The sequence below is a fragment of the Ochotona curzoniae genome, unplaced genomic scaffold (assembly GCF_017591425.1).
Source record: "Ochotona curzoniae isolate NIBS_2020 unplaced genomic scaffold, NIBS_Ocur_1.0 contig_48, whole genome shotgun sequence".
NCBI classification, from domain to species: Eukaryota; Metazoa; Chordata; class Mammalia; order Lagomorpha; family Ochotonidae; genus Ochotona; species Ochotona curzoniae.
Window position 1 is genome coordinate 1,358,870 of NW_024466391.1, and position 124,843 is coordinate 1,483,712.

At 56.3% G+C, this 124,843-nt stretch overlaps 1 protein-coding gene across 1 annotated transcript; it reads left to right on the forward strand.

Moving 5' to 3' along the window:
* Nucleotides 1-5,603: 5,603 nt before the first annotated feature.
* Nucleotides 5,604-120,197, forward strand: PHACTR3 (phosphatase and actin regulator 3). Its single transcript, XM_040988236.1, has 13 exons — nucleotides 5,604-5,715; nucleotides 75,387-75,548; nucleotides 78,302-78,379; nucleotides 84,191-84,373; nucleotides 86,869-87,078; nucleotides 90,338-90,512; nucleotides 91,008-91,255; nucleotides 94,601-94,754; nucleotides 112,557-112,612; nucleotides 116,152-116,213; nucleotides 116,957-117,097; nucleotides 117,542-117,618; nucleotides 120,024-120,197. The coding sequence occupies exons 1-13, from the start codon at nucleotides 5,604-5,606 to the stop codon at nucleotides 120,037-120,039; spliced, it is 1,674 nt and encodes a 557-aa protein (XP_040844170.1). The 3' UTR covers nucleotides 120,040-120,197.
* The last annotated feature ends 4,646 nt before the right edge of the window (nucleotides 120,198-124,843 follow it).

Here is a 124,843-nt window from a genome sequence, read left to right on the forward strand (position 1 = left end):
GGGTCTGTGGAGAAGGCGTGGCGGCAGCTGTTGTGTCTGACAGTCCCTCCTCGTCTCACCCTCCCCACCCAGGAGCGGCGCCACATTTGTCAGCCTTGAACTTGCTGCACCCCACGACCCCCCAGCTGGTTTATCATCAGAGAGCAGAGTCCCCTTGGCCCCTCTGCTCTCACTCCCCACAGCCAATCCTCAGGCATCGATGCACTGCCCTCTGCCCCCCACTTCCCCTGGCCTGGCCAGGCATGGCCGCCTCCACCTGGAAGGCTGAGGCCTCCTGAGCCCTCCCCCATCCCTCCCTTGCCCCATGGGCCCGGCTCTCCCCAGCGACTCCCCAGCTGCTGTAGGATCCCTCGGAGACTCCAAGACTACAGCCTCTGCTGTCCTTGGATTAAGAACCCGGCTGTGGAAGACCACGGGCCAGGGCACGGCTGGGGCTCCTGCCACGAACCCTCACTGCACCTCAGTGTGGCTTCAGAGCTGCTCCCACCCCAGCCTCAACTTCTCCCTCCCTGTCAGCTGGTCCACGCACACCTGCTGCTTATTTCCAGAACATTCCTTCTGGTCAGGTGAGGCAGTGGTGCAGACTGATCCCTCGGTAATGGGCTTCTCTGCTCCGTCTCCGGCCCCATGAGGTCGCAGCACATCCTGCTCACGGCGACATTTCCGGCAGATCACGTGGTGGGTGCTCGGGGAGTTGCTGAGGGGCAGGGCGGGCCTGGGCAGTGACCTGGTGCCCAGCCGGGGCCGCGGGTCAGATGCCAGTGAGACGAGCTCTTGCAGCTCCTGTGAGCAGAGGTGCTAGGATGTGGGGACTGGGTGAGCTGGGAAACGGCCGTGGGACACGGGAGGCCCTTGGGTTCACTCAGCTGTGCAGGGCAGCCGTGGCCCCAGGCATCTTCCACGCACGCAGCTCAGCCTGGGGGTCTTGCCAGGCTCCTGGTGTTTACAAAAATCATTTCTGTCTTGTGAAGCTTGCTCAAGTCAGGCACGCAGTTCAAGGTTTTTCTGTGTATTTATATAGCCGTGCAAGTGTCACTGGTCTTATTAATTGGCATTTCTCACCCCAAGGAAGACGCGACGTGTCCTGAGCCTTCATTCCTCACCCAGGCACCCACTGTCTGCTTTCCGCACGGGAGTGGGGACCTACACATGTCTCTGCAGCTGGCTCCCTCCCCTGGACATCTGGCTGTCTGAGCTCTGCCCACGGCACCTGTCACTGCTTGGCTGCTTTTCACAGCTGAATCCTGGGACATCAGATGATGGACACTCGAGGTTCTGTCATTCGAGCTGCTGTGAAAGTCCAGCAGGTCCTGCAGGGTCCCTGGTGTGGGCGTCCAGATCCGACCCACGCTGGTTAGGGGGCTGGTTGTGGAAGGACAGGTAGGGCCCCCTCAGGGCTGGAAGCACCAGGCGGGTGCCTCCCACATAGGCCTGGGCCCCGCACTGCTCTGGCCAGTCCCCCTGGGGTCTTTATTGCTTTCAGTTGATAAGCAGTGATGGGCTTGCTAATTTTCTTTACATTTAAAACTTGTATAAGACATCTTGAAGCCAAAGAATAAGACAACAGCCAGCCAGCCTTAACCAACCATAGCAGTTGGCTAAGATGTATTTAAGAAGAAATAAAACATGGTTATGCTTTTTGCTCCCTGCCACCCATGGCACACACCCATCTCCTCACCTGCATTCCTGGGTGGTGAGGGTGGCTGTGCACTGGCAGGCCTGCAGACCACGGCACTAGGTGTCAGGGGCTTCTGCAGAACATTCCTTCCAGCCTGTGTTCTCGGGCGGGCTTCTCTTGTTTCCTGCCTATCTTCCTGCCTGCCTGCCTGCCTGCCTGCCTGCCTGCCTGTCTGCCTGCCTGCCTGCCTGCCTGCCTGTCTGCCTGTCTGCCTGCCTCTCTGCCTGCCTGTCTGCCTGTCTCCCTGCCTGCCTGCCTGCCTGCCTGTCTCCCTGTCTGCCTGCCTGTCTCCCTGCCTGCCTGCCTGCCTGCCTGTCTCCCTGCCTGCCTGTCTGCCTGCCTCTCTGCCTGCCTGCCTGCCTGTCTCCCTGCCTGCCTGCCTGTCTCCCTGCCTGCCTGCCTGCCTGTCTCCCTGCCTGCCTGCCTGCCTGCCTATCTGCCTGCCTGCCTGTCTCCCTGCCTGCCTGCCTGCCTGTCTGCCTGCCTGCCTGTCTCCCTGCCTGCCTGTCTGTCTGTCTGCCTGCCTCTCTGCCTGCCTGCCTGCCTGTCTGCCTGCCTGCCTATCTGCCTGCCTGCCTGTCTCCCTGCCTGCCTGCCTGCCTGTCTGCCTGCCTGCCTGCCTGTCTCCCTGCCTGCCTGCCTGCCTGCCTGCCTGTCTGTCTGTCTGCCTGCCTCTCTGCCTGCCTGTCTGCCTGCCTGCCTATCTGCCTGCCTGCCTGCCTCCCTGCCTGCCTGCCTGCCTGCCTGTCTGCCTGCCTGCCTCTCTGCCTGCCTGCCTGTCTCCCTGCCTGCCTGCCTGCCTGCCTGCCTGCCTATCTGCCTGCCTGCCTGTCTCCCTGCCTGCCTGCTCTGCTCTCTGCCTGCCTGTCTCCTGCCTGCCTGCCTGCTGTCTGCCTGTCTGCCTGCCTGCCTGTCTGCCTGCCTCTCTGCCTGCCTGCCTGCCTGCCTGCCTGCCTGCCTGTCTGCCTGCCTGCCTGTCTGCCTGTCTGCCTGCCTGCTTGCCTGCCTATCTGCCTGCCTGCCTGTCTCCCTGCCTGCCTGTCTGCCTGTCTGTCTGCCTCTCTGCCTGCCTGCCTGCCTGCCTGCCTGCCTGCCTGCCTGCCTGGCTCCCTTCTCATCCTGTGTGCTTTGTGGCCAAGAGAGGTCAGCTCAGGGCAAACACAGACCCAGGCATGGTGCAGATCTAGATGGGGGTCCTTGCTGAAGGTGACAGCGAGCTGGGCTTCCATCTGCTCCAGTGGTGGTCTGCTTAAACACACACAGGCATGCGAGGAATTGCTTTAAAGCAACATCAACTGCAGGACGGGGCAGGCTCTAAGTGGGGGAGGAGGCTAGGCAAGAGGAGGGTGGGAGGGAGGCAGAGGCCACCGAGCACCGAGTGAGTACCCCCTCTTTTGATGCACAGGCTCCGGACTGCCCATCTCCCTGCTGGGCCGGCTGGCCTTATGTGGCCAGGCCTGGTCCAGCTCAGGTGTCCACTCAGTGGCCCAGGAGAACCTGTGCTATGGTTGGGGTGGAGGTTCTGAAGCTTGCCCATGGGGTCAGGCCAGGTGAGGCTTCAGGGAACCCATGGGGGCGACCTGCGCCCAAGGGTTCTCCTCATCTCTGCAGCTGGGGCTGTAGGTGCCACCACACGGGCAGCCATGACGAAGGAGTGATGGTCCAGTGCAGTCCCATCCACAGCTGGACACATCGCCATGCAAGTAACACATGTGTTGTATTTGTTTTTGGATGTACATGTTTATAGCCTGCACAGGCACACACATACACTCACACCTGGAGGCTGGGGGGACTCTTCCATCATGGAGTCACTCTCCAAACAGCCACAACAGCCAGGCTGAGCCAGGAACCCCATCCTGGTCTTGCACATCGGTGGCAAATGCCCAAGCACGTAGGCCATCTGCCATCACCTTTCCAGATGCATTGGCAGAGAGCTGGATTCAAAGTGGGGCAGCCGGACTTGAACTGGTGACGGCACAGGAGATGCTGCAGTTACAAGGAGCAGCTCAACCTGCTGTGCTGGGCCGTATGCTGGCCGCTGCCACGTACTGTGTGTGAATACCGACTGCCCAGTCCCCCAGCGTCCTCTGGTATCATAGTGTGACTTGCCCATGTGATTCAGTGTCTGGGCATTTGTTGGTTTGCTGGCGGCTTCCCCTGCCTGTCTTCCTGGACGACCCCCGGGGTTGGGGTGGGCGATGACCTTGTCATTCATTGTTCATGATTCCCCACTGCCCTGGTACTCAGCACATTTTACTCTGAGAATATTTTAGAAGTTATCCACCTATTTGAGAAGCAGAAAGACACGGAGAGAGAGTGGACTAGCTTACTGCCAAGTCTCCACTGGGCCAGGGCTGGGCCAGGAGCCTGAGGCCCCGAGCTGTGGCCTTGGCTGGCCAGGGTCTGTGTTAGTAAGGAGCTGGGCCAGATTGCAGCCAGGAGCCCAAACCCCGAGCTCTGTATGAGTAGGGAGCTCGGTCCGGTGCTGGGTCAGGAGCTCGGTCCGGTGCTGGGTCAGGAGCTGGCTCTGAGCTCGAGCCCAGCTGTTCTCACCCAGGACCTGGACAGCTACACTGCGAGGTTGAACACCTACCCCTTCTGGAGTGTTTTGAACAGCTGGCAGACACTGCTGGCAGGACTGTGGCTAAGACATGGAACTCCACATCAGCCAGGATCACTGTATCTGACCTTGGGAGACCAGCCCCAGCGGGCTCCCAGCCCTGGTTGAGCACAGCGGGCCAGCTCCTCCCCACCCCCAGGGCAGACACAGTGCCTGCCATGGCTGAGATGGGAGAACCCCATGGCCTCCCTGTGTCCCTGCTGTCTGTGGAGGTGACACCTGCCCCATTACTCTGGCTGTGTGCCGCTGGCTGGTGCCCAGGCTCCAGGCCTTGCCTGGGCATTTCCTCATCACCCATCTCCACCTGGGACTGAGAGAATGGCTCAGTAGCTCCATGGGGATGCCCCAGGGAGTGGCCACCATCCGGGAGAATCCCGCACTTGTGTTCATCAAGAAGGAGACACCTGCTCCCGTCCTCCCTCTCTGCCCCTCCATGCTGGCCAAGCCGCCCAGGGCCCAGGGTGAGGGGTGGGCAGTGGGGAGCAGTGGTTCCTGCAGGCCCAGCTCTGGACTGCACAGGGCCCATGGGCTCCAGCATCCAGAGAGAGGAAGGGCCGCTGGCCAGCCCAGCTGCCTCCTGCGCCTGAGCAGATTTGCCTCAGAGAAAGGCGCCGCCCTCACGGTCCCCTGCCCTCCGGCGGGGCTGGCAGACAGGCGGGCGCGCGGAGCTTCCCGTTTCCTGAGCGCAGCAGGGTCCAGGGTGGGTGGCTCCCAGACCAGGATGCGGTCCAGGTGCTCGGACCCGCCCCGCCACCGCGCGCCCCGCTCCCCCTCCCTGTGACGTCATGCGCTTCGCGCGGCATGATGGGAGAATCCTAATGTTTTCCAACAGATGCTCCAAGAGCCGCTTTCGGATTAAAGCAATTGCGAGAGCAAAGATTCTTTTTTTTCCTTTTATCCCCGGGGGGTGGGGGGTGGGGTGGGGGGAGGGAGCGCCCCCAGACATTCCTGGACATCCCCCCTTGCCCCAAGCACGCAATAAACACTGACAAGAAAAAGTTTTTTATTTCCTGGTTCAACTTTTTTTTTTTTTCCTGGAATACTGACTGAAGAATGGGAATAAACACGAATAAATAACAAAGCGAGGCCGAGCACAGCGAGATGCGCCTGGCTGCGGCGCAGAAGCTATTGTCTGCCCGCCCTGAAGCCAGCTGGGCGCGCCTTTCCTTTTCTGCCCCCCCTTTTTTGTTTTTCTTTTATTTAATTTTTTAAAAATACCCCCTTCAGCCCTCTCGCCTGTGACCTTGGCCGCCTCTGATGCTCTGATTCCGCCGGCTTCCTCCAACTTGCCCCCGTGCCGGGCCCATGGCCGCGTCGGAGGACGGGAGCGGCTGCCTTGTGTCGCGGGGCCGCTCGCACAGTGACCCCAGCGTCCTCACCGACTCCTCGGCTACCTCGGCCGCCGGGGAGCACCCAGGTAACGGGCCGGGCGGGGCGGCTGGGTGGGTGGGGAGGCACGAGGCAGGTGGCCCGGGGAGCACGTCCCCGCGCGGCTCCACGTTCGCCTGCCTTTGGGGAGCCGCGGCGGCGCCCTGGCGCGCGGGGACCCTTGGTTCCCATGCCAGGGAACGCAGGGCTGGGGCGCCGTGGAGCCCTTTGTCCGGAAAGGAGCGGGTTTCTCAGGCAGAAGCCCATGCGCCGCAGTCCGCTCTCCTGGCCGGCTGGTGGGCTCTGTGGCCCCCCTGGCGCCGGCATCTCTTCCTCCGCTGCTGGCCGGTTCGGCCTGAGCTTCAGACCCTCAAAGCTGCTGCCGCCTCCACCCAGGCTGCCTCGGACCTCTGCCCTCCCCGCTGCGCCCTAGCTCGGGTAGCGCTGGCGTGGGCATGCCGTCCAGCAGGGCAGCGCTGGTCTCTCGTGGCCACAGCGCCAAGGGCTTCTACTGGGCTCCGGTGGGGCCTGGCGTATCTGGGCGCGCCCACCTCCCCGGACAGGTGTGCGGAGCCGGGCGGGGAAGGGCGTATGCCAGCACGAGTGTTGGTCATTGCAGTGTGGGGACTCTGCCCACTGGGCCGCCCCGCGGCAGTGTGAGTGTTGAGGTGGTGAGCCGTCACAAAGGCGTCTGTGAGGTTTGATTGATTACTGTCCAGAGAGGAAGAAAGGCCTTAATGAAGCTGGAGAGGGTGGGTTGTGCGCGCCCGGTTGCCATGGAGACGCAGGAAGCAAAGTGATCATTAAAAGCTCTCTCCTGCAGAAAGCAATTTTCGCTTCACAGGGAGATGTCTGGGCTTCTCCCGTGTGGGGTTCAAAAAAGGAATCATGGCTGGGGCTGGGGGTGTCAGCCTGTGGTCTCCTTGGTGGGTGGGGTCTGAATGCCGGGTTGCCTTCGTGGGCCGTGGAAGACTCCTGGGGAGTTTCCAGGTGGGGTCTAGATCAAGCCGTGGGCGGAAGATAACGCAGGGCAGGCCGTCTCCGGGACAGGCGCCCCTCCCTGGACCCGCCACAGTCTCCCTAACTGCACAGAAGCCCCCTCTTAGGCTAGAGGCTGTGCTGGGGCATCCCCTGAGGCGCCTGAGGTTTGAGACAATAACCCCGAGTGAGTCTTGGGGACTGCTGATAAGGGCTGTTTGGGTGCAGGATGGAGGGGATCCCTGGCTCTCGTCATGGTCGAGCGGGAGGGCCAGTTGATTCCCTTGGAGTGCTGGTGGAGGCTGCCATCACAGCCTCTGATGGCTGTAATTAATCCTTTTTATTAGAAATCAGAGATTAAGCCATCTCCACTCCAGGACACGCCGGCATGCTCCCTGCAGGTCCTCACTGGCTCCAGTGGTGGGAGTTGGATGGTCCCTTCCTGGGGCAACCTTCCCAGCTCCTTTTGCCTCCCTGGCAGCAAAAATGAAGCCAACTTGAGCTGGAAATGATGGAAGACTTTGCCCTTGGTCTGTCAGCTGATGGGGGGCCAGCCCACGAGGGGCTTGGAGGGAGGACTTGGGCGCTGTGCGTCGGATGCCACGGGAGGACCACACGCGGGGTCAGAAGGCTGAAGGGACTCCTCAGGAGCTGAGGGCGCAGGTGGGAAACGTGGAGTGGAGTTCCTGGGTTGGGCCCTGGCAGCTCAGCATGGGTGGATCGCGTGGGCTCCAGAGTTTTGGCAGAAAAAGGATCTGGGTACTCAAGCTGCAAGATGCCCTGGAGGTGGTCGCAAGGGAGGTGGAAAAGGGCATGTTTTGGGCAACTTGGTCTTGGTAGGTGCTTGTATACCTCTTTTCATGGGGCACTCTCTACTCCCTGATGGCGAGCATGCTTTGAAGCCCTTGTTCCAGGGCTGGGAGGGACTGCCGCCCTCCAGCTCTGATGTTTGAGCGTCTGGTCAGTTAGCCCGGCCACATTTGTGGCTGCTGCAGCAGGCTGACTCTGCTCAACTTTGTGTCTTGCCTGTTTCTGAAGCCCTTCCCCATCGTTCCTCCTACCATGCTGCCTGGAGCCCAGTGCTGCGACTGTCGGGTGGTCCCCTGGAGAATGCAGCCGCTGTGCTGCCTCCTGCCGGAGCCCTCCATCCTCCTCCAGTGGCCCCAGGCAGAAGGCAGGCCTCACACATCCCCGTTCTTGGCACTATTGCAGAGGCAAGCTGTCTTCAGCGCCTCTCTTCTCTCTCCCTCTCTCTTCTCTCTCTCCTCTCCCTCTCTGGAGGCCAGGCCTGAAGTGCATGCTGGGGCGTCACCTGGGCCTTTCCTGCGAGTTTCCGTGCACACACTCGCTTCGCAGAGGGCAGGCCATGCTGTGCTGTTCCTGGGTTCTGTGGAACTTGAATCTCCCCAACTCTGGCTCGCGACACAGCAGGCTCCCCATGTCTTGCGACAGCCGCCAAATATTCCAGGGAACGTGCCTTCTGAGTGTTGCCCTTGGACCGGGGCGCTGCTCAAGTTTAACCCCTCCCGGCCGCAGACACTGGGTGCCCCCCTGAGAGTTGCCGCTAGCCTGCATGCAATGGGGGTTGGGCCTGCAGAGGCCACGCCATTGCGCTGTGTTTTTACCATGGCCTCCTGGGTCATGTGCCAGTACGCATGTGTTCCGGAATCAAGGAGAATGCCCTTTCTCCAAGCGTTTGCCACTATCTGAATGCCAGCAGTTGGCCTTTCTCAACTGCGAAGGGTGACAAGTGGCATCTCACGTGGGTATGTGGCTCTTTGATTGCTGGTGAGCGTGGACAGTTTTTGGTGGTTGAAGTGCAGGAAGCCTCCTGGAGGTCACATCTGTGACCGTGGCCCACATTTCCCCCCAAGCCCAAGCCTGCCCAAGCACCCCCTCTCTACTCACGACTCGGCCTGCATCTTCCTGCTGCTCTTGGAGAACCCCTGCTGGGGGTCCCGGGGCTGGGAGGGTTTCCAAAGCCAAGGGGGATAACAGATGAGGGAACAATTCTGGCCTCCTCCTACTCAGCTTGTGGGCACTGGTCTGCTGCTTCCCCCAGCCACCTGCTCTGGGCTGGAGACAAGGCTCCCGCCAGGTCCATGGCACAGGTCCTGGCCCGGGTGAGCCGGCGGGGGCCGTGGCTGTTCTTCCCTCTCCGTCTCCTGGGCTTGGCCACAGGGTGTTTCTCCGGCTCCCTCCTGGCCCCTTTCCATTTTCCCAGGCTGGCACTCTCAGGGTTTCCTGTGGTACATTCCTCCGCCTCTTCACTCTGAGCTGGCTTCCCGTGGTCCTCCTTGGTTCTCAGGGGCCAGCACCACAGACTGGGCTGAGCGGCAATGGGGCAGTCTTTTCTCTTAAAAAAAATATTTTTTTTAGTTTATTTATTTGAAATGCAGGCTTGGAGAAGGGGGAGACAGAGAGGGGGCAAGATCTTCTGTCTACTGGTTTACTCCCCAAATGCCCCAGATGACTGCAGGGCCTGGGGGGTGGGCCAAACCGAAATGAGGAGACAGGAGCTTCATCCAGACCTCCCACAAGGGTACAGCAGCCCCAGGACTTGGGCCACCACCTGCTGCTTCCCCAGGTGCTGTAGCAGGGAACTGGATGGCAAGTGGGGCAGCCGTGAATCAAATGGGCTACAAGTGGGGTGGACGCCTGACCTACTCCACCACAGTGGCAGCAGTACCTCCTTCGGGGCCTTAAGTGAGGTTTGTCAAGGCTCTTCCTGGGCTTCCTAGCCAGATGGGGACTTGACTGCAGCCCAGGCTTCCTTCTATTAGCACTGTGGCCAGTGGGGCCAGATGGCTGGGTCCCAGGGCTGTTGCGTGTGACACAGGGGTAGGATGTTTCCAAGTGTCCCAGGAGAACTTCTGATGTGTCCCTTGCTCCTGAAAGTTGTGTGTGCACAGAATCAGCTAGATGGCCTGTTGCACACTGGTGCCCCGAGTTGGCGCCCAGACCTGGGGTGGCCCTGACACAGTGTCTCTGATGGGGTCCTCCCACCTGCTGTGGCTGCTGGTCAGGCTGCTGTACATCAGCTGCAGGCTTCAGCTGCTATGGGGTTCCTGCCCTGGCGTTCTGGCCCTGAGTGGCAGCCCTCTGCATCCTGCTGACCCCTTCCGGTCCTGTAGGGCTCCCCTCCCCCATCATATCTTGCCCCTGCATTCCTCGTTGCTTGCGGCGCCCAGTGCTGGGGAGCTTCTCACCTACCCCATCCTCTGTGGGCTGCCTCCCTCTAGACGGAGGGTCCCGGGGGACGGAGACCTTGCCTGTCACATGCAACACTTCCCCCTGACCACCACACAGAACTCAGACTAAGCATCTGCTGTGAATGGGCACAGGCCCTGGGCACCGTGTCTCTCCTGGCCCAGCCACTGGCATCTCGGGCAGCTGCAGGGGGCCAGAGGGTATCCTGGAGGGAGAGCCTTCACCTCTTTGCAGGGTCCACCTGCTCTGGCTGTTTCCCAGAGAGGAAAATGCCTTTCAGAACTTTCTCTTCCCTCCCACGTTGCAGCCTTACCTGTAGACTCACCTCGCTGGGACCCTGGCTCGGCTGACCTGTGCCACCCACCCTCCCACCATTAAACCTCGTTCCGCATGCAGCTGTGCACTTGACAGGGTGCCTTGGTGGTACACTTCCCTGAGGCCCTCACACCTGTCTTGGGACAGTTCTTGGTGCCGCCAGCCCTTCCCACAGCCTCATGGCCAGCCACCTGTGGCCTCTTGGAACCCCTCACCTATTCTGGGGACACGGTCACCACCATCAGGCTGCGCCTCCTGCCTCTCAATCCTACGTGACCTCAGCACTGAATCGCCTTCTGCTTCCTCATTCCCCAGATGTACCTGTGGATCCATCTGGGGTCTCTGCCTGAAACCCCTGGCTGATACGCCCACCCATGGGTGGTGGGAGATGGCATGGCACTGCTCATCTGCAGCTTTGCTCTTTCAACTTCCGTTCCTCGAATGTGCTGGGCCATCCTGACTTCTGGGATCTCTTTACAGAGTGTCTGCACTGCTTAATTAGCGGCAGAACCATGCAATAATTACCCTGTCAGCCTCTTCAGGGTTATTAAAAATAAAAGCTGGATGCTTTAAAAATACAATTAAAAAACTTAGAGGGTTTTTCCTCCAGAATATGAAAGCATTGCCTGTTCATTACAGATGATTGGATATTTTCAAAATTTCTGCTCTCTGTCCCCTTTTCTCGCTACACAGAGAGTGACAGTGGACTAGCAAGTGTAGACTGTGGCCAGGGCCAGGGGTGCCCACCCTGCCCAGCCGTATGCTGATTTAATACTATTGCCATGAGCTGCATGTGGCAGCTTTTGAGCTAAATCAAAGAACGTCTATCAAAATTCCACTTTACCAGTTTCTCAGGCGCCACCGTGCAGTTCTGGAACCTTCCATCCTGTCACACAGCTTTGTTGGAGTTGCTGCTGACATGGGGAGCTCGCTGACTCACGGCCTGGCTGTGTCCCTTTGCTGGCCACGGAAAGCTGGCACCTGTGAGCCCCCTGGCAAGCGCTGTTGATGGAGTGACTGTGCCAGTGTGGCCACTGTCATCTTAGAGTGTCCTGCAGCCACAGTCCTTACCCCGTTCAGACGACACACCTGGAGTTGGTTTACTTTAGTGTCACAAGGCCCTCTGGAGAACCTGTGGTGGGACACACTGCACCCTTACCAGGGGCGCCCTGTCTGACCAGGAGGTGGTGGCTCAGTCATGGGCAGCTGTGTGGCCTTGGGCAAGTCGCTTGCCCACTCTGAGCTTGTGTCCCTTATTGCAGTGAGTGACCTGACCCCATGGTAGGTGAGGATTGCTGCATGGCCCTCTGGGTGAATCATGAAATGCCAATTGCTGATTTTAGGGATACTCAAGGACAAGCACCTGCCCAGATATCCGCGTCACTGGGATGATCCTGCCTTCTGCCAGGGGAACTGGGGAGGAATGAGGTGGAGGAGTGCACAAGCGACTGTGAGGCCCCTCCCCGCTGCGGCTCTGACCACAGCTCTGGGCCCGGCTGGGCAGCCTGTCTGAGTGGTTCTGAGTGTGAGCAGAGCTGTGTGGGCTCAGGGTCCAGCTCAGGATCTGGCAATTTCCATGGGGAAGGAGCCAGATTCCTGTTCTGGCCCTCAGGGTGGTGGGAGCCTCCTGCCGTGCCGTGGGACCTGCTGACTCCCAGGGTGGTGGGAGCCTCCTGCTGTGGGACCTGCTGACTCCCAGGGTGGTGGGAGCCTCCTGCTGTGGGACCTGCTGTGGGATCTGCTGACTCCCAGGGTGGTAGGAGCCTCCTGCCGTGCCATGGGACCTGTCAGCTCCCAGGGTGGTGGGAGCCTCCTGCTGTGGGACCTGCCGTGGGACCTGCCGACTCCCAGGGAGGTGGGAGCCTCCTGCCCTGCCGTGGGACCTGTCAGCTCTCAGGGTGGTGGGAGCCTCCTGCTGTGGGACCTGCCGTGGGACCTGCCGACTCCCAGGGAGGTGGGAGCCTCCTGCCCTGCCGTGGGACATGCCGTGGGATGTGCTGTGCCGTGGGAAGTCCCCCGCCCCCAGTGGCACTGGCTCCTGACCCTGCCGTGCATTCTTGCTGTTGCCATATGCTGGGATCATTCTTATACCCACCCTGCTACTGCCTGACCACCTGGGACCACCACCCCTGCCTGGAATTTCTGCACTCTCCCCCCCCCCCCCCCGGTGCTTCCAGAATTAATGATTTTGGGAGCACGCCTGGACTGTCTTGTCATGGCTTCACTTGGAGGTATGTTTTCTTGGTCGGTAAACCAGGACATCACTCAGTGACAGGTGTCTGTCATGAATGACACAGGTTAGCTGTTCCCATGGAGGGGCTGTAGCAGGTGGGAGGGTGTGTGGGGCAGGGGTCCTGGACTTTGCCACCGCTCCACCCAGAGCAGAATTTGTGAGATGGGAAGATCAGAGGAACCAAAGCAGGCTTGAGTAGTCAGGTGTGTGGAGGGCGTGTGACTGACTACAGCCAAGGTGGATGCAGAATTCTGTTCCTCAGACCAGCAAGCTGCTAGATGCAGGGCACCCAGCTGGGGCTCCCCGGGGCTCAGACACTCCCAGCTGTGCAGGCAAGTGGGTCTGGTGGGGCTGGACGCCCTGGTTTAAGAGCTGTGTTGGAAGTCCAGGTTTTCATGTGAGAGTCAATTTTCGAATATTGGTTGAGTTTAATCAGGGTCTTCCTGCAACGGCAGACCTAAAAACCCTGGTGTAAATGAGTCAGAGGCTCGTGTTCCGTCACACATCACCGAGGTTCCTGCCACAGGCCTGAGACGGCGACGTGCCTGCTACGTCCCAGTGCTGTCATGGCTGCTCCACTGGAGTGGCAAGTACCCCTCCTGAGCAGGAGGAGAGAGGTTGCGAAAGAGGCAAGGGTGGGGACCCACCTGCTGATGGCCGGACCCCTACCCAGTGACAGGCGCTGCCCTCCTCCAAGGGCATCCTGTGGTCACCCCAACTGTAGGGAAGCCATGGACAAGCAGCTTAGTATGCAAGCGGACAGTGAGGATGGCCGGCAGACAGAGCAGGACAGAATAACTCAGGCAAGTGATTCCTGGCTGATGGGAAATGCATGCGTCGTCCACTCCCGTGACAGGAGGGACCATTGCACCTCCTAACCCCATCTTCCTCTTAGAGCCCTGGGGAGGGCCAGAGAGCCAAGAGGCCAGTCGCCTGCTCGTGGTCACATCCATGTCCTGTAAAGAAGTGGCTGGGGAGGAATTTGATTCAGAGTCACTTTATTGTCCTGCCCACCCTCTTTCCAGCCCGTTCTTCTTACTCTGCCTACGTTTTCTAGCTAGCACACCACGCCTGCCCCACCCACCATGTACCCTGCTTGTCCTGCGTGCCCTGCCCACCGAGTCATCTCCATGTATCCTTTTAAATGGAACAATTCGTGTGTTTGAACGCTGTCCTGGCTCAAACCACCGATGTGACCGATGTGTGCATGCACTTGGAGGCTGCACCGTGCTCTCTCTCCTGCTTCATCTAACCAGGATGAGATTTATCCAGAGTTAGGCAGGAGTCGGCAGGCCCGCAGCATCTCCCGAGCCGTCGGAGGGCCTGGCTGTGAAGGGCTGGGGCCCACGTTCCTCTGTGTTTACCCAGTTGGCTAAGTGATGCCCCTTGTCTAATGGGCACAGCGTCAGTGGACTTGACTGTGATGGGTCAGCAGCCATGAGTTGAATCTGCCAAGAGCTAAGGTTGGAGTGAGAGCTCATTTTTGTAGCTATGCATGAGTGTGCAGTTGCTTCAAACATGGTGTGTTTCTGAGGTTGCCGTGAGGTTACCGTGGCCTCAGTGCTGCCTGGGTGCTGCTCTCATTTCGTCAGAGTTCCTGTGCAGGTGGACGCAGACGTTTTTGCCTTGTGCCCCCCAGCCCTGGGGCAGACAGCGGTAAAATGGCAGACGGCAAGGAGCGCCCTTCGGTTGTGCCGTCGGCAGGAGCTCGCAGGTGGTGTGCACTGAAAGGCAGGCGTCATCTGTGGAAGAGGATGAGCTCAAGCAAGTCATTCAAGCCATGGTGGGATGTGCTGGAATGTTGGAACTCACAAAGGCGGTGCCTGGAGACACCTCATACTGTGTGGTGGGCAAGTGTGGCAGAGGCGGGCTGCTGACCTGGGGCCCGTGCCGGCAGCTTGGGCTGTGGCCCACCAGTAGTTGCTGTGCTGACCAGCACGGCTGTGTGCATGGGAGTGGAGTGGGACAGGAAGGGAGTTGCACATTCTGCCAGTGCATGGTTGGACTCCGCGCATCCTGTTTGTAAGGTGACAGGCTTGCTAGGTAAGGACTGCCTGATCTGTAAGTGTGCACACCTGGGGACTCGATGGGCTGTCTCGGTGAAACGTCCAGCACAATGTGTGGGACAGGACAGTGTCCAAGACCAGAAGCAAAGGAACCTTCCTCTGGAGACCTCGGAGTGTGTCTGGGTGGGCTCTGCTCCCCAGAGGAACGCGCTCCTTCCTTGCTGGGCCTGGAGCTGCTCATGGAAGCTTCCTGTTGGCCTAAAGGCCATTGCTTCTGGGGACAGGTGGCCATCCTCTAGGACTTCCCCATTCACCCTGCACGCCTGGGATTTGGCACTGTGTCCTGCTGGCTTCATGTGGGATAGCAGGCCTTGGGTCAAAAGCTGCATCCCATACCAGTTGGGGTTTGGGACTGTGCTAGAGGCACTGACCCTGAGCCCTGTGTGTACCCCATGACCTTGGCACTGGGCTGTGAGTACCCCGCTGATCCTGAGCCCCACGTGCCCTGTGACCTTGGCGCTGGGCAGTGGCTGCTGCACTGACCTGAGCCCTGCAGGCCCCGTGAGCTTGGCACTGGGCTATGAGCGCCAGGCTGATCCTGAGCCCTGCGTGCCCTGTGACCTTGATGCTGGGCTATGGCTATCACGCTGATCCTGAGCCCTGCAGGCCCTGTGAGCTTGGCGCTGGGTTATGAGTGCCCCACTGATCCTGAGCCCCATGTGCCCTGTGACCTTGGCACTGGGCAGTGGCTGCCACACTGACCTGAGCCCTGCATGCCCCGTGAGCTTGGCACTGGGCTATGAGCGCCAGGTTGATCCTGAGCCCCACGTGCCCCGTGAGCTTGGCACTGGGCTATGGCTATCACGCTGACCCTGATCCTTGCATGCCCCGTGAGCTTGGTGCTGGGCTATGAGCCCCACACACAGCAAGGGTGGATGTACACACAGCTGGGGCCCTGGGCTCCTGCCCTTGGCTTTGGTTCTTTCCCCCCTCGTTCTCATTAGGCTGTGCTGCAACAGAAAATAACACGATTTAGGGATAATTTATTGTTTCCCAGTGAGAAGGTGAATATGGGGGACCTTAAATAAGCTGTAACATGACCCCACCTGAGGTTCACCCACGTGTCCCCCATTCCCTGGGGTGATGTGGGGCTCTGTGGGTGGTGCTTTGGGGCCTTGCTGGAGCTGGGAGCACAGTACTGCCACGGGCCATCTCCTCCTGGGTGCATTAGCAGGGAGCTGCATGGGGAGCTGAGCCGCTGGGACTCGAGCTGGCACCCACGCAGGATGGTGGTGTAACCTCCTGTGCTGCAACTCAGCCCAGGGCTGCCTTTTGCTGTTCTGTTCCTGGGGGTGGTTACTCCTGCTTGCTCTGTGAGCGTTTGTGCCCGTCCTAGTTCTGCCCTCGAGCCTGGCTCAGGAAGTGCTTGGCAAACCTCCACCCACGTTGAGGACAGCAAGCACAGCCGGGACCCTTGTTACATCTGTTCCCAAAAGGAGGTGCGGAACGAACATGGGGAAATGCCCCTATAAAAACTTGTGCTGACTTCCGGTTAGGGAGCCCATTCTGTAGAACTTCCTGGAGCAAAAAAAGAGAGCAGGCGAAATGGGCAATGAGAGCATGACTTAGCAACCGCAGCGTCACTAAAAATAAGCCCGAAATGCATGGGTAATTGGTCTCTGCGTGGTTTTTAAAATTAACTAATGACAGTTTATTCCAGGAGGAAGCCGGCAGAGAGCAGTTGCTCTTTTGTAGGGACGTGCAGGTTCCCGTGGGCTGCTGGGTTCTCCATTCTTTCTGTTTCCCCTTTCTGGATTCTGGGGTGGATCTGGTTTTGCCACCTGGCCTGGGGACTCCCATTCAGGGCTGTGGACGTTGGCACCCTTTGGCACCAGGGCTCAGGCAGCATTCCTTAGGGTGCCAGCCCTCAATGGGGGGTGGAGTTCTGCCCACAGTTGTAAGCCTGGGAGGAAAACCAGGGCAGATGGAAGATGGATGTGAGGCCCATGTCGGGGGTGTGTGTGGGGGGGGTCCTTGCCCCGTCTTCTCGTCCCTCCCACCCCGAGACATGGTGCCCTAGTTACAGAGCCAGGTGAGGCACGGGGAGCCCCATAGTGCCCTGTCCTCCTGGAGCAGAGACTCCAGAGCTGGGGGCATGGCACCTGTTAGCCCACAGTGGAGGAACTGGGGCCTGTGGAGGGCGTGACCATGTAGGGAGCTGGTTGTCATTCCAGGTCCTACGCATGCTTAGTAGGGAGAGTGGCCCTTTGGAGTCTAGGTTGGTGGAAGGAAGGGGTGGGATCCAGGTGCTGGGGTTGGCCAGGGCTGGCAGTAGGAGCCAAGCAGTGGGCAGGTGCAGTGGGATCACGGGAGAGCTGGAGCTGCAGCCTGCCCCTGCTGTCCCGGGCAGGAGTTCTCAGCTCCTCAGGGAGGCGTCAACACTGCCCAGGGAGTGACAGCTGGCACCAGGGACCCGCCTGACCCGCACCCAGGAAGGACACCTCTCAGCTGGGCAGGAGCCCCTCAGCTCCTCAGGGAGCCATGGGAAGAGATGGATGTATGCGTGTACATGTTGTGTGTGTGTGTGCTGTGTACTTATCCTGTATCCTTCCTCCCTTGGAGAGTCACAAAGGAGAACTCTTCCAGGAAGACTCTGAATGAGCCTGTGGGAGGGGCCGGTGATGGTGCTGGTTCACTTGGGAAGGGAGGCAGGATGTAGGCTGCTGGGCCTGGCTTCATCAGGGAGCGCTTACAATGGACAAGGTTCCCCCAGGAGATTGAGACTGGAGCATGGAGTGGCATTGAAGATGGACACGTGTGGCCAGGAATACTGGGGGCCTCTAGGAGCCGAATGTCAACAAGAAAACAGATTTTGTTCTGTAGCTGTGGGGACTTTTGCTACCTTTGTCACCAGCCTGAGTGAGTTTGGTAAAAGACTCCTTGCTGGTGCTCCAGGTGAGGGAGTAACTGGATGACAGCATTTTAAGATTTAATTTTATGTATGTGAAAACCAGAGTTGCTGAGAAGGAAAGAGAGAGGGATGGATGGATGGAGGGAGAGAGAGAGAGAGAGCGAGAAATCTTCCATCCACTGGTTCAGCCTCCAGATGGCCATTGGTCATGGCTGGGCCAGGCTTAGCCAGGAGCCTGGAACTCCATCTGGCTTTCATACATGGTTTGGGCCATCATCCGCTTTCCCAAGTGAATTAACAGAGAGTTGGATCTGAAGTGGGCACAGCAGGGACTTGAATCGGCAGTCCTGTGAGATGCCGGTATGCAGCCGGTGGTTTAGTGCACTGTGCTGTGAGGATGGCCTACGGTGACGTCTTGATTTCAGCGCCTGAGAAGCAGTGGAGGCCCCAGCTTGTGGAGTGTGGACTGTGCTGCCAGTGAGGGTCACATGGGTGCATTCTGCCCCGAGCTTCACTACCACACAGAAACGGGAGGGGAGGGGACAGATGGGCCCGAGGCACACTGGGTAAAGTCCAGGATCATGTAGCTGACCTGACAGAGCTGGAACATACACCCCTGCAGCCAGATTGTGTTCTGAGCTGCCTCTGTGTGACGTTCTGTGCAATGGGCTGGTTCCCGGGCTGCCTGTTTGCTGTTCTGTGCAATGGGCTGGTTCCTGAGCTGCCTCTGCTTGCTGTTCTGTGCAATGGGCTGGTTCCCGGGCTGCCTGTTTGCTGTTCTGTGCAATGGGCTGGTTCCTGAGCTGCCTCTGCTTGCTGTTCTGTGCAATGGGCTGGTTCCCGGGCTGCCTGTTTGCTGTTCTGTGCAATGGGCTGGTTCCTGAGCTGCCTCTGCTTGCTGTTCTGTGCAATGGGCTGGTTTTCGGGCTTATGGGCTACAAGAGAAGGGTGAGAAGGAAGGCTGGGAAGTCGCAGAGCTGTGCAATGCTGGTATCCTCACTGTGGGCCCAGCGGGCTGCTGTTCTCCCTGCTGGCCCCTCGTGGGTCCTTGCACCCACTCTGCCTTCTTCCCCATCACCCTGGGCTACCTAGCCCACTTGGTGACTTTACAGCGGGATTCTCCTGCTTGTCCTGGAGCTGCTTTTCTCTGTTTCTTACTTCCTTGGAAACATTTTTTAACTTCTCATTTTGAAACATTTCAGGCACTAAGAAAATCACAAAACTAGCACAGAAAACCCTAGAGTCCTTCCCTGTTCCTGTAGAAGCAGGTGAATGGGCACAGCTACGGACAGGTGCTGCTGTGACACCATTAGCTCATCATCGTACATGTCTGGGGTCCTCTGGTTTCCTGCTGTACGTGCGGCTTGCTGGTCCGGGCTCTGTCCACACTCTGTCCACACTCTGTCCAGGCTCTGTCCAGGCTCTGTCCGGGCTCTGTCCACGCTCTGTCCATGCTCTGTCCACGCTCTGTCCAGGCTCTGTCCAGGCTCTGTCCGGGCTCTGTCCACACTCTGTCCACACTCTGTCCATGCTCTGTCCATGCTCTGTCCGGGCTCTGTCCACACTCTGTCCACACTCTGTCCATGCTCTGTCCACGCTCTGTCCGGGCTCTGTCCACGCTCTGTCCACGCTCTGTCCACGCTCTGTCCATGCTCTGTCCACGCTCTGTCCAGGCTCTGTCCACGCTCTGTCCACGCTCTGTCCATGCTCTGTCCAGGCTCTGTCCAGGCTCTGTCCAGGCTCTGTCCAGGCTCCGTCCAGGCTCCGTCCCGGCTCCTGTGTGGCTTCCAGCTGCCATGCTTGCTGCATCCTGCCTGCGATGTTCCCTGCCCTGTCCCCCACAGCCTCGTGCTTTTGAGGAGGTCTGTGTGATGCTGTACCCTCTGCACCTGGCTCACGTGGTTTGGAGTGTCCTTCCTGGGTGTGGGTCAGGTGGGTCCCTGGTGCCGGCTGTCGCTCCCTGGGCAGCGTTGACTCTGTGGGGCAGCCAGCATGTTTGCTCTTTCTACGGAATATTCTATGGGAAAACACCAGGGCTGCACCCACCAGTAGCCCCCGTGGGATGCTGACCCCATCGGTCCTTGACACCTGCAGGGGGATTCCCACTCTAAGGGACATCCTCCCGGCCTTCCCACCTGTTTATTTAATCGTGTGTTCCTTATGGACTCACGCATGCTTGCTTAATCTGACACACTGCAGGGTCTTGCCGGCCCTGGGGCTGCACAGCCCATCCTGAACATAGTCCGGGGACTGGCAGCCCCTTTGCCTTGGCTTGCCGTTCAGTGGTGCAGCCTTGCTTTCCAGGGATCCCAGGCTGTGTCAGACTCTCTGGAAGAGGTGTGCGGGAGGGACCTGGGGTCACCTCAGGCCAAGGAGGGCTGCGTGCTTCCATGGTGGCCTGCCCCTTGTCCTTGCAGACCCAGAAGGAACAGCAGCAGGTGAAGGAGCCTGGGCACACTCACTGATGTGTGTCCCAGAGAGCAGGCAGCAGACTGGGCCTGACCAGGCACTTGCTCTAACCTGATGGAGGGAAGTACGAGTGAGACCCACTGCAGGGGCTGACCGGGGCCTCTTGGAGACCAAGCACTGTGTGCTGCCCGCTTTTTGATGTCTTCTTGGGTCCAGGTGCTCTGTGGCATGGGAAGAGATGGTACGCCCTTCCCCAAGGCTGTAGGATGCCTTTACTGACCTTATCAGGGGTCTGGAAACCTTCAAGCATGCTAATAGAGTGGGCGTCCTTGGTGAGTGCTGCTTGGTGGGCGTCACCTCTGCTCAGAGGCCTGGACTGCAGGAACCATGGGCAGCAGGGAGCCTTGCAGTGCAGGCTAGGGCAGCTGCTCTGGACCAGTCACCCGCAGCAGCCAAGGCTCAGCTCTCTGCTCATCTAATGTACCCTCCTTGAGTCACTTTCAGAGATCCCACTGAATTCCAGTTGAATCTCCATTAAAATTCTGTTTGTGACCTTAACCCCAAGCAGGTGCTAAGACCAAAACAAACTGATCAGCCCTTTGCTGCCCTTCACCTCTCTCCTTCCTGGCGAATGCCCAGCTCAGTCGGGCATGCCCCCTCTGTGGGCACAGGCCGGCATGTTTGGATGGGTCTGGGCTTTCCCAGATCCCTGCCCCAGCCAGCCTCACCCCTCTCTGTACAACGCTGCTCCGCTGAGAGTGCTGTGTTTCTGACCTGCGTCTGAGGTCTCTGTCAGTTTGGTTCTGAGTGGGTGCTGGACCTGGAGGGGGTGCCAGGGACACCCTTGGACACGCAGCTGCCAGCGGACAGTGATAGCCGCACATGGGCCTGTCTGCTGTGTTGGGAAGAAGCTGGCCTCAGCCTCGGAGGGCATCTGGCCCAAGCATGCTTTTTGGCGTCCCCACAGGGAATTTGAGCAAATTTGCACTCACCCTCTGCAATTCCCAAGTGCCAACAATTTGACAAGTATTTGTTGGCCACCTTTGTTTGCCCGTCACTGTGTCAACGCCACACAGTCAGCTACTCATGGTCTCTGCCATTGTAGATTGAATAGTCTGTGCGAAGGGAAGGAGACAAGATAGAAATAGGGGCTGGCAACGAGGTGCCGCAGGCTAAGTGGCAACCTGCAATGCTGTCATCCCACGTAAGTGGCGATCCGAACCCCAGCTGTTCTACTTCCCATCCAGCTCCCAGCTAATGCACCTGAGAATAGCCCAAGGACATGGACCTCTATCACACATGTGCAGACCTGGCTGGAGTTCTCTGCTCCTGGCTTTGGCTGAGCTCTGGCCATTATGGCCATCTGGGAAGCAAACCAATGGATTGAAAATTTCTCTCTCTCAGAGATCCTGGCTTTTAAATATGTAAATGTTTTTGAAAAGATATGAACAGATGTCTGCAAAGACTCTTGGTGCTCAGCGTGTCCCACGTGGTACTGTGGCAAGGTGGGCATGAGGCTCAGCGTGTCCCACGTGGTACTGTGGCAAGGTGGGCATGAGGCTTAGCGTGTCCCACGTGGTATTGTGGCAAGGTGGGCATGAGGCTTAGCGTGTCCCACGTGGTACTGTGGCGAGGTGGGCAGGAGGCTTAGCGTGTCCCACGTGGTACTGTGGCAAGGTGGGCATGAGGCTTAGCATGTCCCACGTGGTATTGTGGCGAGGTGGGCAGGAGGCTCAGCGTGTGGTCGGGGCATCCACACAGGGACCGGCTGGTGAGATGTTAAGGGAGTGCCTGGGAGGATAGCATTCCTGGGAGGAGAGCATTCCAGGTGCCGTGAGGGTGCTGGGCATGTGTTTGCAGGGTGGAGGAGGCCAGAGGGCAATAGGGGAGCAGGAGAGCTGACCAGCTGAGGTTGGGAGGTTGGGAGGTAGGATCGTGTGTGTGTGTGTGTGTGTGTGCGCGCGCGCACGCACACTTACACACCTGTGCTCTCTTTGCTCCCTCCCTCTTGCTCTCCGGATGATCTTCCAACTAAGTCAACTGTGCCCGAGCTGGTCCTTCAGCCCAGAGCGCAGGGGGTTCAGATCTAGATGGTGGGAGGGCTGGGTGTGGCAGAAGTGGCCACCCTCTGCTCATATCCTCAAGGTGGAATCCGGTGAATTGTCAGAGGACTCAGACTTGGGTTCAGTAACGGAGAAGCCAAGATGACTCTAAAGGCCTTGGCCCACACAGCTGGACCAGCTGGGGGACTCTGGTGGCCATCGAGATGAACAGGTTGGGAGCTGGGCAGTGCTGTCCGGGACACCTGTTGGATACCTCGTGGCTGTGGTGCTCTGGGGAGGAACGTGTGGGTGGGATGTAGGTATCTGGGATGCAATAGAATGCGTGGATTGATTCAGGGACCCAGTCTGTATCTGGCTCAGGTGTGTTCTCCTGTTGAGAAGTGTCTGTCTGGCTGTCATCTGTCAGTTTCCAATCTATCCAGCATCTGTCTTCCATCATCTCTCATGCATGTCATCCATCCATCACCCCTTCCCTCATCCCTGCAGTGCTTTTCTCCCTGCCCACTTGGGGTCCTGCCTGTTTTGATGGCTCCATGTGACTGTGGGGTCGCTGCCTCTTAAGGCTTCCATGTAGATGTTTCCAGCTAAAGTGGCCACTTCAGAGAGCCATCTGCTGGTGACTGTGTCTTCCCCACTCCCTCCTCCTGAGGTTTGTTGCATCCACAGCGAGGAGCCTGGCACTCAAGAGCTGGGAGCCCTGCACGTTCCTGGCAACGCCACCCTGGTGTGCTGGGGAGGAAGCGGCCAGTGCTGCTGGAGGAAGCACAGGGCCCTCAGCTGTGGCTTCCCTCTGCCGTGCCCCCTGCAAAGACGGCTTTGTCCTCCAGGACAAGGCTGCCATTGAGGCTGGCTCAGGGGGGTGGTGGGAGAACGCAGGATGGCGCTTCACAGAAGGCTGGCCCCGCAGTGAGCCCCAGTGTCTGGATGTGAATGGAGTCTTTGGTTGGCAAAGCTCTGGTCTGGGGTGGGCGCCACGTGCGGGGCTGTCCAGGCCCCTGGGGAGAAAGGCTCGTCTGTCCTTTCCCTGCGATCTGCTGCTCAGAGGGACAGACAGCACAAAGGGACACACAGCATGAGAGGACTCGGGACCCACCTGTGGCTGGTGGGTTCTGAAAGGTTCCCCACACCTGCTATTTATGCCAGCCAGAAAGAATCTGTATTTGGAGGGGACGAAGATGTGTGTTAGACTAAGAGAAGTGGAAGAAGGCAAGCAAGGGAGGAGACACTCTGCCTTAAAATAATGTACTTTGTCTAACTTTTTCATCTGGGAATGATGTGGTCCCAACCTCGATGTTGTAGAATTAGCCAGGGAAGCCCTCACTGTCCCTCCCAGTGTCACCTACGGCTCAGCCTTCCTTTCTTCCCCTTCTCCTCTGGGGTCTCCTTCCCTGGGTCTCCTCACCCTGGCCCATGTGACCTGCCCTTACCAGGGCCTCAGGTCTGGCTCCCAGTGCTCACCAAAGCAGGATCGTGCGTGCTGTTGTGGCATCCTAATAGGAGGTGACCTGTCCTGAGAGAGGAGAGAGCGAGCGATAGAGAGATGTGGTTCGTTTCCGACATGACTACAACAGCCCGCCAGGCTGAGCCAGGCTGAGCCAGGCTGAGATGCCATCCCAGTCGCCCATGTGGGTGGCAGGAGCCCAGCTCTTGGTCAGTCTTTCACTGCCTTCTCACAGCATTAATAGGAAGTTGGATTGGAAGTAGAAAAGCCAGAACTTGGCCTGGGGTTCTAATATGGGATCTTGTGACACAAGGAGCAGTTTGACCCTCCTTGCCATGCTGCCAGCCCCCATGGAGGAGGAGCTTAGTGGCGCGAGGAGCAAGGAAGCCTTGGCATTCAGTGTGCAGGTTTCAGGCGTGTCATGGGGCAGCTCTGCTTCCTTCATTCCTCTGTGTTGGCCACCTTCTGTGGCTCTTGGCAGCCTTGCCCTACCACCTCCTTATTGCTTTTCCATCTCTGCTAAGGGATTTTTCCCAAGAAGGAGAATAAACCACATGGAATGGATGCTGACCCACCAGGCTTAGATTCTGTGTCCAGCCTTGACCAATCATTGACTGGCACTCTGATGGGCATCTCAGTTCCAGTGAAGGTGTGGACCTAGTGGAGTCCCCACAGAAAGGCAGGGTGAGGGACAGGGCAGGCAAGAACAAGAGCTGTCCCCATGGATACTCAGTGGTGTGGATGGAGGTGTCGTCCAAGGGCAGTGTCCAGGCCCTCCTCCCTTCCCGAAGGCTAGGGGTCTTCTGTCCAAATGTTCCTCCCCTCTCACATATTTGTCATTCTCGCACTGCAGTGTCAGCGTTCACAGTTCATCCTTGCTTTCAGGACCTGCTGTTTGCCACACCTGCTCTCACCTCCTTGCCAGGTGCGAGCTTCAGGAAGACACCGTCTGTCTTGTCTTCCTGCCAGCACCTGGGACAGCGACGAATGGATGTTGGACAAGCCACTGGGCTTCCCTGGCCTAGGGTTTCTTCAGTTTGTGCGTCTTGATGATGCTTTTTGCTCCCCGGGTTTGGGCAGACCACAGAGCAGTGGCCAGGGCTTGTTGCTCAGTGTGCAGTTTAGAGCTTGGCGCTGTGGGTGCCAGTGCTCTGGCTGGCGGCAGCTCACACCGTGGCAGGGAGTTCTTGGAGGCCAGAAACTATGCCTGGGTCCAGGCCCAGCTTTGCTGCAGGCCGTTGGGGTGACCTTGGGCACACTGGCTAGCCTCTTCGTGTCTGTTTTCTCATCTGTGGAGCAACAGCAGCAGCAGCAGCAGCCCGTGGGAACTCCGTTGCTCCTACAAAGATTAGGTTTTGTTGCACTTGTCATTGTTTATTCTAATGGTGTGCGGCTACACTGGTGTTACTTCTTGTGAATGACCACTTGGATAAGGAAGTTGCTTTTGTGCTTCCGAATCGGACAGAGGCCTGGGAGCCAAGTTCACATGTTCCATGAGAGCTCTGGCCTCCCCATTCCTCACCGTGACTGTGGTCTCTGCAGTCTCTGCTGGGAGAGGTCCCATAGGGAACAGGCTACAAGCTGCACATCCACCCCACACAGGTCAGGCTCCATATAAGACAATGGGACAGAATAAATATGGTTGGTTCCCAGAATTCTTTTGCATCCTTCCTAACAGGGAGGCACCCTAGATCTTTGCTGTCTCCTAATTCTCAAAGCAGTTCTGGTGGTGGCATTGAGGTAGGGCTCTGCTGGTCAGGACAGCTGCCATGGACTTCACTCTTTGTGCCCAGGACTGAGACAAAAGTTCTGGGGAGGAAACCCCCACTGGCCTGGACTGAGCTGGTGAGGCCCTCGGGTGTGGCTGTGCCCAGAGCTGGTCATGACCAGCACCCTCTGCCATCTCCCTGGTGCCCAGGACGAATGGCTGCTGGGTGGGCAGGGCGTGGATCTCACCAGTGAGAATCTCGTCCAGGCCTTCAGTTGGGACTTTGGAAAGAAAAAAGAGAGACAGGTGGGCCTTGCAGAGGTCCCTGAGCCGTTGCATGTGACCAGGGTCCCGGAATGTGTCCCCCGAGCAAGGGGAGGCCAGTGGACTGATTTAGCCCAGAAGACAGCCGAGAAAAGGTGCTATGCGGTTGGCTTCCTGCTGGCCTCATTGGTGTCCTGATCCACTTGAGGGTGTAGCTGGTGCCCTCGGGACTGCTCTTTTGCGGTCTGAGTTGGGGTTCTGTCACTTCTGTTATGAGAAACTTAGAGGCAGGGTGTGGCTGTGCACAGGTCACTGGGTAAGTGGAAGTTTTGGGGCTGGGATCCAAATGCCATCTACTGTCCCCTGTGTCACTTGCTGCCTCTTGCCTTCAAGCACCCAGTCCCAGGGGGGCTACAGATGGCTATAGCCCCTCTAAGTCCCTGGGGTGTCATCTAGTAAGTGGAAAGTCTGTGGGGGAGCGTGAAGGTTGATGAGGAGAGGGACATGTGGTGGTGGGCTCTGCCAACAGGAGGAGCCTATTTTGCCCCGATGACCTGCGTGGGTGCCACGGCCAGGGCTCTGATCATGAACCTTGGTGGTTTTCTTGCTTTCTTTTTTTAATGGACCCTGTGGTATTGACTGGCATCATGTGTTGGGTAGAGCTCTTTCATTTACTGAAATATCTGCTATTGCCATATTTAATTTTAATAATGAGGCCCGCATGCCTATGGTTTATTATCTCCTGCAGCCTTAGATGCTGGATTCTTGAGTGGTGTGATGGAGGCAAGGTTAATGATGGCACACTTAGTTATAACACCAAGACAGGATGTTCTTGTAAAACCAAGGCTTTGTCACAGGTGAGCTCCTAGCTCTGTTATGTTTCCTAAGGATATCTTCTCCAAAACCACCCAGCTGTTTGAAAGTGTTGGGGAGTGAATGTCTACATCATTCCGTTCATTTCTGCATTGTCTCTGGTGGCCTGACACTACGACACTGGGATTAAGTGTTTGCTAGGGATATCTGATTCCCAATGTCCTAAATAGTTACTGTCGGGCTCGTTACAGAAGACAGCGGCTGTCTCTGCACTTGAGGCATCGTCTCGTGCTTTTGTCTTCCCTGGCCTTATTTCTGAGGTCTGTTAGGCAGAAGCAAGGTCCCATAGAATCTTCTATGATGAAAGACCATTTTAGGCCTCGTCTATGCTTTCCAGTCGTGTAGCCACCGGCCACAAACAGCTACTGAGTGCTTGAATGTGGCTCATGTTGTCTCGGAATGGAATCTTGAACTGTATTTACCTGTAGTTGGCTTAAATAGAAATATCTAGCTGTGGCTAGTGGCTCCCACAGTGTGCATTGTGGTGGCACTGACTGCCCTAGCTCAAAGGAAGAGCCAGCACTGTATGTGGTGTGGATGCCATTGTCGAATTCTGTATGGAAAGTGCCAGGATGGGGTACCTGGCTTTGGCTGAACTAAGGATAAAGGAGGGCAGCTGACTTGCAGCACACACGCGCCCATGTGTTGGTGGATGAGGTTGGTTTCTCCTTCATCTGTGTGTGCCTGTGTCATGATCCGAGGCTGTGGAAGCCTCCTGGGACTTTGACACACTTAGGTCCCTACAAATGGTGTTAGTCGCTGCTGTTCTCTCAGCTGCTTGATGCCGCGCAACTTTCCTGCCAGTCTGAGACAGGAGAAGGGTTTATCTGTGTCTCGCTCTTTTGAATGAGATGTGTCCCCAAGAAGCCACTGCTAGGGAGTGTCTCACACTCCCCTGGGTTCAGGGTGGGGCTGGGGGTTAGGAACCAGTTGTGAGTCTTTGGGAAGGTTGGCAGGGATGTGTGTGGGTCGGCGGGAGCAATTTGTTTTCTGAGGGACTCATGCGCTTTATGCTTGATTCTCATAGCTACCTGGCATACTGAGTGGGAATTTTAGGACTCCCCGAGGCCCTTGGTGAAGGAGGGGTGGGGTCTGGATTTGAACAGAGCATGTGAGGACATGGAAGGCACTTGCCTTGTTCCTATCCTAGTGTTTCACACTTAGTGAGGTTTTAATAAGTCATGGGTGGATGGACAGCTGGGTGTGTACTAGACAGATATGTGGATGGATAGGTAGGTGGTGGTTGGGTGATGGGTGGTGGTTATTGGTGGTGAGTGGTGGGTGGTGGGTGGGTGATGGGTGGTGGTTATTGGTGGTGAGTGGTGGGTGGTGGTTGGGTGATGGGTGGTGGTTATTGGTGGTGAGTGGTGGGTGGTGGGTGGGTGATGGGTGGTGGTTATTGGTGGTGAGTGGTGGGTGGTGGGTGGGTGATGGGTGGTGGTTATTGGTGGTGAGTGGTGGGTGGTGGGTGGGTGATGGGTGGTGGTTATTGGTGGTGAGTGGTGGGTGGTGGGTGGGTGATGGGTGGTGGTTATTGGTGGTGAGTGGTGGGTGGTGGGTGGGTGATGGGTGGTGGTTATTGGTGGTGAGTGGTGGGTGGTGGGTGGGTGATGGGTGGTGGTTATTGGTGGTGAGTGGTGGGTGGTGGGTGGGTGATGGGTGGTGGTTATTGGTGGTGAGTGGTGGGTGGTGGGTGGGTGATGGGTGGTGGTTATTGGTGGTGAGTGGTGGGTGGTGGTTGGGTGATGGGTAGTAGTGGTGGTGTGTGGGTGATGGGTGGTGGTGGAGAGTGGTGGGTGGGTAGGGGGATGGATGGATGGTAAATGATGGATGAAGTGGATGAGTGAATAGATATTGGATGGATTGTGAGTGGATGGAGACATAGGTGCGTATCTGGATAAATGGGCAGCAAGAGGACAGTATTAGCAGGATAGGAATCTACAAGGACAGAGGTTTAAAGAGGAAGCACAGACATGCTGTGGAAAACCTGTGTGGTTCCCCAGTTTAACGTCAGCCCCCAGAGAAAGGAGACCCGAGGAAAGACTTCGCAACCCTCTCATCTTGTCTCGGTGCCAAGACTTCCTCTGAGCTGTTCTGTGGTTACAGCTGGGCCAACGACACCAGGAGAGCAGGCATGTCACTGGTTGCCAGCCAACGCGACCCTCCCCATATCTCAATTCTGGGCTGGACGAGTCCATGAAAGCCCTCCCAAAGCTGGCTCTCGGGGATGCTGGGTGACAGCCACAGGGAGTGTTAATGTGACAGCTTCAGACTCAGGCCTCAGCCCCAGCCCTTCCGCAGTTACTTACGATCTCTGGGTCTCTGTTTTTGCATCCTAACGCCACCTGTGACACTGTGGAGGGGGGAAGGGCAGGCCCATGTGGAGCCCAGCTGAACCTGACTTGGTGCCCAGTAGGTGCCGTTGTGCCGTTTGAAAGGCTGAGTTACAGGGGGAGGTGGGGAGAGTGAGAGAGAGGGGAGAGAGAGAGAAATCTTCCATCTGCTGGTTCACTTCCCAGATGGCTGCAATCGCCAGAGGTAGGTGGATCCAAAGCCGGGAGGCAAGAGCTTTGTCTGGGTCTCCCATGTGGGTGCAGGTGCCGTCTTGCACTGCTTTCCCAGCAGCGTCAGCAGGGAGCCAGACTGGAAATGGAGCAGTCGGGACTTGACTTGGTACCTACACACGGTGCTGCGCCGCAGGCAGCACCGTTCCCCGCTGTGTCACACGCAGGCCCCTGATCTTCATTGGATCTTTCAAAATTGAACATTTGGTTTCTCAGGAACAGAAGTAGACGTGAAGTGCACTGACAGCATAAGGACTCGGAACCCAGGCTCGGATGTTTTCTCTCTAAAGTGAAAAGAGAACTCTAAGAGGGAGATGCCGATCCAAAGGCAGCAGAGAATGCTTTGCCGATGTCTGTGTGTATCACAATTGTCCTGCGAGAGACGCAAGGCAACAGGATTTGGAGACTCTGTCCATTCTTCTATCCACCCGTCCACCTGTCGACAGAGGTTTATTAGAAGGGATTAGCTCACGTGGTTGTGGCCACTTAGTGTTGTCCGAGGTCAGCTGAGGGCCAGGGCTTGGTGGCCAGGTGTGGTGTGCATCTGCAGCCAGAGAACTAGGAGGACCGATCACGGAGACCCCTGGGGAGTGAGAACTCGGACCTAGGCAGCCTGGGAGTGCGTTCTTCCGCTTTGTGTGGCCCATGGTTGATGAGGCCTGCCTCCACTGCCAGTGCAGTGTCCCTCTCATATGCCACCATGGACGCCCTCAGGAAGGCTGGGCACCTGTGAGACCCGGCCAAGCTGACAGACTTGTGACCGATAGATTGTGTCCCTGTCACTATGGAATCCTGAGCAGCAACTGATGGAGGAGACGGAGGGGTTGCCGAGAGTGCCCCTGTCACAAACGCTCAGGTCCCTGGGTGACTTGCTTGTCCCATGATCAGCTGAGGCCTGGCCTGCTGCCGTTGGCTGCGGAGGAGATGGATGCGGTGTGCGTGGAGCCGTGGTGCTGATGAGGCCGGCACAGACAGCAGCAGCCATGGCTGACTTTCCTGTTAGCGTCCCACCCTTGCTGGGGAGTTGGATTATTTGTCTAGTCAGCTATTGCCCTGCGTGTCTGATGGCTCTCTGTTTTTCTTTCTTTCTCACTGAAATTCTGGAAAGGACCCCCTCCCTCACCCAGGATCGTGGGGGCTGTCTTCATGGGTTTCCTTCCCTCCTTCACTCTGTGGAACTTTTTTAGTGAATTGGGATCATTTGCTAGTGTTTGTCTATTTGTACACCTGCCTCCGCATCCTTGAGGCTGCAGAATGGGGGGCTGTTGCCATGTAGGTGGCCCTCCCTTCCCTGGGCATCGGTCTGCCTTTAATGAGCAGCTTGGAGATGGACTTGAGGCTGTGAGTTCATCTCTGGTCCCAGCAGCAGGGACCGCGGCACCCAGTCCTCTGCAGACACTGGGGTGTCACAGGGCTGGGGACCGTTTTCCCATCAGGGGCCAGTTGGATATTTGTAGCATCATTCGCTGTTCATACTAAAGCATCAGCCTGCTGCAGGTTTGTGGAATTCTGAGTCCTGCCCGTGCGTGGCTTAGCAGGGTCTTCTCCAGCCTGTGGCCTGAAGACGCCCCACCCCAGGGAAAGAGCCCCCAAGCAGCACGGGGGCAGATTAGGTTTCAATAGTTCTTCCCTTGCAGGTGGCGTTCAGGGTAAGGCGAGGGACATCTCCACAGCCCCCACCCCCGACACAGCATGAGATGCTGCTGGTTTTCATATCTGATTCTTGTTGTCTCAAATGGCCCCCAGCCAGGGGGTGTTAGGGAAGATTCAACGAACGCCTGTTTTTATTATTGTTTCAAGCGTCTCGTTTAAGGTGATCACCTCAGTTCTGCCTTTTTGCTGAGTTTTGCCCATTTCTTGAGTAATTCTGGGCCAGACCGTGCCCTTGCATTTGCCTCCTTCTCCACAGGATAATTAGAGTCTAAAATTAGAAGGCCAGCACAGCTTGTTGACATGCATCTAAATCATGGCCTCTCCAGGCAGGGCAGGGTCCTCTGGCGCGGGAGTGGTGGGAGCCTCAAAGAAGGGAGGGATGCCTCCCCCAGGGAACCCTCCATGCACCCAGACCCAGGCCCTTTGTCAAAAAGCTCCTGACTCCAGGTGAGGGGAGGTGTGCAGAGGGCCCTTGTGTGCGTCTCCTGCGCTCAGACTGGGCTTCCTGCGAAGGTGGCGCTCACATAGGGCACGACCTTCCTGAGGTTGCTCTGTGAGCCTGTTGGAAGACCCTGCTGGAGGTGCTTGAGGAAGGAGGGGCCTCCCGTGGCTCGGTCCTTGAGTGGTGTCTGTGCATCAGCAGACCTGGAGGCTCTGGGACGTTCCACGGAGCCCTTTCCAGCCCTGCACAGTCACCGTTGTCTTTGGGGGTGGGCAAGGTTGTTCACGAAACTGAGGTCATTGAGTTCTGTGTGTTGGTGCCTGCAGGCACTGGCAGTCTGCTTAGCAGAGCTATTGTCTGATGAGGAAGGAGGACGCCAGCCACCGAGGTACCCACAGGATTGTGGTGGACAAGGAGTTACAGGTCCCTGCTTCTAGAGAAGAATGTGTGTGTTCGTGTGCCTGTGCATGTGTGTGTATTGTGTGTGTGTGGCATTTGGTGGAGAAACATTTAAATTAGCTTCTGCCTGCTGTGCTGTCAAATGGGAGGAACATCAGCCCTGAGGTGAGTCGCTCAGTGACACTCTGGCCTCTGTCCTCTTCGCTCCCAGATCCACTAAACTGAGGACCCCACAGGTGAAGGGTACTGGGCCTCCTCTTCTCCCCACTGGACTTTGGGTCTAGCCTGGGACTGGACACCGAGTGGCCAAAAGGAAACAGGAGTGTCATAGACCAGGGCACCCACGTGGGTCGTGGAAAGACCCACGCTGTGCTGCAGCGTGGCCTGCAGACCCCACACATCGCTCCCTTGCCCCTCCTCTCGCTTCTCCCACCCCCAGGATACAGATGATGCTCTGGCAGGTGCTCCACGGCATCCTTGCCACTGTCTGAATCTCCCTGCATGGTGAGGCCCAGGGGCCACGAGGGTGAGGCCATGAGGGTGAGGCCACGAGGGTGAGGCCACGAGGGTGAGACCACGAGGGTGGCCCTCCTTGCTCAGGAGGGGAGGAGGGCAAGTGTCTTTGAGGAACAGATTTCTCTCCCCCCGTTCTCTGCTCAGCCCAGCTGACCTTCCCTGGCCACCTCTTCTCAGCCTCTCTGCATCCCACTTTCTTCTGTGAATGTGCATCGTTGTCTGAACATGCATTGTTTGTTCACCATTGCATGCTAATTCCGTTTTATAAAACTCATGTCTCTATGGTGACATGCACTTAGATCTGTATATCGTGTGCGCACACACGTGTGTGTCTGGCTGTGTCACCAGAATATGTTGAGTGAAACAGCCATTGTACTTTAATGAAAACATAAAGTGTTCTGACTTTAGTGTTTTCTTGAAAGCAGTCCTCCCTAGCATTATCCTGAGGGTGGGCATGCAGTGAAAACTGCAAATATTATTTGAGTCGAGAAATGGCTCACTTCCTCTATGTTTAATGAGACTGCTGGCCCCGTAGCGGCTGGGGAGGCCATGATCCCCATGCTACCTGCCATGTCCTGCCTGCAGTGGGGGATGGGTGGGTGGACAGAGAGGCTGGGCGTGGCTTTGATTGGTCTTGAGGAACCCACTGAGATGGGCTCCAGCGTCTCAGGTCCTTGTATACTGGCAGACTTGATTCGTCCTGGAAGAGTTTGGCTTCAGACCTGTTGGCCGAGGCACTGGGCTGGGTCACAGGGTCAGTGCTGGCTGCCTCTCCATCTCACAGGTTGTGTGTCCCGGCGCCAGCTCTTAAGCCTTCTCTTGGTGTCCCTTTGGGCTCCAGGCTCCAGGTAGCTCGGAAGGGAGAGAGTTTTCTGCCAATTAAGAAAAAACCCAAACTCCAGGAATTGCATCTAGGAGACAGCTTTTTTGAGATCACGGGGACTGAGTGGGCCTGGGGTGGGCTCCCAGGGGAGTGGTGGGTGTTGTGTGCTTGTACAGCAGCTGCTGACGAGGTGGGGGACAGGTTGTCTCAGAGGCTTCCGTTGACTCCCCAGCTTGCAGGGGTCCTCCGTCTGCACCCTGCTCTGGGGAGCTGGAAGTGTGGCGTTCTGGGCAGATGATGCCCTGGGCTTCCCTGCCCAGCAGGCTTATGCTGACCATGGTGCTGATCTGGGCTGGCCTCCCTTAGTACCCCAGGGTCCATCCCTGCTCTGTTTGGATTAGCAGATGAAGGATTGGGTTGGTGGGAGAGTCACACTCATCCTCAGAGAAGACATCTTGAGAAGCAGTAGGTGTCCACTTCACTGGTGGCCAATGCCCCCTCTGGAACATGTGGGAAGTGCGTGTGTTTGATGGGGAGACTTCCAGCATAGGCATCAAAATGTTGCTTGCCCTCGCTCCACTGGGCTCAGCTCGGGTGACCTGGTAGTATGGTAGAGAATTCAGTGATCTCCCCCAAGAGTTTATGTCCTGGGTAATTGAGTTAATTTCTGAATTTTCTTTCTGTGGCACATATGTATATATATGTCACAGAAAGAAAGTTCAGCATATATTCATTTATATGTGTATGTATGTATACATGTTTTTAAGGCTAATGAGAGTGAGATTTTATGGTAAGTACACTGAAAAACAAGTAGCAAATAACTCATCTGTGGAATTGTTCTGAGACAATGCTCATGGTAATAGGGTAAAGCAACTCTCCAACACTTTGTGTGAGAATTCCAGCTGAGACTCAGAACAGCATTTTTCTCTAAAGGTTTTTGGAAGCATGCATTTCAATATGCTCTTGATCTCACATTTGTTAGTGACATGCATCCAGCAGAGCACTAATTATGTGGGGAAGCCCATGTCATCTTACTTTCAATGCGGAATGCATCTCCAGTTGTAAGTTGGGGCTGAGTTGTAAAGGGTGGATTTTCATGGTGTTATTATGGATACTTGAATTGTGTCAAGTTCATTGTTCCTGAGACTCGGAGTGCAACCCTGCTAACATATCCTCCTCTCAGAGTTCGTTCCAATTAAGGGCTCACGTGCCAGGACAGTTACGTTGAAGGTGTGCTGCGCTGACTCGGTAATCCTCTGGGGTGCCTTTTCTCTAGTCTGAAAGTCTCACTGATAAATTGGGACCATGTTTCCCACAGAAGCTAGAAACTGCCCCGGCACCAACCTGATCAGCGTTTGTCCTCTCATGTTAAAAGTGAGAAACAAAACCCCATCCTGTGCTTGTACAGCATCCTGTTTTGCTTCTTTTTGTTTTATGGTCCAGAGGTAAATTTGGCAGATCTGGCACAACTTAGATGAATCATCTCTAGACGTGTGCATGTGTGTTTTTCATGGGTTCATAAATAGATTGAAGGAGACCTGGGGAGGATTTCTTTGGGGCAGATGAGCAAAAAATCCAGCCATAAAGAATGAAGTACTGGGCTCTGGGTACAGCCGTTTATTCACACCATAGCACCGAGCGTGCAGGGCTTGCTGGGCATATTCTCTAAGCTAGGTTCCTACAAATCTCTTTTCTCTGTGAAATAACAAAATAAAGAAATAATCATATATCAGCAGAACTGTCGAGTCAGAAATATCAAGGAGAATTCCGCATGGGTCTGTATAATTTTCTCTTGTTAGTGAAGTGTCTTACTGCACATACCTAAAATTTACATAAAGACTCTTAAATATTTAGGCATGAGACTAAATATATAAACTTGTCCACAGCCTTTTGTATTATGCAGAATGTTCCCATATGGGAGAAAATGAATCCAAAAAGATTTTTAAAAAGTGAACTTCCCATTGAAGTAAGATACTGACATGCTAAATTGCAATTCCATTCTACACAGACCAGAACAGTAAGGCCGAGCCGGCCAATTCCAGCACACACCAATGGCCAATATTTCCACCGGATGGATCCTGCAGGAACTTCTACACACTGCCTGGCTCCCTGCGATGGGCACAGCCACCTCGGGGAGCAACAGGGCCAGCCTCACTGGGACCCAGCCACATCCCTGCAGGCCTCTGCCTTGGCGAAAGATCCCATCCATGAGTCCTGGGAAGTCACGCAGGAGTGTGTCCCAAGCATTGTGTGTATATCAGAAGGGGGCGAGGGAGTCGTGTGCAGCAAGGACCCACACATTAGCTGTGGGGGCAGGGCTGGGATGTGATGGGGTTTCCAGGGTTCTGTTTCTCCTCATAGCAGGGGAGCCATCGTTTTAACTCTATGCGGGTGTCCACCTTTGCAATGCTAGCTGTTGGATGGATGTGTGTGCTGGAGTTGTTTCCAGAGAAACCAACCTATTTAGCTTGCATTCTGTGGAGTAGTAGGAAATTTCATATCAGAAACTAGACTAGCTCAAGTCACTAAAATATGCAGTAAATGATCAGCCAACTCTGTGTCTACGTAGTAAGATGATGTCATATTACAAACTCATCATGTAAACCTTATGGAGAGAACTTTTATATATCTATCTATTAGCATCACATATGCAGTTATCCATTGAACTGGTAATGCTACTTCCAGGAATCTATCCCAAAATATCCTGGCAAAACATAACATAGTGCATATGCAAGGCTACTCGTCATTATTCATTATAGCAAAATGTTGGAAATGACCCAGCTGCTCCCCGTGGTGGAGCTCGGATAGTGGTGGCATCCTTGTGTGCTGGAGTATTGTCCGATGTAGTGAGAGAAGGGCAAGCTTTCTACCCCACTGTGGTGGGCTCCCCAGGGTACGTTGGGCAAGTGGAACGTGCATGTGTGTGTCTGTGCACGTATGTTACATGTAGGAGTCAGAGATAGAGTTTTGTAACACTATGGTGAAATATGCACAGATGTGCCATGAGGAAGAGGCTGAGAGGTCCCACCCCCATTTGTCTCTCACACCCTGCTGCCCAGGAGGGCACGGGTGCCGTCCAGTGCCAGGCTGCAGGCCCAAGTGCCAGGGGGCTGTTGTGAGTCCCAGCTGGCAGGCCACAGGACGGAGGCCTCAGCTCAGACAGGTGGGTCTCGGAGTGATCATTTCGAGAGCGGGCTGTTTTGGGGTCTCGGAGCGGGCTGTTTTGGGGTCTCGGAGCGGGCTGTTTTGGGGTCTCGGAGCGGGCTGTTTTGGAGTCCTTGTCTGGCACTGGCGATGGACTTTGCATTCTGCAGCTGAGGTGCCGTTTGTGGCTGAACTGGCCCTGGATGACTGTGTGGTTCCATTCGGTTCCCTGCCGACTTCAGGTCAGGGTGTTCCCTGCAGGGCTCAGGCACTGAGACGCCTCCTATACTTCATGTCTGCACGGCCCACAAGCCAGCTCCTGCAACACCGGCTCCTTGTCCTTGGTGTAGCCTGGGAGCAGTGGTGTGCTTGCTCGCGAATCCACGCCCTGGGCTGTGCTCCCCATGGGGGAGGACTGTCAGGAAGTGGGGTTCCACTGCTTTGGAGGGGCTCCCCGGCACTCCTGCCTGCCTCCAGCCTGTGGAAGCCTAGTGCTCCGGGGTGATTGTATCTTGCATTTCCTGCTTGGTTGTCGCTTCCAAAGGGCACCTGCCTTTCATGTCCGACGTGGCCCTACCTGTCGGATTGATTTATTTTTCAGTTTTCTGGCTTTCCTACCACAAGGGCCTCATGGAAAGAGGAGGCAGTGGGAAGCACTCGCCATGTGCCTGGGACATGCCAGCTGTAACCTGCCGGCTGGTCGGGGCTTCATGGTGTCAGCTGCAAGCCCCGTTTCCTCTGGCCTGTGGTCCCATCCCGTCTCTCCGTCTTCATGCTCCTCTTTCCTGTAGAGGATAGTCACGGCTCGGCGCTGCCTGTCCGTGCGAAGGCTGCTGTGACCTGCGGAAGCCAGAGCTTGCCGCTGTCTCATGTTGTTGTGTTTGAATTCCAGCAAGGCTTTCACGAACAGCAAAGCAGGCAGACGACACAATACGTGGTCATGGTTTTTGCCTGTGGACATCATGCAGGAGGGAAGCTAGCATGTGGTTGTGCATCTCTGGGAAACGCTGCTTACATCCTTACTGAGGCAATTTCTTGTTGTTTAAAAAATATTTATTTTACTTTCAAGTCAGAATTGCTGAGAGAGCGGGAGAGACAGAGAGATCTTCCATCTGCTGGTTCACTCCCTGAATAGCCCCTATGGCTGGAGTTGGGCCAAGAGCCAGGAACTTGCTCCAGGTTCCCCACGTGGGTACAGGGGCCTAAGGACTTGGACCATCTTTTGTTGCTTCCCAGAGAGTTGGCAAGGAGCTGGATCATAAGTGGAGCAGCCGGGACACAAACCAGCACCCACACAGGTGTCAGTGCCACTGAGGCTTAGCCTCTGGGCCATGGCACCAGCCCCAGGTACTTAACAGGAAGAAGACATGGCTCCTGGCTGGACATGCATTCTGTGATCTTTTGCCCTGATGCCAATGTCACCATTTGGAAGAGGGCAGTGCTTGTCCAAGTTTCTGAATCCCTCCCATGGCCTGGGGATAGCTGAGGATAGCTGGGTGCAGCCTGGGCACACAGTCAGCTGAAGGGTGTGCCGAGGTTTATAGCTTCACTCTGAAATAAGGCAGTCTGAGCAGGGGATGCATTTTCTTGTAGCCAGATGGGGCCAGTCTCCATTTGCTGAGCTGAGCGCTGTGTAATTCCAGGCTGTCGTCTGGTGTATGGATAATATCCAGGCCCCGTTCAGTGGCCAGGACCTCATGTGAGGACTTGGTGTTTTGGTGGCCACACAGCTGCAGGTGGACCCATAAATGTGTTTGACTAAATTCTCTAAAAGATGTTTGAAAAGTACCCAGGTTCGGCTTCTGCGGGCCTTTTTCTCTGTGGTTGGAGAAGCCAAACGTGCGATGTCCTACCTGCCTGTGGCCCTGGCTGCAGGACGCTGGGCTGGCCGTGGAGTGACAGACCTGCCTGTCAGCAGGACTTTTCAGGAGTGTGTTTATGGAAGCAAATCTGGCCTGCATGCATGACTGGCCTTGGCAGGGAGATGGTGTGAGAAACAAAATTTCTCCCCGCTTCTCCTGCCTGCCACGTGACCACTGTGGCAGGTCAGCTTGCTATAGATCATTGTACCCTCGTTGGGCACTCGGCTGGACCAAGTTCTCTTGACTTGGGAGAAGAGGCCATGCAGCTTGTTGTGGCAGAGCCTTTGTTCAGGCGTTGACATTGCTGCTTCTCTCAGAAGACACAAGGCATCACCTTGGGACCCTCTGTTGTCCAGAGGAGTCTTTTAACTGCTTAGATCTAAAAGACGCAAGTCGCAAATTATAAAGGACATCCCATGCTGAGGCTGCAGGTGGATCTTGGGAAACACCAAGTCACGCCAGAGCGGGAGATGGGTGAGTGAGGGGTTTCCAGAGCTGCAAATCCAAGGGATGACCGGCCACCAGCAGAAGGCCATCAGGGCCACCGAGCTCGGGCAGTGATGTGTGGGTACGGGCTGGGACCAGGCCTGCTGGAGACTGTTGACTTCAGGCTAAAAAGCCGTCTTCTCCGAGGGTGGTGGGAAACCTTCAGGCCCACTCTAGCTCATGACCACCACTCTCTAGAGTTGACGTGTAGACCACGGGCTGGACGTGGCCAAGGTCTGCATAGATACCAGCCCCTGCATTCTCTGTGGCTCTCGGGCCCAGGGCCTCAGGCTCTGTGTGTGACGTCTTCCCAGGGCCTGTCCTGGCTTTGGACACATGGTAGAACCCGGCCTTGGTGCTGCCCTGGGCTCAGGGCAGTAAGCAAAGGTCCCTTAATGCTGGCTTTGTGGAACTGCACAAGTGTGCGCCTGGCTCCAGGGCAAACCTAGAGGCTTCTGCTTGCCTTCCTTCTGGGTCCCAGGGGGGCCGTGGACCGTAGGTTACACAGGTGCCCATGTGCAGACTGGCAGTGGGTTCAGGAAAGCCATCTGTGCCTCGGGGCTGTGTCCGAGCGGCTTTGGCCCTGGGGAGAGAGTGGACGGAGCCCCAGCTGGGCTTTCGGCCCACCTGCTGGTGCTGAGTGGCCTCAGCTGTAGCACCTGACCCTCCCAGCTGTCACCAAGGTGTCCTCAGCCTGGGCATGGTCTCTCTTCTGAAAGGCAGAACAGCCTTTGTGGAAGTCGGTGGGTGCTGGAATTAGAGGTTGCAGGGAAGACCTCAATGTGGACAAACTCCCTGAGAGTGCTCAGAGTTAATACCCGCTCCAGGCAGTGCTTGGCACCGGCGCAGTCCCGAGATGCCAGCAATGAGGGGGCCTTGCCTCACTGCTTGCTGAGGCACTGTTGGTTAAGAGCGTGGGGCCTTGCTCAGCTCCCCAGAGATGTTTCTCAACCTGCCCTCCCTAGGACACTGGCAACGGGTACCCCACCATGCACAGGACAAGTCCCACCCAAACATTGGCAGGGTTGAGGCTGAGCAACTCCTGCAGGCTCCTCCTTGCTAACCACGCACACCTGTGCCCAGCAGGCACTGTGGAATTTGAAACAGCCGTGAAGGCTCCCGGGGAACCCGAGGTGTTGCTGCCTGATCCCAATAAAAGTAAGCGAACACTGGGCTCGGGCCTCCGCTGCCACAGGTGCGGTCTGCTTGGCTGGCGTGCTTCTTCCGTTTCGCAGCATCCCTGGTGTTGGGCAGCACTGGCTGCCGCTCCCCGGGTCCAGGAATGTGGCTGAGGCCCGAGAAGTGGCCAGGGTAAGTGGGGCTTTGTGAGTTTAGGGCTCTGGTGACTTTTGGGTGGGGAGTACCCCATCAGTGCTGAGCGCCTGCAGGAGCCAGGAACTTGGGCCTCAGGTCCAGCCGCCCTCCTCGCCCCACCCCGCCCACGGATGCTGTTTACAGATAATAAGGTCTTCAGGCCGGAAAGGCAGACAGGAGCAGTGCTGACAATTGCAGTGCTGAGCAGGCTGGGGGGTTGCTGGCGGCTGAGCTTGTCTGAAGGAGCGAGGGAGGTACGGGCTCTGCCAGGCTCTGCCTCGGCAGCGGGGGTGGGGGGCTTTGGGAAGGGGCACCCGGGGGCCTGCGGGAAGGCAGGGTGCTGGGAAGGCAGGGTGCTTTGACTCTAAGGTGAGATGGACTCCTCCAGACGGTGCGTCTCTTGGGGCAGGCTTGTTAGCGTTTCAGACACCAGCAGAGCTAGGAGGGCAGAAGGCTTTTCTGAGTCTGGTGGTTGCGTTGTGGGGGAAGGGACGGGTGTGCTGCGTCCGGGTCGCCTGCCTTGAGCCGTGGCAACGCTCGAAGGAGCACATCGTGTGAATGTGACATTAACCTGGTTCTTTGTGCTGACAATAGACGGCCCACCTGGATGCCTTTTCGTCTCCAGGTTGTGAGGCAGCTTCCAGGAAACACCGCACACCTTCACGGAGGCATCCCGGCCCATTCGTTAGGCGGATTTTGTAAAAACTCAAAGTAGGCCACGTCCTCCGGCAGCAGACGGTCCTTTAGCGTTGGAACAGTCTATCAGGAGAACTCCCCATGGAGCCCAGTGGGGTGGGGGACCTGGCTGTCTTGCTTCTGGGTGCCTCTGCCTGGCTCACCCTTAATGCACTTTCGGATCTGACCCGCGCCTTGCGGGGGAGCTTGGGTGCCTGGGGTTGGGCCCGGCAGGGGATGGTGCCAACAAGGTCTGCGGTCATTCATGGAGGGCAGCTGGGCTGCTGAGTGCTCCCCAGCTGCAGTCTTCTTGGCCCAGTGGACCTGTGTTTCAGGGTCCCAGACGCCTGAGGGGAGGCCTCGGAGTCCACAGGGGAGACAGAGGCTGTGTGCACTTGGAGTATGGCTTGTGGCATTCTTTGAGGATGAATTATGGAGTTATGCAAATGCATGGTGATAGCAACCACTTCCAAAAACCCAAGAATAGCCAAGAAAAAGAACAGGCACAGTGGAGATTCATTCAGAAATAACCCTGAACGCCTTGTGCTGGTGAAAGTGGTCTGGGAGCCGCTAGCTCAGATGCCCCCGGGCATACTCAGCAGAAGCAAGGGTTTTCAACAAGACACCCTGGAAAATTTACAGCTGCTTCGTTCACCTGGGTCTCTAGCACAAAAGGATAAGAGCTGCTTTCCTGTGGGAGATCCTGTCTGCCTGAGCCACGCCCAGAGGGAGCTTGGCAGGATGTGGTATCGGTGCCACTTGCTTTGGTGTGTGTCTGCATTCAGGCTTCCATGTTAACTCTTGGGTTGCCGACGTGTGCAGTCCTGACTCAACGTTGTTACGTAACGTGGTAGCTTTGCCTCGAGGCTGACTGTTCAGCTCGCGTGTTCTATTTTTAAAGCAGAAGATATTCTCCCGAGCAACCTGCTTGCTGCCGCCTCCCCCAGGCCGTGCACACGGCGGGCAGCAAGGCTCAGGGCATATGGACAGAGCCCGCTCTCTCGTCTGGAGCCTTCCAGGACCCAGGAGTGGCTGTGGGTCTTTGCTCTTTCTCCAGCGTGACGTGCTATTTTTAGTTGCTCCCTTGGGTGCTTTCTGACAGCCTGACCTGCCACAGCTGAGGCCCATCGCTCGCGGAGGACAGAGCTGGTTCTTGCCTCGGCCTTGGTCCGTAATGATTGTGCAGGGGATGGTTTCAGCAGGACCAGCTTGCTTCCAGAGATGCACGAGAAAATCCACATTTTAACTTAGTGCTAAGGCTGTGAGCACTGCGGGATAGAAGCCGTTCATCCTGCTACCGGGTTGGGTGTGGCAGCCATGCTGCTCAGAGCAGACCACCGAGCCGGGCATCTGGTCCAGCTGGCTTGGGGTGGCAGGGATTTGGCACTTGAGGGAGATTGTGATGCTGGCCCAGTGGCATTCCCGGCAGAGGGAGTGTTCGGGGGAGGAAGTGCCTTAGTCCCCGGAGCTGATTGAGGACATATCCGGCTGGTGGGGCAGGGGAGCCTATGTTGGTTGTGTATTCTCTGGCTGAAGATCAACTTGCTTAGAAAACATTCCGTCTAACCGAGGCTGTATTAGAGGACTAGAAGCCTGAGTCTTAGCCATGTTCATTGTAGTAATGCTATTGGGGGGGCAGAGGAGTCGTGGGGTACCACTTAGATGGCTCCGAGAGGGTCGGCGGCACACACAGGATGGACCTGGAGTGTGTGGACACAGGAGTGCAGCTAAGCCAGCGGAGCTGGTGTGTCCCAGTCATTGCATGGTCTCCCACGTGTCCCAGTAGGATGCTGGAGCCAGGCCCCCTCTCTTGGGACACGGACACCCCGACCCATGTCTTAACTGCTAGAGGAAAAGCTTTCCTGGCCGCCTTGTGTGTGTAGATAATAGAAGAGGCCTCAGTCCTTGACGTAAAAGAGGCCAAGGAAGAAATGATGGCAGCTTCAGTCAGTGGTCATGGATACTTCTAGAAGGTGAATCCTGTGCAGTTGGCTCAGAGCATGGATGTGGAGTGTTGCAGAGGTCTGGGAGTTCTTGGGCCATGGCGAGGGTCTTGGGTCAGAGTTCCCCTTTGACTGTGCCGGATCTGTGAGGGTGATGGCCGCAGGGAGGGAGGCAGGAGAGAGGCCTGGGCTGCAGCCGTGGCTTTGGGGGCAGGGGGCACTGGCTGAATGCACACAGGTGAATGAGAGCCCGTATCCTGGCACCTGTAGTTTGATGGGGTCAGTGATCTTTAAGTTCTCGCCTAAGTCAACTGACTTTAAGTGGAAATCTGTTGCATCTTCAAGTGGATGTCAAGTCTCGCCTGGCATTGGTATGAAGTCATTGCAAAATAAAATGATAAACATAGACGTGTATGGAGTTCCACCTGCACGTGGCCTGGTGCCAGGAGGCCCAAGCGTGTCTGAGCAGATTCAGCACATTGCTGTCACCCGGCCCTGCCCTGGGGTGCCCTGGGGTACCCTGGGGTGCCCTGGAAGAGCAGGGGGACTGCAGACACTGACCTGTCACCCTGTTCTCCTTGCCCAGCCAGCATCTGCGTCCTCTCTGAGGACTCACCCAGCAGCATGTTCAGGAAGGATCCCTCTCCCAGGGCAGGTTGCCTCCTGACTGTGCTCTGTTCTTCAGGTTGCAGACTGTGCCCACATACCTGGCTAGCCAGGGCTGACCCTTCCTGTCTCAGAAGGAAGCCATGAGGAGCCATGCTCTGCTCTGGTCCAGATTGGAGCTGGCCTTTGTGCTCAAGGACCTTTGTGGTGCCTTCTTGGCGAGTGCTCTGGGGTCTGCGTCTGGGGACAGGGGAGTTGAGCCCATTGTCGGCTGTCTGCTCCACAGCAGATGGAGATGAAGTTGACGAGCAGAACCAGGCTGGATCTAAGGTCCTACTGCTGTGTGGTTGTGTCTGTCCCCACGATCTCCGTGGCAGGAGCCCTGGCATGCCTGGTGATTGCCCTGGGCTGGCAGCTCTGCCCGCAGCGTGACTGTCCAGGGTGCCATCATTCCCAGCACTGCGAGGGCACCGAGGATCGCTCTACTGTTGCTGCAGGGTGGAGTCGTTGTAAAATAATGCTGGGAGGATGGGAAAGTCTGGCATGAGACTCGGCGCCCATTGCTTTGCCTGTGAGAATGCCTCATTCGAGGGAGGGTTCCCGTTCCTCCTCAGCCCCCCAGAGCCGGCCCTGCATCCAGGCACCATCAAATCCTGGCTCTCCATCTGCTCGGCCGTCTCCCGCCTTACAATGACCTCTGGGTGTCCCTCTGCTCTCCTGCTTTGGGCCCCTGTGCTAACCTCCTGGCTTACACTCTGTGTCTATCCAAGCCTTGCCCAGAACCCGGAGAGACCCTTGCGGTACCCATCAGCCCTAGGCCTAGCACCCAGGTCCCCAACCTCAGAGTTCCTGCTCAGGACACAGAGGCTACAGAGCTTGGTGGTCAGACTGGCCTTGGGAGCCTGGCTCCACTGCCTGCTCGCTGCATGGCTTGGTCTCTTGCTTTTTTCCTTTGCTGAGTGGGGACACCCAGCCTCTCCCCTGCAGCCAGGAGGATTGAGCTTCCGGGGCGTAAACATCATACCTGTTGGTGCTCAGGTGCCTCCCGTTGCTGCCGACTCCGGTTTCCCTGTGAGCGTTGGACTTGTCGGGCTCATTTCCTACCTTGAGGCCATTGCTCTTGCCGCTTGCACTCTCAAAGCACTTGTTCCTTCGCCTGTCCCCTGGTCAGATGTTTTTTCAGCTGTCAAGTTGAATGGTACTTGCTAGGAACAGCCCTTGCTGAGTGCCTTGTTTAAAGTGGGCACTGGTTCCCACGCCTGTCGGCATTTGGGCTGTGTGTTGTGAATGCCCAACCGGAATGTCCTCATCACAGGCCCATGTTCTGCACTTGTGTCACTGGCCAGACTGGGGGGTCTCGGTGACCAGGGAGGGGTGAACAGGTGGATAAAGGAAGCATGCGCACACACGTGCCCCGCTGGAAGTGGCAGCATTGTTCACAAGATGTGGGTAGGAACTGCATCTTGCACCTGCTCCCTTCTGAATGGATGAGGTACCACTTGGCATGATCAGGGCCGTGGCCCAGGCCATTCAGTAACCACCTCCTCCCCCAGGCAAGGTGCCTGGTCCTAGAGCCCAGCCCAAGTGGGTCTGGGAAGAGGATGGTGGAGAGGCCCAGGGTGTGGCTCTGGAGTTCTACTCGCAGCATGTGGTCTTGGCCTGCACTGTTGATTACCCATGTGACCACTTTAGACATCTGCTTACCTGTGAGATGGGAGTAGCTGGTACTATTCCTAAGGTTGCAAGGAGGCTGGAAGGAGTCCTCCATCATCATGCCTGGAATGGCAGCACCACCCAGTACCTGGTGAGGGTAGCTGTTGCAGGGTGGGAATGCTTGTTTGGTTGGTGACAGATTCTGAAGGTGGAGTAGAGCTGAACTGAGAGAACACAAAGCCATGGGGCGTGTTTGCAGGGGCGGGCAGGGGCCCTGTGGTCAATGGATGAGGCGGGTTTGTGGCCCCTGCCAAAATCCACTGCAGCTGATGACTGCATCACCACGCTGGTGTAGGTGGCAGATCCTGGAGCTGGCAGGGGGCTCTGGAGCTGGGCTTTTCACCTCTGGGGAAAGGACCAGTTGCATGCTGCAGATGGATCCTTTTAGTAATGAGCAAGACGAGCTGTCACTATATCCCCTTAGAGGGTAAGTGGACTGAACCTGGGCTGGTACCCCGTTGCCATGGCAACAGATGTTGCAGGTGGGCGCTGACCTGTGGTTGTCCCTTAGGAGTACTGTCGGCTCTCACCTGCGGGTTGCACAGAATCCAGCACTCATTCTCCCAGTGGGCTGTCTTGTGCCCAATATACTGAGTGTGGAGCACTGGCTGGCCTCTCTCCTCCAGCCAACAGGGAACAGCCTGAGGTGTGGAGTCCTTAAAAGGCCCAGAGCCTTGCCAGAGATTAATTATGTTGACTTTTTCCATTGCATTTATTTTGTGGCCACTTAATGCTTTTGGAAATTGATTTGATTTTTGTATTAGTGCCAATAGGCCGTTTCTTTAATAGGTACATTTATTTAGGTGCAAAGAGTGTATTGTCTTAAAATATAAATTACCATGTGGCTGAGTGTTCACCTATGACCATCACCAAGGTGTCCCAGGAGGATTGGCAGTGGATTTGTGGAGGGCTGGGTAGAAGGAGGGGGCGTGGAGTGGACAGGATCAGCTTTGGGATCCTTTGATGTTAAGTGCCTTCCCTTCCTCCTGATGGTGCTGTGCCAAGGACCTGCCCCCCTCCGTTGCAACATCCACAACCCCACAGAGAGATATCCTTCTTGGTCCAGAGAAGCCTGGATCCCAAGTGGTGGCACCTGATTATCTTTCTCTCTTCACTGGGGTTGCTGGGAATCTCAGCCTCTGATTCCAGTGCCAATTTCCAACTCCTGTAGAGTGGCACGGCACGCATCCCATATTGGTGTGTCTGGTTCAAGTCCTGACTGCTCCGTGCTTCCGATACAGCTCCCTGGCAATCATGCTTGGGAGGCAGTGGACAAGGGCCTGATGCTTGGGTAGCTGCACCCCAACATGGGAGACTCAGGTGACGTTCCTGGCTTCTGGCTTTGGCATGGCTCAGCCCTGGTCGTTGTGGACATCGGGGTGCATACCAGTGGTTGGAAGATCTGTCTCTCTCACTGCATTTTTGAATGGTAGGTCTTTAAGAAACAGGCTCCTATAGACTGTGTTTGGTGTGTTGGAGTCATTGATGGCGTTCTTGTCATTCATTGCTCTCCAGACCTTTTTGTCTAGTATGTAAGCTGCCACATGTAATGGCAGCTGTGTCACGTCCTCTGAGGACTCAATGGAGGCAACGAATAATGCCGGATAAATAATGATAAAACTATTTGAAACTGCAAGATTGAGACAGCCCCATCTTTGGAGATATTTCCGTGTGCTTGGGACGGAGCAGTCAATAAAGCCTTGTAGAAGCCAGCTTTGTTCTGGGGTCTGCCCCGCTGACATCGCGGCCTCTCCCGACGCTAATTTCTATTATTTGGTGCTCATCTCTCAGGTCTCTATTTAAGCGACAACACCGATTTCTCCAAAGCACATATTTGCATCCTGTGTGGGCTGAGGTGCCTCAGCTTCGTTCTCTATATATACCCAGCACCATCGCATGGGTATTTTTAAATGTATGACTTAACAGCCAGTCTCTATGCTGTGTGCAGACTCCTGGTGCCAGGGACATGACCACATGGGCTTGCCGGGCTGAGGTCAGAGTGCAAAGCCACACACACGCCTAGACTGAGAGACACTACCTTTGGAGGGAGGGACTCCTTCTGGGAGGGCAAGCATCCAGAGGCCAGCTGAGTTTCTGCACTGGCCAGGAGGCTGGAACTACCAAAGTGAGAGGGGGCTGTTCTGGTGGCCAGGGAACAGGCCAGATGACCTAAACAGGGCAAGATGCCTTGCTCTGAGGCTCAGCAGGAGCAGAAGAGGTCCTTGCCGTCCCACTTGCCCCAGGATCTCTGGGAGCCCAAGGGCTAGCGGTCCATCTGGAGTTGGGGAGCTCAGCCAGCTGGGCCTGGAGCACCACATTCCCATCTCAGGCACCAGTTCCAAGTCTTGGAACAACTACAAATCCCTCTAGTTCAGGCCAGCCTCTTGCTTCACGTCAGGGGAGTCAGCCCAGTGACGGGGCTCCTCCAGCAGTGTCCTCTGCTGTCCGCTTGGCTGCTGACGTTGGAAAGGTCGGCCTGTCTCTGCCCTCTTCCTGGTCGCCTCCCCATGATTTGGCCCCTTGTTGTTACCAGTCAGCACCACCGTGGGCCTTGCCCCTGGTCTCCATCCCGCAGGACCACAGCTGTCACTGTCCCCTCCCTGCTGCTCTCAGGCCTGTCTAATTGAGTTTCTGCCGGGTAATTGGAGTGAGCTTTTAAAACCTCAAATCTCATTAAGACTGTGTCTGTCTGCCGCCCCCCAGGTTCCCATCTTGCTTAAAATTCCTTGCAGGTTGCCCATGGCTTGTTTTTATAAACCAGGAGTCCTCTCCTACCTGCTCTGTGCCTTCCTGTCCCTCCAGCCTCCTGCTGGCCTGGTCCTTCCAACTCTGGGACCTTGACACATGTTCTAACGAGTGCTGGGTTCCGTCTGGCCCCTTCTCGATGTCTGTCCGCCACCTCCCCCCAATTGCCAATCTTCAGTTGCATGAAGCCCCCTGTGTCAGGTGGGTCCTGAGTCTTTGGCCCAGTGAGTGGCTGTGTGGTGGAGGCAGGTCTTAGGGGGCTGCAGGGAGACCATGAGCTGTTCTCAGCTCTTCCTCCCTCTTAGGTTGCTGAAGCTTCACTTGAGAGAGTTGTAGATTCGGGGGTCCCCGCTAAGTCCATGCCCCTGTTTGATGGGTTTCTGGTGTCATGCTGCCTACAGTGGCATCCACCCAACTTTGTCCATGTTGCCAGATGCCCTGCGGTCAGAGGTGGGAGGGCTCTGTAGGGCAGGGCCTGAGTCAGATGCTTCTAAGAGTGAAGGTAGCAACTCTGCTCTGAGCGGAACTCTGCAAAGCTGGGGTCGGCCACAAGGGGCAGTTCCAGTGTGCTGGGTCCGGGAATTCCTTGGGGCCATGCTGCCTCCTGTGGGAATCCTTGGCCTGTGCCATGGTAGATTTGCTGAGTGCCCTCCGTGTCGTGTGTGCTCCTGTGGCTGCCGGCTTGGAGTTAGCGAGCCTTGTGTCTGAAATCTGAGCTGAAGATATTTCTGTTCTGGGTTAGTTGTCAATCCCTTGGGTTTGCCAAATGGAAGTTTTCATTTTTGTGTGGGTGAATTCATCAAGATTTTTCTTCCCTCGTGGTTTCTGAGGTTCGTGTTGATACAAAGGGCTTTCCCACTGCCACGTGGCTTTAAAGATATTTCCTCTTGATCTTTTTAATGCCTTTTTAAAAGGCATTAGAACTGGTGAGTTGAATTTATTTTGCTTTAATTATGAGGGTAAGACCCAACCTGCTTGTTACGATTTTTATTTATTTGAGAGGCAGAGTTCTGGAGTGGCGGGAGAGGACTGTGTGGGGAAGAACAGAGGGGTCTGTTCAGCCACTGGCTCACTCCTCAGATGGCCATGGTGGCAGAGCTGGGAGCCATCAGCAGGGAGCTGAGTTGAAAGTGGAGCAGCTGAGAGTTGCCCCAGCATCCATATGGGCTGCTGACCTCCCTGCTGATAGCTTCCTCAGCTGTGCAGGACCCAGCCCTCCCAGCCTGCCTTTACTCCTGCTTGGACAGGATTGTACCCACTGAACAATCCTGCTGCCTTTGATTGGTGTCACTTCCTTTATAAATAAAATGCCCATTTAATCTTTGGTCTATTTTTGGACTTATCTGTATCATTGGGTTCTGGATTCTTAAGGACAATGCCATGTCTTTCCGCTTGCTAGCTCTGTTACATTTTTTCCATCGGAAGTCTGTCTCCTCATCCCTTACTCTCCACAATTTCTGGTCCTCCTTTGTTCCACAGGTAATGTAGCTGATTTGCCATCTTTGAACTCTGGGAACCTTGCTAAGACGTTGAACACGAATGAGCTACTGGGTCTTCATTCTGCCGGCGCCCCTGTGGTGCCACTATCTTACGCCATCTCCCACCTGTATAGGGATTTGCTCAAAGTGATGCAGGGGGCTGTGGCAAACCAGGGGACTCCACTTAGCTCTCCCACCAGAGCCTCCAGCACCGACCTGTGGTCTTCTTGGGACCTAAGTTGGGGCGGGGGAGGCTCCCAGCACGTGCCCCGGTGTGTCACGAGACTGCCGAGGGACCACTTCCTGTGTGCTCTTCCTGCAGGAGAGGGCTGAACTGTCTCTTGGCTGTTTTCATTTTGAGGCAGGCCGCAGCCTGGCCAGGGGCCATTTCTTGGGTTTGGTCACCAGTGTTGGAAGGAAGGAAATCCCATGAGAGGCCTGGCACCCTTGATCTTGTAAGGGAAATCCCTGTGAGTGGTTGAGACATGGCCCATAGCAAGAAACCCCATGGGATCTGCTGGTGGCTGGGGGGCTCTGACCTGTGCACAGGGTTAGGGGTAGCCACCGAGCCCCAGGAATCGGCTCTGGAGCTCTGTTTGTTTCACTCACTCCGAGTTAGCATCAATGCGTGTGTGGCATCTGGCCGAGTGCCCAGTGAGTTGTCTTGCTGGAGGCCTGCACGCACTCGTGGCTTGGTGGGGAGTGTGACCTTGGAGGCGGGGGACAGTGATGGGTGTTGCTGGTGATGGGGCCAGACAGCGTTTCTGGATGTGTCTGTTCATTCGTGTGCTCGTTGACATAGCGTTTTGCTCTGCAGACAACATCTGTGGTTGGCTGATGCCAGGTTTTAATGCCTGTGTTCTAGGTAAAGAAGCTGGGCTCCTAGGCAGAGTCCCAGGAGGGCCGGGGCCTGTGGCCTCTTTGCACAACGTTCTGTGGTACAGTTTGTGGTGAGGAAACATTAGTAAGACTCTCAACCCCATTTCTTATCTCCTTCAGCAACTGACCCATCTCCGAGCCCATCCCCTCTCCTGTTAGATAGAAACCACACTGAGTCTACAAAACATGAGGAGCCAATGAGAAAACACACACAAACCTTTTAAATGTTGTCTGGCACAAAATAAATTCTCAGTAAAAAGAAATACAAGTGTTTTTCATGTTTCTAAGCCCTGATTTTTGTCACTTACAGAATAAAGGTGCCATTACATATCTTGAGTGGTTGTGAACTCCTGGGTTTGCCTTGCTTCAAAACAGAGTGGGAGCAGTCCACACTACCACCTGCGTGATAACTGGACCCCCGTGTGCCCTGGCTGCCCCTGTCGGCCCCCGTGTGCCCTGGCTGTGCCTGTCGGCCCATGTGTGCCTCGATGTGCCCTGGCTGCCCTGTGGGCTGAAGTAGGAGGCCTCCCAGGAGCAGATTAAGTTTTGCCAGGATCAAACACGACTGCAGAGCTCCCAGCTTGGGGCCAGGGAGAGGGCCCACCCGAGTTACCATGTCTTGGGGCTTGCATGTGCTTCCCTCTTTACACAGTCCATCCCGGGCTCCCTTCTGTTTTGTGGGGATCCAAAGAAAAGCCTCTGTGGACCTTGGCGTGCTGCACCACGACCTGTCTCGTAACCTCTGCTCTTCAGGGTGATGTCCCAGGCTTCTAGGATATTCCGGCAGTGCTCTGATTTGATGTTTTGTATTCCTGTGGAGCTCCACAAACGCGTTTTCACCAACATTGTGTCAGGGGTAACTGGTCTCAGTGAGGACCCTTAGGGGAGGGACCCGTATCTGCAGTTGTCTCTGCCTTTGCGGTGTAAGGCGGAATGTGACAGTCCGTTAGCTAGTTCTAGTAAGAAGTTGTCCCCAGAACTCAACCTTGAGATGGCAATGATTCATCTAGCTTGTGACTCTGTGTGTGTGTGTGTGTGTGTGTGTGTGTGTGTGTGTGTGTGTGTGTGCGCGCGCGCGCGCGCCCTACGGGCTGGGATCAGCCAGGAGGTTCTTCCGACAGGGCTGGCCACTGCAGAGGTAACCCTGACCTGGATCTGTCCTAGGGCTGTCTTTCCCTCTAGCCTGCCCTGACAGGTGGGTCATTTTCAGCTCACTGGGCAAGTAGGCATTCATGGACTCTTGGGCCACTGAAATGGTGTTGTTCTGGGTTGTCTTTCCTCTGCCTTTCACGTGGTTACCACAAGCACACATGTAGGAGCGCTTGGCTTTTTTAAGCAGAAAGCTACATGAAGACAGGGACTGTCTGACTCGCTGTTGTGTACTTAGCAGCTGAAAGCAAGGCAGGGAGTTATAGGCATCCAGGATGGAATGAGAAATTCTGCAGGGTAGGAAGATGGCAGTTAGGAAAGAAGGTAGAAGAATTGAAGTTGTTGAGCCAACTGGAGGCATGGCTCTGGGGCAGGCATTCGCCTTCTCAACCATGCAGATCCACACTGAAGCTAGTTGCTTTGGCCCAAGATGATGTGCAGGCTTTAGAATCGGGCTCAGCCTGTGGCTGCACTGCTGGTGGTTCTAGTTTTGATGCTGGCGACTCTAGGGCCATCCTGACAGCTGCCTGTGCAGGATGGAATGAAATAGGGCAGGGCCTGGGAGGACTGTGGAGGGGTGGCAGCAGCCTGTGAGTCCAGCAAGGTGCCCTGCAGCATCCACTAGGCCTGGCTGAGCAGGAGTTGTCTGGGTTGCCTTGAGCTTGAGAGCAAACAGTGTAAGCTCCACGAGCTGGATGCTGTGTGGGTGTCGCCCACGTGTGGACTCGCCCACTGCTCACCTGTCCACTCAGGGCTGTAGCCGCAGGGGTCGGGAACAGCAGCCACACACCATCCCACGGCCCCCAGACAAGCCCTGCTGGCATCCCAGGGCTTCCTCCCATTCATGCAGCTGTAAACACAGATTCTATCCCATGTGTCCCATTGTATTATTGAGCCTAGTGCTATTTGGTGAATGTTACGGACTGGGCATTGGGAGTCAGACTTGTTTTTGGCTTCACCTCCTGGATACTCATTTTCTGTCTAGGAAATGGCGATACTATGTCCATCTTCCTCCGGGGGAGTTTTTTGCTCTGGTTCAGAGCAGGCTCAATGAGTGAGTACCTTCAGCTCTCTTCCATAATCGACCAAGTCCTTGTTGACACGTACAGTTGCTTAGGAGGAGAGCAGGGCTGGACTGGGCTACGTGGATGGAGGAAACTTTGAACGCTGAACTGTTAGCACAAACGAAGTGGCATGAAGGTTAAAGCGGGAAGCGCTATGATCCCTGACGTGTGTGGAGCTCCTGCAGCTGACTGCTGATGACAGGGGCCATGGCTGATTGTTGATGACAGGGGCCATGGCTGCTGCTGTCCACTCTGGACAACTTGAGCAGTGTTGGACTTGGCAGTCGGTCTGCTTCAAGCTGCACTGAGAGCCCCTGGGGGGCAGCAGTGGAGGTGAGAGTGTGGACTGCTCTGCAAGAGGCAGGCTATGGCTCGCTCTAAAATGTGGTTGCCTGATGGTGAAGGGAAGAAGCTGCTTGTCTTTGCAGAACTGGCCGAGGATGCAGGGAGTGGTCTGCGGCTCGTGAAACTGGCTGTGCTGCTCCTGGCATGCAAGCAGAGTTTGCACACTTGGTCGTTTGTACTCCCGCTGTCTGGAGAAGGCAGAGGGCCGCCTTGGAGAATACTAAGAAGTCGTACCTCGGCTTGCTCTGTCCCAGGAGAGCCTAGCCAGGTGGGTCCTGGCTAGTGTTCGACCGTAGGAGTTGATGGCACCCAGCCTGCTTTGGGGAGGCGTCGAGGGCCAGTGACTTGTTGTCCCCAGCCTCATTGTTGCCCTGTTGGGATCATTATTAGGTCTTGAAGGGCAGTTCATGATCTCTTCTTGGGAAGGTTCCAGTCTCCCAGGAGTGTAGAGTCTGAATCCAGTGGGAACGAGGCAGAGGAAAACCTTGCAGTTAAGCTTCATTTGGGGTCTTTGGCAGGACGGGACGAGCAGAAAGCAGAATGGAATTAAGCACTGCTGTGTGGCAGTTGCTGGAAGTCCCCTTCATTCTCACTTGAACCCAGCGCAGTCAGTACTGGCCCACTTAGCAGGTCTTCAACCCTCTGAGGCTCAACTTAAGTCCCCAGGAGCCTTGGCCAGGAGCCCCCATGTCCCTGCTAAGGGACAAGGAGCATGTGTGCCCAGTGGTCAGCTCCTCTTCCTTCTGGGTGACCTCATGGTATTTTATTGTGGCCTCAGGAACTCTGCATTTGATGCTTTAGAGCTCTCCGTCATAATTTAACAGATAGAGAAAAACAGCATTTGTTCTTTACAGAGGCTCACACAGACTTCTCCACCCTGTGCTGGTAGGTAGAGGCCCCTGGCAGTGTCAGGGGACTTGGAAGACCAGAGCTTGGCTCCAGATCCGCTGCTCTGTGTCCTAGCCACGGGACTGCTGGCAAGAGCCCAGCCTGTGGTGGCCGCTGTCGCTACTCAGGACCCAAGAGGACCACAGAAGTAGTCACTGTGCGTGATGCTTTGGGCAGTGCCTTGGTGAGGAAAGGGCAGAGAGGAGGAAGGGATTAAAAAAGAGGATATGTTTTGATGAGGAAATTGGTCCAGGTTTAAAGCTTCATAATATCAAGCATTGGTCAAATTTGGGGAACGGCTCACAGGTCTGAGCCGTTGTGTGGACATGGCTGTGGACAGGGCCATCCTGGGGAAGAACTTGGCAGCATCAGTGGCCTGGCACACGTGTTTGCTCTGATTCCCTGGGCGGTGTCTTGGAACCACAGGCTGAAGTTTGCTTATAGTGTCAGCATTGTATTGTGAAAACCTGACCAACCTGAATGGGCCTCCATTCTCATGGTAGGACAGTCCAGAAAAGCCATGGGGAGAGTTACTGTTCTAAAATGCACAGTGTGGTATCCCATTCATAAACTCTCCTGCACAACCCCCAGTGCCTACATGTCTTGTCCTTGTGTGGGAGAAGGCTGGAAGGGGAGAGACTCTGGCCCTGGAAGGGCGCAGGAACCCAGGTTGGTGTTCCCTCTCCTCCACTCTGCCTCCCCCTGGCTGCTTATCAAACAGAAGACCCCTGGCGTTGTTGGCTTTTCCAGTCTCCCTTGTCTTGGGTCTCTTTCAGCTGCTAGGAACTGGATACCTGGGTCTGCCAAGTGTTTCGCTTCCCTCCCCGCCTTCCTCCTCACGTTCCTTTCAAGTTGTTTGAACAGGGGACACTTGGCTGGGTCAGCAGTGAGCGGGGTCCATGCTGGTCACGGACGTGATCACCATCTCTGACACGAGGCGGTGATGTGCGCATTTCTCTGACCAGTCCTGCCTCCCCCTCAGTGTGAGTCGCTGCGTGGGACTCCTTGGGCGTGTGGTGTGTGCGAGCATGTGGGTCAGCGTCACACGTGCCCTGGTGTGTTGACACTGACCCATGGGGTCTGCTCTTTCTGCCTGCCTTTTCTCTCCCCCTGGTGTTTCTTGGCTCTTTCCCCCTCGTGCAGAGACCCCGCACCAGTGTCCTGTCCGTGTGTCCACGGTGGTCGGTGGAGTCTGTGCTGGGACAAGGATCCTCGGTCTGTGCAGGCTTGTTTAGAACAGGATCTTGTAATTAAGGCAATTGTGAGACCAAATGCTGTGCGGCTATTTTCATTTGGGGGAGATAAAAGCATGAACCTACAAGGATGTGACATCTGCTTAGAGTTGCACAAAAACAAGGGGAAGTGTCCCCGCACTACCCCACCCCCAGACCCCACACCAGCTCTGGTCATTGAAAATTCTACAAGGTGTTTGCTCAGAAATAGGAGTCCTTCTGGGGTCAGCCTGGAGCCCTTCTACAGCTCCAGGAAGAGACGCCTCACCTCTGGTTGCAGGTGAGGGCACTGGGAGGCGTGTGGGCTGGGGTCAGCCACGTGCAGAAGGTGCTGGGGGCTGGTGCTGGGGCCGGTGCTGCAGTGCTGGGGGCCAGTGCTGGAGTGCTGGGGGCCGGTGCTGGGGGCCGGTGCTGGAGTGCTGGCCCCTCTGCTCCCCTCCGCTCCCCTCCCCCATGCTTTCTGAAGGCCCTTATTTCATTTTTTGCTAAGAGAAATTCCAAGTAGAACGTGAAATATTCTCACCATGTGACTCACAGGAAAATAGAAATTCTCATGTATTTTTTCTTCCTGCCTCTTCACGAAGGACTCGCTGTGTGCTGGCAGCAGGCAAAGGGAGCGCCCTGCTTCCCGGCTCCCCATGCGAGGTGAGTTCTGTTGTCTGTTCCTCATTGACTGGAGAAGACGGAGACTCCGAGGAAATAAATGAGTGACAGAACAAGAGTCCAGGCTTGTTTCTTTCTTACTTCTAAGATTTACTTTTTGTTTTTTTCGGAAGGCAGATTGTCAGAGAAAGCGGGAGTATCGAAGATCCCACTGGCTCATTACCCGGACGGCTGTGCTGGCCTGAGCTGGCCTGAGCCAGTGCTAGGAGCCAGGAACGCCCTGCAGGTCTCCTCCATGGGTGTAGGGCCACCTGCTGCTGCCTTCCCAGGCCACCAGCAAGGAGCAGGAGCGGAAGTGGAGCCCGTGTAGGTACCAGCACTGCAGACAGGCGGACCTAGCCTGATGCACTGTGGGGCTGGGCCGCAGGAGTCCTTCTTACAAAGAAAGCACGGCTTCTGCCCCACTGCCTGGTGCCCCCATCGGGAAGTTCCAAGAGTGTGATTTTTGGTTCTGTTCCCCATGGAAAGACCAAGATAAACGTGTTTATAAGCAGTATACCAACAGCTGCTGTTCAAAACGTCTCTTTATTCAGGACAGTCTAAGGTGGATACAATCACGGTGTAGAAACTTGGGATCCTTCTGCCTTCTCTCCCCCGCCTGGCCCACCTGCCCCTGGTGTTCGTGCTGTGTGTGGGTATAATACAGGACTGGGGTGACGCTAACCAAGCAGCCTAATTCCTGTCCGAGTTTACTCTTGGTGTTTCCAGCCGATAGGCATGGACAAGTGTCCAGTTACATAAGCGCACGGGATAACTTCGCATACATCCCCCTGTTCCACCAGTCTTCTTCCCCACTGCCCCTGGCAGCCACCTGTCATTGTGCCCTCACCACAGTTCCGCTTTTTTCAGGATGTCCTATAGCTCAGATTCTGCCATGTGTTACCTTGTTAGGTGGAATTCTTTTTATTAAATGTTTAAAATTCAGTGTTCACATGTAGTACTGGCCCCTGCCTGTGGGATCTGGCATGCTATTCCAACACACACACACGTGCGCACAGCATAAACCAGCTCTGCCAGGCGAAGAGCTTTCCACTTCCTTCCTTGAAGCTGCTAGCTCAGTCTTGGATTCCCGACACGGTGTGAACTGTGGCCGCCTTGCTCTGCGGAGGTGCCTTCACGCAGCCGGGCTTACACAAACCTACGTCGTCGTCTTGTCTTGCCACTGCGTTCTCACTGGAGGGGATTCCGTTTCTTGGGATGAGCCCACTGTGCTTCCCCTGGAACCCATGGAAAGCTGTCCTGCCTGCAGGGTTAGTGTTCTTGTTTAAAGACTTATTGGACAGACATATTTATACAGGGAAGGAGAGACAGATCTTCCATCTGCTGGTTTACCCCCCAGATGACTCAGCTGGAACTGAGCTGACCCAAAGTCAGGAGCCAGGAGCTGCTTCTGGTTCTCCCATACAGATGCAGGGTCCCAAGGCTTTGGCTCATCTTCCGTTGCTTTCCCAGGTCATGAGCAGGGAGCTGGATGGGAACTGGAGCAGCCAGGACATGAACTGGCACCATACAGGATCCCAGCGTATTGCAAGGGGAGGATTAGCCAACTGAGCCACTGTGCTGGGCTCAGGGTTTAGCTTTCTTCCATCTTCCAGATGGTTGGTTCCCATGTGTGACTCTTGGGGTCATTCAGAGGCACCTGTGGCCTGGCCCTGGCCTCCTCCCCACTACATGGCTTCCTGCTCTGCCCCATCCCCTTCCATGCCGCTGCCAGCACCACGGTTTTCTGCCCAGAAAGCTTCCAGCATAGCTCTTCGCTCTGCTTAGGTCTCAGCTTAAATGTCCCCTTGTCTGGGCAGTGCCCCGCCCCAGGCCCCTTTCCTGGAAGGAACCCACAGGGCCTGGCAGTTCCCCTCAAACTCCTTTTCGGCTTCCCTTCATGATGGTATTTTCATTCCCCCCAATGGCCCTCTTGTATTTTTGGTCATTCCCATCCCCTTCTTGGTATGTCTGCGGCACGTGGGCGGGGCCTACTCCTGGCTTGTCTCCAGCCCTAGCCAGGCTCAACAGCAGCAGTGTTCAGCACTCACAGGCTAGTTGCTGGACGAGCGAGGGATGGAGCAGTCCAACTGTTCAGAGTGTCCGGGGGTGGTGGCGGTCATCCGTGTCACGCTTGCCATGTGCTGTGTCTGCCTTGGGCGTCAGTGGGTGCTGGCTGCGCTGGGACCAGGACGTTTGCAGGCCACTTGCTCCAGTGAGTTTGTAGCCCCTCAGTGTGACCAGGAGGGTGGACCCTAGGGCATCACCTCTCTAAACATTCCGGAATGCACTGTGCAGAGGACACGGTGTGCCCCACGCCTCCACCTCTGCCTGGCTCCCCTGGCCTTGGACAGGTGTGCGGGCTGTGCCTCAGGCATGGGTTCCAAACAGGCCCCCTAAGGAAGTCGGTCAAGAGCAGGACCTGAAGTGCACTGGCATATGCTTGCTTTCTTGTCTCTCTCTGCTGAGCAGGGATGGCCTTTTTTTTTTTTTTGGTGTGGCAAATTATCTACCGTTAGGGGTGGTTGGAAGGTATATTTTTGAGGCTGTTTAGTCATTCTGAGTCATGCATTTATTTTAAGTCCAAGTCTTTTGAAAGGTCATTTAGATTTTTCAAATATAGTAGGTAGATCATTGTCTCGTTTCTTCGCCCATTCTTGCTTTCAGGAGGAGCAGGTTGAGATGAGGTACAGCAAGCTGAGGGGCCCGGGCGTCCCTGACACCTGGCGCGGTCCAGGCGTCCCCCGCTGGGTGGCAGCAGGCCGGTGGCCGTGGTCCTCCGTAGTGCTAGATGTCTAACCGGAGTCTGGGTTCCGATTAGGAACATGAGGCACACGTGACCCCAGCATTTCCAGGTCAAAGAACTTGGGACCCGTGGTGGCTGTGACTGCTGTTACTGTCCTGGCGTTTTTGCTTGCCCTGTGCTGTGTGTGAGGGAGAGCATAGAACAGATTGGAGCAGGCAGCGGTCCTGTCCACTGCTCTGAGTGTCTGACGAGCTGCTCAACAGTCATCATTCAGCGTGTGTTGTCACTTTTCAGAGGGAATTTTGGAGTCCTCTTTCTGTAATTGTTTGTGCCCCTTCCTTCATGGCACAGCAGCAATGTCTTGCTTTCCAACGCTGCTTTGAAAGCCCGCCTTGTTAACAGCGGACTGTCTCCTTGTGGGGACGGCTTCGCCACAAGCCCCTTCTTGCGGACATCATCCTCAGATTTCTTTACGAGCAGCCGTCAGTGCTGCACTTGTGTGGAAGGCCCGGATGGCTTCAGGGCTTTTGTGCATTTTTGCTAGATAATCCTCAGAGGGGCCGAACCCCGCACTCATTGGCGATCGAGTGGTGGCCTCACTTCCACACCCACGAAAGCAGTCTTCAGTGCTCACCCCTGTGGCTTCTCCATGCCAGTCTCGTTGTTGAATGGTGCATTTTCATCTTGGAAGCGTTAGCACCTGTTGGGTTAACTCCCACCTCTAGGAGGCTGTGCCCGTCGCCACGACCTGGAACTGGCGACGCCTGCTTTTCCTCTGGCTCTTCTCCAGGTGCCTTGCCTTGGCATCTGATGCTTGCGCTTGCCCTGCGAGGCATCACTTCCTGCCTGTTCCGTTAGGGGGTGACGTGGCCGCATCCGGAAGGGCCCTGTCTCTGCTCGCACTCGTGTGAACACTGAATTCACATGCAGCACTTCTCCTTCATTTGTCTGGGTCCATCTTGTTACAACAACTACGTGCTTATTGTACATTCGAATACAAACACCTCCATATAGTCCGCGCCCGCCCATTTTGTGGGCCCTCCTACAGCGCATGTGCTATCAGAACATTGCAGCTTAGACTCTGACATGTTACAAAATGCCAGTTCTTTGTCAGGCAGTTCGTCAGAGTGGACCTCTTGCCCGGTTGAGTCTACCAGCCTGTTGGGTCATTTCCTGTCAGTGTCATTTGCAGTTGGTCCCCAGGAAGTCCAGTTTCCGTGTGTGCCATTCTTTGTCATTCTGGGCTTCCCACTTCCCGGCTGGGTTACCTGCCTAAACTGTTAGGAGAATTGCACTGCGTCAGATCCATTCCTCCTGTGACAAGTTACTACAAATGCTTTCCTGGGGTGCAGTCTTTGTCCCCCGTACTTTGTGAGTTTAAAGTGCGTCTCCAGCTGGTCCTCCCTGTGGTCAGGGGCAGATGGCTGGACCTGCTGCCCTCAAAGGCGTGGTGACAGGGGCTGCTTTGGGGACCCACTGAGGCAGAGCTCCGGTTCAGTGCACTTCTGGCACCTGAGTTTGCCAAGTCTCCCACGGCAAAGGTGGCCAGGAGGGGCAGAAGCCATCCTCCTTCCTGCAGGCAGTGAACCCAGGAAACAGCCCCTCCGAGCCGGGCTCCCAGATGGGCCTCAGGGGGAAGTTGGAATGTGATAGCCTTGTCCCTGGCTTTCGGGACCAGGGACCAGTACTCCTGAGCCATGTGCCAATTGGAAGTCCCATAGGGTGAGCTTGGCTCAGCGGCCAGTGCCCCATGAGCCGGAAGCATACTTCATTCCCACAGTGCCCATTCCAGGGGATTCAGTTCCTGCTGGGAGTGAGATTTGATGCACACCCCCAACTTCTCTCTGAACTCACAGGGTGGCATCGAATGAGAGGAATGCGCTCACAGCCTCCTCTGGAGCCTGTGGCTCCTTCACTGGGCTCGTCCCTCCCTGCTGCTCACAGTGAGAGTTCAGACAGTGTTGGGCCTGTTCCCAGCCCCACCGGCAGGTCCTGGGTTCTGAAGTTGTGTCCTGGAGCCAGGCGCTGGGCCAGGTGCACTGTCCTGCTGCCTGATCGGGATCTTGTAGGAGGAAACACGTTTGTGTTTTTCCTTGTGCCTTTGTGTCTGCAGCCCTTGCCACGCTCTTTGTCAAGCGTCTGTAACCGTCATTTGTGACAAACAGGCAGGAGAACAGCCAGGCTGGCTTTGGAGCTGTGTGGAAAGTTTGCTGCCAATTTGGGTGTCAATTTCGGCAGCGGATTGGGGCAAGTCCAAGTTTGCTTTAGCTTAGTTTCTCTTGATCCATGATGGCCCAGAATTCCTGGATGCCTTTTATAAAACCCCCCACCCCCACCCTGAGCCACCCTCCTTCCGGTGGTTAGCACAGCAAGGGGACAGGGGTTGAAGAGAAAAGCGGGCAGATGAGTGTGTCCCTGTTCCTGAGGACACCCCCTAACTGGGGGGGGCAAACAGGGGAATAGCAGCAAGTGACTCCTTTCATACCGGGCTTTGAGGTGCCCACCTTCTGGGTCATTACTGGAAAGCATCTAGTGGTGCTGGGGACATGGCGGCGGAGGTGATGGCCCTGGTGAGGGCAGCGCTGGCATCTGCAGAGAAGATGGCTCCTCTTGCATCCACAGGAGCCTGGCAGTGAAGACCTCTCAGGCACCCTGAGGCTCTGGGTGGTTGAGGGGGTCGCCTGTGGCTGCAGACATTGGCTGGGAGACGCACAGGACCAGCAGGCCTTGGCTTGTTGCCGCAGCCCTGGGCGTTGGTCCTGGTGCCACTTCCTGATTCTGAGCTGCTGCAGCCTCCTCTTTCCATGTGTCCTGGGGCTGCTTCTCCCTTTCCTCACTGTGGTTTATGGCTGTGAATGTTCCTTCAGGAACATTCCCGGACCTCATGGGTCTTCCCAGCCTTGCCCTCCACCAGCCACTGTAAGCTCTGGAGGCAGACACCTCTGTCTTGTCTGCTCACTGGGAACCTGGGCGCCCTGTGGGACTAGGTCCTGTTGAGGTACTACCCAAGCCTGTTGGACAGTGGGGCAACTGAGAATGCTGGCCGGAGGAATTCCGACATTGCAATATTCCGATTAGATTGGACTCAAACTATGGCTTGACCAAGCTGGGATGTGGGGAGTCTGGCAGGGTTCTCGGAGGGTAGATGGGGGTTAGGGTGAGGGGATTCAGAGGTGCCAGAGCAAGTATGCATTGCTGTGATGGGCTCCCCTCCCCATTCGATGGCACCCTGCTGCTCTCGCTCTGGAGGTTCAGCGAAGGTGGAGAGAGGCCAGTCTGATATGCCAGCTGAAGGCACTGGCTCCCGATGCCCATCTGAAGCGGAGTGTAAGAATCGCAGCTCTTGGAGGCTGGTCTTGCCCCAGTTTCCTGCCTAGCTCCCAGAAGAATGGACGGATGCTACTACATCTGCTCTCGGATTCAAGCCTTGCTTTTAATGGTAGAAAGGAGCATTTGCTCTGCTGTACTTACCCAGGCTTGAGCTTTTGCTTAGTGTGTGAGCATGCGTGGTTGTATGCCTGTATGTGGGCCACCAAACCACCAAAGACCTAGAGAGGCACTCCCGACAGACAGAAGGATTGCCATCCCAGCCTGCTCCCTGCTGTCCAGAACTTGGTTCTTCACTTTGAACAAGGGAGGAGCCGGTCGGCTTCCTGTCCTAGATGTATCACCAAGCAGTCTGCTCAAAGCCTTGCACCGTCAGCAGACGGTGTGCTCAGTTCTCCCTGGGGAAACCATTTACATTTGGATCTCCCGGAACAAGTGTAGGGGAAGCAGGCTGGACACGAGCCGGGGTGCATGGAAGAGGACATCAGTTGGCTTACACTGGTCCAGGATGCTGGGCGGCAGCTGGGTCAATGGGTAGGCTTCGACATAGTGGTCTTCCCCTACACTTGGCTCATGATGCTGCATTTGGCTTCATCCCCTGTAGGCTCTCTCCAAGAATTACTGACTGACTTGGGGCCCCAGCCTTATAGTCTCAGAATTTAGCAAATCTTGGTTGAGAAAACATGCACTTTTCCCAATGGTTGCATCAAGAATCCTGTTGGTTCAGCTCAATCGCATCCCCATGCTCTGAGCCAGTCCTGGGGTCACTGGGATGGAACACCCTCAATTTATTTGGCTGTACGGCTGGTGCAGAGTTATGGGACTGTGGGTGGATGGAAGATCTGGTTCTGCCTGAAGCAGCGTGAATGTGGAGTAAGGTGAGGGATGGTTATCGGGATAAGCTGGGCTCATGATGGAAGAGCTTGACTTGGAAGGGCTCCCAGTCACGTTGGTGATTTTTCTCTGCTGCCCTAGAACCGACATGCAAACCAAGGGGACTCTGCTTCCTGTAGGTTCTCAGGGACCCTGCTTGTCTGAGCTCCACTCTGCATGCGCCCAAGCAATCACACCGGCAGGAAGTGGACACTTGGCCCTGTCCATGGAGCACATGTCACTTCTACACATTCAGTGGATCAGAGCAAGTCACATGTGCGGGCCTGGGCTCAACAGGTCCTCAGTGTGGAATTCTCTGAGAGACAATGTTGAGAATTTGTGAATGAGGTTTCATTCAGGGCTGTCCTGCCCACTCCAAGCATTCAGTTCCCCAAGGGGTACAGTCCCGAGCTCTTCACAGATACCACTTAGGGCTCACATCCAAGGAAACTTGAGACATGTGTCACGTTTTCCCGTGGTGCTTGGATCTGGCTCTTCTTAGTTCAGAGACTTGGGATGAGTGCCACCTGCCCACACTCTGCAGGAATTAACTTTGGAACAGTGATAGGATAACTGCAATAAACACTTAAAGAGGAAAAATGAGCCGCCCAGTTGCAGCTACCCTGAGGTTCTCACGTACGGCTCATGATGTCCCCATCTGGTTGACTCAGCGCCAGTTGACTCCTTGGGAACCTGCTCCACTGCTCACCAGCCTCAGCTGCACCCCTCAGGAAGCTACTCTTTCCCTTTTGTTGCTCTTGTTGTATCATTGATCAAATAAGATACTGGGAGACGTGGTTTTTTGGAGGGTTGAAAGATCAGTGACGTGAGGATTGCTTCTGTAGCACTCTGTTGCTCTGACCCAATCAGCTGGTGGCTTGGATAGTGTGAACAGAAAGCTCCTCAAACACAGCGGCTTCATCTGCAACAATTACTGCGAAATTCCTTCTGTCTTCAGGAGTGCATGTTGAGTGGGAGTCTTGGGTGGGGAGTTGGTGCGATTGGACCCCGGGTTCTCGAGGTTGTCTTGGTACTTCCCGTTCTGCTCCGTCAGGATCTCGGCGTCTTCCTTGATTATGATGGCATCTGTGGTATGCGGTTGATGCATCCTCGTAGTCGGAGGGGGCAGGTGGTATCTGGGGTTCCTAGTGTGTGTACTCTATAATCTCCTCTCTTTCTAGATCTTAGTTCTCATTTTTTAAAAAGCTATTTATTTTTATTGCAAAGTCAGATATACAGAGAGGAAGAAATACAGAGAGGAAGACCTTCCATCCGATGATTCACTCCCCAAGCGGCTGCAACAGCTGGTGCTGAGCCAATCCAAAGCCAGGAGCCTGGAGCTTCTTCTGGGTCTCCCAAATGGGTGCAGGGTCCCAAAGCTTGGGGCCATCCTCGACTGCTTTCCCAGGCCACAAACAGGGAGCTGGATGGGAAGCGGGGCTGCTGGGATTAGAACTGGCACCCATAGGGGATCCCGGGCATGCAAGGTGGGGACCTTAGGCACTACGCTACCGCGCTGGGCCCTTAGTTCTGATTTTTGCCATTTGGCAGGAAGACAAAATTGCATCTCATGGGACATGTTGGGTCAATGTCAAGATTTGAGTTAAGGCTTAGTTCTTCTCTGTTTATAGGTTGTGTGTGTGTGATTTTTTTATATCCTCCTTCCGTCACCCCAGTGGTGGTTTAGTCAATAAACCTCACAAGGTCAGAGAAGCGCATTCCTTGGGCTGTTGTGAGATGGAGGAGATGGACATAGGCTCACTGACCTGCCCCATTCTTCCAGTTGTGGTTCCAGGGCGGGTTCAGGTGACCTCGGGAAGGTGGAGCCATGAGATCTGAGACGAGAGGGCTCTCTTTGGGTTGTGACTGTGCCCTGATGTTTTGGTCTGTTCACGGAGAGAGAATGCTGGGGTCAAGTTGGTACTCACAGCATCAGAAGCAGTGGAATGGGCTGACAAGGTCTGAGGTCAGTCTACTCTTCCAGCACACCCATGCTTGCTCAGCCCCTCGCCCCAGCAGGCTCCGGCCAGCCTCATTGGTTCATTTTAGTTCTGTGTGATTCCTGAAGGTCCTTGACCTCTCTGAGAAGCTTTAAGCTCTGCCCTCTGCATTGAACAAGTGACCTCATTGTAATTTCTCGACTTTGGCTGCACCATTCACATCCTTGGTAGCCGTCAGCTCCAACGCCATATCCCTCTTGGGTTTGCTCCCACCTCCCCTTCCTCATCCTCTAACCAACATTTTGCTGTTGTTACAATATAAACTTCATCTGGAAGCTCTCACCTCTGAGGAGCCAACCACTCCACAAGACCCGGTTCAAATCCAACGTCTTCAGGGAGGCTTTGGCAAAGGAAATTGGAAGTCTGAGTCTACAGGCTCATTGTAGAATCTTCATAGTCACCCAAGGCATGTCACCCAGAATTAATCATCCATGCAAGTATTTGCATACATTCCATTCATTGTTAATACATCCGCATAAGCAGAAAGAATTTTATAATAGTGGAACCATATTATGTATAATTACATATTCTGATTTTAAACACAACACGGTCTTGAGTTTTCAGAATCTCTAGCTATTTTTTTCGGAAAAGATGAGACATTTAAAACCTGGGGTGTTTGAGAGCCTGTTCTGCATCTCCTGCACGTATGCCGACATCTTATTGCTGGGTTATTTGCATTGTTTTATTATGAAGATTTGTCTCCATTTTTTAAAATAGAAGCTTTTTCCAAAGATGTCGGTTCTCAAAGCTCTTGACACATATTGCCAAACTGTTTCCAGGGAAGTGGCGTCAGTTTATATTCCCATATGTGCTGTCGGCTTGTCTTTCCAAATCCCATGGGTTGAGTTTGGGAGGAGGGGAGGAAATTCACTATTTAATTTGCTTCGCTTGAGTAACTTGGAGAGCTGATTTTACTTAAGTTTTATGCTGCTTATGCATTGTTTTCCTCTGAAAACTTAAGCTCTTCTATTTCAGCAGGGGTGGAGGCAGAGCGGGCTTTCATTGATTTTAAAGAGCTCCTTGTGTATTAAGGACTGCACTCTTGTGCATTTATTGGGACTGTGTTCTAAAGTTCATTGTCTGACTTTGATGTGGACTGATGAAGCTCTCTGCCGTGCGTGTGCGTGCGTGTGCGTGTGTGTGCGTGTGTGTGTGGTCCCTCTCCTGGACTATGTGGTGTGACCCCCAGGGATTCTTGTGCTTCTCCGATGCTTAGAGTTCACTCCTGGGCTGCTTTTCCCATGGGTTTTCTACAGTAACACTTTCACACCAAGCTGACATCTCTACTACCACAGCCTGCCTGGTCCTGGTGAGGCTGCATCGCTGCTCTCTGCTGCTTCCTTCTTTGCTGACTTGGAGCTGTCACCCTGCTGACGCCCTGCTATCGGAATTGAGATGTCCAAGCCTCGGGGTGTGTCCTGGGTCTGGCTGGCATCTCCATGCCTTCTCGCTCTGGTTGCCTCTTGGCAGGTGCTTCCTGGGTTCCTTCTGTATTTTCTACAAGGCATAGAACCTTAGCGTGGGTAGACTAGGTATTTCATAGACAGGCCTTTTAAAAACTATTCTGGAAATCTTTTGTGTATGTAACACAGGCTCGTCAAATTGTTAACTGTGCATGTCAGCTTAGGCAACAAACCCACGCGATCTGTCGCCCTAAAGGACCTGGAATCGTCTGAGTCCAGCAGGTGTCACTACCCCAGACAGAACCACAGTCCTGGCTTAGATCAGTATAGACAAGCTTTACTCTCCATGATGTTTACAAATTGGAATGCTACAACATGCAGTATTTTGTAGTTGGCTTCTTTTGGTCAGCATCTTTCTGGGACTGGTCTGTGTTGGTGAACGTGGAAACATCTTTTTGCTGATGATCCATCTATGTTGTGTGTATGCTGTGGTTCCTCCATTCTATCGCTGATAATGCTTGGAATTGTGTAGTATGTGGGTTCTTTCTATGTATAGTGCCACCAAACTTTCTTGTAGTTCCTTTTACATTTTTGTTTGGTTTTTTCTTTTTGGTTAGGAGTTGCTAAACTGTAAGCTTCTAAGTGCTCAGCATTAGTAGATATTGTCCAGTAGTTTTCCAAGCAGTTGAACCAGTGTCAACCCCCAGAGCAGTTCTGTCCAGTAGTTCTATTATGTGACAGGCACCCTCCACGCTGGCAGCCATTCTCAAAAACACGTGCCATTGTGGCATTTCCTTGAAAAACGAGATCGGTCATGGGCTATGTTCCCTCCTCATTGTGATGAACTTGTTTTTATTGTGAAATTACACTTCGTTCTTAGAACTCAGTTTATCCTGGATTTTTTCCCTTCGTTTTTGAAGACTTACCTACTCTCCAGCCATGGAGAATTTCTCCTGTGTTTTCTATGTTTTTATTATTGCTCTGAGATTAAGAATCAGAATTGACTTGTGTGCAGTGTGAGGAGCCAGCAAGGACCCAGCTCCCTTACGGATAGCCCGCTGATTGTGCCGCTTTACTGCAGGGGCCAGGGTGTCCCCACTGCTCTGTGGTGTCGCTTTCCTCATCAGCTTCTGAGTCAGGACTTCCTGCTCCATTCCGTTGGCCATCCTGTCCTCACGTGGGCCATGTTATGGTAGATCTGCAGTCATGCAGGATATGAGGGTGTAAGCCCTGCTTCAGCACCGCTGTCTGTGGCATCCTCACCAGAGGCCTTTCTGCACACAGCTTTTCATTTAGACACACACCTGTTAGAATTTGTTTTTTAGAAGAATTACATTGTCATTTTGGAGTCTAAGGAAATGTTTAAAAATCACTGAATTTGCTGGAGTGTGAACATGGTATGTCCTACCTTAAGGCTAAGCTGTTTTTCTTTTTTCTAAGCAATGTTTTCTGTGTAATGGTTTTACTTTCCACTAAGTTTATTATGGGTTTCCCTGACATTTAAATTATCTTGTTGTTTAAATATCACTTTCTAATTCCTTACCTCTGGCACATAGAAATGCTATTTATTTCAAGTAAGGAGGTTCTGTGCAATAAACTTGCTAGATTCTAATTTTGGAGAGCTGTTTGAATTTTCAAAAAGTGTTTCTTTGGAGGAAACAGGTAGCTTGCTTCACTCCTTGACGTCCTTCACTGTCTCATTAAGCCTGGGCTCTTGACACGTCTGTATATTTATATGTCTTCTTTGAACTATAAGTATACATTCTTAGTGCGATTAAGGAATACCCCTGTTCTTCATTTAACAGTTTTACTCTGGACTAGGTGTGTGTCCTGTCCATGTGGCATTGTCCACTGACAGGGCCTTCAGTCACGCCTCCCTGGAGCCAGCTCACTTTGTTTGCAATAAATGTTTTCTACATATCTGACTCCAACTTACTAGCATTTTCTGTGGGCTATCTGTGGGTGTGGTCATGAGAGATGGATTAGTCACTCTTGCTTGGAGTGGAGCCGTTCATTGAGTGGGTCTTAAGGTTCTGCCAGCATCACAGGGTGGATCCCCTAGTGTTTTTGAATGTTTTTAAGATTTAATTTTTATTGGAAAGGCAGATTTATGGAGAGAAGGGGCTGCTCCTCTAGGGATGGAAGGTGGGATGAGCTGTAAGAGATAGAAGAAGCCCCAGAGCTGTGGCTGCCTGGGGCAGAGCGGAGGTGCCCAGGACTTTGAACACCAAGGTGATGGGCTGGGTTTCATTGTAAATCCAAGGGAAGCTGTTGGAGGGGTTGAAGCTGGGCAGTAAGGTACATGTGTGGGTCGCAGCCTAGGGTGGTCCAGGGAGGGGCATGTCCTGACACCATTCTCTGATGACCTTGGGACTGTGCTGGAAGTTGATGTGAAGGGCAGAACATTTGTCTGGATTTACATCAGTTTCCTGATGTGTCCTCTGTTTCGTCCTGCATGGGCAATGCTGGCCTTCCTTCCTCTCTGTAAAACATGGCTTCTAGGAGGCCACCCTGAACAAGCAGCCTTTAGTCATGGCCTGTGCACTGGAGTGCTACTCGCACAGGAATGTTGAGGTTGGCTTTGGTGCAAACACAGCAACATCAGACAGCAAAAGGAAGGACAGTGATGGTGGTGATGAGGGTGGTGATGGTGATCATGATGCTGGTGATGGTAGTGACAATGGTGATGGTGGTTGTTATGGTGGTGATGGTTGTTATGGTGGTGGTTGTGATGATGATGGTGGTGGTGGTTGATGATGATGGTGTTTGTGATGATGGAGATGGTGATGGTGATGGTTGTTATGATGGTGGTGGTTGATGGTGATGGTGTTTGTGACGATGGAGATGGTGATGGTGGTGGTGGTGATGATGGTGATGGTTGTTATGATGGTGGTGGTGGTGATGATGGTGATGGTGTTTGTGATGATGGAGATGGTGATGGTGATGGTGGTGATGGTAATGGTGGTGATGGTGGTGGTGCTACAATGCCCCTCAAGCCAGATAACAGACTTATGCTGGCAATCAGGTGTGCTGTGCAGGGACCCCCTCCTTCTCCCGGCAATCAGGCCTGCTGTTTGCAGACCCCCTCCCCAGCCCTGTCAGTACTTCGCATAGGCTCCCAGGGCCCACACATATTCTCACATGCACTTGATTCACAGGTCTGGCGAATCTCTTGGAAGACTGGCCCTGCTGACCACTGGCACATGCATAGAACTGATACACACAGATTTGCTATTTTTCGCCGTTTGTGTGAGGAAAAAGCCACTTCAGATGTTTCGTTCCCCTGGTGTTGTACGTGGTCTTGTTTTGGCATTGTTGCTGGGGTTGGGGTCAAGCTGGCCGGACAAGCGGGGATGGCAGACAAACAGGGCAGCTGTGCTTACTGCTCGTCTCCCCAGTCTCCCTTATTTATTTACTTTTTTCCAGTTAATGGAAGGAGAGAGAATCCAGCATCTGGTGGTTTACTCAGTCTGCCATGACAGACTGAAGGCAGAAGCTTCATTTAGGTTCCCATGGCGTGGCAGGGTCACCTCTGCTACTTTCTCAAGTGCATCAGCAGGATTGGAAGTAGAGCAGCCAGGACTTGAACCAGCGCTGTGGGCTGTGGGTGTCATCAGGCCAGCCCTTTCTGGCTGTTCTCCATAGCGCTGCGAGGTGACTGTTGTGAGGCTGACTCCGTCTCCCCTGGTTATGATCTGACAGTCGGGCTGCCGAGTCCTCTGATGGTTCTATTTTGACTGGTACAGTCTCACCCCCAGCACGCCTGGCCTTTTCCCCTGCCCTCACCCGCACTTGGTATCTGCCGTTCACAGTAGCTTTGATTGACGTGTCCTTAATGATTGGTGGCACTGAGCAGTTTATCATGTGTGTGTTGGTTATTTGTATGTCTTCCTTTGAGGAGTAGCTGCTTACAATTTGTCTATTTTTGTTTTAGTTCCCTGTGCCTTGGGGGTCTGAGCCAAAGACAATCCTTGCCCATTTCAATGACCTGAGGCTTTTGACCTTTTTTTTTTTTTTTGGATGATTTCAAAATTTTAGGTCTCATATTTAGGACTGTAATCGTGTTTAAGTTGGATTTTAAAAAAATTACTTGAAAGATTTACAGGGAGAAGGAAAGACAGAGAGAAGGAAAGATTTCTATCTGCAGGTTCACTCCCAAGTGGCCGCAACGGCTGCTCCTGAGCTGATCAGGAGCCAGGAGCTTCCTCCGGGTCTCCCACGCAGGTGCAGGGTCCCAAGGCTTTGGGCCATCCTTGACTGCTTGCCCAGGCCGTAAGCAGGGAGCAGCCAGGACATGAACTGATGGCCACATGGGAGGCAGGTGCTTGAAGGTGAAGGGTTAGCCTGTTGACCTTGGTGCCTGCCCTTTTTTAACCTGGTAAGAAATTGGTCTTGTTTTTGCTCCTCACATGTGGGCATCCATTTAGTAGAAACACCGACTGCTTTCTGCTGTACCTTCCAGCACCTTCAGCCCGGATCCATGGGCTGCAGTTGCGCGCGGTATACAGAACCATGCCCGGCTGCAGGGCCTGCTTCTCTGCCCAGATTCCCATCCCTCTGAACGCCACCCGCTGCTCTGACTTCAGGGATTGGCAACTGCCAGTGCCCATGTCCCCCTGTGCCCCAGGGGCCTTCTGGGTGTTTCCCCACCCCCAAGATGCAGAGGTGGCCACTTCTCTGCTCACAATCCTGTTTTCTTCCTGGGGATTCCTGCACCCACATTTCCTGTGTGGGCAATGATCCCCCTAGGCACGGCGCTTGGGTGCCATTCAACAAGTCAGTGGATTTATTGGGCAGGATTCCACTGCCAGCCAGCAGCCTCGCTAGGGATGAATCTCCGCTTCCCTCAGCCTCTCTCGTGCCTCTCACGTCCTCAAGTTACCACCCTCCCCATTCGCTTGTGCAGAGGGAGCGACATGCTGGTGGTGGCACTCACTGTGCCATGAGCTCAGCACCATCCTGGCACTCAGCAGACCCTCGGCAGATCCTTGTCAGAAGCCTGCGATTGGACAGATCATTTTTCCAATACTGTGTACCCGTGATGTGCCGGTCTCCCCTGGGAAGCCCAGCACTGGCGACCTGACTTGACTCCCCGAGCCAGATGGGGTTTTGCTGTCGGAGTTGTGGGGGAAGGCATCCTGGTGGGATGGAAGGAGATGGGACGGGGTTGGATGGCAGATGAGAAAGCAGCAATGCCCCGTGCAGTGGAGGGGTGGATCTCAGGATCACAGAGTGAGCAACAACCCTGGGCTCCTGCACTGGACAGCCTTGTGTCAGGTCCCACAGGAGCAGGGGTGGAACAGGTGGAGCTGGGTGCTACGGACCCTGCAGTGAACAGGCCAGCTGCTGCTTCCTGTACAGGAGCCTCCATCATGCCTGTGGGAGAGGGTGATCACCTGCAGCTAGTGTGAAGCCCAGAGGAGACCTGAGTGTGATCAAGGCTGGGCTGGGAGGAAATTGTGTAAGTGAAGGCATTGGCCAGGACAGGCCAGCCCAGGCCAGCCCGGCTCAGCTCAGCTCAGCTAGGCCAGCCCAGGCCAGGCCAGCCCAGCTCAGTCCAGCCCAGCTCAGTCCAGCCCAGCCCAGTCCAGCCCAGCCCAGCGCAGCCCAGCCTGGCCTGTGAGTATAGTGAGGTTGGGCAATATAAGGACTGACTGCCGGGCCGGGCCTGTAGGATCTGTGGAGGGAGAAAACTGGGGTCAGGGCTGGAGCCCATTCTGAGCTGCCCATTCTGAGCTGCAGAGTGGAGCTGTTGGGGGGCTGGCACCAGCCCCTGCAGCTTCAGTGTTCCAGGCAGAGCTGCCTGCTGCCTGCCCCACCCCGTCCCATCATGGGGAGCAGGAGGCCTCTCGGGTCACACTTCCCTTCACAGATACTACATGTGACAAAGCACTTTTTGTTAATTAACTGCTAATGCCTCAGAAGAGGCAGAGGCACCCTGGAACTTAGCACCACTGTGTTACTCGAGGCTGGGGTGACCTGCTAATGTCTCTGCCTCCTGGGAACTCCTCCCTGTGAGAGGAACCTTGCCCTGCACACAGGCCAGCCCAAGGGGAGACTCTTGAAGAGGAGCAGGTCCACCCAGCTGACCCCTCCCTCCATGGATGCGAACATGCAGGTGCAAGGACTGCTGATCTAGAGGTCTGTGCACACCCTCCAACCCACACATGCACACAGCTGCCCCGTGTGCACACCCACTCACACATGCACACAGCCTGCCCCGTGTGCACACCCACTCACACATGCACACAGCCTGCCCCAGGTGCACACCCACCCACACATGCACACAGCTGCCCCGTGTGCACACCCACTCACACGTGTACACACCCAACCCATGGGTACATACCACCCACACATATACACAGCCTGCCCCGTGTGCACACCCACTCACACGTGTACACACCCAACCCATGGGTACATACCACCCACACATATACACAGCTGGTCCATGGGTGCACACCCACCCACACGTGTGTCAGAGCCCATGGGTGTATACCCACCTATATATGCGCTGGCTCCCAGGGGCACACACTCAACTGCATATGTAGCACACTGGGCACACCCACCCACGTGTGCATACAGGCTTGGTGTCTATGCACACTCGTGGGTGCACATGTTCATATACAAAGCCTGGCTTGCAGGTGCACACCCAGCCACGTGTGCTGGCCAGTAGGTGCACACTCATGTGTGACCCATGGATCTACGTGTGAACATGCCTCAGCCCGTCGGGGCACACCTACCCACGTATCCACATGGCCCTGTGGCATATGCCCACACATGGACTTGCTTGTCTTTTTGGCTTGCCCCCTCCACGTGTGAGTGAGCCACGCTGTGTTCCCTCAGGCCCTATGTGCACACACACAGCGACACACCTGTGCCCCTGCACGTGGGGAGTGATAGATTCCTTTACCAGTTGGCACTGTGTGCACTTGGGGGTCTCTGTCCTCAGGTGAGCTCCCCCGTGCCTGCCCCTGGCCCACCTTGGGGGAGGAAGAAGGGAAGGGTTGCTGAGTGCAGTCTGCCACCCCTGGTGGTCTTGGCTCCCCTGACGATGCCAGGACCCCTGGTAAAGCTGCATGGATGAGAGCCTCCCTGCTGCTGAGCAGGTTTGTGGTTAGTGAGTGGGTCAGACTGTTAGGGCCGAGCGTACCTGAGCAAGTGAGAGGTGCTGTGGCAGACTGGAGGTGGTAGAGCCAGGTCAGGCTTGTTCTTCGTGGTGAGGCCACCTCCAGGGGTACACCCAGCTCAGCTTGAGGGACCTCATGACCTTGCTCATGCCTCGCCCAACTCCGCACACAGTGGAGACCATGCCGCCACATGTGAACCCTGGGGACACTCCAGGATTGTGTCAAGCATAGCCCGGACCGCCAGAGTTCAGCCCTCCTCGGGGTTGAAATGGAGAGCATGGAATAGTGACAACCCTGAGATCAGTGTGTGCATGCGCTCGTGTGAGTGCACCCACCGCAAGTGGCAGAGGAAAAGAAGCAGAAGGAAGGGGCGGGGGAGCTGCTGTGTGGACAGCAAGGATCTGGTTCAGGGCATCGGTGCCATGTGTGGCAGGTGTTCACCGCCCATCACCTCGAAGCCCCCTTGCCCCTGCTGAACGCTGCCTGTGCTTGGGAGGCATCCCTGCTGGGTGATTGGTAAGCTGAGTGAGTTCCCTTCTGCCCTAGCCTGAGCCCCCGCCTGCCTTTACCTGTGCCGTGAAGCCCACTGTGGGTCAGCTGGGGCTGGGAGCCCCCAGGACCCGGCCCGGAGCCCCAGAGTGTCTGCTGTGAGGACAGGCCCTGCTCGGATTCCGCTCCCCCGCCCCTGGCTGCCGCCCGCCACAGCCTTCCGCTTGCTGTGTTCTGGGGATGGCGGTCAGCCTTCGCGGGGCTTGTGGACAGCGGATCTGGACTCTCCCTCGTCCTCTGTGCTCACTTCTGGGCGTCTTGGTCTCGAAGCAAAGCCTAGAGGCCCAGGGCAGCCTTGAGTGTCCTCGCCATATTGTGCCAAGATTCCCCTGGGACAGCCAGCTCTCCCAAGACCGCGCGGACTGGCAGCTCTGTGCCCATCTGGCATCTGTGGGTGGAGGAAGGGAAGAGAACAGAATAAACCACCTCGGCGAGCAGGCCCTGGCGCCTCCCACGCATGGGAGGGGGCTCTGTGAAGGGGTGCTTCTGGGGTTCCCCCTCATTCCCTGGATCCCACAGAGGGGCTGACATGAGGACACTGCTGCCCCCCCCCACACATACATGGAGCATGTCACTGTGGCCACCTCCTAAACCATGACAGCTGAGCAGGGCACCTGTGCTGGCGCATGGCAGTCAGTGGGCTGCTTGTGGGCAGAGGGTCAGCTCACGCAGCTGGAGGAATGGAGAGACCACAGGCTGTGGCGGGGAAGAAGATAACCCCAGCGTAGGACAGTGCCTGTCCAGCTCAGCGGCGGCCCCTTCTCGCTCCAGGATCCTCCCTGAATCACCACTGCCCCAGCTGGTATGGCATGCTCAGCGGAGGGGCCCCTCTTGGGTCCCCTCTGGAGGTCCAGCCCTGTAGGCCAGCCCCACCTGTCACTGGACACCTGCCCTTGGATCTGCCACAGGGGGGCGCTCCCCAGGCTGAGCCCTGTGGAGCCAAAGGTGGGTGACTTGGGGCCTCCCAGGACCCCCTTACATGTGGCAGTGAGGGATGAGCACCCCGGTGCAGGGTCACCTGTGCAGTGCCCTTGGGGCCTCTGGGCCGTTGGGTGTGCAGTTCACGGCAGTGGGTGCTGGTCTTTGCTGACCTCCACCAGTGCTCCCTGCTGCTTTGGGGGCTCATGGACACTCGCCTGCACCCGTGGCATGCGCCCGGGAGGGCCCCTCACTCACGGGGACTTGGGCCTTGACCCTCCACACTGCTGGTGGTTCTTCTCACTTGTCTGTCCACACACTTGCTGGAGTGTGCCCATGCTCCCGCCTTGCCCACGTGCCTGTGGGTGCCGCCCTGGCTCTTGTATGACGCACAGCTTCAGAGACCTGCCTCCCACGTTCCCCCTCGCTGCCCTTGGGAGGCAAGTCTGGGGGTCTGGCTGGGGAGACCTCCCTTTCCTGACCCAGATGTATCAGGCGGGAGGGCTAGGCGGGAAGGTGGTCCCAGAGGCACACTGCTGAGAGCAAAATTGCCCAAGAAACGGGGTCCGAGGGAGACTGGTGGTCCTGCAGGGTGGCTGCCATACTCCTTTGTAAGAACCGGAATGGGCTAAAACAGAACAGCAGACAACATTTCAGCAAAAAGCAGGGCACATGGGGGTGTCTCTCCTCGTGCATGCCAGGCCTGCTCCTGCACCTGCTGTCGCCAAGCCTCACGCCAGCCAGGCCCTGCACTAGACTTGCCAGGCAAAGGGGCAGTCCCAGCATCCTGCGACTGTGTCCGTAGATTCAGGAGCATGAGACAAGAGAAGGGTGGCAGAGATGTCCTGGGAGAAATGATTTTCAACTGAGTAGCCAAGGACATGGGGTAAAAGTGGACAAACTGCGAGGTCTGGCACAAGGGGGCGCAGGTCCAGCATGGGCGAAGGTCCTGGGGCAGGGAAAGCTCCATGGAGAGTTAGTCTTCAGGTGGCTGTGGTGAGGGAGGTGTCCCAGGAGGGCTTCCCGTGAGCTTTGAGGAGCTGTGGAGGGAGGGTCTGCATGGGAAGCCGGGGGCCAAGCTGCACACTGGCCCGTGCTACCACATGCATCCCGGTCTGCCTGAAGCCCGGGGTCCATCAACCAGACCCCTGACTGGGTCCCTGAGCACAGAGGAATCCCAGGTGGGGCCTGGGGGCCTGGGCTGTGGGCTGGCCACTCCCTGGGGCCCTTGGTTGCCTGGGCTGTGGGCTGGTCACTCAGCGGGGCCCTCGGGGGGTGGGCTGTGGGCTGGTCACTCAGCGGGGCCCTCGGGGGCCTGGGCTGTGGGCTGGTCACTCAGCGGGGCCCTCGGGGGCCTGGGCTGTGGGCTGGTCACTCAGCGGGGCCCTCGGGGGCTGGGCTGTGGGCTGGTCACTCAGCGGGGCCCTCGGGGGGTGGGCTGTGGGCTGGTCACTCAGCGGGGCCCTCGGGGGCCTGGGCTGTGGGCTGGTCACTCAGCGGGGCCCTTGGGGGCCTGGGCTGTGGGCTGGTCACTCAGCGGGGCCCTCGGGGGGGTGGGCTGTGGGCTGGTCACTCAGCGGGGCCCTCGGGGGCCTGGGCTGTGGGCTGGTCACTCAGCGGGGCCCTTGGTCGCCTGGGCTGTGGGCTGGCCACTTCCTGGGGCCCTTGGGGGCCTGGGCTGTGGGCTGGTCACTCAGTGGGGCCCTTGAGGGGTGGGCTGTGGGCTGGTCACTCAGTGGGGCCCTTGAGGGGTGGGCTGTGGGCTGATCACTCAGCGGGGCCCTTCCTGGGTTCTTGCCTGCAGATGTGATGGACCAGGCCCCCCCGGTGCGCTCGGAGTATCTGCACTCAGGGACTCGGACCCCCCCGGCACGGAGGAGCAGCAAGCTGGCCACCCTGGGCCGGATCTTCAAGCCCTGGAAGTGGCGGAAAAAGAAAAACGAGAAGCTGAAGCAAACGACGTCGGGTAAGCGCCACCGGAGGCAGGCGGCGTCGCCCTGGTGCCGCCATCCCGTCGGCTCAGCTGGCCCGGCCCTCTCGGGGGAACTGAGCTCGGTGCACCAGGAACTGCTTCATTCCCCTGGCTACCTCCCACTGCCAGCCCCTCCTGGTCCCACCCGACCGGGAGGGTTAGTACTGGGAGGCTGCCTACACCAGAGGCTCATGTAAGTCACCTGGGCCCCGCCAACATAGACTGGCCGAGGGCAGTTGGCGCCAATTACACTCACACAGGTCCCACCACAGCCCTTGCCTCCTGCACCTGTGGCCCCACTTAGTAATGCCAGGGCCCAGGTTCACTCCACAGGTTCAGGTCCAGCTGGTGCCAGGAGCCCCCAGGATTCCAAGGGTCAGAACCCTGGTTTGGTCTCTGATATCCTCCAAACTGCAGAGCTGCCCTGCTCCGGCCCCTGAGCTCCACCCAGGAGTGCCCATCTCAGCACTCTCCCACCTGGGGACCCTAGAGATGCCCCACTCAAGCTCACACCCAGCCGGTGCCAGCTCTGCAAAGTCGGGGTGGGAGCTTGTGGTTGAGCAGGAACCTGAGAAGCGTCCATGCCTGCCTGGCACATGTGAACTGACTTGGCCCTCCCCCATCAGGGACAGCAGACAGGTCCCATGGGGAGAGCTCACCGGCCGAGGGTCACACAGCCGGCATGGGGGTCATCCCTGGGAAACCACCTCGAGCCGAAATCTCCAGCAAGGTGGAAACAGGCCTTGCCAAGGTTCTGAGCTGGGGAAGGCGTGCATTTGTGTGTCCTAGTGGGATGACTCCTGAGCCCCTGTGCTGGCCAGTGCCCGACCCTGCTAAGCTGGGTTTCCCTCCCTGTCTCCATTACTGCTTCTCCCAGAAGCCCTTGTGTACCGGCTGCGATCAGCTTCCTTAGTCTCTCAGGGCTGTCCTCCGTCCTGCTTGTGGGCTGGCCTCGGGCACAGGCAGGGCTCTGTTGTATTAGGCATACCATGGGTGTTTACCATGGCTAGTTTTCTTTGTAAGATTTGCTTGGTTAGAAGGTGGAGTTGAAAGATGTTTCAACTTCTGGTTCCTCTGCGAATAGCCACAGTAGCTGGGGTTGAGTTGAAGTGAGGAGCCCCCAGCTTGATTCAGGTCTCCCACAGTGCAGTGGTCCAAACACCTGGGCCGTGTGCTGCTGCTGCGTTGGATGTGTCAGCAGGAGCCAGGTCAGAAGTGGAGCAGCCAGGACTCAAGCCGGTGCCTTCGCGGGCTGTCTCAGGCCGCAGCCGTAGTCCCACCGTAACCAGTTGGAATTGACCGAGTGCTCCATGAGCTGCCCTGCTCTGTGCCCATCGCTGCTCTGTGTGATGTGCCGCCCTGGGGATGCGTTAGGAGCATGTACTAAATCTAAAACACTTGTACCTAGACTGGGCCATGTTGTCATTCTAGTTCATGTGGAGCACGAGAGCTGTTCAGGGGTGCAGGGCTGAGGCAGGCAGGCAGGCGTGGGGCTGAGGCAGGCAGGCAGGCAGGCAGGCAGGTGTGGGGCTGAGGCAGGCAGGTGTGGGGCTGAGGCAGGCAGGTGTGGGGCTGAGGCCAGTGCAGGGCTGAGGCAGGCACGGGGCTAAGGCAGGCAGGCGCAGGGCTGAGGCAGGCACGGGGCTGAGGCAGGCAGGCGCAGGGCTGAGGCAGGCAGGCATGGGGCATACCGCCTGCTTTGATCTAGCTTGGTAGTGTGTGCCACAAGCCTTCTTGGAAAGAACCCAGAGGTTAACACAGCTTTGTGTTTGGCAGTTGCACCTGCAGGCACACCATTGTCCAGGCGGTCCAAGGAAACAGGGGAGGGCAGAGGTGCCCAAGGGGAGTAGCAGGGAGAACTTGGCTGAGTTGTGGAGTGTGTTCAGCTGTGGGGCCGGAGGCAGGAAGGACCATCCTGAGCGGAGGTCAACAAGATGAGGCCCGTGGGGTCGGCCGTGGCCCGTGGGGTCGGCCGTGGCCCGTGGGGTCGGCCGTGGCCCGTGGGGTAAACCGCCTCGCTGCCCATCCACTTGGTGAATTAGGATTTTAAGGTGACTTTATTGAAATGATAGCAAAGGAGAGAAATTGAAAGAGCCTTTAGAGCCTCTGGCTCGTTGCCAAGTTCCCACAGGCAGGAGTTCAAGCAGGACCCAACACTCTGGGCTGTGTGTGGCCAGAAGCACAAGGAGCTGGGGTGCAGGACCCGACACCCTGGCTGTGCGTGGCCAGAAGCACAAGGAGCTGGGGTGCAGGACCCGACACCCTGGCTGTACGTGGCCAGAAGCACAAGGAGCTGGGGTGCAGGAAGTGGCTGTGTGAGCTGCTGTGCACATTGTACCCCCAGCCCTCACATGCTAGGTGAATCCTTGAACCTGGTGACCTGCAGGTTCCAGGCAGAGCTCTGGGTCGTGAGCTCAGGTTGCACCATCAGGATGGGGAGCAGACACTGCCTTCTCAGCGGGGGCAGCATTGGGTGGGCTGCGGGCGCTGGCACAGAGCAGGGCTGAGGTGGAGGCACTAAACATTGTCCCAGCCGGTATCTTACACCACTCACTGAGGGCTCTCGCTGTCTGCCATCTCCTGGCGCCTGAGGTTGCTTGCTCAGTCAGAAAGCCCCAACTTGCTGCTAAGACAGTCCAGGGCACCTGGTGGTGCTGCTTCTGTAAGCCGAGCTGGTTCTGGCCATGCCTTGGCCTGGGGACCAGTGGTGCCTGTGGCCTGACGTGCCTCATGTCTGTGTTATGCAGCATTGGAGAGGAAGACGGCGGGCAGGCAAGGCCGCGAGCAGCTCATCAAGAAGGGCCTGTTGCAGATGATGGAGCAGGGTAAGTGGCACCCTAGGCCAGGAGCAGGGCAGGAGCCCTGAGTGGGATGTGGGATGAGGCCCAGGGGAGACCTGTGGGTTGGACAAAGGAGCTGGGGCCTGGAGGGGCCAACCGCAGGGTCACGGCCTTTCCTGGGAGCAAGGAGCGTGGCAGGTGTCCATGGAGTCCGTGGCTGGTCCTGGGTCCGCCTTCAGCCCTTTTCACACCATGCTTGAGCCTTTCTTTCATGCCCCCTGCCATCTGGCGTGGCACAAATGGAGATCCGTGTGGGTGCCAGGCCTGGCTGAAGTGCGTGCCAGGTGTTCAGGGACACACACTCCCCATGGGCTTTTGAAGGCCCTGTATGTGCCCCACAGGCTGGGCTGGGCTGGGGCTCTGGTCGTTGTCCATGGCATGAGGACAGGGATGGGGGCACTGGGGTGACCGCCCCTGGGTACAGCAAAGAACCTGCTGGCCCCTGGGTCTGGGCTGCCCTGGGGAGTGTTGGCCAGCATCTTCTGGGAAGGCAGGTGGCTGTTATCACATGGTGACCCGCCAGACTTCTCGCCTTCCCACGTCTTTCTGTGTCAGCAAAGCATCTGGCAGACGTGGGGAGGGGTGCAGATCCTGGCTCCCACCCCGTGCCCTCCAGTTCCTGGGGTTCCGCGTCTCAGCGAGGGCTTTCACCAAAGCTCAGAGCTGCTGGCATGCTCTCTGGCGCTGGGCCTGGTTGAGGGAGCCTGGCCTTCAGAGCGAGTTCCTCAAGGCCTGTACAACACAGCCGGTGTCCAGCTGTCCTTCATACCCCATTGGGGGCTGCTGTTGGTGTGCTGGCCCCAGCATGTCAGGAGTCGGCTAGGGAGTTCCTGGAGCACCTGAATCCGTGTCTTACCCTGCTGGACCTGCGGCCCACAAACGCAGCTGTGGTCTGAAGCCTTCTCCTCCCTTCCCTGCCCTCCCTCCTCCTCCACTCCCCTCCCCCCTCCTCCACTCCCCTCCCCCTCAGAGGGCAGAGTCTTCCATGATGCTGGGGAACCTGCGTGGCAAAAGGCTTCGTCCTACCCACACAGCTCAGATGTTTGCTGCCCGCTGCTGGCTCTGGGCCAGGTGGCATGCCATCCCTGAGATGGAGATTTGGGACACAAGCCCGATAAACACTGGCATCTTGAGTGGGTTTTGCCATCTCTCCTGCTCTTGGAGAAATCACAAATGCCGATATCATTTGAGCAGAGGAAGGAGGCGGATCTTACCCCTTTCAAAAACGAAGTTACCGTTGCAATAATTAAAGAGGAAACATTTCTAGAAATGCAGTCTGGCTGTTTTGCACTTTGAGTTTTGGAAAGTGATGTTGGCCGAGTTAAGCAGGGGCTTCCAGGCTTGGTGTCTGCAGCGCCAGGAGACGGGCGACCCCCTGTTCTGCAGACACGCGAGCTCCCTCGTAAGCGACGTCACCCGCCTGTGGCCTTCTCTTGGAGTCGCCAACTCTCCTGGAACGTGGACACATGTTGGGCTTTGGGCTTGTGAGGTTCCGTCCTCAATCCTCACCTTTGGAAGTGCAGCTCGCATGCAGACGAGGGGCCGGGCAGTGTTCAGCAGAGCTGTCCTGATGAATGTTGTACTTCATGTGTCCCCAGCCATGACTTCCTGTCTTCCCAACCGCCCCCAGATGAGACAGCTCAGAGACCGGCTCTGGCGCCCGCATCGACACCTGCCAGGCCTTCTCTTGCTTTTCTCACTCTTTAAAAATGTTTTAATTTAAACATTTTTAAAGATTTATTTTTTAATTGAAAAGACAGATTTACAGAGAGAAAGATCTTCCATCTGCTGGTTTACTCCCCAAGTGGCTGCAATGTCCAGAACTGAGCTGATCTGAAGCCAGCAGCTTCTTCCAGGTCTCCCACGCGGGTGCAGAGTCCCAAGGCTTTGGGCTGTCCTTGACTGCTTTCCTAGGCCACAAGCAGGGAGCTGGATGGGAAGTGGTTCGGCTGGGATCCCAAGGGTTACAAAACAAAGACACTAAGCTACCACTCTGGGCCCACCTTTCTCCAACTCCCCGACTGTGGTCCAGTTGCCTGAGTGGCCCGACCAAGCCCACATCCCCCTTACCTGGGCTCAGCACACACTCAGGACCCAGGCCATGGCTGAGGACATATGTGCAAAGCATGGCGCCCTCAGAACAGAGTCTGTGGGGAACAGATGTTCATTAACTCCACAAACATGTGGTGTCCACACTGTCCTAACGGAGGTGGCACCTGGGCTGGCTACATCTAAGAGGGAGGTTGGGGGGAGCCTGGTCTTCAGGTTGCTGCATGCCAGGCTCCCCTGGGAGTGGTAATCCGTCCTTGGTGCCCCTTGCCAGCCACTCCCAGCGTTGGTGTAGTAGAAGCTGAGATGTGGGAAGTAGGAGTGACATCCAGCTTGAGGGAGCAGCAGGTGGAAGGAACAGGGTGGGGGCAGGGACCTGGAGGCAGCAGGTGGGACAGGGAATGGGGAGAATGAGGCTCACGCCCAAGGACCCCTTCATGTTGCCCACCCCCACAAAGGCTGGGATCACAAGGCAGGCCAGTGGTCCCTTTGCAGTGATCTGGTCCCTGGTGGTGGGGGGCGCACATCAGGAACTGGTTGCCTTTGGGAAGCGACTTCTTGAGTGCTGTGGAGTTTGCTGAACACATTACCTGCACCTGACCCGCGGTAATGATGGGGTTGGGTAGGTGGTTGACCACAGACTTCTGGGCCCACTGACCTCACTATGCACCTGCCTTCTGGAGCCACAGGCCAGGAGGTTGGAAACTGGGGTGGGGGGTGCTCCAAAAGGGAGCCTCCTTCCCTGGGAAAGCAACTGCAGCACGTCTTCCTCCAGGGTTCCTGTTTAAAAAAGGCGGCCTGCCTTTCTGCTCCCAGCCAGGTGGGGACCGTCTGCAGGCATGGGCGCCCTCCTGTGGCCAGCAGCCCTCATTGAGCCTGCCCACAGAATGGCCAGGTCTTCTACAAGGTGACACACAGGAGGGCTTGGGAAGTGGTGGGTGAGGGCCAGGGTCAGAGCTTTCCAGAAACTGCCTCTTTAACAGCCAAGAACTCACCTGGGAGCCCTGTGCACCAGCACACAGCCCGGGAGCACCATCTGCCATGCCATGCCTAAAGGCACGTGCGTCCTGGGCCGGTCAGGACACTGACTCCTGGACAGCACCCGGAAGACCTGGGGTGTTCTGATGCGAGTGTGCCCTCATGCCATGGGGTGTCATATTGTGACCCTGGCACCCATCAGGCCCTTCATCTGATGCTGGTGACATGCCAGGCCTGGGACGGGTCTGTTGGTGACGTCACACCATCCACCCAGTGGTGGCCGTGCTGTGTTGTCTCCCAGCTCTGCTCCATCTTTGGCTGGGACTGGACAGATTTCTTTGACAAGGGTCCCCTTCCCAGCCCCCTCTGCTTGGTCCCTGGCAATCCTGGAGGAGCTGCTGGCATCCGTGGTCCTGGGCAGCCCCAGGCAGCGTCCTTGGCCCAGACCTTGTCCCTACTTCTGACCTCTCTTCCCCCTGGGATGTACTCAGCCTCAAGGACATCGGTCCTCCCCAACTAGAAGGCCAGTCCTCTGTGCCGTGCTCGGTGGCCCAAGAGTCACCAGGCAGCCTTTCCTCGGGAAAGCTGGATGGCGACAGGTCAGGTCTGCTTCGTATCCACGTGGCAGGAATGGCTGGGGCAGGGGAAGGGAGCTGTGTGTACACGTGTGCACACATGTACTCTGTGGGCATGCATGGCTTTCAGAGAACACGTGTATGCATGTGGGCAGCCGTTCCTCTCACCCTGACTGTCCATGCCACATCAAGATGCTGCTCCTGCCTCCTGAGAAGCCTGGACAGAGAAGGGCAGTGCTTGGAGAGTGGCCGGGAGCGGTCAGCCATGTGGTGAGAGCAGGTCCTAAGCTGCCCCCACCCCCTGCGTTTCTTAGCAACGGCGCTGCCACCAGGGCTATTTCAGGAACATGATTGTGAGCCGGCTCGGCCAAGTCCTATCAGGGCTGCCAGGCGGCAGGTGGGCGTGGGTGCCCAGACAGGCTGGAGACTCCAGACCTTCTGGCTCAGCGTTCTGCCTGTGGCTCTGGTCGTTGCTTTGATGGTGACAGCACTCTGCCCCTTCGGTGGGCAGGGCCTGCTGTGTGCCCCTCCTGAGCCAGGCAGAGCTCATGCCCAGTGGGCTGCCCCTCCTGTAGCAACTTAGGACAGGCGATGTCTGTGGTCACCCCAGTCCCAGGAGTCATCAAGCACAAGTAAGCCGTGAGGGGGACAGTATTCGAGCTATGTGGCCTCTGATTTTATGTTCTGGATGCAAGCTCTAGGCTTGTGTCCACGCGTCCATGCAGGTGAAGGCCTGGTCAGGGTCATCTGGCCGAGACCTGCTCATTTGCACCTGTGAGCTAAGCGTACTCCCCAAAGGACATGTGTGCAAAATGCCCTGGAGATGGGGTGTGGCTTCTGGTGGCTCGCGGTGGCTTGCAGTGGCTCGTGGTGGCTCACGGTGGCTTGTGGTGGCTCATGGGCAGGGTCCACGGTGCATGCTGCCTGTGCCTTGACCTTGGGGTGGGCGCTGTGGCTGCCGGGCTGAGGTTGCTTGGCCCCAGGGCCCCCAACTGTGGCAATGCTGGCCATTCGGCATGAAAGGAGATGGACATACTGTGCAAGGAAGACAGTGGACAGGGTTAACAGGCTCAGGCCCCTGTGCGGGCTGTGGGGGACAGTGGGGTGGGGCAAACAGAGATGTCCTGTCGGAGCCTGCTGGGCATGTGGGCACCTCGATCCCATGGCATGTCCTTCTCAGAAGTTGGTGTAGGGAGTGTAACTTGGTTTGTACCAGCTGGGTACACTCCAGTGATCCCATGGCCATGCTGGGAAGCCAGCGCTTCCCCAGGTTACAGACCCTGTGGTTGAGACCTCATGGGCAGTGCGTTGTGTGTATGGGGAGGGGGTCTCGAGCCAGGGCTCCTGGCAGAGGGAGGGGGCATCGTTACAGGACACAGGCCTGCAGGCGAGTGTTGGGACTGAGCCGGGCAGATGGCAGCCATGGCTGATGGATTACAGACACGCGCTCACTGTAGGCTGGGATGAGAGCGGTGTGGAGGAGTCGGCCTGAGTGGCGAGCCATGAGCTGGTCCTGCGGCTGTGTCAATGTGTGTGTGACATCCAGCTGGGGCACCTCAGCTGGGGGCTGCAGGAGTTGTCATGAGGACCCCATGACTTCTCTGAGGGTGGTGGCTCAGCCTGGAGTGGGTATTCTGTTCCTAGCCCCTATCATTCAGTGTGGTCAACAGGGGCCAGGGCGCTTCTCCCAGCCACACTGTGGAAGGCAGCCGAGGCCGGGGGCATGTCTGTTCTCAGCTGTGCCCCCTTCCTGGGCTCACTGTGCTGTTGGCTCTTTGTCAGGTGATGAGCTGTCACGTGGCACTGCTGCAGGGGCCAGGGCGTGGGCACTGGGGTGAGAGGAACAGGCCCTTTGGAAGCCACTGCTGCTTCCGAGCGCTGAGTCCCATTGGCCAGAGCCCCAAAGTAGAGGGCAGGGCCAAAGTGGGGGCACCAGAGGCCCACGTAGAAAGTGTGGGTGTGGGAGGGCTGGGGGCAGCATGCAGACTCCCTGAGGCATCTGAGTGAGAGCACAGAACAGAACTCCGGCCGAGGCGCGTGTTGGGGTGCCCGAGGCTCACCTGGTGAGGCCTCCTGCTGTGGCCGCCTGGCCCTCGTCCCCTTGGTGCCAGTCCCCCTCGTGTGAGCCACTCCCCTGAACTCAGGACACCCGGCAGGGAGGTGGAGGCCCCACTCACGGTGTATTTCCTTGCAGATGCTGACAGCAAAGCCTGCCATGCCGACGGAGGCCCCCAGTCCTCTCAGACTGAGCCGTCTTCCCCAAAGCCGGAGACGCAGGCCTCGGAGGACACACAGCCAGGAAGCCCCTCTGCCACCAGGCCAGCCCAGGCCTCCCTGGAGGAGCCACCGTCCACTGATACCTGTGTGGATGCAGCAGGTGCGACGGGAGTCTGTAGGGATTAAGTTGTCCACCCTGGGAATGGCAGGGCTCGGCTTGGGCACCGGCCCTGCTGGGAAAAGGTTCTCAGAGTACCACAACCCCACATCCTCCCTGCCATACCCCAGCCTGGCTGGGTCCACTCACCTGAGGGAGAGATTGGTTCCATCTCTTTTGAGGGTGACAAGCCAGGGAATTAAGGGCTCACAGGTGCCCGCAGTGGCCACCCTGCCCTCTCCCATCCCGCCCAGGCAGTACTGTGCAGAGGGTCTAGGGATCCTCCCTCCCAGTGGCCTGAAGCCTCAGGAGGACAGCGTATCCCGACCGTGTGGGCTCTGTAAGTTCAGTTCCGTGGTTTGGGTTGAGCTGGGGCTTTGTGCCTGGGCTGCCTCTGTGTTTGCTTGCTTTAATTGTGGGGGTGGGGGGTGGAGGGGGACACAGCTCCTGTACAACCTTGGATGTGAACTGGGCAGTCCTGTTCAGAGCCCTGGCTGTTGGTTGGGGCTGAGTATTGTAGTCTCAAGAGTGAGCTTGCTCTGTGGATGCTGTGTTTCCTTGTCACGGGCAAGGAAGTGGAGGCTCAGAGAAGGCAAGATACAGGGCAGGCATCTACCTGTGTAGGGGATTTGCTGTCTGGACTGGCCAGCTCTTCCTGAGCTTTCTATACCCACAGGAGTATAATTGCAGCTAAGGCTCATGGTGAAATAGTGATGGGCTGGCCTTTACAGGAAGCCCTCTGCCCTCTTCCCCCTTGAGTAGAGAATGGACTGAGCTCAGTAGGAAGTGTGGTCTCTGAGGCCAGGCACTTCTTGGGGAATGATGGAATTTTCAAGAATTTAGTGGGAATGGACTATAACGGGGGCACTGGGCAGAGAGGTCAAGACCGGGGTCGTACGTGGCATCCTGTCCAGCTGCTGGGTGTGTGTGTGGGGTGTATGGTATGGAATCTGGGGGGAATGGGGATGTTCCTTGTTTAAGGCCACACAGACATGTCCTCAATTGCACGTGGAGCCCAGCTTGTCCCCTGACAGTCACGACATGGGTCAATGGACAGATGCCGAGAGGAGGGTTTGCCCTGGGACCCAGTGGGGTTGCATGCATTCCATTTCACGCACTGGACCTCTGGACAGAGGGGTCCAGTGGCTGATGGCACTTACAGGGCCAGTCTGTCAGTGATTCATCAGGCGGTGTGCCTGAACAAGTGCTTGGCTGGTGAGCTCTTAGCCAAGAAGCCAAACTGCAGTTGAAGCTCATGTGAACCTGTGTGGTCCACGCAGCGGGAGCCCTCGTGCCCTGCTCTCACTCTGATACCTCTGTGTAAACCGAGGAAGCTCAGTGCAGCTGCTCCCCCCTCGTCCAGACCTCAAGGCCATGGGAGACCACAGTCCATGGGAAGGATCTGGACATGCCAGTGAACAAAAGTGAGTGGAAGCTGCTGGGGTGCACCAGGCAGTGTTTACGCTTAGGTTTTGGGGGACTCTAGGGACAGGGAATGGCCTGGGCTCCCTGTTTCAGCACCATGGACAGCGTTGGCAGAGCCGGGCCTCTGGAACCATCCCCCTGACCGCCCTTGAATCCTAGCCAGGCTCCACATTCCCCAGGAGGCATTGTAAGAATGCAACCCGATGTTGTGGCAGCCTGTGCAGTGTCAAGGAGCACCCTGGAGAGACCTGGGTCAGGGAGGGAAGCGGACAGTGCTGGGCACAACAGGTTTGTGGCAGAGCCGGAACCTTCGGGGAACCCTCAGGTCCCCCCACAAAGGTGGAGGTGCAGCAGCTTGGAGGAGGGGCCAGCCTAGACCCATCTCAAGATTGTTTCTGGTGTCCTCCATGTCCCGTCTTCCTCCTGTGACCCTGGGCAAGGTCCACACAGGTGGACAGTGGCCTCCTGCAAAATGGGAGTTTTTCCAGCAGCCGGGCCTAAGCCCCGGGTTTCTAGGAGAGACTGTTGTGGAGGGGTGGGGGTTGTGCTTCAGGGAGAGACCAGGGGTGGGTCCATCCTCTGGCTTGGCTCCCCACTCACCTGGGGCTCCTGAAACCCAACACGTAAAGCTATTAGACACGGCGGTCTCAGCTGTGCTGGGCACGCTGCTTGTCGCCACTGCCAGGCTAAGCCTCGACAGGGTGCTGGGAGGGGCACCTGGAGTCCCAGAGGGATTGAGCACCATTGGCAAGGCCACGAAGAAGCAAGGGGCACCTGAGCCTGGCTGGGTCCTGGGGCCCCGCCCCCAGGTGAGGCGGCAGTTTGGCATGCACCTGTTTGGCGGGGAAAGGGAGAGTGTCTTCCATGATGTTGGAACGTCCTCTTCCCTCTGCTGGTACTGAACGCGTGGGAGGTCTGATCATTGCATAGGGCCCACGCGCTGACCCCAGAGCAGACCAGGGCCCCTGCGTTCATGTCCCATTATCCCCACCGCTCCATGCCCCCGCTTCACTTGCCCAGCCCCACCCTGTGGCCACAGCCAACATATTTTCTCTGTCTTGCCTTTGAACCAGCCGTGATGCCGTCGGCTGCCAGCAGTGACGAAGCAGACACCGGCAGCCCCCTGCCCACCGACGCCGAGTTCTCTCAAGCCTTAGCTGGGTCTGACCCCCTCGACAGTTCTCCCAGATCCCCGGAGAGCTCCATGGGCCAACTCCCCAGCCCCCCTCGGCTGCCCACTCCGCCTCCCAAGACTGGCTGCAAAACCACGAAGCCGGTCCCAGGTGGGTTGTGTCCCATCCCCTTGCTCCACCTCCTTTCCTCACCCAGCAGCCGGTCTGCATGGGACACCGCAGTGGGCCCTTCCCCACCCTTTGTTCCTGTGACAGATCCTGGGTAGGCCCAGGGCAGTGGCGCCTCGCAAGGAGCTGTGGTCATCAGGGGCCAGAGCCTGGGGGACTGGGTGTCCTGCCAGCCCTGGAGCTGCTGACCCAGCCTCCCCTTCCCCCCAGGAGCCGACTCTCCCTCTAGGTGTGCCTGTCTTCTTTGCTCGCGTGGTCTGTGCTGAACCCTACCTAGCGAGACGGAGCTATCAGGATGGGATGGGGTGGAGCACAGCCTGCCAGAGCACCCCACCCCGCCCAGCATTGGCCACGGGGGCAGAGGGTCCTGGGAGGGGAAGCTAAGGACTTCCTGGCTTGTCTTGCTCCCCCTGCTGGTCTGAGGGAAGCAGCAGCCCCAGGAGGTGGCCATTGCAGAGCCGGTCCTAGGGCACTGCCCTTCAAGGAGGGCGGGGCTTGGAAGCTCAGAACCAGCCGTGATGCCGTGGGCTGCCAGCAGTGACGAAGCAGACACCGGCAGCGCCCTGGGAAGGACATGCTTGGGGGTGTGCCAGTCCCGGGAGCGCCACGACGCCCAGTGCCCGGCTGACCTGTGTGATGGGGGGGGTCTGCGGCTCAGGAAACGCAGCAGCCAGCCGCGGGTCGCACAGCTGCCGCACCCTGAACTCTGGCCACAGGTCAATTAGGAGCAAGTCCACCCATCCCCTGGGCCCGCAGCCTCGTCTCCTGGCATCTCTTTCCGTTCCACTGTGCTGCCTCCTGGTCTTTGGGGGGGTGACCGTGACCCTGACTGGCTGCTGGCCCCCAGGGAGCGGGGCGTGCCCCCAGGAGGCCACTGCTCTTGTCCACAGCCTTTGCTGCCCCTGCAAGGTGGCCACACACGCACGTGTTTAGAGTGAGGTGCATTTCCTCCTCCCCACAAGCTAGGTCACTTATCTGGACATTCCGGAGCGAGCAGGGGTGTCCGCGTGACCCTGAGCGTGTGTGACCACGGCCAGGAGCAGCGTGGAAGGACGGCTGCTGGTGGAGGAGAGCTGTGTGCTGGGGCTTGGGGAACTCGCGCCTCCAAGCAGCTTGGCTGCTGTCCGTGCTGAGATGTCCCTCTCCCCCGCTCAGTGCCTGTTTGACTCTCAGCTCGAGGTGCTCGTCCCTGAGGGAGGCCACGTCCCTGAGGGAGGCCACGTCCCTGAGAGGCCACGTCCCTGAGAGGCCACCGCTGACCCCAGAGCGCTCCGTTTCATCTTCATTTACCGCACGGTCCCATCATGGGTAGTAGTTAAACGTGCCCCCCCACCACCAGTTTGGGTTCCCTGATCTGACAAGAACGAGGCTCTTGGCAGAGCCTGAGAGGAAAGGCTCCCAGTGGGACTGACCCCGGAGGGCCCAGGAGGGTGCGTGGAGACTGTGCAGGCAGAGGCTGCAGTGGCACCCAGCCCCGCTCCAGAACCAGAAGAGCAGCCTGTAGCCCCCTGCCAGCACCCAGGACAGGGTCTGGAGGATGGCCAGGACCCCACGGACTTTGAGATCCCGGCCTGGTTTTCCGTAGTGCACGTTTCTCAGAGCCCCCCCCCCCGGATGAGCAGGTGGGACCCTCAGTGAGCTCTCTGCAGCGTTCTGCATCTGCAGGCGAGCTAACCCTTGGTCTCTGCGTGATGCCACACACACTGGCCTAAAGCCTTGGCAGCGTATGGCGTGTTCCTCCTGTCTCCAGGGAACGCCCTGCCCTGCCCACTGACACCTGGAACACATACCTTCGGTCTGAGGCCCCTCCGGCCTGTGGTTTTATGCTAGCTACTGCGTCATTTGGCTTGTCCCTCGTCACGGCAGCCAGAGCGTTTCCTGTCTGCCCTGTGCGTGGAGAGACCAGACGGGTCTGTCGTCACCCGTGGCGTGTACCCTCCCAGTGACTGCAAGGAACTCAAAGGCATGAGGGACCGGTCACCGAATGGACAGGGGACTGACCAGGGCCGTGGCTCTGGGTTCATCCAGCTGAGACCATGAGTCCCTTCCGCATGTGGACACTAGATGGCAGCAGACACAGGAGCAAGCTGGGTCTTGTCCTCCCCGCCAGGGGGCGCTCTTGACCAACCGCTGCAGTGACCTGTCCAGGCTGCAGTGACCAAACACCCTGGCCTTCCCGCTGGTAAACAGAAGCTTCTCTCATAGTTCTAGAGGCAACAAGTCCAAAAGAATGGGGGAGGTTAGGGGTCTTTCCAAGCCTGATTCCCGGCCTTTAATGAGAAGCGCCCTGACCTGGCCCCAGCAGTCACTTCAGTCGGGCAGGTGTCCTGTGTTTGCGGGTCACTGCAGAGGGCTCTGCCTCACCGTGCGCCTCCTGGCTGGATCAGAGTTCACCATGGAGCCCGTGTCGCCCTGGCCCTGCCGGGTGCCAGCCCCTGCCGCACCTGCAGCCTCGGCTCTGGGCCTGTTCCCTTGACTGAGGGCAGACCTGCCCAGGGGAGGGGCGGGTGTCTGTTGGCAGGTCTGCTCTGGGCAGCACGGCGGCCGAGCGGGCACAGGCAAGCGGGCACAGGTGTCCCAGTTTGTGCCACAGCGGCTGAGAGTGGAGGCGGGGCTGCCACAGAGGACGAAGGCGCGACCCTGGGGGTGCTCCAGGGTAGGGCTGAGGTGAGGGAGGAAAGACTGGTGGGGACACGGAAGCTGGGCACGGCCTGGTCAGAGCCCCCGCCCTGCCCGACCACAGCTGGCACACTGGCACCTTAACGCCACTGGGCCCCAGCCCTTGTCCCCTCTGCAGAAACGCCCACCCGAGGCCTCCCACAGGCCAGCACGCCAGTTCCCCTGCTCCTGGTGGTCCAACTCCCTTCCACCGTCTTTCCCCCTCCTCACCCACTTCTTGGAGCCCCCTCATTCACCTCCTGACTTGCCCCTCCACCCTCGACGAAGCTGCCTGGCCCAGGGGCTGGTGCTGGTGGGCGGCAGGCGGAGCTGCAGGCCCAGTCCGTGTGGGAGACGCCCCGAGCTTTCTGCAGCGCTGGGCTGGGCTTGGGGTGTGCGTCAGGGAAGCCTTTGTGGCAGGCGGGGGGCGGCTTGCTTGGCCCAGCCAGGGTGTCTGCGACTAGGAGCGAGGGCTTGGTCCGGGATCTGCGTGGCAGCTGAGCTGGCTGGCAGGAGCCGTCCTCGCAGCCAGTGCCTTCGATCGGCAGCATCAAGAGCGATGTTCTTGTGTTCCATGCCCCAGGCCAAGCCGTGCTCTTCCAAGGCCCAGGCCCGAAGGGCACCGACCCTCCCCTCCGAGGGCAGCTGTCCACGCCCACGGGGTCACCACACCTCACCGCCGTCCACCGACCGCTGCCGCCGAGCCGTGTCATTGAGGAGCTGCACAGAGCGCTGGCCACCAAGCACCGCCAGGACAGGTGAGCCCCACGGGCCAGGGCCTGGGCTGCCCCTGCCTTGGGCGGTCAGCACCTTGAGCTTCCTCATTCTGGCTGGGGGCTGCCTTTCCACACCACCAGGCCGTGTGGCTGAGCTCGGTTCCTGCACTGGGGAGAGGGAGGGGTTGGCTGAGCACAGCAGCTGCTCCGGGCTGCCCTGAGCTGGGGAGTGTGCTGGCAGCAGTGTGAGGAAGCCGTGCCCGCAGCCTCCCTCAGATGGGCGCCTTGGAGTGAGCTGCTCAGAGCAGGTGGCAGGACATGCGTGCGGGCCCACGCCCGGCTCGGGTCGTGTGAAGCCGTGATGTTGCAGCCCTGTGTGGTAGGGCTTCTTATCTGTGTTTTGTCTTCCAAGCAGCGTCACTCCTGGTGCCAGCCCTGCGCTCTGCGGGCGCGTCCAGGGCAGGCCGGGCCGCCTTTGGCTGGCTGGGTTCTGGGTGAGGGGATCTCCTTGACCTGAGCTAGCTCTCCCTGCTGCAGTTTTCAAGGCCGGGAGAACAGAGCGTCCCCCAAGAAGCGCACGGACGTCCGGCTGTCAAGAACCTCCAGCATGGAGCGAGGCAAGGAGAGGGACGAGGCCTGGTGCTTCGACGGGGCCGCAGAGAGCCAGCGGACGGCAGCCAGGGAGTCCGAGGAGAACAAGGAGAACTTGATCCTGAACTCGGAGCTCAAGGATGACCTGCTGCTCTATCAGGACGAGGAGGCCCTCAACGACTCCGTCATCTCTGGTGAGCAGGCATGGGTATCGGGCGGGCTGGGGTCTCCACCAGAGGCGGCGTGACCCTTGGGGGCGTGTTCCCTTGGAGAGGGCCTGGGAGGAGGGCAGGGAGCCTGGGTCACCTGCACTTAGTGGGGCTGGCAGGAGGGCGGGGAGCCTGGGTCACCTGCACTTAGTGGGGCTGGCAGGGGGATGGTGAGCCGGGTCACCTGCACTTAGTGGGGCTGGCAGGGGGATGGTGAGCTGGGTCACCTGTACTTAGTGGGGCTGGCAGGGGGATGATGAGCCAGGTCACCTGCACTTAGTGGGGCTGGCAGGGGGATGGTGAGCCGGGTTACTTGCACTTAGTGGGGCTGGCAGGGGGATGGTGAACCTGGGTCACCTGCACTTAGGGGACCTGTTAGTTTCCAGGTATGTTTGAATGAGGGTGAGTGGCACATCATGGAACTGCCCCCAGAGGGTGCCCTGGCAGGATGGGCTGATGAACAGGTGTCCCAGTTCTGGGAATTGTGGCGAAGGAGTCTGACGGACAGGTGGGAGGAGCTGCAAGGAGGGGAGAGAGGACTGGATGCTGAGCCCAAGCCAGGACTGCACAGGGTCAGTCAGCGCAGGGCTCCTGTAAGGTTAACCCCGCCTTCACTGTGTGCTCCGGGCCGGAGGGCGGGCCCTGTCGCAGCCTTGAGCTCACGGAGGGTGTGACTGCAGTCAGACCGTGCCAACATCCCTGGCAGCCCAGAGGGTAGGTGTGGACGTGGCAGTGGCCGCGGGGCCACTGGGAAACTCCCATTCAGTGCTGGGGACCCAGCCTCGGGGCTTTCCGTGTCCTGGGTGCTGTTCTCTGTTGTAGCCTCTCAGTAGCTCCACGAGGCTGCTGATACTGCTGCGTTGCTCGATGGGCACGCGGAGGCACGGAGCAGGTGCCAGGCTGCCAGTCCAGGCCCTCCCTGGGGTGCAGGTGGAGCAGTCCACGTCAGCCCCAGGGCAGGGCCTGCAGAGCCCCGTTCAGAGTCCGGGTGGTTTTTGGGCATCAGCGTGTGGTCTCTGCGGTTTTGATCTCGCTGATCTCCGCCCTGCTCCTCACTCCATATTTCTGGCTTCTGTGGTTGATTTCGCTTGACTTGCTCTAGTTTCTAGAGCTGGACTCTGAGCTCACTGGTTGAAGAGGTGTCGTCTTTGTTCGTGGAGCTATCTGATGCTGCAAGTGGCCCTCTTAAGGACCCTTTGATCTCTTACACTGTCTCCTTGTATTTGAAGGCGGGGATGAGGAGGTGAGCCCACATCCGCGCTCCTCCCCTGCCGGCGCCCACTGGGACATGCTCGCCCTCCTCAGGGCTGCTCCCATGGGTCCGGCAGGAAGGCTCAGACTCCCACACACGCCGACGTGTCAGAGTACATGGAGGGCTGGGCAGTCGGGCTGCCACTGAGGTCCCGGAGGAACTGACACTCCCTGCCACCAGCCGGTCCCCCCAGTGAGCTGTGCAGTGGCGGGGCTGCTTCAGTTGGACTGGATTTGCAAACAGCAAATTGGACCTTACATAAGTTTGGTTAACTTAGGGGCTGTGCATTGGTTGTTACCAACTGTCACCACCGAAAAACAAAACGAAAAACTCCACAGGGTCTCACCGAGCAAGGTTGCATGGGAGCCAAGTGAGTCTTGCTTGAGGAAGGCCATCTCCGTTCCAAAGATACTTCCAGGGCAAAAGGCTTTTGTGCTGGGAGGGCTGGGAGCCAGGTCCAGCGCAGGCAGCTGGCGAGGGGGCCCGTGGCAGGATTTGGCCGACAAGCTCTGGCATCTTTGTGTTGCCACCAGTGACCGCTGGCCACAGGGCAAGCAGAGGGTGGGCGGGGCTAGAATGTTCTGCTGACACTTGTTAGATGAACATCCCTGGGCGCCAGTGATCCACAGGCTAATTGCACAGAGAACTCACACAGGACAATGGCTACGTGTGTGGAATCTCCAGGAAAGGACCTTGCTGCTGAAGAGTCATGGTTCCAGTCAGCGGTGGCATCGAGCGCTGTGTGCAGGGGGCTTGGGGGCTAAAAGCTGACAGCAGGGCACACTGCAGGCTCAGAATTCCATCCTGTTACGTGGGAATTCCACCCGTGTGACACGTTGTGAAGGGTGAATCCTTTTGTGTCTGGTTTCCCTGTAACAACTGGAAGCAGCTGGAAGCCGCGTGCAAGTGCGTGGGACACTGGAGGGTCTCCCAGGCAGCACTCACAGGGATGCTGGAGTGAGGGGCCCCACCCCGGGGCTGTGGGCCGTGTGTCTCCTGGCAGAGCGCCCGGCCCACGGCCTGAGCCGAGCTCCACTCCCCTCTATCCCAACCTTCTCCTCAGCATGGATGTGTGGCAGCTGCCCTGGCTGGCACTGTCCACCTCCCACACTGGGAGTGGACTCTGCTTCAGAAACTGTTTTTAGAGACAATAGTCGCCACCCTGTATGCAGGTGATCTGCCAGGTGGCACACTGCGTACCCAGCTGTCCATCAGAACCACATTTCTTTGCTGCTGCCGAGGAGGGCCGGGACAGAGTTCCTGCTCAGAAGGCTCGGTGTTGAGGAGTGACCCTCCACGCCCAGGAAGGTAGCGTGTCCCTTCGCTGGACTTGAGTGTGATCTGTACCCAATGCCCTCGTTCCTGCATCTCCTCCTTGACTATGGCTGGGCGATGCCCATTGATGCCCTCTCCCTGGGCTGAGGGAGGGCAGATGCCACTGGTCTGAGGTCACTGGCTGGGCGATGCCCTTTGATGCCCTCTCCCTGGGCTGAGGGAGGGGCAGGTCCTGCGGTGGCCATGGAAAGGATGCCAGTTTGTGGAGATGTTGACCGAGGCGGTGTAGCTCAGGGCAGTGCCATGATGGAGGCTCCTCAAGGAGCCCTGCCTTGCCAAGCCTGCTGTGCTGGGCCCTGCCAGCCGTGGAGGGCCAGCCCAGGAAAGAGGTGCTGGGATGTCAGATGCTCCAGTTAGCCACTAGGTGGTGACAGAGGGCTGCGTGGGCAGCACAGGGCAGGGATGCGGAGGAGGCTGTTCTGGGTCATCTTACTGTCACTCAGGATCCAAAGCCAGAATATCATGGAAGGAAGATACAGTTAGGGTTAGCAATTACCTGGGACAACAGGTGGACTGTCCATGCAAGGGTGGGGTGTGGCCCGTGCATGGTCTTGGCGAGCAAAGAGCAGACATCAGGTGCCCCAGTTGCCCACATGCCCGCCGGGCAGAGCTGTGCGTCCTGGGTTGCAGCCCGCTCTGGTCCCAGGCATCCAGATCCCAGCGGCAGGGAGCGGGGGAGCAGGAGGTCCAGCCAGCCCTCTCTAAGGCCTGTGCTGTCTCCCTCGGCCCCTGTGGTCTCCCAGGCACGCTGCCCAGGAAGTGCAAGAAGGAGCTGCTGGCGGTGAAGCTGAGGAACCGACCCAGCAAGCAGGAGCTGGAGGACCGTAACATCTTCCCGCGGAGGACGGACGAGGAGAGGCAGGAGATTCGGCAGCAGATCGAATTGAAGCTCTCCAAGTAGGTGGCGGCTGGTGACGCAGGCCCGGGGCACACAGGCCCACCCACTGTGGCAGCCATGGCTGTGCCCAGACTCCTGCTGCAGACTGGGCCACAGGGGCCAGCCAAGGGGTGTGGAGTGAAGGGGTCGCGGCTGGGGGACGGTACCACACTGCTGAGGACATGCCGTGTTGTGGCTGGGAACGGGACATCCCTGACCCTCCACTGATCTCTCCTGGCGGAACCAGAGTTGGTGAACCCCTTAGTCTTTTAGAAGCTCCATGTGTGTGTGCACACGTGAGCAAACATGTGCATACATGAACACACACGTACATGTGAACAGGTATACTGTGTGTGCACACATGTGTACACGTGAGCAGATGGACCATGCACATACAAGCGCTTGCATACATACCACACACATGTACAACACATGTACATATGCACACATCCACACACAAACATGCACACATATGCTGTAGACATATACATGTGTACATATGCAAGCATATAACATACACACATGTGCACATCTATGCAGAGATGTACAACGTGTGTGCTGTGCTGGGAGCTCCAGGGGGCCTGGGGGGCTCCATGCTGTGCCGTGCTGGGAGCTCCAGGGGGCCTGGGGGGCTCCATGTCTGTGCTGGGAGCTCCAGGGGGCCTGGGTGGGCTCCATGCTGTGCCGTGGCTGGGAGCTCCAGGGGGCCCGGGGGGCTCCATGTCTGTGCTGTGCTGGGAGCTCCAGGGGGCCTGGGGGGCTCCATGTCTGTGCCGTGGCTGGGAGCTCCAGGGGGCCTGGGGGGCTCCATGTCTGTGCTGAGAGCTCCAGGGGGCCTGGGGGGCTCCATGCTGTGCCGTGCTGGGAGCTCCAGGGGGCCTGGGGGGCTCCATGTCTGTTCTGGGAGCTCCAGGGGGCCCGGGGGGCTCCATGTCTGTGCTGGGAGCTCCAGGGGGCCTGGGGGGCTCCATGTCTGTGCTGTGCTGGGAGCTCCAGGGGGCCCGGGGGGCTCCATGTCTGTGCTGTGCTGGGAGCTCCAGGGGGCCCGGGGGGCTCCATGCTGTGCCGTGCTGGGAGCTCCAGGGGGCTTGGGTGGGCTCCATGTCTGTGCTGTGCTGGGAGCTCCAGGGGGCTTGGGTGGGCTCCATGCTGTGCTGTGTGCAAAGTCCCGCGTGGCCACTGCTGTCAGTGACTCAAGATGTTTGGGATGGGCCCGAGGCCTGAGACAGGATGTTTTGGAGGTAATGCTGCCGGTGGGGGAGGCGAAGGCTGTGACCCCATGGTAGCTGTTGAGGCCGGCTGCCTGCTGAGGCTGCTCTGCAGGGACACCTGCAGCGGGTGCCTGTCCCCACGCTGGTGGCTGGGCGCCCCGCACCAGCATGAGGTGTGGCAGGCCATCCTTGGCTGTGGCTGCCCCTGGGGGCTCTGCACACATGCCCGCTTGAAGCCCTTGAGGCCTGACCACAGCGCTTGGCTCTGCTACCTCTGGTGTCTGTTCATTTGTGCGGTGCTCCGTGCGGGGGCTGCCCGTCTTGGCCTGGCTGTGCCCGATTTTCAGTGGCGGGGGCTTTGTTCTGGGCCATCTTCCTGTCTGTACTCTATGGTCTCTTCCTCACCTGCGGGACTTCAGGCTCTCCCCTATGACTGCCAAGGTCCTCTTTTGGGGGCTGTCCGGTGCTCCTCAGCTTCCAGAGGCCTCGAGTCTTGAGAAATGCACGAAGCCATTGCCACCTCCCACCCTGCCGTGCTCCCCAGCTCCGTGACAGCTGAGGGACAGGTGACACTCCGCTCACCGCAGCCACCCAGGGGATCCAAAGCCGTGGTGCGTACCATGGTCCGGAACCCCCCAGTGGAGCATGCTAAGTTGGGGTGCCCTGTGTTCCCGATTTCCACGGTTCCACTGATGTATGAAGTTCTGATTTGGGAAGGGGCATGGAGTGTTTGCTCTGTGGTCCATGCCTCTGTCACACTGCTCAGTCCAGCTGTGGACCAGAGCAGCCCTAGCTGTATGCGAAGGACTGAGCGCGCTTTGTGTCAGTAAAACTTTATTTAAAAAAAGACAGTGCCCCCAGGGCAAAGCTTGCCATGTGAGGTGCCAGGTGGCTCATCCTGTTTGCACAAGCTTCGTTACGCTCCTTGGCGTCAGCTCGAAGGAATCCCACTGTCTTGTCTCACCACTGGCCTCTCTTTGCCAGTTGTGTGGGTTTTCTGTTGGGTAATCAACCAAGATCCCTCTGAAAGGAACTGTTAGCTGATCTGAACTGAATGAAAGCAAGCAAGCGGTGCTCATGCACGGGACTTCAGTGACAGCTGTGGGGTGGGAGTGAAGGGCTCGGGGGCCACCATGACCCAACACACCGGAGACCCTGGTCAAGAGGCACAAGACACGTGGAACCCAGGAACTGGGCCCCTGGCATCGCAAGGCTCGTCCTGGAAGGTGCCAGCTCCCTGGGTAGTGGTTCCAGGCCGATGAGCTCCCACTGAAGGCCTGGAGGAAACTGCCACTGACCAGTAACACCCGCCATACCGCGAGGTGGCAGGCACAAATGCTTTCTCTGCAAACATGGCTTAATTAGCCCCTTTGTCTTTATTTGCCTCCTTGCAAAGATCCTGCCATCACCTCCTGCTGAGCTGGCTCTCAGTTGCCATGGCAACATGCCATCTCCCACATCCCAGGGAAGAGTCTGTGGTATTCTTTTCAATTTCCAGATCTGATGCTTTGTCTTCCGGGCGTTTTGGGGGCTTTCTGGATGAAGTGGCTGCCCTCCACCCCACCCTTGACATATGCTGTGAACCTGGTTGGGCCCACGAGCACCGGGACCCTTCTGTTGAAACATAGGCATGTGGATTGCTCACACTCCACACGGGAACAGGTGTGCACCTAGGAGTCTGCATGAAGCCATAGGTGATGTGGCTTCAGCACTGTGGGTGACACCTCCAGGGACAGGGCATGAGGCTTGCGGTGCCAGCACTGACCATCCGGGGACCGGACCGACATGCGCGCTGGCCAGGAGCTGTGCCTTCAGGTCTCACAGAAGCCCAGTGAATCAGGAGCTGTCATCTCCATGGTACACATGGGGAATCTAGGCCTTGCTGAAGCTCAGGGACCTGGCAGGCAGTAGGGAATGGAGCCGGGGTAGGAGGGACCCCAGGATTGGCCTAGGGTGAAGGGTTCTGGAGAGTGTGGGCCCCAGGACTTGTCTCCCTGAGGCGCAGGTCTCTCTGGCTGGGCTTCATCCAGGGTCATTCAACCAGCCTCACCACTGCCATTGTGTGCAAAGGAGGTTGCGCCTCTGACACAGGGTCCGGCAGGGGAGTGTGCAGAATGCCACCACATGGACCTGCATGGGGAGGTCAGCATTAACCAGAGGAGAGACGGCCCGGCGGGGACTGGGAAGCGCATGGCTGGGGGGGTGAGCCCTGCCGACTGCCCGTTTTGTGAATCAGGTACAGCGGTTGCCCTTTCTCCATTGGAAAACTTCGGGGTCAGTCCTTGAGCAGTGCGTGTCTGGCAGCAGGTGCTTGCCTGGCAGGAGTCCCTGCTGTTGCAGTGGCACTGGCTGTCCCCTGGGCTGGCTGCCCCCTGCACAGAGGTGTAGGATAGCGGGAGGGCTCAGGGCAGTCGGACAGGTGGCCCCGTGCTTGTTCTTGTCGTTCTGCCTGGAGAGGGAGACCTGGGCAGGTGATTTCTCAGCAAAGACCTGTCATTCTCGCTCCCCGGGAGGCCTTTGTACCAGGACTGAGTGTGCGAACGAAGCACCCAGTCCAGGAGCACCTCTGAACAGCGTGTTCTGTCGCTTCCGCCGAGGCTGCTGTGAACACGGGATCCCAGGCGAGTGCTGTCTGCCTGTGGCTGCCGCTCCCACCGCACTCCTTGCCATTTACACAGTTGTTCAAAGTGGTTATGGCGGAATCAGCCGAGACTCCTTGCGTGAATGCTGGGCCTGAGCTTCTGAGGGGAGCTGGTCGGGCAGCTGGGGCCTTGAGCAGAATGCCAGGGGAGCTCTGTGGACACACAAATCAGCAGCCCCACTCCGGTCCTTGCGGGCAGGAGCCCATGTCACAGCAGAACTGCCCCCACCAGTTTCCCTGCCACCCTGTGCTCTCTGGGGGCACACTATTCTAGCAGTTTCACATCCATTTCTAAATTTTGTGAGACCAAAGGCTTGTTTTCTTGTGGAGGCTGTCTTAGCGCCCTCGACATCTTGTCATCTAGCTTTGTCACTGAGGGCTGTTGTCCGTCGCCTGCTGGCCACGGGTTCGCTCTGGGGAAGGGAGGGGTCAGCCTGGCTTCCTCTCATCGTTGTCAGCTTTTATTGTCAGATGAAGCCACCAGAGTCGTGCCCACAGAGGACAGTTTTAAGATGTATCTATCTGCAGGTCCACTGGTTCACTCCTCAAATGGCTGCACCAGCAGGTGTTAGGCTGGCCCAAAGCCAGGAACTTCTGGGCCTCCCACGTGGGTGCAGAGACCACGTGCTTTCCTGGGTGCATCAGCAGGGAGCCAGATCAGAAATGGAGCATGACTTGAACTGAAGCCCGTATGGAATACTGCTACCACAGTTAGCAACTTTACCCCCAGGCCACGGCATGGACTTAGAGGGCATGGCACGGTGCTGGAGGGCAGGGAGAGCATGGCACGGTGCTGGAGGCTGTGGCATGGTGCTGGAGGACAGGGAGAGCATGGCACGGTGCTGGAGGGCAGGGAGAGCATGGCACGGAGCTGGAGGCTGTGGCATGGTGCTGGAGGACAGGGAGAGCATGGCATGGCGCTGGAGGGCGTGGCACGGTGCTGGAGGCCGTGGCCTGGTCCTTGAGGGCGTGGCACGGTGCTGGAGGGCAGGGAGAGCATGGCACAGTGCTGGAGGGCGTGGCACGGTGCTGGAGGGCAGGGAGAGCATGGCATGGCGCTGGAGGGCGTGGCACGGTGCTGGAGGCCGTGGCCTGGTCCTTGAGGGCGTGGCACGGTGCTGGAGGGCAGGGTTTTGTTCTTTTTTCCCCAGTTATGGATCATTTACTTGAGCCACATTTCCAGCAGCGTAAGAGGGGGAAGAAAGGGAGAAGGTGGTGATGGAGATGGGGTGGAGGCAGCGTGGTGCACAGCACAGCAGACTCCCGGTGGGGCTGGAGTGGGGGAGCTTCTAGACATCCCCAAAAAGCTGCACCTGTAACCAGACATCAAGCTGGATGGGGACTCCAGGAAGGCACGGACACTCGCTGATTCTTCAACCCTGCCTGCTCACGTGGAGCAGTCGGCTCCATGCCCAGCTGTTGTCACATCCATTCCCAGCTCGTCACTGGCCCCACGTGTGGACAGGTGACTTGAGAGCCGGGACAACACCGTGTATGTGGACACTCACCCTCATGCTCTAGGCAGCTCCGGTTAGAACTCAGCAGGAGGAGGAAGAGGCAGAAGACTGGAATCATGGAGAACATGGCCACCTCTGAGTGCCTTGGGGGGTGAGGCCGGTTCCACACAAGGGACAGCTCAGTGGGCCTCCCTGGACCCTCCCTGGTTCTCGGCTGCTGAGCCAGTGCCCGGTGCCCAGTGCCCGGTGCCCCATCCCCTCGTTCCTGGGTGACACTGGTGCTGCTTCTGCTTGCCATTCTGACACCGTCCTCAGCATGTCACATGTACAGCTTGCTTCATCCCTGGGACAAGCCATGATGCCTAGACCCGTTGAGACTGGGCAGCGAAGACAGATGCCAGTGGCCTGGCACATGTCACCTTGCAGGGACGGGGGTGTAGCAGCCAAGGTCAGACTGTGCTGGCACATCTGGGCTGTGGGTGTGGCATCGCCAACCAGCCTCTCCCACTGCAGCCTGGGGTTTTCAGTGTGTCTGCCCCCAACAGGGGTATCTTTGTGGGCACCATTGACTTGCCAGTCCCCAGGAGGCCGTCCCCAGAGGCGGATTTTCCCTGCCCCTTCCCCGGCCTCGCAGCAGCATGGCATCAGCCCCTCCTTGTTTCAAGGCCTGGAACAAGACAAAGTGTTCAGGCAGGTGTGCCTTCTGTCCCCGTGGAGTGCAGACAGCTGAGTGGGGGCTCTAGCCTTCAGCTGTGTTTAGGCTTGACTGTGCTCGCTGCAGGAGATGGAACACCCTGGGCTGTTGTCTGGGCGGCAGGCAGAAGCTGACACGGGGCTGGTGGGGGTGAATGCTCGGCCCCTGTGGCTTTGGTTCTCCCGTGGGTTTGAAGCAAACCCGTGTGAACGACAGTCCTGTCCACAGAGCCCTTCGGGACACTTCAGGCACATCGAAGGGCAAGGAGAGGCTCTGGGCACCAATGACAGTGACACCAAGCAAAGCCAAGGGAAGCTGGGTGAGCTCAGCCCTGGGCAGGGGCAGAGGGAACCATGTCATGTGCCGTCACTGTGGGACACGGCTTCGGACACGTTCAGGAACCTCCTGGCGGCACGCTGCAGCTGGCATCCAGTCGCCGTGCTGTCTGTGTTGATGGGGCAGTTAGTGTCCTGCCGAGCCCTTGGCACACAGGTGTTAGCCTGGAGGCCCAGTGCCATGTGCTGGCCCTGGGCAGTCCTCCCTGGGGACACCAAGTTGCCTGGGTGGCCTCTGGTGTCCCCAGAGCAGGGCCTGGCCACGGCAAGCCCGGCTGTTGCTGTTAGCATCAGGAACTTTGTTGCTGTCCCTCCGAAGTCTCGCTGAGCCGGCTTGCTCCTTGCCATGGTTCCTCCAAGGTTTCTGTAACAGGAGGTGATACTTTAAGTTACAGAGGGTGCGGGGTCACGAGAGATGGGCTGGGCTTATGGGCACCCTCAAATGCCCTCACTTCTGAGGCGGGCATCCCCAACTGCCCTCATGTGTCTCCCAAGGTATGCACCCCTCAACTGCGGAGACCTCAAGTCTGTGTAGCGTGCAGGTGTGCAGGTGAAGGTGTGCCCCTGGACACTGGTGCTGCTGCAGCAGCAGGCCCCTGCAGGGCCCGGCACGGGGAGGCCGGAGCGTGGGTGCCGGCTCCCTGCTGGGCCTGAGGGCAGTGCAGCCTCAGCCCAGGAACGGCCACCGGGGGAGCCGTGGTCCAGGTGCAGCCGGGCAGCCTGGGGAGGCCAGGCCCAGAGGGGATGGCTGAGGCTCGTGGTCCCCTCCCTGCCCGAGTTCCCTGCTGGCTGGCTGTGCCTTTATTCTGCTCACAGCCATACTGGGTGAAGTGAGCCTCCCTCCGGCACACAGAGACCCCGCGTGTCCACTTTATTTGCAGAAGGCTCAACAGGTCGGTTATGCCCAGTGAATACAGGCCTGGCCTCTGCCGAGCAGCCGCGAAGAGTGGCCTGAAGAGACCCCCCCTGCTGCAGTGGGGTGGGCGAGGTGGGGGCGGGCGAGGCCCATACCAGGGTTGTTGAGCACAAGGGCTTGTGGCAAACTGCACTGTGGGAGGGAATGCATGAGGAAGGAGATGGGGCATGTAGGTGTTGGACACATGAGTGGCCGCGTCTGGCATCCGGGGCAGGTGGATCTGACTTGGGGTGAGTGTTGAGTCTGTGCTTTGGGTAGAGTGGGCCTGCCTTAGCTGCGAGCCGTGCGGGCCTGTGGGCGTACACCGTCTGGCCTGCGGGTTTTCCTGTGGGTTTGGTGCCAGCCACAGTGACTTGCTCTCGCCTCTGTCCCCTTGGCGCTGTTCACACGGGAGACCGGGCACTAGGTGGTCTCATCGGCCGCCAGGGACCAGAGCCAGCTTCCATGTGTCTGTGGGGCCTGGGATGACTTCAGCTTTCTTATATAGAATACGGGAACGAGGGAGACTTGAGCCCCTCCGTTCCTTGTTCTGGAAGCCGACAGAGCGTGTTAGGTAGCAGGGGTTTTAGTGCGGCCTTGTCTGCCGGGCCACATGATACCTGTGGGCTGAACCACCTGGGCATGAGCGGGCACCTGCTCCTGCCCTCCACCCGGGCTGCGGGAGGGAGCTGCATCCCAGGGCTCCACCGCAGCAGGGCCAGGCCGGCCGCTCCTCCTCTGCCACCCCAACCTCTGGCACTTCAGCTCCGTGACAGGAGCTCTTTCCCGTCTGCGTGCCACAGACCATACCGGGCACGGGTGCAGGGAGGAACAAGGCAAGGGCAGTGCTGCCTTCTGGAAGCTTCCATCTCTCTAGGAGGTGTAGTGGTTTCATAAAGGCACAAGTGCTAAGCTCAGGATGCCAGTATAGGATTGGGGCTGGGCTGGGTGCCGGCCTCCCCACTGGCAGCACACACGGGTCCTGTCTTCTGGGTCAGGTGCACTGCTGGCCCAGAGCAAGGTCTGAGTCCTGTAGAAGCAGTGTCCTTGTCTCTCACAGGATCAAGGACAAATGTGAGAGGAGCTTTTGGGTCTGCCTTGATGTCAGTTCGTCCCATGCTGGCTGGTTTGTGGGGGGCCGACCCTGTGTGGGGCATAGCCCTTGCTCTGACTCCTGCCGCAGAGACTGGGCTGGAGCCCCCAGATGGGGCCCTGGGCTGCCAGACTGAGACAGGGAAGCCAAAGAGAGTGCAGTGGGGCTGAACCCTAAAAGCTTCCAAGGTGGAGACAAAATGAAAGACCTGGCAGGGGTCGGGCACTGCCTGGGCAAAGCTCAGAGGGGTCCTGGGACCCCAGAGGAGTGTCCCGTGGCGTGGGTGGGCTACTACCTGGGTTCAGAGGGGCCTGGGACCCAGTAGGGGCCTCCCGGGTGGGGGTGGGGCACTGCCTGGGTTCAGAGGGGCCTGGGACCCTGCAGGGCCCCCCGGGTGGGGGAGCACAGGTGAGTGGCCTCAGCAGCAGCAGGCAGTGGAAGATGTCAGGTCATACTACTTGAATTTTTTGGGTTTGAATAAGGGACTCAGAAGGCTATTTTGGAAGGGGGGAATGCACATCTGTGGAAAAACTGCATCTCAAAACCTTTTTGCACCAAAGTGTCTTTTTAAGAGATTGCTTTGTTGAAAGGGAGACAGACAGAGCCAGGCTCTCTCCCACCTTGTAGTTTGCTCCTCAGGTAGCTGCAGTGCCCAGGGCTGGGCCAGGCCAAACCGGGGGGACTCCACTGGGTCTCTGTGTGAGTGGCCGGCTGCAAGCACCCAGCCTTCTTCCTCTGCCTTGGCAGGTATGTTGGCAGGGAGCTGGGTTTCAGGTGCAGCAGCTGGGACTCCAAACCCCACCCTGTGTGGGCTGAGAGATGAGGTCCCCCCATCCCCGTGTGGGCTGAGAGATGAGGGGTCAAGGACATTTCGTTGAGAAAGGAGCTGCCCATTGCAGTGGAAGCAGCCCGGGCACGTGGTGCAGGTAGTTGGTATGGCTGGCTCAGCGGAGTGGGGCTCTGTAGCCTCAGGGGCCTCCTGCTGGCGCTGCGTGCCCCTCCCAACGTGCACATCCCCCTCACCCACTGTGATGTCAGCGCTATTTTTAGCATCTTGCCTTTCCTGACTCCCACGCAGCCAACTTGGTTTTCATGGAAATAGCATTTTCTTTTTATAGCCTGTGTGCAGCCCTTTAATCAATGCACATGCAGCATAATTGAATTAGCTAATTACAGTAGGGAGTCCACAGGGTCCACTCAGGTGGGGGCTGCAGGAGCAGTGTCTGAGGTGCCCTGAGAGCAGGCCTTGTCCACCGCAGCCAGGCTGGCTCCGACCTTCCCGGCAGGGCAGCACTCCAGCCTGCCGTGGGCATCCTCGCCATCCTCTGCTCGGCCAAGCTCCCGAAGGGGAGCTGCTCTCACATTTACGCTGGCCTGTCTGTGCCTGAGCCTGGCAGCTGAGCCTTGAGTGTCACGGCCATGGTCACGGCACTGACACGCTGTGTTGCATCGCCAGGGCCACCGGCTCCCTTACCGTCCCTAAAGGAGCACCGTGCTGGCCCTTTCTGTCACTGTGACAGGAGACCTGACGCGGAGCAGTCAAGAGGGAAGTTTGTCCAGCTCATGACTGGTGTCTGGAAGGGCCCGACGGCACAGCTGTGTGTCTGGTGAGGTCCCGGCTGCATGCATGCGGGAGGAAGAGCAGTGAGTGCAAGTAACAGATTCAGGCTTGCTCGTAGCTACCTCCTCTCCAAGTGGGTTCACCCCAACCTGCAAAAGCTGGAATCCCCCAAGACGGCGCTGCCCCCTCTTGGGGCGGTGCTCTAGGGAGAGCCCACCAGGTCTCATGGGCTGATGGCGCCATGCTGCAGGATTGAGCCCCTATGAGAACCCTGACAGGGGCTGGCCGTGTCCACACTGAGCTCTTCTCTGCACTTTGCTGTAGGGCCAGCCCCTTCTGTGTGTGCCCATGTGATGCCTGCATGTCCACGCATTGCTGGGCTGGGGGCTGGTGAGTCGGGGGCAACAGTACATTTCCAACTGCTGACAGGTGCTAAAACGTTTTGGAGAATCCTGCCATGGGCAGCAGTGGACAGGCTCTGTCTCTACTGCCCCGACACTCACACACTGACCAGCGGGACTCACAGCCAGCCAGTGCCTCTACGGACGGCTGTTTAGCCCATGGTTCAGAGACCACACACTGCCATCACCATGGGGCTGAGGATTTAGTGGTGATGGCAAGGAGGTGGGGCAGCCACCACGAGGGACGTGAGGGACATGGTGTCTCCCCAGGGTGCTGACTGCCCCGCCCTCACTCAGCCTTGCCCAGCTGCCCTGGAGCTTCTTGCATGGGCATTCTGTCTTTGCTGCTCCCATGAGGGTTCTCTGTGGTCCCTGTACCTCCCGGGGGGCCAACAGGTCTGCTTCCAGGAGGGTCCTTAGGGCCTGGCCGTGCCCAGGGAAGGTGTCATGCTTGTCCATCTCTCTGTGGCAGAGGAGGGAAGGGATGTGATCAGGGTGGGACAGAATGGCCCTGGGAGGCATCCTGGGAGGCTGGTGGGTCGAGGGGTGACCAGGTGGCCTCTAGTGACCAGCCATGGGGGGCAAGTGTTCTTGCTGCCTCCCATGGACCCTCAGATCCTGGGACTGATGGGAGATGAGGTCCCCCATCCCCCAGGGCCAAAGTGTTGACCATCCCCTCATGCTGAGAGAGGAAGGACTCATGGATAGCAAGGACTTGACCTTGCCAGGCCTGAACCATGAGCCCCTGTGTCCTGTTGTGAGCGGCCCTGGGAGTGAGCTGCAGCCCTGGGGGAGGTAGGTAGCCTCCATAAAGCTGGGGCCGGGAAGCGGGGTGGCTTTGGACATAGCAGGTCTGGGTATGAGACATGGGGCACCACCCCGTATCCCTGAACCCAAGGGGCTTCCTAGAAGAGATGGAGCTGGCGGAGCGGGCCAGCCCAGGGCACAGCAGGGAGGCCCGCCATTCTCAGGGACTTTGGCAAACTTGGGTGGCTGTGCGATTTCAGTGGCTGTGGCCCCTCCTGGATTTCCAGGCACCCCTGGGAGCCAGGTGTGTCACATCCAAGGGGCGCTCCCTAAGTGGCCACCCCTCCCCCCCCAGCTTACCCCACACACGTGCACGCAAACTCTCCAGCCTTGACTCCAGCATCCATCAGACACTCCCAGGGACACGGTCCAGCTGAGCACACAGTAGGTGCTGGTGCTGGTGCTGGTGCTGTTTGACCGCAGACCGCGGTTCCTGGAATGCAAATGCCTTGCTAGAGTGCTTGGTTTTGTTTGGAAAGGTCCCTTGTTTGGGGAACTGGCTGTGCCTGAGGCTGCAGCTCTCAGGGTGGGGAGTGACCAGGGCCCTGTGTGCCTGTGTGCTCTGTTGGCAGCCGCCCTGCCAGTCCTCACAGCGCAGACCTGTGTCACAGTGTCCCTGCTGGACCCACGTCCCTTCCCCACCTTGACCAGCAGGCTTTGCTGTATGTGTCGGACCTGTGTCACTGTGTCCCTGCTGGACCCATGTCCCTTCCCCACCTTGTGGTCGAGGTGGTGAGGTTTGCTGGGCTAGAGAGGGAGCGTGCCCAGCAGGGTGCGTGGGTCACTGGGCACCATCCCTGAAGCTGGCAAGGAGGTTGGAGGGAGGCCAGGGGTGGCCATGGCTCACGGGTCATGCCGAGGTGCCTGGCTGGTGTCCTTGGGACAGTAGTGATGGGACTGCACTCCCCTGGGAGTGGGCGTAGGTTTCAGGAAGGTCATCCCACCGGTGCGGGTCCCGGCAGGAAGGTACAGCGAGCATTGAGGCTCTTCAGAGGCTGCTACAACCTCTGTGACGGACTGTGGGCTGGGGGTCCAGTGGGCTTGAGGGTTCCTGGGTGTTGGCAGTCACTGGGGGCAAGAGGGGCCTGCAGGTTGCTCGGAGAATCTGGGTGGATGGCAGGTATGGCCAGGGCCAGCCGCTGCGTTAGAGAAGCTGAGCATGTGCTAGGAGGTGGGGCCAGTGGCAAAAGGGCAGCTCAGGATGGTGGGCCAGCTGCCAGCACCTTCCTGGTGAGCCCTTGGCTGGCTCAGGGTGATGCCAAGAATGGGGACAAACCCCAGACATCAACAGCTCTGCCCCCTCAGCTTGCTGGGCCCTATCCTGATTGCCTGTCTCTCACCTGCCCAGATGGAACCTCCTTCCTCCTGACCCTGCTCTGCCAGGGCCCAACCACCTGGCCCGGGCATCCTGCTGAACTGCAGGTGAGCTTCTGAGGGCTCCCATCTCCAGGAGGGAGCCCCGGTGTTTGTCAGGGAACCCAAGACTGGCTGTGCACAGGATTTCCTGTACGTAGAAGTTGAAGTTGCTTTAGCTCCCACAGGGGACCTCAACCACACCCCCCACTCTGGGCTTCCTCTGCCTAGCCTGGGTAGTTCAGGGCTGGCTCAGGGCACAGCAAGAAGCACCCGGACTGCCTCTGACCCCCAGCAGACTCCACTCCCAGGGCTGCAGGAAAGTGGGCCACTTCCGCAGGTGGGTGGCTCGGAAGCACACAGGATCTGAGGGCCGGCGTCGGCGAGTGGCATCGCAGCCTGCTGCTTGCTTTTGTTCCCTGCTTTGTGTGGACCTTGGTTGGAGGGTTTTGTTTTCCAGCAGGCTGAGCTCATCTCATCATTGACATCACAGTCCTGAAGAAGAGAAGAGGCCAGGCAGCGTGCAGGCTCGTGCGTGCCTCATCTGGGGATTGTGTCCCCCGGTGCCCCTCTTCGGCTCTGTGACCTGGGGAGCTTAGCTTGGCTGGGCCTCCATCTTCTCAGCTCGAGGGTGGGTGTAAAGGCTGCTGGCTGGCGTGCCTGTGGGGATGAGGGTCCTGAGGATTCAGATTCTTGTCCAGGCTGGTTAGGGCAAGAGTGAGTTCCAGAATTGGGGTTCGCAGGCTGCAGGTTAACTTGAAATATGCCCCTGGGGACTTTGCACAGCCGCTCACCCCATGTGGACCCTACAGCAGCACAGACCAGTTGGGCACCCATGCAAAGAGCTGTCCCACGATGCCTCCTGGGCGGGCGTGCAGGCCCCGGGCTCTGGGAGCAGTGCCCGGGCCATGTCTTCCCTGACAAGCACCTCGTGCCAGCCCCTGGTGGCATTGTCCCGCAGCCCCCTTGTGGGGGCAGGAGGTGATGTCACCATTCCCAAAGCCCTGGATGCTGGCCTCGACCCTCTAACTCCTAGGCTGGGCACAGCCTATGCTGTCAGCACTGGAATCCTGATCTAGAAGGTTCCTCCACATCGACCCCTACAGCAAAGGGCAGCTTTGTGGGGCACACCCAGGATGCAGCTGATCTGTGGGGGAGCCCCGTCTTTGGCCAGTGTGTCTGACTGTGGGTACCTTGCAGTGCTGAAAACTGCTGAACAAAGTAGGGAGATCTGGGGATCAGTGTGGGCCGCCCCGTGCACTGCATGGTCTTTTTATTGCTTAAAATTTATAGCTGTGAGGGTCTGATGGGGGAGGGTGTGAGGGTTGGTAGGGGAGTGTGAGGGACTCATGCGGTGGGTCTGTGGGGGTGAGAGCATCTCCTAGGGGAGTCCATCCTGGGTGCCCAGACCTGCAGGGAGGTCCCATGGAACCCGTGGCTGCGTTGGTGGAGGCATGCCAGGGATGCAATATCAATTCCAATAGTAATAACAGTAAGAACAGCAATCCTGCCCGTTTGCGTGCCAGCCTCCTGTCTGTCGCTCCCAGCCCTGCTGTCGGGGGTGGGGACGGCATTCTCTGCAGGAATGGGAGGCCCTGGCTGTGGAGGGCGTCCATCCTGCCCCCCATCAGGGGGTTCCACACCCCGCACTAGTGGGGATGGGAAGGTGACCAGCTGCCCCAGACCTAAGGCCTGGGCTGGGTATGGTGCCATGGCTTCCAGCTCTCTTCCCACACGGGCACTGTCCCTGGGCACTTGGGTGCTCTGTGCTTTATCTGCTCCCCTACTATGTCCCTGCCAGTGTGTGTGCAGTGCGGGCCAGGCTGACAGGCACAGAGGCAGAGGGGCCAGGAGGGCCCTGGGGTCACCTGCTTGGCTGCTGGTAGGGCTGCCTGCAGTGGCTCCCAGCCTGGGGCCACACATGCTAGCTGAGCTCGTCCACTTGCAGGTCCCCTGCCACCCTGGCCTCTGTGCCTCCCACCCTGGCGGCAGCAGGGACAGCCAGAGACAGGCGATACTCTTCCAGGTCCCAAACATTTCTTGCTTTTCTTGGTGTCGCTCCCACACCCACGCGGCTCTGTAATCTGCACCACACTGGGGCTTTCTCTGTGGGGAGAGACAGAAATAAACCGCGGCTTCCCCAGCTCCGACAGCCCCGGTGTTGCTGGCAGCGCCGTTTGTGAATCAGGCGAGAGGAGCAGCTGCAGAGGACGGGCGGGGAACTGGGGGATCCCTAGGGCTTAGAGGACACACCCAGGCCTCCCTGGTGACTCCTCACGCACAGCCTTCCTGGGTTCCCCTGGGTTCCTCCGAGAGCCCTGGCAAGGCTGTCGCGGAGCTGATAAAGCCCTCGCTGCTGTGTGCCACAGAGGCAGATCCTACCTGGCACTTCATGCCCGTCTGTGAGGTCTCTGGGTTCTGGTCTCTTCTCTCCAGACCCTGTGGCCAGAGGCCAAGGCATTTGTTCAAGCCGATGGCCTCAGGTCCACACCATCCATGCTCATTCAGGCACAGGTAGCCGCTGAGTGGGCACGGATGCAGGTTCCCATCCAAGCTTCACCCCATCAAAGGACTGCCGTCTGGGGTCTGCAGCCCCCGAGCTCAGGGCCGCCTTTCCTGCTCTGAGATCCTGAGCCAGAGTGGGGACATGGGCTCCACCTGTTCCTGGCCTGGAAGGCTTTGCTGTTCTTATGTCTCTGATTCTTAGAGACTCTGGAGAGGCACTGTGCCTCGTGTGCCCAGCTCGGAGGGGCTGACAGTCGGGCACTCGGTGTGCCCAGCTCGGAGGGGGTGACCGTCGGGCACTTCAGCACAGCTTTTCCTCCTGGTTGTTACACACTAAATGCCGGTGCAGCCTGTTGCTGCTCTAAAGGTCTGTGTGCAGATGTTGGTTGACGTGAGTGACCACAGCGAAAGGAACAGGAGGGGCCTCTGCAGCACGGCGCCTGCCCTTAGCCACACTCTGGGCCATGCAGCATCTCATTGCGCACACCCCAGAAGGGATCAGCTGGGGCTGGGAACAGTCTGGGCCAGGTGCCCTGGTGCACTTCGGTCTGTCTTGGTGCTGCCAGGTGGTGAAGGGATGGGGGATCGACCCATGCAGCCACTGTCCAGACCCTGAGCTGCCACCTGGCAGGGTCTGTAGGGTGCGGACAGGGGAGTGGCAGGAGGACGTTCTTGGGGGTCGAGCACTGGCTCGTGGCAGAAGAGGCGATCCAGCCCCGGTGTATGTCACCTGCCGGATGTTCTTCCTGAACAGGTGCTAACAGGTACCAAAGGGCAGCATGGCAGCACGAAGCATGTGCTGCAGAAGCTGAGTGAGGACACACTGCTCCCCACAGACTGGCATCTCCTATGACAGTGTTCTGGGCAGACACGAGAAAGACTCCAGGTGCATGATGCCATTTGCTTCTCACAACCCTCCCTGGCACCTCCTCCCGTGGACTCAGCCTTGGGGCTTGAGCTGGTTTGTGAGCAGGCTGAGACAGAGGTGGACACAGGCAGAGACCCTGGCACAGAGTGCTCCCCTCTGCCTGTGGCAGGCTGTGTGCCCAGTAGCAGCCGAGCATCCCATCTTTTGAGGCCCTGAGTTTAGACCTGTCTCTGTCTGTGCCACTCCTATTACCAGCACTTCTTGGAACAACTTGGGCTTGCTAACTTCTTTCATTTCACGCCTTCTGTAAGATCCCCGCACACACGGCTCCTGTGTGTGGATTCTGCATATCTGTGTCAAAGCTGCCTTCTTCCAGGGAGTCTGCCCTGGTCACTCCTGCTCTCCCCGTATCACAGCCACTGTTAGTGAGGTCGCCTCTGGCCTGGCCCCTTCCCTGTCTGCACCTGCTAATTCCTGTCCTTGCCCACTGTGTTCGAGCTTTTGCTTGTTAAAAGTTCTCCTTTCTTCATTGCTTGTTTGCAGGTCCCTCCACCTGGTGTGGGGAATGTCAGACCCCCAAAATCATGTGATGTGGACCCATCATGGCTGTCATAGGTGTCATTCAATAATCAGTAAATCTTGGGGAGTTTGATTTTTTTTTTTAGCTGACAACGTTGGCTGGCGAATGATGTCAAAGTGTCCCCCACTCCTATCCCAGAAGCGGGGAAAGCTCCCAGCTTCAGCCCTGGGGTCCTGGGGACTGGGAGAGGTGCTGGCATGCTGTAGGTCCTCTGGAGTCGCTCACAGTGATGGAACGGATGGCATTGAAGCTGGGCTTCACCTGGTGGAGTGGGGGGGGGCGGAACACGGGGGAGCCCCTCACCCTGGAGTCCTTGCCAGGTCCACGTCTTCCGCAACTCCACATCATCAGGAGACAGCCATCCACAGAGCTAGAAGACAGACACCATCCCACCATCCCAAGCCAAGCAAGAAACGGGTGTCTGTGTGGGGAGGGGTGCGATGGGGTGCGGTGCCAAGCCACAGGACACCCTGAGCTTTGTGCTGGGGCCTGGATTAGGAGCAGCAGAGGCGGGGGCCACCTGCTTTGGCCCCTCCCTGGGGGCGCTGCCGACTCACAGTAGGGCAGGCCGCTGACTCGGACTCAAGAACCATTATTTCAGTTGAAAAAACAATCGCAAGCTTGGCATTAATGTTGACTAATTATACTTCTGGCGGCAGACTTGGTTTTTCGGCTGTTTTTGTTTATTTCTAAACTTCCTTTTTGAGATGCGTGCCCCAGCCCCCATCTCCATCTCCACCCCTCCCCGCCCCCAGTCAGAGCCCCTGGAGAAGGCACCCCCTCCGCAGGGCTGGCTCTGGGCTGCGGGAGGCTGGCCATGCGGGTGTGGCTGGCGCAGTCCCGGCAGCGTGAGCGGGTGAGCAGGCAGGAGATTCCCCGGCTGCGCGCTGGTGACTGGCGGAGGCCGGGACCCGCCCCGCGCTGGGCGGGCAGAGGCTCGGAGAGCGCGCCTGGAGCAGGAAGGAGCCGGCGCGGTCGTGCCAGTGCAGTGAGGCGGCGGCGAGGGGTTGGCAGCTCTCTGGGCATCTCTGCAATCAGAAGCCCGAAGCCTGGCAGCGCTGGCCCCACGTCGGAGCGAATGGGCAGGGGGAGGATTTCCAGGATGGGTCTCTGCACTGTTTAACTACCAGGGCGGCGGGAACCGCCCAGACCTAGGAAGCTTCGGACAACGGGCATGAAAAGCGAAGATGTGCACACCCCAAGTGGCAGCAAGGACTACCCTGGCATGGCTCTGTGACTGAGCAGCTTCCGCTCCCGACCAGGAGTCGGACTTGGTGGCCACCAAGGGGCACTTTTTTGCTCCCGTTCTTGGGAGCCAACCTTCAGGGAGCCAGACAGCCACCTGTCACCCTCACATACCCTGGGTGCAGTTTGCAGGCTGCCACTATGGTGCAAAATGTAATCCTAGTGTTTTTCCGCAGACGGCTGAGCCAAAGACCTGCTGTGGAGGAACTGGAGAGAAGAAATATCCTGAAACGTGAGTCGCTGGTGATTGCTGCCGTGGGTTTCCCTGGCGTGTGCAGAGGCTGGGGCGGGGCTCCGGGCTGCCAGCCCTGCCCTATGGGCTGGGGACACCCATCCTGGGTGAATTCTAAGCAGGATCAGGCTGGGGAAAGTGAGTTGGTAACGACCAGAAATGTTCTCTTTTAAAATGAAAAGCCATCTGGCAAACATGGAGATGATTAAATTTGGGGGGTTACTAATCCGTCTTTGCAGGTCCCAAGGCAGTGATGCGGCTTTTCCTCCTTGGATTGCAAGCAGGGTTTCAGCAGCTTGGGATGGAGGATTGTGGTAACTGTAGGTTCTGAGCCCCGCTGAGGACAGGAGAAGGGCAGCAGCTCCCAGGAGCCTGGGGACCATGGCAAACTGTCCTGTGGCTCAGAACTGAGGTCCTGGGACCCCCTGGCCTTGAGATGTCCCCAACAGGGATGCTGTTACACGCCAGACCGGGCACTGGGTCCAGACAGCACCTGCGTGGGGCAGAGAACCTACTCCCATCAGTGACTACTGACTCTCTGGGGCGACCCCTCGATCTTGTGGGGAGGGTCTTTAACGGGTGGGGATTTCAGAATTGAACAGTTTCTACTCAAAGTCTTTGAAGGTTTTTCTGTAGGCAGTGAACACTGCAGACTTTTTTTTTTCCAAAGCTGTTGTGGTAGCAAGACGGCCTGTTTTTTAGGAAGCTGACCCAGGAGTCTTGTCCTCTGGCTACTGGACTGCTTCTACCAACTGAACAATGCTGCTTGTCTGTACATGGTGGGAAAGACTGGCTCTACAGCTAACAACTCTTTCCGTTGTTTCAAAACTGAAGATCTGGTCATTTCTCCAGTTGATCTGAAGGAGCCAGCATCAGGATTTAAACAAAACCTTTTTGGAATATTTGAGTTTTTAAAAATTACACTCCTTTGTAAGGCTTCTGAGTTAGCGATACCCTCAAGAGCAGTCGTCCAGACCTGAGGCAGGCATGGCAAGTTTAGGGAGTGTTGCCATCTGAGCTGCCCATTGCTCACCACTGCCAGGGGGTCCTGTGGCTCCAGCGATGAAGCAGTCAGGCTGTCCTCACAGCCTGTCCTCCTCCAGCTAGGGGCATCCAGGCCCTCCCTCCAACATGTGCTTCCAACTGCGTTCTTGTTTGGAAACATACGTGAAGGCTTAAAACTTAAGCAGTGCTTGGTGACTGGAGCAGTGGAGCCCAAGTGGACCACTGGGACCACGCAGATGGGAGCTGGACTACGTGTGCACCAGCCCTAGCAGTCTTACCACAGCCCCTCTGCTGCCATCAGTGAGCTGAGGACCACACGCCGAGCTTTGTGCTGGGCATCTGCTTGGGCTTGCTTCCTTTCATTTTTGCTCTGTGGGCATGGGACTAGGGTAACCGTGTGTGGCCTGGCACAGAGCATCTTCACAGGCCACTGAGGGACACTGTACGAGGTCTGTTCTCCCATGAGGTGTCTGAGTAACAGTTCTGGATTTGATTCAGCCTGGCGGTATATTCATGGGGAGAGGAGCCGAGTCATGGAAGCCCCTTTACGAACCAGAGTCCTCTGTGAGGCCCAGTTGTGAGCAGGCATCATCCTTAGTGCCTGGCATCTGTATCCTCTAAATCGTGACAGCCACTTCGGGAGGTTGGCACTGTGCCTGTTTTGTGAAGGTTGGATGGCTTTTTCACACAGGGGTGATGGCAGGTGGGTGCAGGACCTCCATCACCCCTTTTCTGCATCATGCTCGGACAGCGGGAAGCTTCTGGATACCCACAGAGGACCTGCCCGGGGGCAGAGCTGTTTTCAGAACTATGGACATAAAGATCCCGACTAAAACAGCTCTTTGAAGAATTAGGGGTTTTCTGGATCTGCAAGCAGGAGACCCACAGACCTGTCACTCCCGGATGTCCTGAAGCCCCAGGCTCAGGCGTCGGGGAGGCGGCTCACGGAGCACAGGGCTGGGCAGCACTCCGTCAGCATTCCCACTGCTAAAGACCCTGGTGGTGTTCTCCATGAGTAAAGGAACAATAGATCTGCTTTAGTTTTACTTACTTTTTCAACATGTATATTGCAATTCAGATTTGTTCCTGGCCTAGTTTTAAGAAAGCTGAAGAATTCCGTGTCATGATTTAAATCCTGTATGGCTGGCTGCACATGCAATAGTTTGTCGGTGTGTCTCTAAGTGTTCACCTGACTGTGGCTTACAAATATGGCTTCACTTGGATAATCAAGTAAAACAGGCTGAGTTGTTGTAAAGCACTGTAAAAATTACTGAGGAATACATGCATATAGGTAGTCTCGTGAACACGTGAACGGCTGCAGTGTATCTTGTAAGTGAAAGCAGCTAATGTGAAATTATGCTAGCTGCAAGCAGCAGGACGCCCTTTCCAGACCTGGCAGGTTCTAGGAGAGTTGACGGCTGAGAGATCTTTCCTGGGAAGGGAGCCTTGCTCAGGTGAGGGACTGAGGCTTTATTTAGCAACAGAGAGCACCAGAAATAGGCCAGCCATTATCTTGTGTCGCAGAGCAAGCCATACATTTTACACTACATCTCAGCACTCTGATCTATTTTTAGCCTCCCAGTGTAGGTGTGAACACAGCTTGAATGTTAATAGTTACAACTCACAGAGGAAAGCCAATTTCGGGGAAGGACTGGGTTCCTTTAAAAGGCGCTGTCTAGGTGGGTGTTCCCGTCGGCCCATTACCGAATGCCCAGGTTCGACAACAGATCGTCCTGGGAATGTGGCTCGCATGCCGTGTCCCTGCTACCCGAGAGAGAGATGGCCTGGATTCCTGCTCCGGTCCAGCTCCGCTGTCGCCGGCATTTGGGGAGTGAGCCAGGGGATGGAAGGAGCTGCTGGGTGAAGACATTCCTGCTTTAGCACTGGGATCGGCTGGGTTCACGGCTATGCTTTCATTGAATACACGCCGAGAGAAGGCGTGTTCCAGGCAAGCACTGTGTTCCCACTCTTCGGTTGGCTGATTCCAGGAAATTCTCAACTATTAAACACCAACTCTGACGGCACTGCAAGTGGGCTTCAAAGGGTTTGTGCAAAATGGAATGAAGTTTGTCTTACTCCCCAGCAGGCTTGACATACATGCATTTTCATCAAAGACATCTTGCTTTTGATGAACCCTTGTAATTCTGGCCACCAAAATTCCATTTTGCATAGACTTTTAAAGTACGTTTGCATTTATATTAAGATGCAGGCCTACATCAATGCAGTCTACATCTATTTTTGCCTACCATCTGTGCTCCTGGGTGTAAACATAAAGATATCCTGGTAGAATGGAGAAAAAGCGGACACATCTACGTGAACAGCTGCTGGCTGCAGGACCCCCAGCAAAGTGTGGCTGTTTTAACACGCAGAGAGGCAGAGGAGGCCCAGGCCGGCGGCGCTGTACTCAGAGCGGCCTCCATCTTTTGAGCAGGACTGGGAAGGCAGAAAACAAACTGTGCTGGACCCCATCCCTGAAACGCGGAGATCTTAAGCACATTTCCCACGTCTCAACCAATCTTTCTTTTCTTTCTTAGAAAGGAATGATCAGACGGAACAGGAAGAAAGAAGAGAAATAAAGCAAAGATTGACGAGAAAGGTATCACAACTTATTTTCCGTAGGGGAAATATGCTGTTGCGGTGACTTCTCGGACGACACAGCGTGGAGTGTTTGTGAAGACAGTGACTCAGCTCTTCACAACGCTGGGTGTGAGCCCGGCATTCCACAATAGAGTAGCAAGTTGGAAGAGCAGAACGCGAAGTATTTCCATTAATCTCTAAGTGAAAGCCGGGTGCTGACTGGGAATTTTATTAAACCCTAAGAGACGCACACTTGGGTGTATGTCACTTCTTAGACCCTTGGCTTTTGGTCACTTTATCGTACAAGCCTTCTGACTGAATGAAACTATAGTCAAAGGTTTGTTAGCTCGGCTTCCAATAGTTCAAATGTATGATTGCCAGGAGGGGGAGCACTCTGAGAAAACGCTGACCATCTGGCGCTCTCCCACCAAGGTCAATGACAATGAAATTTTGTCCCACTAAATTTATCAGAATATCCTTTCTGAGTTTGACATATCCATAATAATAGTTAGGGTTAAAGGTTTTAGGGATTCAATTTAAAAATGCCTACCTGATAATTCCTCTGATGCAGTTCATCCACCATTCCCGAAGCCTGTGCACTGCACGGCCGGGGTGAGTCTCTGGGTGTTGTGTTTAAAGGCCATCTCATGCAAGCCTGGAAACCAGAGGCTGTGTGCTCTAGTTACACTTCAGTTTCAGGATGTTGGTTCATGTGATGCACTACTGTTTACAGTACTTCAGAAAGCTTATGTTGTCTTTTAGCTTAATCAGAGGCCCACCGTTGATGAGCTGAGAGACAGAAAGATCCTGATCCGATTCAGCGATTATGTGGAAGTAGCCAAAGCGCAGGACTACGACAGGAGGGCGGACAAGCCCTGGACCCGACTGTCGGCGGCGGACAAGGTACACGGCAGTCTGGAGGGGCCAGGGAGTTTGTGTCATACGCAGCAGGACCCAGCAGCTACAGCGCGCCCATGCTCTGACTACGTGTGCCTATCAAAAGGAGAGCGGAGACTCTCAGGCCAGTTCTTCGCTGGTGACATCGACCATGTCTAGTGACACTTTTGGGTGTCAAAACTGGGAGTGCTGCTGGTATCCAATGACTAGAGCCAGGGCTGATGGTTAACAACCTGCAAGGGACAGAGTCATCTGGCCAAACACCAAAACTGGGGAAACAAACTTTTTATATACTGGTTTGGTACGATGAACTATAAAACAAACTGTAAAAATAAAGACGGAGTAAATGTTGAAAAATTTATATAATGAAATTAGCGCAAGTATTAGGAATAAATCTGTACAACATGATACTAATTTCCTATTAACCTCTAAATGTTTTGTAAATTTCAGGCAGCAATTCGAAAAGAATTAAATGAATACAAAAGCAATGAGATGGAGGTACATGCATCAAGCAAGCACCTGACAAGGTTGGACTTCTGTAATTTCAGGCTTACTTTTAAAACACAGACACAATGCAAAGACCTATGCTGCCAGCTGAGCTAGGCTGGGTGCTGTGTCTAGAACAGGTGGAACTGCTACCCCCATGGTTGACAGGGTTTGCAGGGAGCAGCCCGTGCACGGGATCAGTGTTATACGAGTTGTTACCTTCTTTTGCTGGCTTGTATTTCAAAGTCAGATTTCCCAGTTGTTGGTCAACTAGCCAAATGCCACAGTCAGCTGAGGGCGGGCCAGGGGCTCTGTCCACTGAGCTGTCACAGGTGTCTCCCAACCCCCACGCTGCCAGGAAGCTGGAGCAAGCTGGGACTTGAACCTAGACAGTGACACGGGGTATGGCCAGCTCAGGGAGCATTACAACTGGCATGCCGAATGGGCACTAGTCAGCTCATGTCCGGGCTGCTCCACTTCCAACCCGGGAAAGCAGCTTAGGATGGCCCAAGTCCCTGAGACCCTGTTCCCATGTGGAAGACCCGAGAGTTCGTGGCTTCCAGCTTCAGATCAGCTCAGTTTCGGCTGTTGCAGCCATTTGGGGAGTGGGTTAGAGGATGCTAGGCCTCTGGGTCTCCTCCTCCAGAAATCAAAACTGCCTTTGCAATTACCTTTGTTTAGAAAGCCTCAAAGCAGTGGAGGTAATTCTGTATATATGTACTGCCCTTGGATGTCTCCAATATCCAGAACTCCTCTTTATGGACCACTCTACCTTCTCACTTCTGTGTGTAAGTTTGTACTTAGTCCTTAACAAGCTATGATTTCTCCAAGTGGAGTTCTCAGCATGTGTGTACCGCCCGTGTGCCAGACACCATAGTAGATGCTGGGCACTGACTGAGTAGAACCAGCTTTTTATTGAAAGGCAGATTTGTAGAGGGACAGACCTTCGTCCGCTGGCTCACTCCCCAACAGCACATGCAAGGCAATGATGGAGCACTAGGCTATTGTGCAGGGCCTGAGGATAAGCAGCTTTCATTCATTTTTTATTTTTGTTGGAAAGGCAGATATACAGAGAGGAGGAGACACAGATCTTTGATCTGATGATTCACTCCACAAGCAGCAGCAATGGCTGGAGCTGAGCCAATCCGAAACCAGGAGCCAGGAGCTTCTTCCAGGTCTCCCGTGTGGCTTCAGTGTCCCAGGGCTTTGGGCTGTCCTCAACTGCTTCCCCAGGCAGGGAGCTGGATGAGAAACAGGGCTGCCAGGATTAGAACTGGTGCCAATATGGGATCCAGGCACGTTCAAGGTGAGGACTTTAACTACTAGGCTACTGTGCCAGGCCTGATAACCATCTTTTAAGAGCTAATTCTCTCTCAGGAGATAGGGAATATACTGGCTAACTCTCCCGTGCTCAAGTTGAATACATTCTGTATCACCAAACTCAAGGAAGACACTGGGTCTTACTGATGGTGAAGTTGGGAGGAGGCTTCTCTTCTCTCCTCCAGCACTGTCCTGCTTTCCATGGCCAGGAGTGGTGACTTTTGAATTGAACGGGATGACGGAAGCCATGGCCTTTCACCCTCAGCAGACAGTGTCTCCCCTCTCACTGTCCAGCATTGCTCAAGTCCCAGAGAGGGAAATCCTGCCTTGGTACCGTGTTAAGTCAGTTGCCCATCTCTAGCAGCCATTTCTGTGTCAAAGAATGACACTATCAGTGCGCTGTGGTGACGAAACAAAGCTGGTACTACAGAATTCCGTCTTACTCCTGGCATGTAGGAAGACAGGGGGTTATAAGGACAGGAAGCAAATGTTTATGTCAGTAGTACAGGAAATAATCTCCCCGTAAAACAATTATTTGTACTGTTCGTTTTAAAGGAATGAAACATTTCCTACTTATTCTACATGGCAATGCCAATTTAGTCCATGCCCACATCGCTAAAAACAAGTTCTTAACAAGGTCATGGTTATTTTAAACAGTGAACCCCACACCTGAATATCAGAATTAGAAAATCCTCATTCTACACTTTAAAAATACGGTTCTCTGTATTAATTTTAATGTCCATATTCTCTTGAGTGCATTCAGTGTTAAGGGGGATAGATAGGGCAGGCTTCCTCCAGCTGCTTGCTCTGGGAGGTGCAGAGCTCAGGGACCTTCGAGTGGGCGGGCACATGCAGAGGCACCCCACCCAAGGGCTGGCTCCCGGGCAGTGAGCGTTTCACCTGCTTCAGGCCTGGTGATCTCAGCAGCCTGACAGGTTCCAGCATTACCAACTGGCAAAATGCATTCCTTATAACTTTAATTGCTGTCAACTAATTTGTGTTTTTAATTTATCAAAGAACTTGCTTTATATATTGGATTTCTGAGCAGTTTTAATAACAGTAAATGTGTGGAAATTTTTGGCAATTTAAACTTTAGAAAGTCTAACTTAAAATTTTTTTAAACTAGATTCCACAGGCCATAAAGATTTTCTTCTGAGAAGAATTTGTGTTTAATTTTTGATACCAACACTCATCAGGGAACTTTCCTGAAGTTTCAGCTCAAGACTCTCTGCTGTGTCTGTGAGAGGAGCTCAGTCACACACAGGTGCAGTCCTGGCCACATTAACCACGAGGAGGAACCAGACGACACAGGGAAGTACTGGGGTCAGCTACGACCAAACGACTCGACCAGGACACTGCTGCCTGCCTTCCAACCTTGTTTTACAGTGTATGGACGAGTGAGTGCATGTGAGGCTGCCCACTCCGGGCCCTCACAGGGGACATGTGAGGCTGCCCACTCCGGGCCCTCACAGGGGACATGTGAGGCTGTTGTTCAGTGTTATGTTGAAAAGACATTTTTATTCTGATCATGATTGATTCAAAAACTGTAAGTTCATGTTATACAAAATAATTTACTGTATACTTTTTTTATATGTCTAACAAAAATACAGCTGCAACATTTTGATTCCTGTTAATTTTGTTCTTTAATTAAATGACTACTTACTGCAGGAAATGAACTCAGGCTTTGTTTCTTGGTCAGTAGCATCTCGGTTTGTTCCACAGATCCCTGTTCTAACTTCCATCACTTATCAACCACTGGGATCCAGACAGAGGAAAAAATTCAGTTTGTTACATTTTTTGAAATGTTGGTATAGGTGTTTGTGCCTTGGAAAATCCAATGATCTTTTTCACACTAATTTATCAACACTGAAAAATGCAATAATCTGGGACTGAGCCAATAATCTAAAATGAAAATTACAACCTCCTAAATGGAATTTAAAGTCACATTTGCAATACTGAAAAGTTTAGGTGGATGGGATATTATGAAAATTTAGTTGGGCACAATGGTGGGAATCAACTTACTCCTCCTGGCTTGCCAAGGCTAACTGCTCCCGTAGTGCGCCTCTCCACTGGCTTCCAGGGAGGGGTCTCCACGGGAGCCTCCTCCCTGACTTCTGGGGAGGGGTCTTCACGGGATGAGCCCTCCTTGCTGATGCGCTGGAGCCTGCAGAGCGACTGAGCTCTGTGCTCCACTCCCACTGCTGTTGTAGCTAAGGTGCTGCTACACTGCCCAGCGCCTCCAGGCCTGGCTGCAGCCAGAGCGCGCCTGGCACTCAGCGCCTGTGCCTCTCACGGCATGCACTGCCAGCTTCCCCTTCCTCCTCCTGGACGCGTGCTATCGGGTCAGACACCATGGGGACTGCCAACATGTGTGGCTGCAATTTGAGGGGACTTTTGGTGTGTCCCAGATACTAGTAAATATACTAGTATTTGGATTAAAGTCTTTATAAGAAACTGCTGTTGTGGCAGAGAAACTGTGGCACTCTAACTTGCTGTATAAACATCTGGGACTGACAGCGAGTTCCCCAAGCCTCAGTTTCTTTGAAATGAGATAAATCCTTTCTAAATAAAAGTCACATATTTAACGACCTTTAGGTGTGCATACAGAATAACTTTAGTAACTGGCCACAAATAATTGGTCACGAATAATCATTTTTTTTCTGCTTAATTTAGCTACACATTAGCTTACTTTTATTCAAGTAAATATTGGAGTGGACAGCAACACTAATCTTTGATCTACTGTGGAAGAAACAGCAGAGGACTGCTCTTCTAGGAAGCCCTGGGCCCCAAGGCAGCAGGGGTGAGTGTGTGGCGCTCAGAAGAGCACCAAAGGGGACCTATGCTTTGAGATGACCTGATAAATGGCACATTTAGGTTTCTGTGGAAGTCCCCGAGCTAATGCATAGTAGAATTAAAAACCTACAGGATGCTCCAAGGAAGAGTTGGGTGGGTTCAGGCATAAATGTTTTAGGCACCTGTATCTAGCAGGCATTTTAATTTCATCAAAAGTTTTGGCCAGAGTATATAATTCTACCATTTGCCTTTTATTAATCTCCATATGGGATCCCGGGCATGCAAGGCGAGGACCTTAACCACTGCGCCACCGTGCCAGGCCCTAGAATCATGTTTTAAGCTAATATTGTCAATACTATGTGTCATAGACTTTTTGGAAAGCATTCTAAAAATAAAGGGACTGAAATTAAATCACCTTAACAGCCAAAACTCGGAATGGAGAGAAGCGCCTACCACCAGCAAGTCCGCCTTCTGGAAATGCCTGGCAACTTCAGGTCTGCATCCATTCCCTACTGGAGGGAGGGGAGGCAGATATTCTTCAAAACTGAGTTACTATTAAAATTGAGGCCCATATGCTTATTGCCCATTAACTCAGTTCTTGGAGAAAAACATTAAGGGACAAAATGCAAATCAACTGAAAATTTTCAAAATTTGTATGAATGACCTTTGCTCATTTCTCGGTACCTTCAGTGGTAGTGCTATGAGGTAGATACTGCGGTTTATATTCAGATAAAATGTTAGAATCCGGGAAAGATAGCACTTATTAGTTGCATAACTATGCAGGCACAGTAGCAGCTTGATTTTACAATAAAAAGAAACCATTTAATGTCATTAATTTCAATTACATGACAAATTCTGAAACTTTTTGTTGCAAACAAGCTATTACATATGTGTTGTCACTTTCCAAATGCATTTTCTATCCTTTTTCAAAGAGCCTGTCCCGGCACACTGCGTTCACGCAGGTGTCGCAAGACCAGTCCCTTCTCTGCTCGTCTACGTCCTGGCGACAGCGGGCAGCATTTTACCTTAGGGCCCAGTCTCCATCCTGTTCGTCTCTACTAGTTACACTGATTCCTATGCTTTCTTGATACGCTATTTTCCTCAAAATCCTACTTTAGTGCTTTATCTGTAGCACTTACGATTTTATTATAATTTTTAGATATAAGTAAATATGCAATTGTGGTAATATTGACAGAGTTTACAGTTAGTGAGGGCAGATGACAGAATGGCTGAAGAATTCCCCTCTTCTGACTCCTGAGTTCCATGCAAGCACTAAGTGCAGAGGTGGCAGGATGTGGCACTGTAGCCAGAAGGGAGCACTGTGTGGCCACCATCCATCCCTCCCGAGGCGTGCTGGCCTCTCGAGTGGCCAAGTGTCCAGACCACAGTGACCGTGGGGACAGTCTGGTGTCTGCATCCTAGTGTTGGAGCATCTCCAGGTTTTTCTTGTGCAACTTGAACATTTATCCCCACAGAGCTCCATGTGGTGGGCGGCACATGATCAATTTACACCAATAAGCCTTACACTCCATACAGCTAAGAAATTTATTATCTATAATGCTGAATTTGGGCTACATGTGAAACATCAAAACCAATAATTTGAAGCTATATTGTCATTACCCTCTGCTAATGGAAAAATTATTTAAACCACTGTATCTAAAATACTAAGATAAACTGTTAAGATTTTGTCTCTAAGTCTGCAAACCACAACCGACAGTCCAGTCTGGCCAGCTTGCTTTTCTGTTTCAGTGACTGCAAGCTAGAGATGACTTGGTTATATATTCACGCAACTGTTCCAACTACAACAGCCCCAGACTGGCATTTGGACTCAAAACCTAAAACATTTACCTCATGACCTGTTAGACAAAAATTTCTACTTTCTTCCTAACTTTAAAAAACTGTATATGTATAATGGAAAATTTGAGATAAAATACACACAACACTTAAAAGCCAAACTGTTTCCAAATGAGCTTCAAAGTCAATATTCCAAGTTTCAATAATTATAAATTCATGCTGACCATAGCTATTTGTGCATAAGATATATAAATAAGGCCTTATTTATATTAAAGGTGTTTCATTAGTGTGACAACCAATTCCTACTGATTTAAAATTACTACCATCACAGAAGAAGCTAAAATATATTTATTTTATTCAACCAAATGTATTCCTGGAAAAAACTGAATTACTTTCCAGATGTTATTGCATAATATTTCTGTGGGCCTTTCTGAACCTAATCCTATGTAGAAAACACCATGTTGTATCTGTGCTGGCTGGTTTTATCAGTGAAGCACATTTCACTGTCTATACAGTTCCTCCCAGAGGCAAATAAAAATGGAAATAATGACTGTATAACTTTAAAAAATCTCAATTTTTAGTACAAGAAAGGAGAAAAAGCAGCAACTAGGAAGTGAATAAATTAAGATCAGCACTAGAAATTGCTGAGCTGAGTTGGAAATCATGTGGAGGAACAGTAACTAAAAGGCTTTCTTTACTTACTTAACACACATGGAACTCCACATTAATGGAAAATACTTCGAGTCGGTGTCTCCGTAAGCAGAGGAAGACAATGCTCGCACGGACACGGGAACCGGTTGGATTTCCGAGTGCTTCAGGTAAAGATGAGGTAAGATCAGCTGAAAGTGAGTTCAGGGGGAGGCGCTGACATGCAGGTAAAACCAGTCACTGGACAGAGTAAGGTTTGTTCAGCAATAAACAGGCACGGATTTAATACACTTAAAGTTAGATTGCTAATTTTTTCCCAGTGCCGTTCAGCTGCTGGAAGGAAGGCTGTGACTGTGTCTGAAAAGCTGACAAAGCGTGAGTGTAGAAACGAGAATGAGTTAAAAAGGACAGGTGAGGTGAACAGAGCAGCAGAAGGATGGAGTGAATGGCTTGGTATGACTACACACAGAAAGCTGGGCAGCCTGGATGAAGGGTAGGAATGCTGGAGACGGTAAACTAGAACAGAATTGCAGCGCGTTCTAACCTTGCTACTGTAAGTGTGAACCTGACGTGTTACACATTCTGAGTACAGGCCCAAGCATCCATTGCACAATAATCTCTCCCGTGACCCCAGCAGTAAACATTTCCTGATGTATTAACAGGAGGAGTCTATTCTGCTTGTCTTGCTAAGAAGCCACTTGTAACTCTTTA

Coding starts and splice junctions, on each gene's coding strand:
- PHACTR3 (XM_040988236.1), top strand. CDS start 5,604: ATGGCCGCGTCGGAGGACGGGAGCGGCTGCCTTGTGTCGCGGGGCCGC. Junction 78,380..84,190: donor GTTGCAGATGATGGAGCAGG/GTAAGTGGCACC, acceptor ATTTCCTTGCAG/ATGCTGACAGCAAAGCCTGC. Junction 116,214..116,956: donor AGCAAAGATTGACGAGAAAG/GTATCACAACTT, acceptor GTTGTCTTTTAG/CTTAATCAGAGGCCCACCGT.